The 121,896-nt window shown below is 45.6% G+C and overlaps 5 protein-coding genes across 5 annotated transcripts; 3 read left to right on the top strand and 2 right to left on the bottom strand.

The window, feature by feature from the left end:
- The first annotated feature begins 439 nt into the window (after positions 1–439).
- RFESD (Rieske Fe-S domain containing) lies at positions 440–4,144 on the top strand. Its single transcript, XM_074811524.1, has 4 exons — positions 440–1,817; positions 2,619–2,799; positions 2,887–2,921; positions 3,145–4,144. The coding sequence occupies exons 1-4, from the start codon at positions 1,740–1,742 to the stop codon at positions 3,436–3,438; spliced, it is 588 nt and encodes a 195-aa protein (XP_074667625.1). The 5' UTR covers positions 440–1,739; the 3' UTR covers positions 3,439–4,144.
- Positions 4,145–18,646: 14,502 nt separating this feature from the next.
- Positions 18,647–56,917, top strand: RHOBTB3 (Rho related BTB domain containing 3). Its single transcript, XM_074812499.1, has 14 exons — positions 18,647–19,311; positions 19,686–19,851; positions 23,172–23,765; positions 23,939–24,155; positions 33,448–33,640; positions 35,883–36,034; positions 37,906–38,017; positions 38,914–39,282; positions 41,428–41,540; positions 43,174–43,285; positions 46,430–46,603; positions 47,798–47,964; positions 48,840–48,936; positions 53,257–56,917. Coding segments are annotated over exons 3-14 (1,824 nt in total). The 5' UTR covers positions 18,647–19,311; positions 19,686–19,851; positions 23,172–23,763; the 3' UTR covers positions 53,373–56,917.
- A 1,989-nt stretch (positions 56,918–58,906) lies between these two features.
- On the top strand, positions 58,907–62,722 carry LOC141918315 (glutaredoxin-1-like). Its single transcript, XM_074812624.1, has 3 exons — positions 58,907–59,181; positions 60,282–60,384; positions 62,487–62,722. The coding sequence occupies exons 1-3, from the start codon at positions 58,984–58,986 to the stop codon at positions 62,492–62,494; spliced, it is 309 nt and encodes a 102-aa protein (XP_074668725.1). The 5' UTR covers positions 58,907–58,983; the 3' UTR covers positions 62,495–62,722.
- A 5,969-nt stretch (positions 62,723–68,691) lies between these two features.
- Positions 68,692–72,507, bottom strand: LOC141918298 (glutaredoxin-1-like). Its single transcript, XM_074812592.1, has 3 exons — positions 72,233–72,507; positions 71,030–71,132; positions 68,692–68,927 (listed from the first exon to the last, which is right to left on the bottom strand). Exons 1-3 carry the CDS (start codon positions 72,428–72,430, stop codon positions 68,920–68,922), a joined length of 309 nt encoding a protein of 102 aa, XP_074668693.1. The 5' UTR covers positions 72,431–72,507; the 3' UTR covers positions 68,692–68,919.
- A 25,419-nt stretch (positions 72,508–97,926) lies between these two features.
- Positions 97,927–119,207, bottom strand: ELL2 (elongation factor for RNA polymerase II 2). Its single transcript, XM_074813130.1, has 15 exons — positions 119,188–119,207; positions 119,016–119,135; positions 118,433–118,540; positions 117,999–118,061; positions 116,647–116,713; positions 116,090–116,211; positions 113,251–113,414; positions 110,360–110,619; positions 107,466–107,590; positions 107,238–107,325; positions 104,948–105,506; positions 102,592–102,658; positions 99,114–99,285; positions 98,170–98,214; positions 97,927–98,037 (listed from the first exon to the last, which is right to left on the bottom strand). Exons 1-15 carry the CDS (start codon positions 119,205–119,207, stop codon positions 97,927–97,929), a joined length of 2,091 nt encoding a protein of 696 aa, XP_074669231.1.
- Between the last annotated feature and the right edge of the window lie 2,689 nt (positions 119,208–121,896).

The following is a 121,896-nucleotide window of genomic DNA, read 5'->3' as shown; positions in this document are numbered from 1 at the left end:
ACCCGGAGGGGTTCTGTGGGCTGTTGTACTCCATATCCTGTTCGAATGGATGGTTTTAACACAGTCATCCTGTGCTTTAACACAAGCAAATTGGGTTATTTCACCTTAAAGTATGACAGAGAGTGTGCTTTCCAAGGGGCTGTGAGATGGCAGGCAGAAAAATTGCCATTTTAGTGTGCTTTTGATAAGTGATGCTCACCTACCTCCTCATCTGTGCCTAACGCCCATGTCCGTCCTGTTTAAAGAAAGGGAGGAGAAAGCAGGTCTTTGTTCATCTGGTTCCAGAGGAGAAGGTGATTGGGTGAAAGCAACCTCACCATGGGTGTCCATTGCCCTTCCCTTATGCTGGCTTCTGTCCCAAACTCAGAGGACTCCTCTAGGTGAGAAACTGCCACCTCCGTTTGAGCTTTCCCTGCCTCCTGGACTGCTCTAGGTTGAGTTCACTCACGTTCTATTCGTACTTTGCAGGTCCACGTCCACTTCATGGAGGAGAAGGTGGCCCACAGCAGCCTAGTTACAGGTCTTTGGTGATAAGGAGTCCTTAACTGCACTCCTTTTCTAAGGGAAGAAAGTCTTTTGCCGCCACGTGTTTAACAAACTCGGTTAAACTTATCGACAAGCATACATTGCCTCAAGGGCTTTCTTCTGGAAGATGTGCCCAGGCAGTTCTGAATCTGCAGTCGGTTGTAGATAAGCAAGCCTTGACTCTGAAATGAAGCCGTTGGCTACTGATTGCACCAGTTGGGCCACGTAGGGTCCACAAGACACTGGCAGTCTGAGCAAGGTTGCAGGCTGGGGTGCCTGGATAATTTCCGTGTACGAAATCCGGGCTGACTGTGGAAATGTCATCAGTAAATGAGCTGGAGGTTTGGTGCCAAGTGTTATTTTAATACTGGTTTGGATATACATACATATACACATATATACGTCTGTGTGTGTCTGTTGGTGTGTGTAGATATGTATGTGTGTGTCTCTATTTCTATATGTGTCTGGATATAGATACACAATTTTTTAGAGGTGTCTCCGTAAGAGTGTTTCTAACTACAGGCTTCTGAATTTTAAGATTTTGGCCAATTTGGAACGTCTACAGGCAGAGTCAGCCAAAAGGTGATAGTGAAAAATTGGGGATTTCCTGCTCTGGTTCTTGTGGTGAATTTGCTGCTAACCGCTAACCACCTACTAACTATTTCTAAAGAATATAAGTGTGACGCCTTATTGGATCGTCCTGTGAGTCTGGCAGTGACGTTTCACTTTCTGGGTAAGACTGGGTGGAAGTTCCTGTAAACTGGAAGGCAGAGAGCCAGTCCTTATGGTTGCTCATGTGCAAATCAGAAAACAACTGGCCTTAAAAAGGCCACACCATTGCTTATACCAGCCTTCCCAGTGTAACATTTTTCTGGGAAACACGTGTTTGCTGGTCCTGAATAAACCCGTAACGTAATGCGGGCTCTGAGCAGCATTTCGGTTCGGCGCGTCCCGCTCGGGGCTGACGGGGAGGACGGTGGCGGGAGGAACCTGGGGCTCTCTTCTCCCGTTATCAGGCCAGCCCCAGCACGTCCCGGCTCCTTATCAGCCCTGGCAGAGCTGGCTGCTGCCGCACGGAGCCTCCATACATCCTGCCTCTGGTGCTGTATGGGCCGGCCCTGCTGCCTGCTTGCACGTAAAGAGGGGCTGCGACGCGCGTCATGACATCGGCGGGCCGGGCAGGACAGTTGCGATAGGCGCAGCCGGGAGAGGCGATGCTGGACCTCATTGTTCTGGGCCTCCATTTCTTCATCTGCTTTCTCCTCTCCCTGGCCATCTGGCGTGGGCCTAAGGTACGGTCTGCACCCCCCTGCAGCGGGACCACCCCCCGCCCGTGGTTCCCCTTTGGTCTCGGCGTGTACAAAGACCTTTTTTAGCCTGATTTGCTGGGGAACGGGTGGTCGTGCGGTCGTACTGGGAATTCAGAGGGAACTGGAACACAGGAGCTAATAGCAAATTAATCAGAAGGCAGGTTTTGTGATAAAACTACTTATGTCCTCTGCTGGGAGAGGCTCTTAGACATTTGAAATGTGTAAGAGGAGGAAGGGAAGGGCAGAGACATTTGCTAAAAAGACCAAGTTGAATACAGCTTCTAAATATTTTTTTTTCCCTTTTGCAGATCAAATTTTTTAATCAAGTTGTATCATTTTGTGTCTTTAGCCATAATATTATTTAAAGAGCATTGGATTTACATGTAAATGCCACCCATTGCATAGCTAAATTGGACACTGTTTTACATTTCCCATCGTTGTATTTGTTTGCACATAGGTTTTGAGGGGTGGTGGCGATTAAAGTGCAGAGTAAATGAATAGTGATTGAGGATTTATCTTGCCTCAGCCTCAGGTATCAGGTTTGCAACAGCTGGTTTTCCAAGCCCTGGTTCTGTTAGCGAACACGTTGGCCAAACGTTATCACCAGACTCCTGCGCTTCGCCTCGTGTGCACGTTGATAGTCTTTTACTAAAACTTCTGCTCCTTTCACCTCATGTGTTGAACGGGTCGGGACTTTCTCTGTGATCAAGACATCCATTCTACACACAGAAATCCAAACATCAACTGATTTATAAGTGGCTTTTTGAATTTTTTGTGTTTAAGGATGTGGATTTGCACAGCTCAGATGCAGGAACTGTTGAAAGGGAGCCAGATGGTCTTATATTAATTGGCAAAGAAGATGACATAAAGAAGTCCCAAAGAATAACAGCCAAAGTCAACGGCAGAGAAGTTGTTGTTTTCTACCATGAAGGGAAATTTCATGCTCTGGACTCCCGCTGCTACCGTAAGATATTTGCACATATGATCTCAATGTTGCAACAATTAAGCAGGAAATCTGCATAAACTAATGCTGTGTTCTACCATGTTTCAGATGAAGGAGGCCCTTTATGTCTTGGAGAAATAGAGGTAGGTAAACAAAAATAATGTAGCAGCATAGAGTCATGTGAAAACTCTACTGTATTTTTAAAATACTTTTATGTGAACAGAACATTGAAAGAAATGGTTCTATATGTAAAATAGCAGACAGCCATACAGCCAAAGCACCAAACACGTCTTCTGTCCTAGAGATTCTTCCAGGAGAAGATTTAGAAGACAATGACTTGCTGTTTTTATCTTCTTCTTCTTGTAGGATATCAATGGTCAAGCATGTATTATTTGTCCTTGGCATAAGTATAGAATTACTTTGGAAACAGGAGAAGGATTATATGAGGGAATAAACCCTTTGGAGCCATCACCAACACCACAGTGGCAATCAAAAGGAGTCAAACAAAGGATTCATAAAGTCACAATAGACAATGGAAATGTTTATGTGAGTCCTCCAGATTTGTCTGTGAGCTTTGACTCTGATTATTTTGCTGACAAGTACAAAAATAGCGGTGATTTAGCTATGGAAAAACAAAGCAACTCACAAGCAGCAAAGTAAGTCATGCCCAGAAAGCAGAATCCTGGTGAATGCCCCACTGAAGAACCATTGTTGTGAAATAAAAATGTACTGTGGCCGTGAAGATTGTCTCCAGATTAAACTCTAGTGTTAATGTTATGTTAAAGCACTGAAACACGTAGAATTGAGCAAGATAAGAAACTGCATTGTCAGAAATGTGACTGATCTTGTGCCAATGATTTTTGGTTTTTGCACTTGCATTTCAAAAAGACTTATTTACAGCAGAGTGCTTCATAATACCTGATATTTTATATATATGCTAATTTTGCTAGAACTGTTTTAATTTTTAGGAGGGGATATAGTATGTCACTGCTTATAAAACACATTACATAGTTTAAGGTAAATGGTCAGGTATAAAGGTTATGTTTATATACTTAACAGTTTATACTTATAACGCCTTCAGCATAAATGACATGGAAATTTTTAACTTTATAGATATGCGAGCTATCTCTGGATGTTTAGGTGCCACAAAGAGACATACAAAACTTGAGCATATTTTAGTGATGTTCTTTATGCCTATCTGTGTATTGCTACCATGAGTCCGTAGAAGATTTATTTTCCTTTTCCTCACTGAGGTCCTTTTGGCAGTTCATCAAATAATGTGGCAAGCATTTGTCATGTATAGCTTGTTCTTGCTGATTCTCTTGGATAAAGGAGAAGCTGTTGGATATAAAAACCTGATATGTAACATAGTCGCCCATTTTGTTTGTTTTTATGTATTGTAAATGCATTTTTATACATTCCTTTGAAAAAGTGTGCTTTCTGTTTAGAGCCAAAAGTTAGGTTTCTCTGTGTGCGTTCACTGTATAAAAACTGCTTTGCCCCAATAACCCATCAGAGCTCTGCTTGGGCTGGGCGCCGGGACACGGTGGGTTCCCCTGCCCTGCCCGTGGGGTCCAGAGAGCAGAGATACCCCATGAACGCATCCTCTTGCATGGCTGCAATTCTTTGGGGTGCGTTTTCGGGTGATTTGCTGGCTGTTGGCAAACTCCGGTCATAATCAGGTTCAGTTTGAATTCACCTGGTCTTCGCCTGTAAGTTTCTCTTGTGCGTGCAGTGGGTTGTCTTGTTTTTGAGGAATGTGAAGGGTAAGTAGGTCTGTGTCAACAGCATTGTTCATATAAATGTATTTAATGGTAGTGAGGCGTAGGGAGGTATCAGAGGAAAACGTCTGTGCCTGATTGATGACAATCAATGAAAAAAACAAAGCACACAATCAGTTTGTTTCACCGCATTTAAATCTAGATGCCCACCTCTGATCAAGCCTCCTTACATTGTTTCCATGGTTGACAAGGAGAAGTGGCACCTCCAAAGTGCGGTTGACCTGACCTGATTCAGTTTTGTATTTTATAAGAACTACAGCATGGAAATGCTTTCCTCCCCCTTCCCCTATTCCTCCTCCTCCTCCTCCTCCTCCTTCATCTGCTAGAAAATGCTGTTATGTACTGACCAGTTCTGTGGGTGTTTTTTGTTTGTTTTTTCAAGGGACACATAGCCTTCTCCTCTTGCAGCCACAGGGCAGGAAGGTGAGGCAGGTGACACTCGAGGGGCCTGGAGCACGCATCCCTTTGGGTGGTGCAGAGAGGGGTGGAGAAAACCTTCCCTTCCCTCCCTCCCCACCCAGCTACCTGCACCTCCGATGAAATTTAAGGGTGGATGTCTTGTCCTATTGACAGACGTGGATCATGTAAAAGAAAAGTACTGTAAGATCTTCAGATATACCTGCGCTGCCTCGTGTGATTGCTTAGATAGTGTTTTTATTGCTTTTTTTTAAGTACTGCATTAGTAGAAAATTACTATTACTTAAGGTAATAAAGATGCAGTTCAGTTTACAAAAGTACCAATTACGAGTAATATGCTGTTGCCTGTATGACATTTAGCAGAATGTTAGTAATAGGAAGCCTTGAAAGTTTCATGAACATATTCGTATTAGTGGAAGCGTGCTCAGGCTTTCGCAGAATTTAATTATCTGGCTAAAATCCAGCAAAGTGTTTAATCATACGTTTACTGTTAATCATATGAAATCAGTGGAACTGCATGTCCAGGCTTAGATAAGTCCCTTCAGTACTTCTCAAGCATAATAACTGTCTGCAAGCTTTTAAGGTGTTTTACTTTAAACATGTTCTTATTCTCAGGGAGAATGTGTTTATTTAATATCTAAAGTTTGTCAGTTAGTTGTCTTTCTCCTCAATTTTCTTGTCGATGGTCACAGAAGGAACAGAGGGTTATTAACTCAGGTGGCTGTGAACAAAGGAGTTGGCTTGAAACAGAGTTGGCTGGCTGTTAGGTTTCCTTTTTTTCTTTGTTTTTTATTTTTTTGATGGCAAAGAACAAAACCTACAGGGTGTTAAAGTTGCTACCTTTAAAAAAAATTTATGCACTATTCTGTTTTATTTGTCTGAGCTTTGAAGTGCAGCGAAAGGCGCTTTGGGGAGCAAGGAGGCTGAAGCAGGGTGGGGGACCGAGACCCATCCAGGGAACGCTGCTGGGGCTCAGGAAAGTTGGGAAGTGACTGTTGGCAATCAGAGACAAATAGCGAGAGAAGGAGGGAGACGAGGAGAGGTTAACTTCAGGCAGTGAGACGGAGGCGGCACGTAGGGGACAATGAAGGGACAGAAGGAATGAGAAGTTGTGGGCAAGAGACCAAAAAGTGAGTGTCTGGGTACTTAGAGCTTCCCAGAGAGATGTGTTGATGAGAGCGACATTAAGATCAACCCTCCAAGTCATCCAGGAGGAGTGTTTTGTTGGTGATAGTTTTGGGGGTTTAGTTTAATTTGACAAATGAGCAAACACCATCTGTTTCCCCATCATTGATCAGCCAGGCAAAGAACAGAGAAATGTATTTTGTGCTTTGGATTGAAAATTTTCATGATGACTCTGTGAGACGTTCGGGCTCTGTAAGCTGCTTTCACAAGCAGCTTGAACAGAATAAACAAGTTATGTTTATCCTGTCATGGAGCCATCTTTTCAGGAAAGACAGGTGAAAGCTATGACTGCAGTGGTTTGAACTGCAGCTTGAGCCTTGACCTGATGTAGCTGCTCTGCAAACCTTAATTAGACAATATTAGCTGTAAACCTGGATGCTGTACGTTTTCCTTCTGCATTTGGTGCCTTGTCCTGCAGCGTTCCCTTGACTTAATTTAGTTTTGCCTGTGAAATAAAGGACACCTTTGATGTAAAAAGTGTTATAAAGTCGGGGTTGAGAAGTTCATGGAGCTCATACTTTGGTGAGAGCAGTCTTGGCAGGATAGGAGACCACACCAGGCAGGGAAAAGCATCTAGTTGGTAGGAAAACCATTTTAAACCACCTTTCACTGTTGAAGCCCTTTTCAATAGCTTGTGCAGTTCCTCATCTGGTGCTTAATTTTGGAATGAAATCAGCTCTGAAGTTCACACCTGCGCTTTCCCGTGTGATTAGGGGAAATAATTCACATTGTTCCCTGCTGATGGTACAAACAGGGGCTGTCAGAGTCAGTGCTCACCGATTCCCAGGTGTCCCATCGTTCTGCCCACTTGGCTTGGCAGCTGCTTTCGAAGGTTACTGGAAGAAGCAGAGGATGGGGAATGGAAATAAAGTTGCTGGAGAGCTGCTTGGGCCTCTGGTCGTGTGTGGGGAGAGGGGATGTGCGGGGGGAGGCTGCCCTTTGCGGGCAGTGCCGTGGGAGAGCCGGTCCTACAGACCGGTGTAGACAAGCTGGGAAGTCGATGCAGATGTCCTGACTAGCCCGTGAATGACTCTTCTTCCATGAGATGAAGAGAGTTCCCTCACCAGCACTGGCTGTGGTGCTGGAATGATGGGATTGTTCTGCCAAAAGAGGTGTTTGAGAAGCGTGGTTTGTTGTTGCAAACTGTAGTAGTTAGAAAGCCAAGGTTTAGGAAGGAAAAACTAGTGCAGAAATAATTATCCTACATGAAAGTTACAGTAAAATGTGTGTTATATATACATAAAAAAAAGTTACAATTAATTTAACTCTTCAGATTACAGTGAATTTTTGCTGAGGCTGTGGTTGACTAAGGACCCAGACAGCGCAGAGATTACAGGCAAAGGCAATACCTTTTGATTAAGCCAGCCACTGTAGTGGGAAAACTACTAAAGCTTTTAGTCACACAGAAGCAGGCCACAGCACCTGGAAGGCTTTTCTGATTTTTTAATGTATATATGTGAGTTTAATAGGAGATATTACCTCTGCTCACAAATGTCCTTAATTTCAATTAACATCCAGGACACATATATATGTCCCCATTCAAGTAAAAAGTATAATTTTTATTATAGTGCATAGCAAATATCCAGGGAAAATTGCATGCTTACCTGGCACAGATATCTCCATGAAAAGTTGCATAATTCTGTAGCTGCATTTTGGCCCAGGAAAGCACAGAAGAGCAGTGCGGTGGTGGCTTTCCCCTCTGTTGGTTGTATGGCCTTGCAGTTCCTGGCACCGTACTGGCTCAGCACCCCAGAAACCAGCACCATCATCTGAATTTGGAAAGCAGTAAATGTTGAGGATGAATATCACCTCCCTGGAGCCTGTGTCACCTTGCAGTGCTCACCATATTTTTCATGAGACTCAGCACTGAAAGAAAACCTGAAGCTCACTATCAGTTTGGACATGCAGGTGTTCACATGAATTTTCATTCTCAATTTGCATGTGCTAAGCGGAAAGGAGGTTTGGTGTTAGCTAAATTCATGTGCAAGGCCAAGGGCAAGGTCCTGCCCGTGGGTCGGGGCAATCCCCAGCACAAACCCAGGCTGGGCGAGGAGTGGCTGGAGAGCAGCCCCCAGGAGAAGGACTTGGGGGGGTTGGGGGGTGGAAAACTGCCTGTGAGCCAGCAACGTGCGCTGGCAGCCCAGAAAGCCACCCGTGTGCTGGGCTGCACCCAGAGCAGTGTGGGCAGCAGGGCGAGGGGGGGATTCTCCCCCTCTGCTCCGCTCTGGGAGACCCCCCTGCAGTGCTGGGTCCAGCTCTGGGGGCACCAACAGCAGAAGGACACGGACCTGCTCGAGCGGGGCCAGAGGAGGCCACGAAGATGCTCGGGGGGCTGGAGCACCCCCCTGTGAGGACAGGCTGAGAGAGTTGGGGGGTTCAGCTGGAGAAGAGAAGGCTCCGGGGAGACCTTAGAGCGGCCTCCCAGGACTGAAAGGGGCTACAGGAAAGGGGGGAGGGACTCGTCATCAGGGGTGTGGGGATAGGATGAGGGGAAATGGGTTTAAACTGATAAGGGAGATTTAGATGAGCTATCAGGCAGAAATTGTTCCCTGTGAGGGTGGTGAGGCCCTGGCACAGGTTGCCCAGAGAAGCTGTGGCTGCCCCCTCCCTGGAAGGGTTCAAGGCCAGGTTGGACGGGGCTTTGGGCAACCTGGGCTAGTGGAAGGTGGCCCTGCCTGGGGCAGGGGGGTGGGACTGGATGATCTTTAAGGTCCCTCCCAACCCAAACCAGTCTGTGACTCTGTGGTTTTATGTAATGTTGTACTCCTGGTTATTTTTTCCATTGCTTTTTTAATAGCTGATAACTGATTAGTTTTAACTGTAGAGACAAAACATACTCACATTTAAAGATGTGTGTTACTTCCATGTTGATCTCTCATCCCAATGGTCTTCCATAATTTGGACAGTGCAAACTTTAACAGTAATTACCTACTAATTTCTATGGACATCTTTTATAAAATTTTTCTTTCCTGTGGAGAATGGGAGAATCCTTTCCAAGAATATTCACAGCAGTAAAATATAGTAAGTCAATAATATTGCTTCATGTAGCCTGCATTTTCAAACTTAATCAGTCAGTTCCTTAGTGAATAATATTATCCGTACTTTATAGCTGTGAAATTGAAGCAGAAATTAACATTTGAAATGTTCCCCAGTTTTGCTATAGATGAGTATTCCTCTAGGAAAAAAGTGTAAGTACTGAAGATGAAACAAAAATAATACTACACATGTTTTTGGCATTCACCCAAACACTCTCCCCGTATCTCCTCGTGGCAAAATGGAAACAAGGAGGAATCCAAAATTTCTGGTGGGCTAAATAAACCTGATTTCTTGTCTTTTTCAGTTCAAAAGCGGCAAAACCAGAGCTGTTCTAAACGCTGAGATTTCAGATAAGCAACGCAGCTGGTAGTTGCTGCCCCTTGCAGAGGGCAGCAGTTCTGCTCCTTAACAGGGACGACTAGCTTTTCCATTACTTAAGCAATGACAGATTTAGCCACTTCTAACATGTAGGAGGCTGCTTGCCAAAGGCCCCGGAACCCTCCCTGGGCCTGGCTCTGCAGAGCTCACCCCGGAGCTCTTCTCAGGACCCGAGGGGACAGCGTTTTCCTTCACAGTCACTGACTTCTAAGGAAATCCGCACATCCATGAGAAACGGTGGTTCCTGCTGGGGCTGCGAGGGTCCCGGCGGCTGCCAGCAACAGCCAGAAATGCAGGGGGATGGTGTGTGCCCGTTCCTGGGGTGTTTTGCAGAGCGGCTGACGGCTGCGTGGCAAGGCTGGGGTCTGGAGCCGGTGCTGCTGGTGGGTCTGCTGCGGGGTGGCTGGAGTCGGTCACCAGTTCAGTTACAGAGAGGACGGGGGTTCCCCCAGGCCCCACCGAGTCCCTTTAGAAGGAGCTGCGGGTGCGAAGAGTGACAGAATATCGGTTTATTTCGCCAGAGTTGTTCCAGGTGAAATAAAAAAGTACGGCTTCACCAGGGGACCCCTGACAAACTCCTGGTGTTTAACATAACACAGGCTTCTGCAACGTCATCGCTGTACCTCAGGAGCAACGTAAACATTAGTAAAAAATGAATAACGCTAACAAAATAACTGCTGTTGACGTTTTTCAGACTTTGATAATCCATGCTTCAATACAGAAGCATAAGCCTTATAATTTAGGGGTATTGTACCTGCTGAAAACAGTTCTTTTTTATGAGGGCATGACTTTGCAGTACTTTTTACAGTAGTGCCTTCCTTTGGCTGTGAAGCGCGGCCTGAGCTGTGTGAGAATCCCACCACATAAACATGCACAGCTCATCCTCTCCCGGCGTGATGAAGTAGAGGAGCCATGATGGCCGTGAAGTTAGGGGCAAAACTCCTGGAGCGGTAAAAAGACTGGGAGATTTTTACAGAAAGTTCATCTACCAAGGTACGGGAATCTCATGCTGCTCCCTAATTAGTGCTGGCAGACGCAAAGGCAAGTTTAACAAAATTCATTAGGTGAATAAAGGCAGAGGCACATATACTGTTTTGCAGGATTAAAGGCCTAATGCCCAGTAGCTTGCTCCTTTACTTACGTGTTAAATATTCTCTGCCTGTTGATCTTTGTTTTACCTTAATTGCTCTGTGTATGTCTCAAACTGTACCGCCGTAACATCTAAGTTTACATTGAAAAACATATCACCATTTTCTAGCAAGATCAAAGGATAATGATCCCCATTATTCCTGGCAAATGAAGCAAAAATGAACAGAAACAGTGCCTGTTAACTTCGGGTCCAGTCCCATATCTCTGAACTGAGATATGGAAAACCTGGGTGGTTTTTTTTTCTGAGTACATAATAACATCCAGCTCTTTTATGTGAAACAACACCTTTCTTCAGTGGTGGTTTCAGGTAAGCACGCTGTGCTTAAATGAATCATAGCATTAACTGTCAAGAAAATGAGAAATTTATGGTTAGTCATTGCCCATTAAAATTTGTTTCAAGTGACTTGCCTAAATTTGTTTAAGAATTCTAGCAAGGAAAATATTCTTTAAGAGTAACTAGGAATTTTTCACATCTATAATGAGCTCATTCACTCAAGCAGTAAGTGACAGCGTGCTCCAAAGATTTGAGAAGAGAATCTTTTTAATGCTATCATGGTCACAGCTGCTGCCCCAACCCTGTGCGGTCACCTTGGTAAAGGATTTGAGACTTTTATTTTAAAAAATTTACTTGAAAATACACAACTGTGGAGGTAGAGAGTAGTGTGGCCAAAAGGAGAGAGAAAAAAACCCATAAGAACAGTCAAATGTAGATTAGTTGATTCTAGTAGAACAGAGAGTTTGGAAACAATCTGGGAAGGCCTAAATTAGTATTGAAAATAAATGAACACAAAATAACAGCTCAAGATCTGTTTAAAACGCAGATAGCATTTTAACATCACCCTGCTGATGTTTCCCTTTCTTATAATTAGCTTTTTCACTTACATTCCCCAATAATAATGTTACTGACTGTACTTTTAGTGCTCATCTTTGCCATTCTGCTTAATAATCAGAAATTAGTTTTAAAAAAGAGTTTATGGTATTACATAAGAGGCCCTCCTTCTAAAACATAAAAAGTGTCATTTAAGCTCTATTCAAGACACCTCAGAAAATCCTGTCGTTCCTCCAGCTGGTGGCATGGCATCCCACCGGGTGTCTGACACATGATTTCCAGTTCCAAACCATCTGATACTACTGGCCCAAATCCACCAAGAGTAGCTGTGGGACTTTATAATGTCTTACTAGATGAAATTGTAATTGTGGTCTATTTTCTGGTAGATGGTGTCAAGAAAGACATCGGGCGTAGATTCATCTCGGCGCAATGCAAGATGCTTCAGTGCTAATAAGTGGCAGCCAAACAGTCCAGAACCTGTTTCAACCTCTGAGAATTTGTATTTAATTAATTGCGATGCAATATTGTTCAGAGATTTTCTTTAAGCTTGTTATAAGCAAATATTGAGACTAAAATAGCTAGGCATGGTATTCTTACCCTTTGTTATTTCCTTTCACGAGACTAGATCAACAAAATGCCTTACTAATTTTGGGCATCCTTAGTACTTATAACGAGATAACTTACGTTTGTGATCTTACATCCCTTCCTTCAGGCAGCAAGACTTATAGCTAACATCCACAGCAGGTACTTGTGTCATTCATTTAGGTGCCTCATTTACACACCCTTTTCCAAAAGTCCACGTTATGTAATGGGACCAAGAATTTATGTGATCCTTCCTTTTGGCAATTTCCCTGACGTGAAGTCTTCTCCTCCTCCTCTCCGTACGAAGGTCACAAATGAAAACAAACTGATTTTTCAGGCCAGGCTTTTGGACTGGTGTTCTGAGAAGATGCAAGCGCAGAGGAACACACAAATATTTTATTTTTCTGCCACGTGGGGATCTGGCTAGGAGAGCCAAATAAACTCTTCTGCAGGATCTCCTTCCGGGAGCTGTGGTGTTCAGTAAGAGCCCTTTTGTTTTTCCAAATGGATCACTGTCTTGGCATGACTTTATTCTAGTCCAGCACTTACCTGAGGAGCTTCTGAGGAGCCGCCATTATTTCATAGCCTGTGAGTATCGGCTGCGGTAGCTCATCACCCAAAGGGAGACGAGAGAAGTGAAACTTCTGCTGATTGCAACCAGAAAAAATGGATGTGACAATCTGGTTGTTTATTTTGACAGGATAAAGCTAGAATGTAATTACTTTTAAAGTCAGAAGTAAAGATGGATTGGTTTGCCTGCCCCACCTTCATATTCTAATAAGAAATAACTGTGAACTTGCTTTAATTCTCAACACTTTATGAAGTGTGTATACCTTTTAAATTGATATTTTTGAAGTTTCTTACTATCTCATCATTCTTTGCTGTACTCCATTTGAGTTTTTGCTTGTACACCACCTCTGCTTTTCTGTAAAGTCAGAGCATCATACGGTGTGTGCAAGCAGAGCCAGGTCAGGCCTAACCCTCACGTAACGTCGTACAAACAGACCCTGAAAGGGTGATCCGTGCAGAAACTGATGCCATTGCTCAGTTATTTTGTGTCTCAAGCTGTTAAATAATGAGTCCAGATTCTGCAGGCTAGTGAGGGGAATTTCTTTTATTGATAACAAAAATGGTGGTCTTACCATCAGAGTGTACATGGCAACTGAAATGAGACCAAGGACAAAGAATTGAAAGATTGGCAATTAGGAATGAGAGGAATTCTTCATTAGCCTTCACAGTCTGCCTGATAGGAGGTTAGAGACCAATACACATGAGAAGTCTTTGGATTTAAGTCCCTAGCTTGTTGTGTTAAGGTACATATTCTATCTGCATCCGTAGCAACAGTTTTGATATTTGCCAGGGAGTAAGGGTTGGCATTCTGATGCTCCTTCAGTAAAATCCACCCTCCATAAAAGTCTGTTTCAGAATTTCCATACAGACCATAAAGCAGCGTCAGGGCACAGCTTCCCTCATTTTAAAACACCTCCTGCAGCATCAAGGACTGAGGTCTGGCTACCCCCTCCCCTTGCATCTTGGTAGGGCTTTGAACACCAAGAGAATTCGGTGATATGGATAAAATTTCTAAGATTCGTGGGCATGGAGCTAACCTAAGGCACCTTCCACTTGCAGGGGAGTAGCTGGGTGCCTGGTACTGTTTCTGTAAACTTCATTTATAAAACAGGGGACTGGACCTCTGTCTCCCCAGGAGTGCTCAGAGTTTACTTGGGCATGACCACCACCTGCAATAATCCGTCTCGAAGGTTTACCGTCCCAAACGAGTGGAGCAGTTTTCATGAAGTTAACAATGAAGAGCTTATCCTCATCCTTGTGAAAAATGCTGTCTAATCACAGGCAAAATATTGCACTATCCATTTTCTTTTAAGTTTCCTTCATTACCTGCTTTAAAAAGTTCTTTTACTGTTGCCAAGCTATTCCTGTCTTCACTGGTCAAGTATGAAATTGCAAAATCAGGTCAATGATCGGTCCCTTGTGTACTATAAATCAAGTGAGCCACAATTTCAGATGGATGCAGAATGCAAAACATCAGAACCATAAAATGTTCATTTCTCATCACGAGCAAATGTCTTGATCACTCACCTGTGAAAAGTTCATCTTTGTTTAGAAATTCTGGAGCTTCTGAGATGTTTGTACTGTGATGTATCTAATGGGTGGGCATTTACCATGAATGCTCCATACATTGACGTGGGTTGCAAGAAGGTGGGTAAGATTTTTGAAGAGCTTACTTTCACTCTATCTGAGGTTTCTGTGGTGCATATCTGGCTTGAACTAATTATTTCTTGGAGTTCAGAAATTTTGTGGGTCATATTATCAGATTTGTTGCTTTTCCTGTCTGGTTGTTTCAAGCTTCTCTTGGTCAGGAATTAAAATCGTGAAAGGACTGGATTTTAAAACAACAGGTTCTCTAGCAGAGAAGCATGCATTACACCATTGATATACCGAAATAAGATTGAAACTCAATTAATTTAATCCCTTTCAGCAGTCTGTAGACATGTGTCACATAAAATATTTCTATACACTAACTCATTACTTTGCTGACAGCTCAGTTTTAATTTAGTACAGATGTTTTGACTGATAGAGAATGGAAAATACTCTTAAAGACCAAAGCTTTTCAAATAAGTTCCATTTATGGTTTGTCTTTTAAATTTTCACATTTTCATGTAATGGATAAGAAATAGAAGGTAAGTCCAGTCATTAAGTAACTCCACTTAAAGCATGAGTTATTTTTGTTTTAGTCATGATGCTATATATTATTTTGTTTTGAACTCACTTAAAACCACTTTTTTTTTAAGAAGCACAAGCTGCATAAATCGTTGCACGCAGACTTACTGAACATTGTCTTTCAGAGGGGGAAACTAAGTGTAAAACCAGAAGATTTTGTCCCAGCAGGACATATTTTTGTCAAAATCAAGACAAAGAAGAGAATAAAACTGTCTTGTAGGGATGTTGTTGAATAAACTACTGTTTGTAAAATCCATGGGAAAGTCTATAAACCTAGAGGCTTATAGAAAAACCCCTATTAAAGAGAAAACACAATTGATATTGTTCTTTATAACTTGTTTTCCACTTTGTTCTACCTTGCTCCCAAATGTTTTGCCCTGCTTGGTCTTTTCTGAACATCATGCCCCTACTTCCCTAATTTTGTTAGACAAAAAAGCATTGTTAGGCGACGCTGGCAAGATTTCTGGAGATACGAATCTACATTCAAGACTATGGCTTAAGTTGCTGCCAAATACGTAACTGAAAATCACTGTGTAATTTAAGACCTTCCCTGCAGACAACTGAGTGAAGATTACAGATGATTCAAATATATATAAAAATAACCACAACAAAACCAAGGACTGCCAATCTTTTCTGGCAGAAAAAGCCTGAATTTTGTTGTAAATTATTTCAGAGGAGAAAGAAAACACGTCAAATGTGTGCCTAAAATGTTACCTTTTAGTAGTATTCACTGTTTCTACTTACAGTGTAAAAATGTCAGAGCATCTTAACTATTTGGAGACTTATTCAGTGCCTCTGAAGTGGAAGTAAGGCAAAAATAGGGCTTTTACCATCATAAAATTGATGCTATTTGTCATATGCTGTTTCTGTCTCCAGTTTTAAACTGGGAAGTGAGATCTTAGCAGGCTATGAACATGATTTTTGAAGACAATGCCAATTTTGTTCTTTCTTATGATTCAGTAAAGAAAAAGTTAGCTGTAAGAAAGGAGGAAAAGTATTTATGAAATTCAAACAAAATGGTGTTCTCTTATATTAACAAAACATAACATTTTATTATGAGGTTATTAGAAGAGAAGCAGATGGAAATTTATAATGCATGTACTACCATCAGAAAAGCAACACACCTGCCATGAAACAGAAAATAAAAGAAGTAAAAAAAGAAGTTTAGACAATGTACTGATTGCGGTGTTTGCTAGACCTTCATAGACAGTAAGTGGGAAACAAACCTGATACGTAACTTGTACGTGTGTTCTCTTCATCCAGCTCAACCACCTCTCTTTGCAATTGCTTGCTAACTCCTTTTTCAAACTGTTTGGCAATTCTTTTAGTTTTTCTGCAGTATCAAGAATAGTATGTTGTTATAATATAGGAAAATTCCTCTTCTTGCTCTTTTCTGTAGGTGATTTTTTTTTGCAATATGAAAAATTTAGGCCCTTAATGCTAATCTATTTTGATTGTTTCTGAGCAGACCATCATTCATGCTGTCCAGTCTGGCCTTTTGGCCTCATTTTTCTTGCAACTACAATGCTATTAATAAAGCAATAGACACTGAAGCTACTTACCAGGAAATATCTAGTGCTAATCAGCCAGTTTATATCTCTGCAAACTCTAGATCAACAACAAATACAAGATAATTTGTGGTGACTTTTGTTTACCTCAACTTAGAGTAAGTAAAGCTTACAAGTAAAGCTTACAAAGTGCAATACTGATTTATGGATTAAAAAAAGGTTTTTTATTCCGTTTGGAGAGCTGGCATTCAGAAATGTCAGCTTTTTATTGAAAGCTTTGAATGTGAAAACTTAGCAAATTTGTCCTGGTCCTCCTCGGCGATTTCAGAGGTGAGGTATTTAGTGCAGATGTGCATTTCAAACTAAAAAAAAAACCCAACAAAACAACAACTTAAAAAAATCCAAGAAAGTATTGTGAAAACGAAAAATGACGCAGTGCTGTGAATTTCCATCTCCCTCCTCTTAGAGGGAGCGATTGCCAGGCTGATTTCCAGAGGAGCAATGCTTAGACAGTCATGTTGTCCATTCCATCCCTCCGTCAGCCCTTAGTAGTAAACTTTGGCTAAAATGTGATTGTGGAAAAGCCTTGAAGATACTAAATTCCAATTAGTTTTGCAAAAATAGGCTAGTTCAGTAGCAAGACCTCAATTAACACTCCTTTGGAGACAGCAGCCCAAACCAGAACACTTCTGTGACTATACATTATATACCCAGGGTCTGAGGCAGGAAAATAGCCATTCACTGGCTTCTGTTCTTAAAAATAATCAATTTATAAAGACACTGTCATTTATGTCCTTTCACCACGTGCTGTTTCTCACATCACATGTACGGTTGTCACCCAGCAAAGGCTCCTGAGCAGCCAAGTACCTCCTGAGAGTGGGCTGCCTGTTCTGGAATAAGTAATATAGGAATGCGAGAGTCTATGAGACTAAAATGAAGTGATTTTCTGTTACAGTGAAAGCAGTGAGGGCAACATTCAAATCCATGAAAAACACTCGGTTGCCACACACAGATCATCCTCGCTTGCTGCCTTGATACCTGCCTCCGTAGTTAGAGGTATGTGGGCAGCAGAGGAGGCTGATAACTAGGAGTACTAAATAGCAGTGAAATCATGGCAGAAGGGAAAATAAGAAAGCAGAAATCAGGAAAATAACTAAATAATAAAAAAAGAAATATGATTTAAAGTCTAGCTCTGAACCGGATCTTTGGATTTTTGGAAACCAGAATTACTTTTTTTAGATATGAAATGGCCATCCAGTGACCACTTGGAAGATGCTTAACATCTGTATAAGGAAAGCTAATTAACAATGTGGTCTGTCTTTTAATTCTGGAGTATTAAAAAAAGGGTTAAGAGGCCACTTTAAACAGGAAACTTACTCCCGATTAAGTTTAATTTATGACTCTTTGAGAATTTAGAGCTTTGATAGGTGAATAACTTTTTATTACGCATATACTATTTGGTAAATATTTGTGTATCTAAGTAAATTGTTCTTTAATTTTCTTAAAATGCACATTAACTCATATGTTTAGGTGACATTATTAGATCATTTTTATTTACCTGACGTGATGAATGCTATCTACACTCCTGTGATATGTTTTTAGTAAGAAAAACTAGAAACTTTTTACATTAGTGAACAAAACTGTGGGCAGGCAAAGGGCAGAGCTTCTGCAGGAGCACGTTAAGTACTTTGAGGCACTTCTCCCTCTAGAATTCACGTGCTGGGTCACTGGGTCTTAAGCGCTTATCCAGGGGATCATAAAGTGGATTAAAATCCACTTTGGCTGCACCTCGATGACTGTGTTCAGTTTTGGGCCCCTCATTCCAAAAAGGCCATTGAATGACTTGAGCGTGTCCAGAGAAGGGCAACGGAGCTGGTGCAGGGTCTGGAGCACAGGTCTGATGGGGAGCGGCTGAGGGAACTGGGGGGGTTTAGTCTGGAGAAGAGGAGGCTGAGGGGAGACCTCATGGCCCTCTACAACTCCCTGAAAGGAGGGTGCAGAGAGGGGGGATGAGTCTCTTGAACCAAGGAACAAGCGATAGGACAAGAGGGAATGGCCTCAAGCTGTGCCAGGGCAGGGTCAGACTGGCTCTTAGGAAGGATTTCTTTGCAGAAGGGGTTGTTGGGCGTTGGAATGGGCTGCCCAGGGCAGGGGGGGAGTCCCCATCCCTGGAGGGGTTGAAGAGTCGGGTTGACCCAGCGCTGAGGGATCTGGTGGAGTTGGGAACAGTCTGTGAGGTTCATGGTTGGACTGGAGGAACTTCAAGGGCTTTTCCAATCTAGATTCTGGGATTCTCTGATTCTGTGAAAATAGTCCAGAAATTTCAGAACACACTGAGCGTATGCCATCCCTTCCCTGCCCCCAGACTACAGCAGCATCTCCTGCCAAGGTGGTCCCACATCCCCCGACCACCCTCTGGAAGGTGACACCCAGCTAGCAGAGACCTGTGGGGTGGTTTGATCAGCACATCTGACCAGGCCAGCCCAGAAGAGACCTTTTCCCCCTGCTCTCTGGTGGGGATCACCTACCCCTTTCCCAATCCCCTCTTTGCTTGCCCCATGCCCACCCCTCCCTGCAGCTCAGCCAAGCCATGATGGTCCGTATCCACTGCGAGGAGATGGCTTCAGGTTCTAAAACAGCAGAATTAATAGAGAAACTAATTTTTTTGATCCTTTGACCTGCATTCTAATGCAATTAATAACACTTGTTAAATTAAATTACAGGGTGCAGCTGTACATCTGCAGTCGGGGATTCTTACCATTGTCTTCTTCTGTAGCATGTAATATTTTCAGCCCTTCATCTCTGCAGCAGGTTGGGGCACGTAGGCACCAGATGGCTCCCCACTCACCTTTTCCCTTCACGGCCGGAGGCAGCAAGCTTGGATGATGGTCCTTGCCCTGGACTTCTGCAGCAGCAGAGCTGGCTTCTGGTAATCCACGGCTCACCCTCACACTGTTAACAGCTCTCCACAATGCAGTAGTTGCTTTCACAGCTCGGTTCTGCTACAGACAGGATCTACTTTAAAATTAAAAAAGTATCATTTTTCTTTCTCCTCCCATCAGATCATTTTCCACCCCCTTCATACTCTTGATTCAATATTGGGCTGATAGTACGTTACTTGATCTGATAGAGTTATACTAGAAAAAAAGAGTTAAATGTGAGTAAGTGGCTAGGAGTAGATAACATTTATGAGCGCATTCCTCAGAAATTCAGATAAGAAACCATGGAAGTGGGTCTGGGGGTCTGTGTATCATTGGAGGAGCCATCAGAAGCTGCCAGTATGTTCAAAAACTGCTTTAACAGGATCTGGGGAATGCCAGAGCGATGGGGATGCTGCAGTTCTCGGTGAGATGAGACAGACTGTGATAGAGCACGAGATCAAGGGAGATGTGGATGAACATAGTCTGCTGGGAAGGCGTTGGAGAGGCTGCAGAGAAGTCCAGCATCGCTGGCATTTGGAGGAAGGGCAGTAAGTACACTGATAAAGGGGGTCGTGTGGGCAAAATAATCCTCTCGCGTTTTCAAAAAGCCCTTGAGAAGCTTTTTGCAAAGCTTATTAAACTTTGCAAAGAAACTAAGTTGCCACAAGATTGGACGAGAGGTTGGTTTTGGGGTTGAAAGCTGGTGTAAGAAGAGGAAGTGAAGGACAGGGCTTAGTGGTCACTCTCCAGGAGGGAGGGGATTTGTGGAGTCAGGAAATAATTCAGGTCGGAAGGGACCTCTGGAGGTCATCTAACCCAGCCTCCACTCCAAGCACGCCTAGTGACCTCAGATTGCACAAGGACCTTTCCAGTGAAACCTTGAATCCTCTGAGGATGGCGGTTCCACAACTTGGTACAAAAACCTTCAGATTTGTGCTGGTTTTTTTCTTGATGTCTCCATCTAGAGACCTCTAGAAAGCAGTCAACGGTGAAATCTGTTGGGCTGGAGGGACAGCGATCTCTGCCTGGGAGCTCCTGTCCCTCAAGTATTCACGCGGGGGAAAGATAATTTGCTTCCAAGCCTGACCAACCCTACACTATTTTTCTGCCGTGGCTGTACTGAAAAATATTAGAGGACCTTAACACTGTCCCGCCATGCATCCCTCGCTTTCCCACACACAGGCGGCTTTCGTAGGTTTGGATGTGGCAGATGGCTACAATAACAGAAAAACTCCTTTTGTTTGCTGGTGCTTTGTCCGCACAGGAGGTCTCGGCTGGCAGATCTCGCAGCAGCCATCTCTGGTCTGGACGGGCGCTGATAAAATCGAGCCTGTCACAGGGTATATTTTGCAACGTTAGGAGGAAACACCTCTATTCAGCCAGAGGTAGTCCTGTCATCTGGAGTCATCTATTTGAAAAAAACTCCGGGAATTTACCTCTCCTAGAACAATGTAGTGCACCTAAAGCTGCTCAGAACATCATCATCATCTCTGCGCAGCGTGGAGACTCAGCTAACGAGTGTGCTTGGCAACAACTTTGAATCCAAGTGTGTTAAATCCCCTCACTGTCCTGAAAATACGGGCCAGTGAGTCCTATGTGGATCAGAGCAAGTGAGGCTGCATGTTCCACAAGATAAAAATCCTTCTCCTTGACTTGGTGTCAGTTATCTCCTCGCCGTGGACAATATTACCCTTTTGTCAGCAAGGACTGCGTGTTTGTTTTCACTGATTTATCTGAGATACTCGCTGGAAAGCTTCAACAGAAATAATTTGAACCAAAATAATAATGTTCCAGTGTAAAGTGCACAAGACCAAATATGCCGTTGTTTTCTGAACCCGGTCAAAAAGTCCCTCTTCTGCAGTTTTATCTTTGTATGTCAGAAGCAACGGCAAATGCCTGCTGGCTGAAATGTCGTAGGATAGTCAACTTCTAGACTGCCAAGCAGGGAACAGTCAAGCAATCCTCTACAATCCTCTTCTCTCAGTTAAACAATCCTTTATGGCTTTCCCTCGCCACGTCCACGTAACTTGCAGAATGAATCAGAGGTCGGGGTGACAAACATCTTCTCCATTTGTGATGTTTATTGCCCCGCAAGAGTGAGCTTGTTTCCTTTTCTGTTTTTTCTGTGTTTGTTTGAAATGTATTGTGCAGTCCCTCAGCAAGGCAGACAAAAATGAGCTTACGGACCTACTTTCGCAGAAGAACAGACAGCACGTTCATCCAATTTTAATGCTTGCTCTTTCAATGTTGTTTTAAATCTTCTGATTGCTGGTGTGTTACTAAAACAGCATAATATTTTAATCTGTAAGCTTTAAGTGCTGTTCATCAGGTGAGATGAATCCCACCTCCACCATCTGCGTAATTTGCCAGAATTGATGCTCCTGGCAGTCCTAATTAGTTTCCCAGGTGGTTCAAGGAAGGAGTGAGAGGAAAACAAATGTTTTTCAGCGACCCTCCATCTCTGTTGGGCCTCCTGCCCTTCGCACCCTTGGGCAGGGCTAGGTCCGCAGCAACAACTAAGCTATGCTAATTGGCATTTGGGTTAATTGGGTCGCTTCTCACTAGGGCTGCCTTCTTTACCAGCCCAGTTTTAATTGGTGTTACAGTTCTCTGTGTGTGCGCCTGTCTGTGTGTGTATATCTATATATACATGTATGTGAATATATGTATATGTGTACATATATCGGTGTGTGTGTTTTTTACAGGTGTGCATATTTATTTAGCTACCCTGAGTTATGCTCAGTGTTGTACAGAACTTTTCTCTCGAAGGTTTCCTCATTTTCAACATCTAGACAGCTACAAGTTCAGATTTAAGGATTTCAGGGGATATCCAGTGCCCTTTAAAGAGCACACTGATAGACGTGGCTGCAAGAGCGTGATGTCTCTGAGTACATCGGCTCTCACAAAATGAACCTCATATACCTGGTGTTTGGACTCTCCTGAGGATTTGGATGAGGAGGACGATGCATCACAGTCAGAGAACCACCTGAGGAAAAAAACAGTGGCTTTCTTTGACCACTTTTCTTAACTCACCTCAGAAACATTGATTCAATTCTTTTTCTTTTTTTTTTTTTGGGGGGGGGGGGGGGGGGGGAACAACCAAAACCTGCAGCTGTCATTTGTCTCTTAATTTTCTAAGCAAAGCTAGATTGAAAAGGAGAAGAAGCTGGAATGTGATAAAACATGGGGAAACAAAAATGTTGGTAAATTATCTGTTGTTGTTTCATGGTGATTTTTTTGCAGTAGACCGTGTAGAATTTATAACAAAAATATAAACCATAATTGACCTCATTAGCATACAACAGATATTAATGCTTATGATTTTTAAAAATGGCCCACCCAATCAGTACAATATTGTGTACTGGTTGTAAAACTTTGGCAGTGACAGCCACATTTGCCAGTAGTGGAACAGTGTCTTTCTCAGAGTAGGGACTGTTTCAGGCAAAGGTCTGTTAATTATTTTGTTGATAATTGTACGAAAACCTGTGTTGAATGAGTTCCTGCCTGTGGGATTAAGCGTGTTCACATAGTTCTACTAATATAGATACTACTATAGATAAATAAACTACTGTGAGTGTTTATTTATTGTTTAGTGTGCCTAAAATATTTTTGCTCTGTTTTCTTGCTCTAACGTGTGTAGTGGTATCTGACAGGGAACATGCTGTTTTAGAATGGATTTGGTTTCAGGTGCTTGTGTTGATTTTATTGTAATTAGAGATCGTCCTTTTTGAAAAGAGGGCTTTAAACGTCACATTTAGGAAATTATCAGCCTAATATTGAAAAGATAGATACTATTTAATTTTTTATTTAAAAAAAAAAAAGGTTTAAATACTTTAACAGAGGATCTTCGCGCTGCTGTCTCCTTCAGCCTGATGGTCCCTGCGGTGCGGAGGAGCCGTGGCAGCGACCCGGCGTCGTGATGCTGGTCCTTCTCCTGCGCGGTGGCGGCAGAACGGAGCCCTGCAAACACCCCCCCGGCGCAGGGGGGGAGGCAGCTCTTCTGGGTCGCCTTCACCTGCCCCGGGCGACCTGCCCGCAGCGTGTGCGGGCTCTGCGGAGACGTCAGCTCGCTCTGCCCCGTTGCGTGTGCGGGGCTCCCGCTGACTGACGTCAGGATGCGATGGCCGTGACCGAGCGGCCGGCCGCTCGCCTGGCGCCTCAAGTTCACCCACAGCCGCTGAGCAACGCGGACACCAGCGCCTGGGCTGTCCCCACTCTGCTGCCACTCCGCTCCCACCGCCGCAGCTCCGGCGTGCGGCCGCGGTCCATCGCCCGCAGCACCGAGTTACTCGCCAGCCCGGACGGAACGCGACAAGAGCCCCAGAGGTCACAGCAGCGAGGCTGAGCCTGGACACCGACACATAAAAAACCCAGCCAAGCCAGCTGGGGATTTGTAATGCGAGCGGCGTTTCCAGGTTTCTTTTCCGCTTCGCTCTCGTCCTGCTGTGGGATTTGAGATCATGTATGTGTTTTGCTGTTGGTTACGGCGGGGGGGTGTTGAAATCTGGGGAGGGAAGAGGATTCGGAAGGATTAATATGTTAGTTTTGATTTAAGGGGATTTTAATTTTTTTTTTCTCTTATCCCTGCCCTTCATCTTTGTTAATACTGCTCTGCCTTTATTATTTTTATTTTAGGTTGGTTAATATTGTAGCCTTCGGGAATGAAAGAGATGGGTTTTCTGAAGACAGCCAGCAGTCGAGCCTGATCTATACGTATCTCGGGAGAAGTGCTCTCATTTCCCAGATCGACAGCAGCTTGTCTGCCAGTCACGTTGGAATTCCAGTTTTTACCGAGTACCAAGCCTGCGTGTTTGGAAATGTCAGACTGGTGGTACGCGACTGTCCTGTCTGGGTAAGGGATTGGTCTCAGTTTTTATAACCACGCTTAACCGCATAAGTGGTTTTAATCGAATTAAAACATACCTTAATTTGAAGTTATTTCCATTATTGTGGGATTTTATTAATATGTTGATCATTGCGAATACTGAAAGCATATAAAACGTAGCCAGGCAAATGCTGCAAAGTCTCGAAGGTGCTGCAGAAAGTTTCTCATTAACAAGCCACTGCCCACCTCCTCTGCAGGAAGGTGGTATTTTCAACTGTGCTGTTGAGTAAAAATTTTATTGAAGATAATACAGAGGAAAACAAGAACCGTGTTTTTGTGACACTGCATCATAAGCACTCTCTCCAAATATTTATCAGCAATAAAACAAAATGTATATATTTTTCTGCAAAAATGAAAAGGCATTCAGTTTTCCAGCTTTGCAAAGTGACAGATTATAAGATTTGATATTTTGCAAAACACAGTATATGGAGTCATTTTACTTCTGTAATAATGAATAATCGCAGCTTAACATTACTTCCTTTATTTGAAGGTAAATGGAAAGGATTTTGGCTCTGTTCCAGGTATTCAGCACTTTTGTTAGTAAGTGAGATAATTTAGTTATGAGTATGAGCAGATCAATGATTATGTAAGAAATGATACTGATAATCTAAATTAAAACATATTTAATGACTACTTAATGATTTTAAAAAAATAAAGCTTAGCAGCTTTTAGAAATTAAATCAATAATCAGTTTCAGCTCCATAATTCTATCCTTAGGATGATTTTTGCAGTCCTGTGAGGGAAACTTGTTTTGGAATCTGCAGGAATCCCAACAGTTCCAGAAATACAGAAGTTTGTAATCTTAAAATTGAATGGTCCAGTTTAGCTATCAATTTGTTCTCTGTTTCTCACCCTTTTTTTGTCAGCTGCACGTACAGTCACTGGTTCAGATGGACTGGGGGACCCTGTTCTTAATCTTTGAGGCTGCATGTGACCCGCACGTGCAGTTTGCTGGAGTCACTGGAGCGCAGCAATGAGTAAAAATCTCCTGAATATAAATTAAGGCTGTAAGACTTCAAAGGGTGTTTCAGAGGATTGGAGGCTGGGGAGGGAGGTGGGGAGGCAGGCAGGGGTAGCTGGAGAAGGGCAGAAGAAAGGACCTGGAGAGGAGATGCAGTTCATGTCTTTTTATCTTGTTTTATTTGCATTTGGTCTTATACCAAACAAGGTTCTTCAGTTCTGGAGACCTTATTTTTGCCCTTGAAAAGGTAGCTTGTTATTGTCTGCAGTGTTACTTTTCTGAGGCCTCTTGTTTTTTTCCTTTCTCAGATAAAGGAGGCAGGAGGGTTATTACTGGGAATGATGAGGAAAAATGGGCATGTTTTTGCTCAGTAGAAGACACCTCAGATAGGTGGAGTGGACTCTGCAGGTTGTTTGTTCTGAGGAGGCGGGTTCCTTGATGGGGTTAGAAGAACAGGGTTGGTTTCCACAGTCGGGATGCTCAGGTTTTGCCGTGTCGCAGAGGCCCTGCCAGGACTGTTCCTCTGGCAGCCTGGGGAAATGGGACAGCACAATTCAGAACTTGGCTGACATTGCCTCAAGTCATATTCCTTATGGAAGAGGATTCCTGTTGCATGTTAGCGAAGCGCAGAGGTGGTGGTGTGGTGGGTCTTGCATTATTTACACCTCATCTGAGCACAGCATGAAGGCGGGATTGCATTTTAGCTGAGATCTTTATTTCATCTAGATTAAATCCATGTGATTAAGTCAAGCCAGTCTTAGACATAAACTTGGCAACTGAGTACGCCGATAGCTGCGAGTCTCCAAACTCAAGGGTGCCCTTGAGCTCTTTGTCCTCTACAGCTATCAGTCTGGAAAAGCAGCGTGGGTGCAAGTTTACCAAGTGGAGCTCTCCAGGGCAGGGGGGGACCCTCTTGTGAGACAGATAGACTGTGGTACAGCGTGAGCCTGCTGGTGTTTAACTCTCTGCTGCAATGTCTTTGTCAGCCCGGGACACTGCTCAACTGTTTTGAGTCTGCAGGAGGAGACAGCAGCTCCAGCGTCTCCGGTTGAACCCTTCCTGATGGCATTATGATGTTGGGTGTCTTATTCAGTGCTCTCAGTCTCTTTGAAAGTGCTGCAGCAAGGTTTTCCAGCCGCTGCTGAAGTGCTTGTGCACTGATGGGTTGGAGACATAGGAAAGAGATGGTCAGTGCTGCCGTGGTGGCATCGTCCTGGTGGGCACGTGGCCGGTGAAACGGCAGCAGCAGTGTCACGAGGGCACGGTATTTTATACGCTGAGATTGGCCAAAGCTGTCTGCCAAACGGCAGAGATAAAAGCAAAGCTTCTTGGGCATGACTACCCATGGCAATGCCAGTCAAACGCACAGACAGGCGTGGGGGAACGTGTTTCCAACCTGCCGTGGGACTGCTGCTTTCCCCCAGCGCCTCCGTTAATATTTTAACTGTTTGTGCCAGTACTGTGTTCTCTGCGCTGCTTGCTTAGAAAATCACAAAGATAAATTCATGTTTGCTGACACGCAGAACAGCAGCAGCGCGTTGTGAGAAGCTCCTTGCCCCGTGGCAGGGTGCAGGGTGACTTGGGGAGGATGGAACCCTTCACGCAGATAACACGGGGTTGTAGAGGTAGTGGCGGGGCATACTTTTCAAACTCTGGAGGCAAAATCTCACTGTTTTCAAAACCATGTTGTTCTCTGTGTGTCGGTCACTGGGTATATCCCTACGGCCCGCGGTGTCCTGCGCAATGTTTGCAAAGCTGCAGGCTGATACCTGCCACATGCAGGGCCGATGTCCCTGTGATTTACATGGCTGGAAAACAGCTTGATAAAAAAATACAGACCCAGGACGAGAGGAGATATAAAGAACTAGGAAAAATGTATATATATGCTAACATCCGTGCTGAATATCGTGATTTTTGACAGCTGATCAGTTCCTAATGTGTGCTTGTGTTGTGCTCTCATAAAGCATGCTAAACTAGCATGTCCCAGTTTTCCTAATTTTTGGGGAGTAAACCTCAGTGTGGGAGCTAGTATCTTACAAGGAGTAATTTTCAAGATGAATTTTAAGATTTGCTTTGGAAAGGTTGCTTTATTTAGCACTCTGTATCAAATGTAACAGTCTTTGGGACTGAGTTGCCATTTTATAGGCTTGCATGTAGTTTGCGACTTCAGTCACTTTACACTGAATTTTGTTATGTTTCTGCATATATACAAGTGAAAACTGCAGAAAAAGTGCAGGCAAAATTTGTAACATCTGATGGCAAGTGAATCTTCTTCAACTTCAGAATGAATCATAGCGTAGTAGCTATAATTTGTATTTTGATTCATTTAATTATGATGCTGGAAAAGAAATGGCAGAATGAAAAATTCACTATGAGTGTTCCCTGCCTGCATTGTTGTTTCTTTCTCTTGTTCTTTCCTCTCTCACTTGGAGCAGGACTATAAGGATATGAGAGTGTTTTGGTCCTGAGCTGGGGGTCTTGCTGTCCTTTTTAATTTTTTTCCTCTGTGAGCCACCTGATTGGTTTTCTTTGTGTCTTTGTTTGTTTGTTTGGGGTTTTTTTGTGTGGTTGTTGGTGGTTTTGTTGTTGTGTTGTTTGTTTTTTGTTTTGGTTTGTTTTTTTTCCCCAGGGAACAATACCTCCAAAAATTTTTTGTTTTCCCCATAGTTTATAAAAACTGCCCAGTTTCTAGAGAATCACTGACATCATCATGTTCCCAGTAGCAGAAATGTTACAAAAGACAGGCTGAGAGAGTTGGGGGGTTCAGCTGGAGAAGAGAAGGCTCCGGGGAGACCTTAGAGCGGCCTCCCAGGACTGAAAGGGGCTACAGGAAAGGGGGGAGGGACTCGTCATCAGGGGGGAGGGATAGGACGAGGGGGAACAGTTTTAAACTGAAAGAGAGGAGATTTAGATGAGATCTAAGGCAGAAATTGTTCCCTGTGAGGGTGGTGAGGCCCTGGCACAGGTTGCCCAGAGAAGGTGTGGCTGCCCCCTCCCTGGAAGGGTTCAAGGCCAGGTTGGACGGGGCTTTGGGCAACCTGGGCTAGTGGAAGGTGGCCCTGCTCAGGGCAGGGGTTGGGACTGGATGGGCTTTAAGGTCCCTCCCAGCCCAAACCAGTCTGTGATTCCATGATTCTAAAAGGAGAAAGCAGAGCAGCTGTGTTCTGGAGAGTGCCCTGTGCTGGGTGAGGCCTGTGCCCGTGCTTGTGGCTGCTGAGGGGCTCGCACAGAGCTGCAGACCTCCATGGGAGTCACTCTCCCCCAGGTATATTAACTGAGACGTTGAAAAGGTGTTCTGTGAATTGTTTTTTTCAAATTCTCCTGTTCAGCAGTATCTTTCCATAAGTGTTTTCTTGGTTTTCTGTGGGTTTGTTTTTTTTTTTCCCCACCGGAAGTACCAGTTCTTTGAACTCTGAGCTTTCTTATCTCCATGGTTTTATCCATGGTGGTGTTATCTGGGTTTTTCCCTGCAGCAGCATCCTTGTGATCCTTGTGCTGGCTCTTAAATGTCTAAATGTAAAGGAGTTTGATCCACTCTTAAAATTTATTTATCACTTTTAGTAATCCAGTCATATTACTACTTCAGTACAAAACCATAGCTTGCAACTTTTAATTTTTTAGTATGTCATCCTTTCTCATTTTTAAGCTTCGCTGTCTGAAGTTGGCAGTTTACAACAAGTGATAGTATCCTAGTAAAATTTTTTCCCTACTGTGTTCTTTATTGTTCTTTTTACCAATATTATTAAGTTACCTTCATAAAGGACAATGCTAGCCTTCATTAATTTTGTTTCTGGATGAGCTCAAACACTTAGAGCTGTTTTGGAAAGCCTCGAGTGAAAAACAAACGTGGCATTCTAGGTTTGTGGTCTGAATTTCCTTGATTTCTGAAGAAAATACTTCATTCTATGCTGCATGTTACTTAGCTGAGCAAGTTCAGGGATCTCGTAAGTTATGGAGGGTACACCTGCAAAATTTGTTCTGCTGTGGATCCGACTGATTAGAAATTGCAAAGAAAAAAATAGGGAAGGCTCTGGTACGTGGTGTGGAAATGATCACTGGAAGGAAGGCTCTGTTAATGGAGAATGGGTCTGTAAATGGGTCCTACAGAGAGATGAACTTTAATATTCCCAGTGTAGCCCTCTTGGATCCTGAGGAGATGCCAGGGGAACGGTCCTTGGGGGTGGACAAGCTCCCTTGTCCCCCCAGAGAGCGTTTGCTGCCCCAGATCAAGGGCTGGGCTAGGTGGACATGGGGACATTTGCAAGCAGCTTTTAGAAAGAGTGTGGGCATTGCAAGGGCACAGTGGATTTCACTGCTGTTCCATAAAGGCATTCATAAATTATTTTTAACAAAGCAAGTATTGTCCTCATGAGGGGTCATGTGATTTTCTAGGAAAATCGGGTCTTCTTTGCCTCTGAAGGCTTTATTTTCAACGTTAATGCTTGAGAAGTATGATTTACTAATGGGAAGAATATATTATGAGGCGTGTGCAATGGAGACACGCAAGGAAAGAATGAAGTTTTTTTCTAATAAGTCCTGAGAGGAATAGCGACAGGAGTATAATTATAATTACTAAGGTCATATTATAATAACCTTAGCTATGCAGTTACTTTTTCCTTTTGTCAATGGCTGTCTTGGGAAATGACAAGAGCAGGAAGCGCAATGAGGAGTAGCTGTTACATAAATTTCATAGATGGAGCCTGGAATTAACGTTATTCCTGGGTCTGAACCGGTGTTCATCGTCTAAAGAAATTCCCTCTGTCATTTCTGCATGAAAGCTTCCCTAAAAGTGATAATCAAGGAGGCTCCAGATGTTCTGTCTCAGTGATGCCTTGGGCAAATAACCCTTTGTTGTCGGGGATGTTTTTGGAGGATTTTCCCAGCACAGAGCAGCAATCCAAGCAGTCTGTGCTAGTCCTGATGCAAAATGAAAATAATTGCAATAAGACCTTTGAAACATGTCTTTCTCCTCTGTGTTTTTAAACATGACATCCATCCTCAATAATGGGCTCTCAGGGCTATTAAATCAAATAAACGAGGGCACAGGGAAACTTCCCAACAGTAACAGAACCCAAGTGTTGGGAGATGTTGGGTTGGCGCATTCTGCATTTTTCACTTCTTGATGTACGCAGGGCCGGCCCTTACCCCGGGGAAGTGGGATCCATCCCCACCAGAACTTCATAAACTTGGGTAAAATCCTTCCTGATAGGATTAAGAGAGACACACAGTGGTGGCAGAGGGCAGTGGCAGAAAGCACAGACCTCCACAAACCCACCGCACACACCTGGGAAGCTGTTACAGCCTGCCCCACCTTTCCATAGGTTTTCTTTGCCCTGACAGTTAAACAAGGAGCTGTATTTGCACACCTGTGAGGCTGTTTTCAGTAAGGATTTTGCTAGTTTTCCCCACACCTGCAGAGATGGAAATGTGGCGAGTTGGGCAAAGTACAAAAAGGGGAGGGGAATCATATGAGGTAATGGCCATATTTTCTTTTTGTTGTTTGTTTTTCAAAATATAAGTACTTTTTTAATCAGCATTATTTTCATTAGGAAAAAAAAAAGCCTTTGTGTGGTTTTGCTGTATGATATTGACCTCTTCAGACACTATTGTGTTATATGCATGAGGAGGCACATGCAGACAACCACACGTCATACTCTGTTGAAATTCCCATCAACAAGAAGAGCATTAGAGCTGCCACTGGTTGAGGTTAGGGCATGGAGGGTCTCCCAGGCTGGTGCCGTGCTGGACGATGCTCTCCTTGGTGAGCCAGGATGAGGGCAGAGTGCGTGTCTGGCTGTGTATCAGATACCTGGTGTCCTGTCCTCTGCTGCTGGGGGGCTGGTGTCAGGATGGAGCCACAGCTCTGGGCACTCTGGTGTCTAGAAGCCCTGTCCTCTGCTCTAGATCAGGACTAGGTTTATGCTGAAGCTGAGCACAAGAGTCAGAGTTGGTTCTTTCCTTGGGCATGGCTGTGGTCATATTGAGCAAAAACTTAGAAATCTTCCCAAAATCTTTCTGTTTGGTAACATGAAATGGTGTCATGATGCGCTTGAGATACAGCTCCACTGTAAAATGGAGGGAGCTATAAACCACATACAAACATATCACTATGTGTAAAAAACACACAGTACATTCTGTAAGAAGTTCCCATAAACGTTTTTTATCATGAATTCTTAAAGTTCTGGCAGAGTTCTTTTGTGTTTGTGTGCCTGTCCTCTAGACCTTGCTGGTGATACTGCTGGTTATCACCAAGCTTGTCAAGGTGGGTATGTGCAAACCTGGGCTGAGCTTGAAGCCAGGCAGCTAGAAAGAAATTGCAAAGCAACAGGCATGCCTTCAGTCTGCCAGCACAGAACAACTAAATACTCTGTGGTAATTTTTGGTTTGTATCGACTTTTTCCATTAAACGTTTTTAACACAGCCTAAATGATTCTGGAGATTTTCCTTTGCTTGGGATTATAATAGTCTCTAACTGAGTTGGCTGAAAAAACAAATACCAAGAGCAGTGCTCTTAAAGCTCTTGTCAACATGGTGAATCATAGAACAGCTATTGATCATTTTTAATTGTCTGTGCTTTTCTTATTACAGAACAAGAACACACATTAAAGAGATTAACAGGAATACCTATTATACTTTAATTTTATTTCCTGATTTATTTCTTTGTAAAGGCAAGCCCTAAATTGGGTGTGATGTGCACTGACAGTCTAGGCAAATATTTGCCAATACACTTTTGTCAAGTTCACGCTACCTCTTGTACTTAAGAGTATTGCAGCTACCTCACCCTAGATTTGAAACAACACCTCTTTTGAAGTGATCAGAAATAATCATATTGACAATGCAAGACACTTGTTGATACTAATGATCTTTTATATATTTCTCTGTTTCCCACCTGCAATGCTTTTATTCTGTGACCTGTTCTTCAAAATCACATTAACCATCCCCAACCCAAAATTTGTGTCCCTTCGTCACTTCTTCCGTGCTCACTTACTTCTCTCTTCCACAACTTTATTTCATCATTGCTTGTTTCCATTTTTTTCTCAAGATCCCAAGTTCTTCTGGCTTTGCGTCATGTTGTACAGGACTGTTAGCATCACAGACTGGTTTGGGTTGGAAGGGACCTTAAAGCCCACCCAGTGCCACGCCCCTGCCATGGGTCAGGGCCACCTTCCACCAGCCCAGGTTGCCCAAAGCCCCGTCCAACCTGGCCTTGAACCCTTCCAGGGAGGGGGCAGCCACAGCTTCTCTGGGCAACCTGTGCCAGGGCCTCACCCCCCTCACAGGGAACAATTTCTTCCTTACAGCTAATCTAAACCTACCTTTTTTCAGTTTAGAACTGTTTTGCCTTATTCCTTCCCTGCAGGCACTAGTAAAAAGTCTCTCTCCATCTTTCTTAAAAGCCCTTTTAAAGTATTGAAAAGCTGCAATAAGGTCTCTGTTCCAAGATGTCATAATATTTTAGTTTTTCAAGTTGACTTTCAGTTCTCTGGACCAGTTCCAGATTTCTGTCAAGAATTTTCACTTGAGCGTATGTGCAAACCATGGCTTTCAGTGGCATTTATGAGCTACCTTTAGGCAAATAGAAATTGTGAAATTATAGCTCTCATGACAAATATACAGGTAATAACTGTATATTACATGTGGATACAGCACAGTTGAAAATTAACAGGATACAAAATAATTTTGGAGTGTAAGTCCTATGCTTATAGCACAGAACAATGACAAATTGAATGTGAAATCAAAAAAGAAAGTTTAGTTATGTGATTAAAGGCCTGTCCTGAAGACATTAACACTTGTTAAGGCTACATGGAAGCCCTTGTGAAGCAGATAAAAATCACACCCAGCTGGTGAAACTTGTGTTTAAAGGTTCTTGGGTACATAGCACAGTTCTGTATAACTCTTTCCCTAAAATATTATGATAAATAATGGTTTTGTGTGAATTGCTGCAAGCCTCTACTACTAAAGCTGCTTTTATTTGCCTAATGAACACTTCTAGAAGTGAAGTAATTAAACCAGTAAAGTTTCTTCCTGCAAAGTATATTCCTAGATAAATGCTATTTTTCTTCTTCCTGAAGAATTCCTGAATTCATAAAAGAGATTTATTGTTTATTATAATCAGCAACTTGTTCTCCAGACAAGGAAATTACAAAGCATGAATTCTCCTCTTTGTTGAATGTCTTCAAATAAGAGATTAATTTATCAGTTAAAAATACTTTTGTAAGGTTTTGCATTAAGACTGTTGAATAGTTCACCTTTTCCTTTATAGACAGGAAATCTCTGATCAGTGTTTTTTCTGTTTAGGATATATTTGACAGTGACTGGTACACCTCTCGCAGTCTCATTGGAGGAGCTGATATTATTGTGATTAAATACTCCATCAATGACAGGACTTCATTTCAAGAACTAAAGGATAATTATGTCCCAATGATAAAAAAAGCATTAAACCTCTGTTCTGTTCCAGTAATAATTTCTGCGATTGGGGCAAGAAAAAATGGTATGTATCCAGTCTTCTGTAGGAATGGTTAAAACCTCACTTGAAAGTTAAGAGATGCTGTAATTTCAGTAGAAGCTGATTGTTCTTCCAAGCTGTTAACAGAAACAATTAGTCTGTCAGGATGACAGTAATATGTGCATGTATTATGGTTCTGTAGTCTGGAGTATTGGCAAGAATATTATGCTTAATTAACCCTGGAGATGAAAGGCATCCTATCCTGCTTTGACCTCTGCAAGGGCTCTTCTTGTGGAGCCATCCCACACGGAGATTAAATCCAGTGTTTTGGATTAGGCAGTGTACATTTGAGTGTAAGAGGTGAACCCTAGGGTTCTGAGGTCCCTCTGGCCATGTCTCAGGTATAAAATATCTCTAGTGCATGAGGGGATTAAAACAAAGTCCATCAGCTGGAGAGCGGGTGGAAAATGCCTCGAAATTCTCGAGGATGTTGAACGGACACATCAGCCCTTCGGGTACCACGAAGTGCCACGTGCTGCCACATCAACAGAGGTGACCTGCCACAGCAGAGTGGCTAGGGTACAGCTAGGGTACAGCTAGGGTACAGCTAGGGTATAGCTGGTGTGTTCACACAAGGCCCTGCCCAGGCTGGGCAGTAGTCTGCTGTGAGAATGGTGCAAATCAATTTCACACTGAATTTTTAGCTAGCACAGAAGTTGTTGGTGTCTAATCAACATGAAAATTGAAGCTGCACGACTGTGGAAGGACCGAGTGGATTTACAAGTGTCCAGCAGCCGGCGAGGGCAGCGCTGCTGAGAACACAGCCGTGGTCTGGGTAGACGGCAGTGGCTCCTGTCTGTTCACACCAGGGAAATGAAGTTCAGAAAGAGTAGTACAGACACCAGTAGAGATACAAACTTTATTCTGCATTTCCAACTGTTTTGCATTGTGCTTTTCTTGATTCTTGTGGTCTTTTTCATCATGGGGCCTGAATTTTTAAACATTTATTTTCCTAAGACAATGAATGCAAAACTTGAGCCTGGGAGTCGTCTTTTATTTAATGACTTTGACAGAAACGTGGTTCTGAGCATCCATCCTGCTATGAGTAAGGGACACGATGGATGTAGATTTATTTTATAATGTACAAAGAAATATTAAACTATATGTTTATATAGTTTAATATACTGTTAATAGTGTGTCATCTGGGGACATAATGCTCAGTTTTGCCAGGGTCCAATTCTATACCTTTTTGCTCGGTGATTGAGAAAGGGCTGTTAAAGAACTCTTAAGAATTAAACCTTTATTTTGTTCCCTTTAGTAATTAATGGATAATGATGAAATGCTTTCAGGCTCTGATTTATACAGGGGTAATAAATCTGCCATTCTAAGGGCAAGGTCTTGCTAAACTAATGTTTGTCTTCCCCAACACCGTTTCTTACACTTTTTATTTAAGCACACGATACCACCAATCTGAGAGACCCCACTACTGGCATTTCTCTTCTCATTTCTTTTTTTTTCTTTCCTTCCTCCCTAACCAATGTGACCGTGGGAGAAGTCAGGCTCTGCAGCCGCAGTTTCGCTTTGGGACCTGCCGGAGCAGACTGCTGTGCACACACAGAACCCTTTTGTTTCTAGGAGGTATTTGTGAACACAGCAGTTTGCTCACACAAATTACTAAGATCTTAATCCTCTGTAGTAGCAAATGCTGCTGCCAAAAGAAATTAAAAAAAGCTGTGTTATTACACGTTATCCATAGGTCTGAGCAGAGGAAATTAACGTAGAGCATGCACGGCGCATTTGAAAGCACATCCACAGCCGGCAAGTTCTTACTGGCCTTAAGCAAAGTTCAGCTGGCGTGGCTAACAGATTTTTATCAGTTAACCAGCATAATCTTAAAAATACTTATTTTGGCTTTAAAAAAAAATTATGTAAAATATATATAATTGATTCATATTCTGCAGTATGTACATGCCCATAACAGCCGGGACGGCAGTGGAAATTTTTCCCTTTGTTATTGTCCATGCTTCCTGCACGGACAGGCCATAATAATTGAACAAGTTGAAGGCTGACATTAATGAATGGTAGCACCTGCAGACTTGTACAGCACCTGTGCATATAAGGATGCCGTGGCCCTAAGCCAAACCTGGCTTCTGGAAGTCAAGTCCTGCTTGACTTTTCCGCCTTAGCAAAACCGAATGTAAAGTAACACTGGTGTAATGTACACTGAGCTTTGGACATTTGGATTGTTTGACAAAAATGGCTTTTTCTCCATGACTTTTTACCCCAGGAGTGCCTTGCACCTGCCCCCTGTGCACTTCAGACAGGAGGAGCTGTGTCACCACCACCGAGGGAGTTCAGCTTGCCAAGGAACTAGGAGCCACGTACCTTGAATTGCACGCTCTTAATGATTTCTACATACAGAATTACTTTGGAGGAGTGGTGAGTGAGAAACCCCCGGGCTGAAAGCAGGGTGATGTGCACAGAAGGTGCATGGTGATGTCAGGGCTTTGGAGAGTGAGTGGAGGGTCACCACGAGCCCTCCCACCGAGGGCAAGTCGCCCCCCAAAGCTAGTTTTAGATGAGATCTAAGGAAGAAATTCTTCTCTGTGAGGGTGGTGAGACACTGGCACAGGTTGCCCAGAGAAGCTGTGGCTGCCCCCTCCCTGGATGGGTTCAAGGCCAGGTTGGATGGGGCTTTGGGCAACCTGGGCTACTGGAAGGTGGCCCTGCCCATGGCAGGGGGGTGGGACCGGGTGGGCTTTAAGGTCCCTTCCAACCCAAACCATCCTGGAATTCTGTGGTTCTATGATTCTAGCCAAAGTGGCAGTACTGAGGGTACTCTGGTTTTAACTACTTCTAGAATTTTTCCCGCTCTATTCCTGTCCTTTTATCTTGCTGGGATGGGATAACCAAAACCCAGCTGGACAAGGCACTCAACAACCCCATCCCACTTTGAGGATGAGTCCCGTATTGAGCAGGTGCCCTGAGTGGGTGACCTCCACAGGTCCCTTCCAAGCTGAATTATTCCATAATATTTCAATATTTTAAATTTTAATTGCTCAAACTCCTACAGCTGTGCTACTTGCAAAGCAAGACAGGTAAGATTGGTAAATTGCCTAGTTTTTTTGGCATGTTCTCGTGGTTGCTCAGCTCGCAGTCGTGATGCAGTTTGCAATCCTGAGCAGAGCCTGGGGTCAGCTGCAGTGAAGCTGAGCAAGGCAGAAGTTGAGAAGCTTGTTAAAATGTCCCACCTCTAATGAGCTTATTCTTCTTCCACTCTCCTGAAGACAGGGAAGCCCACTGAGCAGTTTCTAAATACAGTCTCTCAGATTTATTTGTCTTCTCCAAAAAAATTATTTTACACTGATGCTTCATTTTCAGTTTTATGAGGTGCTTTAAGCTCAGCCCCTTTTTTTTTGAACCTTTTGGTTACTTTCCCAGTGGCACCTGGACTTGCACAAAAAAAATATGCAGTTATTTCAGCACAGTAATTTCACATGGTCGGTGCTGTTGTCCCTGGTGTGTAAGTACAGCGTGTTCCCATGGGATTTGGTAGTGACTTGGAATATCTGGCACAACAGTCAGACAGTTTTTATTGGGTCTTTTCATTCCCAGTTAAAAAGGAGAAAGCCACTCAGCAGCTGGTCCAGCCAGAGTATTTTTCTGGTTTCTAGAAAGCACTATATGTGCTACAGTAATACCTTGGGTGATAAAAGCTTTTAAGACATGCATTAACTCGAACTGAACCATCGTTCGTGCCTCTTCATTCCTGTAAAAGGCATCAATTCCCCTTGGGTACATTTTTTTATTGCAGTGATGACGCTCGTAGTCTGTCCCAGTGGAACAAACCTTGCCTGCAAAGATCACCCCGTGATGTGACTTTTTCAGGGGACACGGTAGCGTTGTGTGGTGGTGGTGGTTATCTGCAAGCTGAAGAGATCGTTTATGATCTTGTTATTTCCATCACTTGCACCTGATCATTATCCATCAAGTCTTATTCTTCTCTGTAATCCTGTAATTAGCATCTATGGAAGTCGGTAAACTGAATATGTTTGTGCCTGTCATTTCTAGGAGGATTAAATACCAGAGAATTAAGCACCATCATTTGAATAAATAGACCTTTAAATTGTGTTAATTCCAACTACATTTGGTACCTGCTGCTGGTAAAGGGGTGCTGGGACTCTCCTGGATGACTGTTCAGGTGGCAGGAGCCTCAGTCCTGCCTACAGCATCCACTCGTTCTCCTTAGTTTGACGTCTAGGTTGTCCTTAAATAGCTAGGATTTTTTAAAAACGCCTTTTGTGTTTTAGCTGGAGTATTTTATGATCCAAAGTTTGAATCAGAAGTCATCTGAAAAAATGAAGACGAGGAAAAAGATGCAGAAGTGCCATCGAATCCAACCGCCTCAGCTTGAACAGCCAGGTGCTCGCCGAAGTCTGGTCTCTAGTCTCGTTCGTTATGTGTGTCATGTCCTTCGCTCAGTTAACATTCTGTGATCATTTCTGTAAGCTGTGCTATCTATCATCAGCTATTCTGGTTACGTTGCTCTAGTTGCATCACCTTTTAGTGATGGTTTAATGAATTTGTGGAGAAGTGCATAGCATTACAACGGGCTTCTAATTTATTTGAGACAAAAATGAGTGTTTTTTCTGCTGCACTTGATGAAACAATGCAAAGGTTAATTAATAAAAGCTTTACATACAAGCTTCACAGACAAATTATAAAAGAAAGTCATTACATTGTTCTTTATTATTCCACAATATCATCAAGTAATATTTTTATTTGCCGCAAATAAAAAAAAATATTTGCTGCAAATAAAACAAGTAATATTTTTATTTACTGCAAATAAAAAAAAATGATTTGCTGCAAATAAAACAGAGGTGTAGGCCCCTGCACGTGAGTTCCTGCATGTGATTTCTGCAAATCTGATGCATTCGTTCAGTGAAATAATTATTGAAAAGTAGTTACCTCTAAATATGTAGTTGTCTTTTACCACACGTACTAGAAATTCAGTCAGATCCCTCAGGTTTGGGATTCACAGGCAAGGTTTCTTTCAAATGCAAGTACCTAAAGAGGTTTCATAAAAGGATGGCCACTTTTTGCTAAGCTAAGTATTTGCTATATTTCTTATTTTACTCTGCCAAGTATTTCCATTTTTAGAGTGTTTTACTAAACATACTCAAATGGCATATAAGAAATTTTCTTATCGAATACCTCTTTCAGAAATTGTCCTCCCTTTGATCAGGTCTCTGGGAATAGAGTTGTCCTGCAGTTAATACTTGCTTCAGTTCTACAGCCCGACTGTTTGTCTTTGGCAGAAAAAATGCCGATCTTAAAGGGCGAAGCCTCGCACTACGACGCGGACCTGCACAACCTGCTCTGCTGCTGCCAGTGCGCGGACGTGGCGTTCTACCCCGAAGACCTCAGCACGGTGGTGGAGGCTCACAAGATCATCCTCTGCTCCGCCAGCCACCTCTTCATGCTGCTTTTTGGGGTGAAGAGCCCGGCCGACATCCGCGACGCCTCCATCGTGCGGATGGCCCAGACCCTCTTCACGGTGGAGGCGGGGGCAGCCCTGCCCCCGGACCCCCACGGCATCCCGGCCTGCGTCCCGCCGGTGAGGGTGGTGGTGAAGGACTCCGTCTTCTTCTCTTGTCTCCCAGACATCCTCCACTTCATCTATTCAGGTACCCTCCCCAGAACGGGCCCGGCTACTCGTTTCTCCTACAGCTGATGACTCACGAAGGAGCACGTGCATCAGGCTCAGGAACACACCTTGGTGTGGGGAGATGACGTTCTGCCGTGTGGCTACATCTATTTTATCCCTTGTGATTGTTACAAACAATGTCTATATGCAAAAAGCCCTTCGCCTAGATTTAATACAAATTAAATTAGTTGGCACCCCAAATCTAATGAACGTAAACTAAGCGTGATATTTTACCGCACAAAGTCCGTAAGCTAACATCAATAATCTTCAAAAGCGCTGCCAAAAATATCTAGCGTTTGAGACAGTTTCAGATTTGGGGCTCTTAAAATATTTAAAATGGTTGTATGTTCTAAACACATTGACAAGAGTGCCGGGTTAGTTAAGGAATCTCAGGTGGTTTCTCTTCTGGGTGTGCTGCTGAAAACAGCAACAACTAGTTGGAGCACAGGGGGGTCTGATGTGTTGCGTGAGTTTTGCTACCAATTCAGGCAGTGACCTCCCCTACCTAATGCCAGCTGTCTATTAAAATGGCACTGACATTTTTCTAAATTTTCAAATATTGCTTAGGAATCCTCAGGCGAAAGACCTTTTTTTTTTTTTTTTTGGGAAGTACCTGATACCCGTTTGCTCTTTATAAAATATTTTGCAAGCTGTCAGTACATATAATTTATGTTTGTTGAAAGAATTAGCAGGGGATTTAATGATGCATTCTGATTTTAACTGTAATTAAAAAAGCCACAAATAATTATAATGTTAGAGCTGCATCTATAAAGTAGCTTAGTCAATACCTGTAGACTGATACCTGCCGGAAATATGAAGAGGATTTCTGCCTTGGTAGCTGAGACATGAACACTGGCTTGTGAAGGTACAAGGGAGACTCCTTCAGCTTTCAGTTAGAGTTTGTACATTGAAAACATCCCTTTCAGTTCTTTCCAAACCAGTGTCAAGCATAAAGAGCAGATACAGAGGTTTTTCAGTTTGAGTTGATTATTTTAAAAATTATTTATCGGTGACATGAATAGAGGATTAAAGCTGGAGCTTCAGCAGGTGATAGATAAGTGCAGTGTCTTCATCTGTTACCATTTACGACTTGTGTCTGCTGCCTTTTGTGCGCTGACTTTACTTTTTACTTTTGTTTATGCCAACCAAAGAGGTGGGAAACTGCACGGCTGCAGGCGAAGCTCTGCCGTAAGTCGCAGCTCCCAGCCTGAAAAAAGGTGACGACACTTGAGGCACAGGCTGAGAAGGGATCAGATCGTGAGGCAGCATCGTTGCTTTCAGCCTCTCAGGACCATGAACATGATGCCCACGGGGCTGTAAGCCCTCACCATCCCTGCGAGGCACACAGGGGCTGACAGGGATGCGGGCGCCGTGGGCTGTTCCAGCCTTGTCTGCAGCAGAGCGCTGTCAGGGCTGGGCTGAGCTCAGCTTTACCCTGAGCTTCGTATGTCTCTGACTCTTCCTTGCCCTGGGGATCAGAGCTGAGAGTTACCAGGAGTCTCCATGGTGTCTTTAAGACTTACCCCAGCAAAGAGTATTAAGATAAATACTGTTTATAGCTATTATTATAATTATATACTTATTATTAACACTGGTCAACACTTTTCATTTTTCCAAGAAAGCTGTTGGGACACCTACAAGAACATCAAGGCTTTGACTATGAAAACAAGAAAAATAGCAAGTCCACTGCACACTTTTTTTTTAGCTACCAGTACTCGGAAAATAACTGTGCATGAGACATTTCTGGTTCAGACACCTACAAAGCAATGCAACCAGCAATGTCAGCAGAAGCTAAAGATCTTCCACAAATATCGAAACATTCAGGATTTCTTTTTCTGAATGTCTACCTGCAATAGGTAGCGATTGAACTGGGAAGGATTCTGATACTGATTTTGAAACCAAGGGAGAGACCCAAATCTGTCTGTACTTGATTGCATTCTTGTAAAATACCATGGAAATTTTACTGTGCAAGAATTGATTCTTGCCCTTCCTAAGCAAGGGAACCCTGGCTGATTTATGTTCCAAAAATAGTTTCTGCAAGATGTGTTTAGCATTGGCACTATCTTTTCTCTGCCTGCTAAGGCCTTGTTGATTTATAATCCAACTTTACCTGGTCTTGTGATAGGTGCTTTCCAGTGGGAACAATTAGAAGAGGATACAAAAAAGAAGTTGAAGGATCCAGAAAAAACTGAACATGTGCTTGAGAAAGTTAAATGTATCCTGAAAACTCCAGGGAAGGTAAATCTAACTCTCTTGGGGTAACTTAGTTTTAGTTACTTAACTTCTTGGGAAATCGTTTTGTAGACAAGGTTTCCTTGTCAGTCTTAGTTTTAAACCCACTTTGGCTTACACAGCTTTTATCGCGTTATCAGTGGCTGTTCACAGGCGTGTACAACACAGAAACACAGCAGTAACGTGCAGAATTACTGTAATTGGTAAAAAGCACACAAGTGAGTATCTAAAAGGACTACTCATATCCACAGCTTTGCACATTGTCTAACAATATGACTGCATGTGGCTAATTCTCATGTAATACAGCCTGCCCAGGGAAGCTTTGCTTTCCTGAATATGGGCCAAAGTGATGCTTCTGCGGTACATCAGGAGAGGTGGTTTCTCTTATAAATGCTGTGGTGTGGAAAGCTGTCTATAACTCATTAAATATATATACTTAATTCATTTAATAACTATATTTAATTCAGCAGATGACTCCACAGTAAAATGTAATTTATGTCACATTATTATGTTAATAAAAAGTTACAGTGTAGAATTAATTTTAACAGCCATTTGCTGCTAGGGTTTATACGTTCCCTGATACTACAGCACTTGCACAAAGTATTTGTGTCAATTTAAATGTGAAATCACCTCAGACCATCTTAATATAATATGAAGATCAAAATTTACTTGGCTGTTTAATGCTTCTGATTGCTCAGTTGTAGGCTTGCCAGTCCTGAGTGTCCACAGCTAAAACATCCATGGGATTGCACTTAGAAAGTCCTGAAAACTTTTAAGATACTAAGCCTGAGTTGTTGTTTCTTTTTTTTTTTTTTTTTTAATGCCTCTGAGGTACTTTTGTTTCACATTTAAAAGCTTTTCTTCAAAGACATAGAAATGAACTGTGATTTTTCTTGATAAATATTAATTAATAATTAGGTAAGATTTTAACCATAAATTCAACTTCATCTGAATTTCACTTATCACGATCTAGCGATATGATTTGGTTGTTGTTCCTTTTGGTAGCTTCAGGTTCCATTTTTAAAGTAAGAAAAACAAAACTGAAAACTACGTGGAAGTGCTGGGTTTTGGAGGGTCTTGACACTAGCGTGCCCAGATTATTGGGAGAGATAATGCTTCAGCCTGTGAGCTCCCTCTGCCTCTGTGGAGGCAACACCAGGCCAGTGTCAGGAAAGACACAACTTTTAGGTGATTTTCATCTTCATGCAGCATCACACCGGGGGTGGATGTGTCCCCCATCAGTGCTCCCCCCAGAGCCCTCAAACCTTGCGTTACCACAGCCTCGGGTCTGAACAGGGCGTGTATGAGAAAGTTTGGAGTCCAGAAAATTTGTGATGCAGTCCAGCCTCCCTGGAGGTGCTGGAGGGGGTTTTGCCACAGGTCAGAGAGTCCCAAGGTGAGAGCTGGGGTGTGATTGTAGGAGACAGAGACACCTTGGAGCTGCTGCACTGTGGGAAGCAGGAAAATAAACAGTAAAGATGATTGCAGAGGATTGCACGTGCTGAGCAGCACTGGAAAAAAAACATAAAGTGGAAAGCAAAAGGCTGTTTTTTATTTTCCCCATGTAAATGACATCTTGTCATCTTTTATTCTGTGGGCAACTATAGATGATGGTGTTTATTAATCATTTATTTTGCAGCTAAGCACCGTAAAGGACTGCAAATCTCACCAGATAAAACGGCTGTATAATAATTCTCTCAGGCTGTTCTTTAATACGCCTGTCCTAGCTGATGTCATCTTCAAAATACAAGGTATGGTACCTCTGCTCCTGTCGACGTGGGCACCGCTGTGCTCCAGCATTTATCCTCTCTACAGGACCGTGGGAGATGGAGGCGACTGTGTGGTCTGCCTCGTCAAAACTAAGAAATTCCATACGCTTTGCTATCACTGTGGAAAGCAGTTTTTTTTCTTAGAACTAACGCTTGTCCCTGTGGATGCTTTCCGTGGTTTGTCAGGGCCGAGCCTGTACAAACACCTTCTGCCCGTCACCTTTGTGACAGACTTTGTGCCCCTCCGATTCACGCGCACGCCTCGGGGGGCTCAGCAAAACGAGGGGTGTGCGCAGGAATGGCTCCTGCAATGACATAGCACCCAGGCAGCAAGGCTAAACCAGGGATTGCATCTCAGGGGACAGTGATTTTATTTTAAAACTTACTTATCTCACTCTTGTCCCACCTGCACAAGCACCTGGACGTAACCAAGGGCTCTGCCCAGCATCAAACCTTGGAGAGGCCGGGACTCCCTGGGCCACACCTACACTCGTTGCCCCCAGTGAAAAGACCAGAGGTGCTGGTTACTGACTCTTGACACCTTCCTTCCCTCTGGTGCTGGCTCTGGATGTGCCTTTCTCCACCCTCTGGAATCTGACAGGGACTTCTGTCCCACTCCTGTGCCTTGCTATGCTTTATTCACTGGTGGCATTCCTAGTAGATGTGCTGAGGTTTTGATGACCTGCTAATCTAGGTGCCATCAACACCTCCTGTATTTTACTGCCCTTCCAGTGTTCCCTCCCTGAGATGCTCCCACATTGATCTTCATGTTTCCGTCACAGGTTTCTGCAACTTCTGTGTGATAGGTGACTCCTTATGAAAGCAACCTCCAGCCTTGCAGATGCCTAAGTTAGACCTGCCCACTGCTTAACCCTACCTGTGTGAAAAGAAACATCTAAATTAATGTGGTTTTTTTTTTTAAAAAAAAAAAGTCTCTTGAGATGATGGTAACTCTCTAGTCCTCTTTGAGGCCAGGATTAAGAAGATGTAGGGGAGCAGAGGCTGGCTTTCCGTGCTGGCTTGTCTGTAACGGACTGAAGTGACAAAGGTGGTTGGTGGCATTACGTGGGTCTGCTCACAAAGGTGCCAGTGCTCCTCAGCAAACCATCTTCCATTCCCTTTTTCCCTGCAAAGAACGTGCTTGTGTGCACCAACACGCTGCAGTATCACAGGTGGTTTTTTTCTGAAAATTAAATGCGCTCACCCCATAAATAAAAACGCAGGGGGAAAAAAGTGTTGTGTGCTATTGTGAGAACAAGAATGAGACAGTTTTTAACTGCAAATGGTTTTCTCAAGTTGTGCATGTTCACCCTACGTGCAGAAATGGTCTTTTAGGATTAGACAATTGTTTAATTATTTTCAGCTTTAAATCTCAGAGCCAAATATGAAGCATTAATCCCTCAAAAGTAAGCACATGAGGACAAGCAGATTCTTTCTTGATGTTCTGTGTAATATGCAGAAAGAAAAATAAATCTTTGAAAATGAGAACAAAATTCTGATGCTGAGTTTAATGACATGAACAACTTCTCTCAGTGTCCCACTCCTGAGAGAGGCTTTGTGGGAGGTTGGTGAGACCATACCACCGCTATACACCTCACAGAAAAAATGCTACTGTCAAATGGGTTGACATGTGTTTTAAAAGAAGTGTGCTTATCCACTGACAGAATGTGAGCTGTTTTTCCTAATGTTTGATAAATCTTCCAAGCCTTTTCCCCTAGTTCATCAGCCACAATAATTGTGTAAAAATTAAATATTTACTAAGAGAAACTGAAGGCTTTAGTCTCGATCGGTCAAATACATTCTTAAGCCGTCAGCGAATTCCTTGAATATTGGGAGTTGCTTTGAGCTTTCTAGCTTACAAAAGTGCTTGGGAGCCATTGAAAATGGGAGCCTATTATGTCTGTGTAGACTCATAATGTGATTGAACCTCCTAATTAGTAGGTAAATATCCAATTACATGCCCATAAAAAACTGCATGCATATCTTACATCACGTCTGCATCGCGTAGTGCCCATGTTACATGTGTAAATATGTAATATTATTTACATGTGTTCTCTCTATATAAGAATACATACATTTTGTACGCAGCTTAGACAGTTTGGAAGTAGAAGCACAGGTGAATAGAAAAAGAGCAAAAATGAAAAAGTGCCAGATGTCTTCAAGGAATTAAGTAGATGGCAGGGCTGTGGTTAAGGAGGAAATTAAGACAGTAACTTCTATCTAAGTATTTACAGTACATTTATCTTGCCTGTCAGTTGATCTGTTTATTATAATTTTGACTAAATAATTTACATCTCTTTCTGCCTGCGGTGGCTGTCCTGCCTGGCACTTGTCTGGCACTTTCTTGCACTCAGGACTGTCGAGTTCAGCTGGACTCTGCAGAACTCTGGCAGCTCAGGCTCCCAACCTTGTCATTACGGGGCTGTGAGAGCTCTGCACCCTGAGCTGTAACCTTACTAGGTCTTCTGAATGCTGCAGTAAAGTAAATGATTTGCTTCCAAATATTACAAAATGGAAACATTTCTGGAAAAATTTATCAGCATTATTTTCATAAAACAGCCATCAGGAAATTCACTTAGGCAAAATACTTAATCTGGTTAAATTGGTACTTAATGGATTTAATGGAACTTCATCTGGGATAATTTGCCTTTGCTTTGTGTGGCTGTGTGAAAGTTCGACTTCTGGAACACACATTCACTGCCAGTGGGATCACTGATGAACACAAATTACTAATCTGCACAATAATTCACAGCACTGCCTATTTATGTAATGGGCCAGAGGTTCAGTTGGTGTAAACTGGGGCAACTACAGTGGTGTCAGATTTTTGGTAGCTGAAAGCTGGTTTCTACTGATAAAAGTTTGCCCTATTTGGAGCACCTGGTGTTGGGAGCAGGTTGTCATAAAAAAATGGTGTTTCTTTTTGTTTGCTGTTGGCTACTAGGCAGATATAAACGTATTAACAGGCATTTAGAGAGTGTGTTATTAGTTATCTATGGGATATTGTTAATTTTAAACACATTAATCTTGTTCAATGAAGTGAAGGCCTTCTGTGGAAATATGAGCTTTAAAATCAAGATCTTTCTGTCTATCTAAAATCATCACAGACTTTTGTCTTGTGTCCTGCAGATGCCACTGTACCAGCCCACAGAGCGGTTCTGGTAGCTCGCTGTGAGGTAATGGCCGCTATGTTTAATGGTAATTATCTAGAAGCAAATAGTATTCTGGTTCCAGTGTATGGGGTTTCCAAAGACACTTTCCTCTCCTTTCTAGAGTATCTTTATACCGACTCCTGCTGCCCAGGTAAGAAAATTTTAAAATACACTTAAATCTGTTACTAATTTTTCTGTGGCGGGGTATTAATAGAGAGTAGTGTAGCAGCACTTATTTCATTAAAAAACACCAATATTTTGATGTGTAATATCTCAAGAAAGAGAACTTGTTCACATTGTGCAATAAAAAAAGAAATCAGCCTTATTCAAGTAAAATCAACTGCATACAGAACAAATGTCACTAACTAAATGCTGTATTTGTTTTGTGCTTACATAGCAAGGCTCAAAAAACTGTGAAATTTCATTTCTGGTCCATTAGGATATTTGGAATTTTCTTTCTACATCACAGTAATACTGCTTTCTAATCTTAATTCTGGGTTTTACTTCAAAATTGTAATTTTGTTTAGCATCTATTTTGTTAAGTTTAATATAAGCAAGGTTATTTTACAAGAATATCTTATTTATACACATGGATATGTTATAAACCCAGAAAAATAGTACATCAACTGGAGTATTTGTCAAGGAAAATTGAGCTAGAGTATTCTATGTGTCTTAACCTTGTCTTTTTTAGTGAGAAGAAAATCTACATGATAAATATGAAACATGACTTAAGTACAGATAATTTTCCTTTGATAATGAATGAATGAATAATGTTGTGATATGTGTTTTTGTTTTTATTGTCTTTTCAAATAATTCTACCTTATTCTCAGGTTTTCCACATGTTTCTCTTTTCAGTCCATCTAACATTTCCTTGTCTTTCAGTTTAAATATGCAACCACCAGACCATATTTTTAAAAAAATGCAGTTGCATTTCTGCAGTTGTTTTTGGCCTTTTTACCATATTTTTTTGTGCATGTATCATAGAGATTATTTTTGGAAAGAGAAGTTAGAAAGCTAAATCCTCTTATTAATCATCGCTTACTTTAAATAGACCAGCAGCACTTGACTCAGCATCTTCAAGATAGAGGATATTGGCAACCATTTATTACACTTAGCTTCTAAGAAGTACTAACTACTCTTTTCCTGTTAATTAAGTAGTTTATCTGGAAAAAGAGTGTCATGTAGCAAATTTATAATGATAATAATGAAAAATAAAAGACAGTGGTCAACAGTGGCTTGATTTTGTGTTCGTGGTTAGGTGATTAAAAGATGACTCAGTGAGAAGTGGCTTTGATCCTCTGGCCAGAAAGGTAAAATACACGTAACATGCTTTCTTGTTTTTCAGCCAGCATTCTCCAAGCTATGTCTCTCCTGGTCTGTGCAGAGATGTACCAAGTAATGAGACTCCAGCATATTTGTGAGCTTTACATTATCACTCAGCTTCAGAGCATGCCCAGCAGGGAACTGGCATCCACAAGTCTCAGCATTGTCAGCTTGCTCAAAAAAGCTAAGGTATGTGTGGTATATATCAGATAAGATGTGGACTCTAATTAGTGGGGGCTGTTTAATTGTTAAGATTTTAAAGATCTTAATAATTTCCATTCCCAAGGACAAACATGGATATACGATTTGTTATTTAGGGATATCTGGCACAAGGCTGGCTAAAATAAGGCCTTCAGCCTTTTATTGCAGAATGTGCAGTCATACCATAATCTCTGCAATTTCCTTCATCAAGGACGCATTGCAGTAACTCAGCTTAATTGCAGCTTCTGCCAGAAAAGATGTCTTTTAGGCAAGTGAAAGTGCACTACTTCCTCTCTGAGCCAAAAAGAAAATTGTATGATCTGCAAGTGACAAAGGAGACCTATCCTGGTATAATATTGAGTGAAATACATAAAAAGCTTGAAAAGAAAGCATTAGAGGTCGAAAAAAAGAGAGAGAGACGGTAAAGACAGATTTGGAAAACAGAAGAGAAAAATAAAAAATGAATTGTTTACAAGTCTCAGGCAGGATATTGTCTTAATTAGGATTTTGTGGAGAAAAGAGACAACAAAACCAACATGCCGCATGCCGCGCTTCTTACCTTCTTTTTTCTGAAGCTCTGCTTCTGTGGAGAAGACAAAAATTTCCAAGATACGTGACCAAAGGAGCCCCAAGGGGTTAGATCACACCTCTGGGGGAGGGAGTTTTACCATTTGTTGTTGGGTCTCCATCTGTTTACATATTTCCATCAATGACTTTTCCTTTGTTACCTCCTCCAGTCAAAACGTTATTTAGTAAACTGCTACGTTGACAGTGAAAATCTGGAATATTTTGACATGTGAGGTGTGGTTGTGTTTTAGACATGGTAGCATTAAGTGTTGTTTGTGTTTCCTTCCTTCATACAGTTTCACAATTCTGATTGCCTTTCAACTTGGCTTCTTCATTTTATTGCCACTAACTACCTCATCTTCAGTCAAAAGCCTGAATTTCAAGATCTTTCAGGTAATTTATCAATTACTTTTAAAACAAGAAATATTTTTCAGTTCTGCTTAGATCAGAGGTAGGGTACTGGATAATACTACTTCATAGAATCATAGAATCCTGGATTGGAAGGGACCTCGAGGATCATCTTGTCCAACTTTTCTTGGCAAAAGCATGGTCTAGACAAGATGACCCAGCATCCTGTCCAGCTGAATCTTAAAAATGTCTAATGTTGGGGAAAAACTGCATGAGAAGACAATTAGGACTGCTTTAGGCTATAGAGTCTAGTCCAGTCCAGAGTGTGTTTGAGCTGGATGGTTCACCACCCTGCTGTGGGACCAGCATGTGACACGCGAAGAGCAGCGTAGCCAGGAACCGTGTCCCCTTGGCTTTTGGTTCCTGTGCTGATGGCCAGATTCCCACCCATAACTGAACTGCCTGGGACAGTTCAGTCATCATGTGTCAGCCTCTCCACCATATGTATATAATTTTGTTTAGTTTGTACATTTGAATCAAGGTAATGAGTCACATCCAATACCTGCTCTTTCAGGGTTGGGGTTTTCTTTGAAGAAAATAGGAATCTTACAGTACGCTGTAGCAGGTCTCATGAAATCAAACAGCTGATGTCTATTCAAGTAAATAAACCCAGGTTCTTCCAGGGAACTGATATTTATTTTCCCAAAGAGTATATTTGTTTCCTGACACGTAACTCTAGGAAGCTTTCCTCATTACCTCCAGGATTTGTCATCACCCTGGTGAAGGTGATCATGACAGGTGCATCTCTTTGACCCAGGGTTTGTGTTCAGACCACTGGTATGGGGCTGGGGTGTTCCAGAAGGGGATTTTTCTTATCAGTGAGGCAAGGCTCTGTCTGGTCCAACGTATTGAAGGTCCTTCTTCCTCACTTGCAATATGTACGTGTGATGACAGACTTTGTAATTGTTAGGAGCAAAGGAAGGAGAGCTAGGTCCTCCTTGGTTGGTTTGGACTTGGAATTTGTCTTCCAGTGGTCCATCTGCACATCTTCTGAAATGTCGACTTTGTATAGTCAGATCTGGATTAAACATGGGAGAGCAGCGCGCCTGTGCTGGCAAGAGTCACCCACCAGTGGTTTCGGTCCACAGTGGACTTGCTTTGCTTCTCTTCCTGCTGCTTCAGGTAACAGGGTGTGTTTGGAAGCACTTTGTGGCATCCTCCTCGCTACAGGGCTTCAGTCTCAACCACCCTGAGGTTCTCCTGAAGCTGCAGGAATCAGGTTGTCCCCTCTGTTTGGTGAAGGTGGGAGCTGCCTTTGGCTTCCCCATGGTGAGGCAGGAGAGCACAGACCCTTCTGACTTGGGGTCGGTCTAGGCACATCTACTTACCCATCTTCCAGTTCCCCAATGGGATATCAATTTATCAATATAGCTTATTAAATGTTTTGTTGTGTTTTGGGTTTTGTAATTTTTTTTCTGTGGAAAGTCATAATAACAACACTTCTGCCTCCATGTCGCCGTTATCCCGATGGATATGGGGCTGCCTATGAGCCTGTTGTGAAATTTATGCAGTGATGCTTCTGATAAGCACCACTTATCAGCACGTGTCAGCATGTGCTCTGACAGCACCCAAGTAACTCGGGGATGAGCTGGACAGTATCACCACGCCACAGCTTTGCGCTGCCATCACCTGGAGTTTCTTCTCTGCTTCCACCATTCCTGGAGCATCCAGGGTTGATGCAGTGCAGTACTAAATTCGCTGGCTGTTGGAGGAGATTTCTGAAGTCTCCGGTGGGTGGCTGATACCTGGCTGGCTGATTTGGAGCCAAGCGCATGTGGTTTGACTTGAAGGAAGAGGATACCACGGCAGTGGACTGGTGTCCTTTCAGATCTGGTGTCCACACATCTGGCAGCCTGTCCTTTGCATTTCTCCTTCCTCTGAGTCATAGAATCATAAGCTGGTTTGGGTTGGAAGGGAGCTTAAAGATCATCTAATTCCACCCCCCTGCACCATGCAGGGACACCTTCCACTAGCCCAGGTTGCCCAAAGCCCTGTCCAACCTGGCCTTGAACCCTTCCAGGGAGGGGGCAGCCACAGCTTCTCTGGGCAACCTGTGCCAGGGCCTCACCACCCTCACAGGGAACAATTTCTGCCTTAGATCTCATCTAAATCTATCACTCTCTCAGTTTAAACCCATTCCCCCTCGTTCTATCCCTCCCCCCTGATGACGAGTCCTTCCCCCCTTTCCTGTAGCCCCTTTCAGTCCTGGGAGGCCGCTCTAAGGTCTCCCCGGAGCCTTCTCTTCTCCAGCTGAACCCCCCAACTCTCTCAGCCTGTCCTCACAGGGGGGTGCTCCAGCCCCCCGAGCATCTTCGTGGCCTCCTCTGGCCCCGCTCGAGCAGGTCCGTGTCCTTCTGCTGTTGGTGCCCCCAGAGCTGGACCCAGCACTGCAGGGGGGTCTCCCAGAGCGGAGCAGAGGGGGAGAATCCCCCCCTCGCCCTGCTGCCCACACTGCTCTGGGTGCAGCCCAGCACACGGGTGGCTTTCTGGGCTGCCAGCGCACGTTGCTGGCTCACAGGCAGTTTTCCACCCCCCAACCCCCCAAGTCCTTCTCCTGGGGGCTGCTCTCCAGCCACTCCTCGCCCAGCCTGGGTTTGTGCTGGGGATTGCCCCGACCCACGGGCAGGACCTTGCCCTTGGCCTTGTTGAACTCCATGAGGTTTGCACGTCCCCCCTCTCCAGCCTGTCCAGGTCCCCCTGGATGGCACATCCCTTCCCTCAGCGTGTCCCCGCACCACACAGCTCGGTGTTGGTGGGAACTTGGTGAGGCTGCCTTGACCCCACTGTCCATGTCCCCAACAAAGATGTTAAACAGCTCCAGTCCCAGCACCAACCCCTGAGGACACCACTCGTCACTGCTCAACACTTGGACATCAAGTTGTTGACCACAACTCTTTGGGTGCGACCACCCAGCCAGTTCCTGATCCCCTGAGGGGTCCATCCATCAAACCCACCTCTCTCAATTTAGAGACGAGGATGTCATGTGGGACAGTGTCGGATGCTTTGCACAAGTCCAGGCAGATGACGTCAGTGGCTCTTCCCTTACCCACTGGTGCTGTAACCCCGTTGTAGAAGGTTACCAAATCCATCAGGCACGATTTGCCATCAGTGAAGCCATGTTGGCTGTCACCAGTCTCCTCCTTACTGTCCATGTGCCCCAGCAGAGTTTCCAGGAGGATCTTCTTCATTATCTTGCTGGGCACAGAGTGAGACTGGCTGCTCTGTAGTTGCCCGGGTTTTGATTTTTTCCCTTTTTAAAAATGGGTGTTATATTTCCCCTTTTCCTGGCAGTGGGAACTCCACCAGACTGCCATGACTTCTTAAATATGATGGATAGTGGCTGAGTCACTTCAACTGCCAGTTCCCTCAGGACCTGCAGATGCATCTCATCAGGTCTCATGGACTTGTCACCTTCAGGTTCAAGTTTGCTCTCCTGATGCCCATGGCAGCGAGCTTGCTGCGTGCCCTCCTCACTGCCCTCAGGATCTTGAACTCCCCCATCTCATGGTCACTGCAGCCAAGGCTGCCCTTGAGCTCCACACTCCCCACCAGCCCCTCCCTGTTGCTGAGAACAAGGCCCAGCACAGCCCCTCTCCTCGTTGGCTGCCCCATCACCCGGAGAAGGGAGTTCTCATCCCCGCAGTGCAGGAACCTCCTGGACTGCTTGTGCCCCGTGTGCTGTCCCGCCAACGGATATCGGGGTGGCTGAAGCCCCCCGTGAGGACCAGGCTTGTGGAGGTGAGGCTGCTCCCATCTCTCCATAGACGGCCTCATCTGCCCACTCTCGCTGGCCGGGTGGCCTGTCCCGGTCCCTTCCACACCACTGGCCGTGGGGCTGACACGCTCCGCGGCACCGACCTGGCACTGAGGCGGCCGGGGGAAGCAGCGGGGGTGCACCAGTAAATAGAGGAGGGGGGTGCACCCGTCCTGTCCCGCCTTGCCGGGGCATGAAATACCTTCCTGATAGCGCTGCAGCACGGGACCATCCTCGCCGCTGATTAGCACGTCTGTTATCAGCTAAGGATAGCGACCCTCCGTCCTCAGGACAACCTCTCTGCTCTCTTTCACGAGCGTTGGCCTTATTTTATTAAGTAACTGATTTATTGCTGACTCAGTAGCGAGGGACCATCCCGTGGTAACTCTTAGGTCTGCACTAGGGTAAGATCTCGGCCAAGGGGCAGCTCTCATCTCTGCGCCTGTGGTTGCATTTACAGCCGTAAGGTTTCCTGACCACCTTCCAGAGAGGTTTTGCAGCCTGTGCACTCGTGTTTGGATGTTGATTTAACCCTTTATCGCCCTGTTTAGCGGAGGAGCGCCGCTTCGTAGAGAGGCACCGATGGCCTTCCAACGTGTACCTGAAGCAGCTCGCCGAGTACAGGAACTACGTCCACTCCCAGAAGTGCCACTGCGCGGTCATGTAAGGGCTGAGCAGGCGCTAAGCGCGTCTCGCCGGGGGAGTCTCAGCCAGGGACTTGCGCGGAGCACGAACGTCCAAACCAGAGGCTGAGCTCCCCTGGAGCACGGTGCCCTGCTGTAGTGTGCTCACTAACGTTCCTTGCTTTGGTACCAAACCACGCTGCTTTTTCCTGGAAGCACTGAGAAATAGATCTAAGGTTTCTTTCAAGCACAAGGGTTTCACACCCATGGGGATTAAGCGTCGTACGGGGCAGTGTCGTGACAGTCACCTGTTCCCTCTTGTGATTCCTTTAGTCGTTATTTTATTGGCTCTGGTGATTATTTCTGGCTACTAAACCAGCATCTGTTGAAAACAGATTTTTTTGTAGATCTTGTGCAATAGGAGCGGCGTAGCAGCGCGGGGAAGCTGGGAAGCCAACTCATAAATTCTTCATTTCAGAATGCAAAGATTTTCTGCAGCGTCTGTTGGATTGCAAAGCAAAGGGCAGGCTTAATAAGCATTCTAGTTAGTCCTCATCTTCTACTTCAAGTTAGGCCTGTAGTTCCCTTTAGTGAGAGACTTACAGCTTTGTAAGCAGCTGTTTGAACCCCAGAGGAATGCCTGTGCAGCGCTGTATTCTCTAGTGCCTCCAAATACCTAAAAGTTGAAATCATTTTTCCTCCCGGTAAATGGGAGCAGAAAGTCTGCTTGAATAATCCGAGAAACACCTTGGTCAGAGTGGCCGTGTTGTTTTTCTGCCCATGAGGGAACGGTCAGGGAGAACTCAGTGGGCTCAGAGCAAACCCCCACGGTGCTGGAGGGACTGGGGGCAGAGGGAAGGGGCTTGACCGTCCGTCGGGTTTGTGGCAGAAAGCTCCCTGGCAGCAGTGACATTTTGGGGACAAGTGGGTCTCGCACTCCACGGCCCCCCCGGCAGCCGAGAGCCTGAATGTCGGCCGCTGGTCTGAGGGGTGACCCCACGGGTTTGCCCGTCCCGTGAGGGACGGCGGCTTTTGTGATGGGGCTCTGAGCTCGGCCCTGCCCAGGGAGCCCAGTTTAAACTGGATTATCCTCACGTGCTCATCAGCTGCCCCCCGTGAGACAAACCCGGTATCTTCCCTGGCTGCCGGGACCCTTCCCAGATAGAACAGGGAAATCCAGAACATCATGACGAGGACGGCCCTTGCAGACGCTGTGGAGAGTTTTCTTGACCTAAATCCTTTGTTCGTGGTGCCACTGACTTGTGTGTGTGTAGTGACATTAATGACAAAGTGAACCCGACCTTTTTCTAAGGGGATCTACCTAAGCAAAGGTGCTTTTCTGCCGGGGAAGTCTGAGCAGGGAGCTAAACGCTTCATTATCACCATTCTTGGACTTTGGGTTCTGCTTTGCCAGCTGCCTTTAATTTTGGCATGGAGTCTGAGCCCAGAGAGACAAAGAAAAGACCTTGAAAACGATTATTTGTTGTTTCCGCGGTGTCCGCAGCAGGCCATCTCCGATGGACCTGGAAACTGCAGCTGTGCGATGCAGACGGAACAGCAAATTGCTGGAGCTGAATCTTTTTTTTTTCTGCTTTTAAGAATTGTTTTTATATTTCAATACAGTTTTATAGGCAAATTGTTCTTTTCAAATTCCATGCTAGAGTCATAGGGATTTTATTGTGTGTTTGGGGTTTTTTCCGGTGATATTTCGCAGAGGTTGAGAGGGTAATTCTTTTTCTATTTTAGGACACACACAAAAAAATTTTAAAAAAGAGCTTGTGACTCAGCTGGCTGCTGCAGGCTCCAATTTCTGAGGTTCGTTTTATGTAAGAATGGTAACTCTTTTTTTTTTCAACTTTCTACCTGAAGATCCTAAAGTTCTTTAAAGGATGAGAAGTACTCAGCTACATCTCGCAAATAAGGAGCCTGAAATGCAGAGTGTCACGCTGCTTCTTCAAGATCACTAAAGAAAACTGAAAATGTTAAAGAAAAAAACGAATAGGAAAGTAGCATGTGTGGAAATTAAATGTAAAAAAAGCTGATTTCCTGTCATTATGGTAGAAATTAAAAATTGTAAGTATGAGCTAACTGGAGAGCCACGAATAAAAGATGCAGTTTTCAGAAGCATAAAGCCACGCAGAAGAAGGAAGATGGAGCTGAAGTGCAGCTTGCCTGGGCCCTGGGAGCACCCTGGGTCACAGCACGGGCTCCAGCCAGCAGCCAGCCCAGTTCTCGAGAGCACGGATTATGTGTGTGTCCTGCTGACTTCTTGTACAAAACCGATACAAAATCGTGGCGATGTTCCTCCGCCTTGCATGTACTCCTGCATTTTTAATACTTGGAAGCTTTCCCGGGTTTTTGCTAGAAGTTAGCCTGTTACTAATAATCTAAGTATAGATAACACATAACAAAAAACTATTTTTAACTTTCTGTAAATGTTTTATAAGCATTTAAATCGAGGCTTAATGGAAGTACAAACGCTTTCTATCCAACCAAGAGCAATATTTTGTTATTCTCTATTTCAGTCAGTGGTAACCGCAGGTTTTCTACAGAGATGCCAGGCTGTGTAAAAATGTTTATTCTTTTTTCACAGATTACTGCATCCTTCTATTCAGTCACTAAAACAGCTTCCCATTTTACTGAGCGTCCCATAATGCCCCCTGTATCAGGTGCAGATGTGCTGTCCTTGCAGACGTAGATCATCTGGTAAATTGAAACTCTTAAAAGAATTCTGACTATAAACTCTTTTTCTGTAGGATGATTTTCAGTAGAAACGCAGTGCTCTTAAAACTATTTTTTAAAACGACACTTTAGCATTCAGAAGCGTGACTGAAAGTACATTGTGATGCTGGGTGAGGTGCTGTCGGCAATTTTTTTTGGTGGAGGCTTTAGGGCCGCATCCATCACGGACAGCCAGGAGTTCGGGCAGTGCTGGGTTTGGTATTTCTGAATAACTTGGTATGGTAGAAAGGAAACATTGCTATGCTCTAAAAAACCTCTCTGTACTGTGGTGTAGAGCAAAAACCAGGAACCAGCTGAAAAAAGGGTTATTTAAGGAAGTGGTTTTGAAAAAAGTCAGATGTGTGAGGAGGAAGGTTTGCGCTGGTCCCAGCATCTCCTGAACTCCCGGGGCATCGGCAGCGTTGGGGTCGAAGAAGGGGTCTGGTGGCGGATTCAAGTGCCCTTAGGCGGGACTTAGAGGGTCTGACATTACATTTCCAGACGTGGGTGTAAGTGGAGTTTTGTCTCCTGAGCCCTTCATGAGAGCTAACTCTCAAAATCCACTATTTTAGAAGACAGTGCTTTGAGTAACGGATCGCACGACATAGTCCTTGTAGGCTTGTCCCGAGCCAGCACGGAGCTTTACCGGGACTGACAGCAAAAGCTTTCTGCTCTAACGACGCTTTCCATCGAGAGTCACAAAGCCCTGCGTCCTCCTCTGGGCCTTGGTCTCTCTGATCTGAATAAAAACTATTTTATGAGGCATGTGCTGAAACTCCTGCATGTTTTCCTTTGAACACACCCTGACTAAATGTTTGTGGATTGAATATGTAAAATTTTGATACAAAATAAAAACTCTTCTCCGTCAGTCTCATGCGATGATTTACCCAAGTGCCTTGGAAGATTTGAGCGTCGCGCTGGAAATCCTGTTTGTAGCTTGGCAGAGTCACAGGGTGTTTTGTGTGGGGAGGGGCCTTTCGAGGCCATCTGGTCCAACCCCGCCACGGGCAGGGCCACCTTCACCCAGAGCAGGTTGCCCAGAGCCCGCCCAAGCTGGCCTTGATGAGCCGTTGGCAGGCGGAGCCGCTCCCGCCGGCCCTGGCGTCTCGCTCAGCTCTTGGCGAAAGCACCCAACACCCAACACCCAACGCCCCGAAGCTCAGCCCTGGGGCCACTGGAGCACCCCGACACCCTCTTTCCACATCGGTGGCCAGCAAATACCGTTTCTGTTTCTCCCCACCGGCCCAGCCCACCATAGCCCTGGCCCAGGGAGCAAAGCCTTGGCCATCCAGTCAGGCCTTCCCCGGCCCCACCCGCCGGCCGCTCCTGAGCTTCGCGAGGCGCTGCCGTGTGCCGGCGCCGTCCCTGCGGATCTCCGGAGACCCGGCACCCCACGGCGGAGCGTCCCCGGGTTCACAGCGGGGCACGGAGCGGGGCTGGGACCTGCGAGCTCGTCCACAAAAAAAAGTGTTTTCCCAGCAGCTGTTTTCCCAGCTGTGAGAGCGACACGACAGACCAAAAGCAGAAGCTGATTTCCCAGCAGGAGCGGGGTTGAGAGGAGCAGCAGCGAGAGAAGTCACGGGAAGTGGAAGCAGATTCCAGGCTGGAGCAGACTGGTGGGAGCTTTGCCAGCCAGAGAAGCCCCTTTGGGGAAGCAGGCGGGGATTTCTCGGCAGCAGCGGGATCGGGGGGATGGCTGACACCAGGGAGGACAAAGGGCTGGCGAGTGCCACTGGGGACGGGGGTCAGCAGAGGAATTGTCTCAGCAGCTGCTGGGGGTTTGGGGGATTTTCAGTGATGGGAACGCTTTGCTCGCCGAGGTGACCATGCCGGGGGAAGAGCCACCTTCTCGGTGCTCTCTGCAGAGCTCTCTCCTCTCCACTCCCCCCAGGATCCAGCCCTTCCCTCACCCCCCACAGGAGGGATGCTGCAGCGCTGGGGACTCTGTGGTCCCGCTGAGCTTCTCACTTGCGGGGGCAATGGCACCGCCTCAGCTCGACAGCAGAAGTCTGGGCAGGTTTAGCCCCACGGGGCTGGATACCCGACTGCAACGTGCACGGCTTCGGCTCTGTGAAGGATTGCAGTCTTCAGATTTCTGCCTCTGCCACGTTTACAGAATCGGACTTAGTTGTGTCACCCGATAGGGGTGCTGAATCCCTCTGGTCCCATCAACGTGTTCCCTAAATACATTTTCAACCCAGGTCAGCTAAAGGAACAATCTGGGACTTTTTCAATGCTGGAAGTGGTTCTTCGAGCACTTTTGGTTCCCAGTTCACGTCTGGGGGAAAACACAGACCTTCTGGAACCGCAGCAAGGCCGAGCAGCCGTTTCGGCCCTCGTGGAAGCTGTAGGCAGGGAATCCCCTGTTATGGAAGGTCTGCAGGAAGGAATACGGACACACCACACAGTTTTGGGTTTTTTCCCTTCTGGGGTGGGAAGGCTGTATGGCACAAGAATGGCTGATGATTAACTTACTCACAGGCTTCCTACTGTCCGTACTGTCCCCCCAAGGAGATTTCAGCATCCTGCAAGAGGTGAGCTGAGGGGCAGGTCAGGCCTAAGCAAACCCGGCGTCGGGGGGAGAGGCAGCAGCAGGAGCTCAGCCCCGGCAGTGCTGCAGCTCGTGAGCAGTTCCCGCAACCCTCGAACCACGGCACGAGCTCCGAAACAACAGCTGAGTGTCTTCTGCCCGTGAACTGTGACTCAGTCGGGCAGTTTGGATTTTCCAGAAGGACAGAGGGAAAGCAAAAGTATTTCTGCTTTGAACCCTCAGTCGGGTGAAGAGATGACATCCTCGTGGGAGGAGTTTCCAGGGAGGGAGGCACCGTGCAGCTGATAAATAGCTCGGCCAAGATCGAGATCGCTGCCGTCCCGTCCCTTCTGCCTGCGGAGTGGTGGTGAGGGGCAGCGCTCCGCTCGGCTGGGAAGGGCAGCATGGCTGAAGCATTCGTGAAGAGCAAACTCCGGGATGACAAAGTAACCCTGTTCGTGAGGGACGGCTGCCCTTACTGCAGGAACGCCATGGAGATGCTCAAGCAGTACAACTTCAGGCCCGGGGGCCTGCAGGTGTGCGACATCACTGGAATGCAGAGCGTCCAGGAATACTTCCGACAAACAACTGGGCAGAACACGGTAAGTCCTCGCAGCTGTGGTTCGGATCCTTTATCCCAGCTGCCCCGTAACCTGGCGAGCTGTTGCAGAGCCCGAGGCCGGGTGTCTCTCCCCACCACTTTCCATGTCAGGTCACCGCAGACGCCTCCCCCCCTTCCCACTTTTACCGATGCTCCTTGTTGCGGTGAGGGGAGCTCACAGAGAGGGGGGACCCTCCTCGGCATGGGGGTGTCCTCCTCCCGCAGTCAGACGTGCCCGTGGTTGCACAGGAGCCAGGGAGAGGCTTTCCCAGTGCTGTCTCCCACTGTCCACTTCTCCCCTTACTGTGTTCTGCTGCTCTTGCCTGTGCTCTTTGTCTTCAGCTGCTGACCTATTCCCATCGCTGTGATTTCACTTCTGCCTCCGTTTTCATTTCTGTTTAACTTCCCTGGCTTTAGCCTGGTGCTTCTTCCCAGCTCAACAGGGATTTTCACTTCCCTCTGCGAGGAGTGGCACACACATGCCTGGGGGAGGTCTCAGAAGCTGAGGCTCAGTAATTGCTCCTGGTCTTCAGCAGAGGGTTGCTTTTCTTTTTTTTTCTTTTTTTTTTTTCTTATTAATTTGGCTCTGCATTGGCCGCTGCTTGTCTTGCAGCCTGGCAGTGATCATGAGATGGGCAGGAAAAGGGACCAGAGTAGGCAGGAAAATAGCAGATGGGCAGGGCTGTGAAGGCGGAGGGCAAAAGGCCCAAAAAAGGGCACCTGGAGAAGGGGTTGTGCCACAAACATCAGTCCGCTGTGCCAAGTGACCCTGGCAGTGCCGGTGGCCATCGGGGCCGGCATCTTCCCATCCCCAGGGAGCACTCGAGAGGACGGGGCGCTCCTGGGCGCCCGGGGGACCTGCCACGGGCACGGCCTGCGCCGGCGGGTGGTTTCATCCTCCCGCAGCCTCTGTAAAGTGCAGAGGGTTCCCCTGCCCCCCCTTCTCCCGCAGCAGGCGGGAGGCTGGGGGCAAGAAGAGGAGGATTTTGTCAATCACGGACTCCTTGGTGTGAAGTCTGCTCGCCAGACAAATCCTCTCGCCATGCTTTGCCGCCGGCAGCCCAGCTCTAGTGATGAACCCGCGGTGTTGTTTTCGCCCAGGTTTGCGTGTTCATCGGGAGACACTGCATCGGAGGACTTTTCGAACTGCAGAACTTTCGCTACAGGCTGCCCTGTATGCTGCAGCAGATCGGGGCCCTGCACAGTAAGTCCAGGGCAGGTTCTGCCCAACAACAACACTTTTTCACCAGTCACGGCAAATCTGAGCACTTGTAAGAGTGGAGCGGGACTTGATAGAGCCGTGTGGTGTGTCAGGACACAACACCAGAGTGGGAATTTTGCCTGGGATCTAGACAAAATGCATCGGCTCCGCGACGTTTCTTTCTTTTTTTCTTTCTTTTTCCCCACGTCAGGACATGGAGCCTGCTGCTCTCAAACAGTCTCTGAAGTTTCAGCCTGACAGCTTCTAGACGGCTGATGGCTTTTCTTAGAGTGGAATTGATTTTTACAACCGCCTGGACACCCTGTGGGGGCCCCACTGTCCTTTCCTGCTGGTGGGGTGTGTGGGACCCTCCGCAGGACTTTCTGTGGTGCCTGCGTGGGGGCTCGGGGAAGGCGGCAGCAGGGAGCCTCTCGCCCACAAGAGATGGAGCGGGATGAGGTTTGTGCAGGGCCCAGACGTGCTGCAGCTGCTTTCACACAGGGCAACGGCCTGCACGAGGGGAGCAGGGCAGGGAAGAGCCCTTCAGCACCCAGGCTAAGGCGGTTTAGGGCCCTGGGCTTGCAGGTGCCCCTGAAGGGGCTCCCAGGACCCAATGGCCACCAGTTAGAGCAGAACCAGACCCCAGAGCTGCCTCAGTCACCAATGGCCTGTGCTGGGTTCACACTGCCCAAAGCCCCACCTTCAGCAAAGCCTGGGCAACCCGGAGTTTGGAAAAGAGTCATCTGCAAATTCAGTATGAAAAAAGGTCACTGTGAAACAACTGAGGCCACTGACTAGTGGCTTAAGGTAGCCCAGACACTGGCCTGCAGGCAGATGCACACGACATGGGGTGCCCCAATTCCTGGCAGAGGGGGGAGCAGACCTTGCACCACCCGAACCAGGCGATACCCACAAGTACCAGGCTCTGAGCCCAGGTTTGCTCCTTTCACGCGCTTGGCAATCGCTTCACAGCGTGATGATGGAAGGGACCAGGAGAGGAGACTCACAGGATGGGTCCGGGGGCAGGAGAGCTCCGGGGGTTCCCGTCCAACTCCGTGCTCCCAGCGGGGTCACCGACGGGACCCGAGCAGGTTGCCCACGGCTTTATCCAGCCAGGTCTTGGAGGATATCCCAGGACATGGAGGATATTCCTCTGGTCCTCCCTGCACCGAAGGGCAGGTGCTGGAAAGGGGGCAAGGAGAGACTCGTGTGTTTTAGGAAGTCCCAAATCCTTGGCTTTTTGCAGGAAAGGAGGCAGGGCCGTCAGGGCAGGTGGCCCCATGGGCAGGAGGAGGCAGACGGAGGGTCCTGCTCCAGAAAGTGCCTCAGGGACACTCAGACGTTGGGACGTTGTTGTCAGCACCACGTCTGAGGGGGCAGGAGCGGGAAGGGGGCGTGAGAGGGCTCTTAGGGACATCACGGAGGAAAACCCCTGTGGGAAGAGGGACAGCCCAGCTCCACGTGAAGGCGTGAGCTGCCCTAATCCAGCGCAAGGAGAGAACGCGGGGTGCTCCTCTGCAGCACACAGCGGAGGGCAGGTACGGACGGGGCTCCGGTGCTCCCACTCATCAACGTCCCTTCAACAACCTGTTGTAGCACGTAGAGCTGTTTTGAAACTGATATTCCCCGTCATCAGAAGCCAAGAGGCAGTTAACTGTGCAAACAGACACGGGGGTGCTCGTGGGCGTGGGTGTGCACAGTCCTGCTCCTGCGTGCGCTGCACGATCAGGGGCTTGGAACCGCGTCAGCAGCTGGAGTCAGACACACAACAGCTCGTGTGGCCGAGTGCTGGAGTTCACAGAGTCAGCAGTCCTCGGTGTCTGCACCGAGTGAAGCTTACTGCTTGGGGAAGACGGTTTTCAGCCAAGATGGGTGGACTTAGGGACGTGACACGTGATGTGCGTGTGCACAGGCACCCAGCATGTGCGTTACACAGACACACAGGTGGGCTGTACGAGCGATAAAGAGACAGGCAGGTATGCGTATGTAAAAGCGCGAGTTAAAAGGTCTCCCCAGCCTGTTCCCTACCGCTGTTGTGTTAATCAAGCAGTTGCTAACGAACAGCAGAGATCCGCACCCTTGACGTCGGCTGTTTCTACTTTCAGGCCTGTGATGACCGTGAGCTGGGACGGCCTCGTTCTGCCGGACGCAAGTCCTGGAGCCAGCTCCTGGCACCCTCCTTCTGCGGGACCAAAGGCACCTTCTTGGGGAATGCAGCTTCTTTTCCTCTCACTGATCAGTGCTTCCATACATTCGCATCTCTGATCCTCTCTGTAGCTCTGGAAAGAGAATGTGTCCAGCACGTGATCGGATTCAGCCCAATAAAATACACTTGCTCTGAGTGCCCACGGTCACCGTTGTGGTTTTTTTCAAACACCCATTCACACGCTCACCCTAAACGCCTCTTTTCGCCCCACAATCTTCTTGCTGCCGCCTCTCCCAGGCGGCCCTTTGGAAATTCTCAGTGTTTTCCATGGCCAGTAGAAAGTCCTGACGATGCTCTGAGCTGGAGCTGAGCCCAGGCTCCTCTCTCGTGGGTGTCCTGCAGCGCAGCCCCGCAGCCTGCGCCCGTGTCCCTGCCCCCATGACCCGTCACCTCTCGGCAGGTACATGACGACACGTCCGGGCAGCGCTTTTTTGGTGAGGATTTTGTCACAAGGCGCTGCCACCGGGGAGCCATCCAGCTTGTCACGTTTGCTGTCCCCGTCCCGAAGGCAGAGCTGCTGGGCACAGAGAGCGCCCGGGACCGCGCAGGCAGCGGGGTTACTGGCTGCAGAACACCCCACGGAGACGGGGCACGGGCCGCGGGCAGAGCTGAAGCCGACAGCGCTGTGTCGGGAAAGGGATGTGGGGGAAACGCGCAGTCGGCTGCTGCCAAGACAAACTGGGTGAGGAGCTGCTTCAAGACTGGCATGGAAGTAGCTCTGTCTCCAAAAAAAGGTTTCACGGCTGCTTCAGCTCGGGGATGAGGCAAAAACCAAACATATAAAACCCTTCTGATTCTTCTCTCTTTTACTTCTCTCTAACTTTTTCCCCCCTCCTCTTCTTTTTTTAAACAGAAAAATTAAAAGTTTGTTTTCTTTTTTATTGTTTTCCGGTTCAGTTAAAACCTGCGGACTTAAAGTTGCTGTTTGTTTAAGGCCTGGAGCTTGTTTGGTTTTTGATAGCCAGTTTAACCCTTTGGGTCTGCTGAGCAGACAAAGGGGCCACCCTGCCAGCATGGCCCCGCAACAACCCCTGGACAAAGGCTCCCCAGGGCACGGCCCCTCTGTCCCAGGGCCAAGCCGGGATGAGGCAGCACGAGCCCGTCCCCGCCGCCAGCTCGGCCAGAAGCCCTGTGACCTCTTCCAGCTGGAAGATTCCCCCGTGACACCAGCTGGGGCTGTGTGCTCCTTACCCTCATCAGGGTGAAAGAGCAGAAATCACAGGCTTCCTGCCACCCTTGGGAAGGAGTGGGAAAGCCAAAAGCTTCGTTCTTGGCAAGTTTAAAGTCCGTTTCCTCTTGGCAGAATGGCAAGCCCCTCGTGTGGCGAGTGCTAGAGAACTTCAGCTGACTTGTGCAATTTTCTGCAGATTGCTGGGTTTTCAGTATCTTAACCCTCTCCAAGACAAAGGGCAGGCCTTGAATATGAGAAGTTCAGTGCAGACATTTCCTAGATTGCATGACAGGCTTTTTCAAAGCTGTTCTCAAGCAGAACTCGCTGCTTCCCATCCTTTTATGCAGTTAGAACTGCCGCTGGGTGAAGAGTTTAAAATCTAATCGCAAAATTTGGAGGTATTACCCTCCAGAAACAGTGTCACAGGAGGCTCTTGTAGGAATTTTCATAGTTAGCTGCTTTGCTGTTCTTGTTAGTGATCCAGCGAAGAGCAGCTAATCTGTGTCTTCTCAGCTCCTGATGCGTATTGCTCAGACATAACGAGGTCAGATGATGATGAGGAATTACACAGGACTGCTATGCCCAACATCTTTGGAGAAGAGGCAGGAGACCCTTAGTGTTTAAACCCTTAGGACAAACTTGGGCATTTACTGCATGCTGATGTAGCAGAGGGCTCCCATCATGCTGGAAGTAACTCCACATAAATCCGAATAATTAGAAGTTTGTGGCTGGAAGATTCCCTAGAGCTGGTGTGCATAGCGTGCAGCTCCCAGAGCAATTGCTTTGACCTGTGCTACTCTCTTCCTTCAAAAACCCCCAAATTCTGTCAGGTTTGCCTTGCTGCATCCCCCTTATCTCCCTGGCAGCAGCTGGTTGTCCCATGGTTGGGGCCAGCCAGGCTGTTGGAGAGATTTGAGGGCAGCTCCGGTGTTGGTCTCTGTGGGTGGTCAGTGGGACAGGGACGCCCTTTGAAAATGGGGAAAGGGGGTGTCGGTGTTGGACTGGGCAGGTGGTTCTGGGCACGGGGTGGTGCGGTACGAAATGGAGAGAAGCGAAGCAAGAAGGTGAGTGGGATGTATTTATTGAATGTCAGCCTCTGCTACTAGAAGAGGGAGTTGAAAGGGAATTGGGAATTGGTTTGACTTACCAGAAACAAGAGGCAGCATGGAAAGTAAATACAGAAGCAAAAATTGGGGAAGAGTGCAAAAAGCCTCCAGCAGCGTGAGAAAAAGGAAGAAAAGGGTTATAGAAAGTGGTTTGTCCAAGGACTGAAGGAGACGGCAAAGAAGCAGAGCAGGGGCTGAGAGGCAATAGTGACTCAGAGTTTTAGAGGTTTGAAGGGTGATCGCAGGGAGGTTCAGGTCGAGGTGAGGAGATGGGGAAACCATCCTGTTCCTGCGGGTGGATGGGTTTTGACTTGGTAGCATGGAAAAAACCCAAACACATCTCCGAGCACCTGCTGAGTGTTGTTACCACACAGGTCTTTTGTCTCTCAAATTAAGAAAGGCAAGAAGAGTCACTTTATACTGATATTTAATCTCATCCTCTTACTCAGTATTAAACTGTGAGGTTTATATGGTACTGAATTCGCCCAGAAACCGTTGTTTCTGAGAAGGAATCTAGCAGAGCCTGGTGTTAGTGCCGCGGGACACTTAATGCTCCGAGTGGTGAATCCTGAAGAGGAAAAGGCAAAAAATCCCACTACAATCTTCATACAGCTTCCCTTGCCCTGAGACAGGACTAACTGGAATGAACTTTGTAGAATTTGTTTTCAAGTCAAAATGTAATAACCTGGGAAATGTGAAAGATTGTGTAGTTCCTAAAACTGTGTGTTTGAACATGCCCCTTCAGTAGGGTGGACATATGATTATCCACACTTCCACAGTCCATATCATGATAGTCTCCTTCCATGGGTGACATCCTCTACCTACATTTAACATTTAAAGTGGTGTTTCAGCTCTGTGGGTTGACTAAACTTCTCAGAGTTTTAAGAATTTCTTTCCAAATCACCATCCACCTTTCCTTCTCTACCTCATTTCTTATGTCAGTTTTGTCCACAGAGCAAAAGGTTGTTAAATAGGAATGCCATCTAATCCAACCATAAAATCCATATCATATAATGAATTTCAAGATCTAGCAAACTAATATAATTAATTTTTACCTTACTGGAAAGATGACGAAGCCCATGGCAAGTGCAGCTCTATTTGGGTTTACCTACCAAGTTGGGGTACATTGCTGCACCTTTTCCTAAATTACTGTACAGCCTCTGGAAGTTGTCATCCCCCTTCTGCTGAGCTCATTGACCGCTGTTTTCCCAGTGAGTTACTGGTTTGAGTGGCAGGGGAAGTTGGCACTCAAGCTGGTTGGCTTGTGGTAAGAATTTCTCATTTGAGATGAGAAGCATGAAAGATATGAGAAAAGAGAGATTTTGTTTCCCTGAAATCATTTACCAAATGAGGCCACGGGGCATGAAAGATTGCGGGGTGTGGATTTTACCTGTCGGCTTCCAGCAGACCAGATACCCGCCAGTGGGGTGTATCAAGATAAAAATGGTCATTGGCCATATTCACCACTGTGCTTTTCTCCCTGGCTATTAGGAATTCTGATTCATATCCTGGTTGCCTCGTGTGTAGCAAATAATTTAAAAACTATTCGAATAACTGGGAAAAACACGGTGGTGATGGTTTGACAATTTTTGACAATTACAGTTTAATGCAACTCCTTGTGCATTTGTCACGCACCCAAATAAACCTCTCAGTCCAGACCCGAGAGAAACATCAGTTTCTAGAGTAAACCTTATCAATGCAAACTACTACTCAAGTGTAAAAGTGGTGAAGCCCAGAACATCTCCACACTGAACCGTGAGGTTCTTAGGCTGTGAACAAGGACAAGCACTGGAGGAGGTGTGCTCCAGCAGTGTCATTTACTGCAAATCCAAACTCTGTTACACAACAAGAAGCATTAATACTTCATAGGAGGTAAAATCACAGTATTGCACAAGACTGAGGATTTTTGAGCTACGTCTATATTTAGCTATTTCTGCTTTCCTGTCACGTGAGCTTGCAATACAAGTGCAGACAGCGGGCTGCATGGGTAAGCTCTTTCCTGTCCCTGGGAAAGGGTGACGTATCAGGAGCTGTAGAGGCCAAATATTCTAACTCTTCACTGAGACCCTCCAGTGCCAGAGTACTCAATTTATGGCATGGAATCTAACTTTGACAAAACTACCCCTGCATAACTTCAAAAACGTTAAGCAAGAAGGGAAGCAGTATGAGTTTTTCAAGAACTAAAACCAGAAATTTGTGGCTGCAGTTGTCACTGTTATTGAGCAGTTTCTCTTGTCATCATCAGCAGCAATAGTTACTGCACATCATGCAAAATTCTGTAAAACACAACCTGAAGCAGCAGTTCTGACGAACCTCCAGACATGCAGGGTGTGATCAAGCATGAGAAAATTCCTACAAGAGCCTCCCATGACACTGTTTCTGGAGGGTAATACCTCCAAACTTTGCGATTAGATTTTAAACTCTTCACCCAGCGGCAGTTCTAACTGCATAAAAGGATGGGAAGCAGCGAGTTCTGCTTGAGAACAGCTTTGAAAAAGCCTGTCATGCAATCTAGGAAATGTCTGCACTGAACTTCTCATATTCAAGGCCTGCCCTTTGTCTTGGAGAGGGTTAAGATACTGAAAACCCAGCAATCTGCAGAAAATTGCACAAGTCAGCTGAAGTTCTCTAGCACTCGCCACACGAGGGGCTTGCCATTCTGCCAAGAGGAAACGGACTTTAAACTTGCCAAGAACGAAGCTTTTGGCTTTCCCACTCCTTCCCAAGGGTGGCAGGAAGCCTGTGATTTCTGCTCTTTCACCCTGATGAGGGTAAGGAGCACACAGCCCCAGCTGGTGTCATGGGGGAATCTTCCAGCTGGAAGAGGTCACAGGGCTTCTGGCCGAGCCGGCGGCGGGGACGGGCTCGTGCTGCCTCTTCACGCTTTAGCCCTGGGACAGAGGGGCCGTGCCCTGGGGAGCCTTTGTCCAGGGGTTGTTGCGGGGCCATGCTGGCAGGGTGGCCCCTTTGTCTGCTCAGCAGACCCGAAGGGTTAAACTGGCTATCAAAAACCAAACAAGCTCCAGGCCTTAAACAAACAGCAACTTTAAGTCCGCAGGTTTTAACTGAACCGGAAAACAATAAAAAAGAAAACAAACTTTTAATTTTTCTGTTTAAAAAAAGAAGAGGAGGGGGGAAAAAGTTAGAGAGAAGTAAAAGAGAGAAGAATCAGAAGGGTTTTATATGTTTGGTTTTTGCCTCATCCCCGAGCTGAAGCAGCCGTGAAACCTTTTTTTGGAGACAGAGCTACTTCCATGCCAGTCTTGAAGCAGCTCCTCACCCAGTTTGTCTTGGCAGCAGCCGACTGCGCGTTTCCCCCACATCCCTTTCCCGACACAGCGCTGTCGGCTTCAGCTCTGCCCGCGGCCCGTGCCCCGTCTCCGTGGGGTGTTCTGCAGCCAGTAACCCCGCTGCCTGCGCGGTCCCGGGCGCTCTCTGTGCCCAGCAGCTCTGCCTTCGGGACGGGGACAGCAAACGTGACAAGCTGGATGGCTCCCCGGTGGCAGCGCCTTGTGACAAAATCCTCACCAAAAAAGCGCTGCCCGGACGTGTCGTCATGTACCTGCCGAGAGGTGACGGGTCATGGGGGCAGGGACACGGGCGCAGGCTGCGGGGCTGCGCTGCAGGACACCCACGAGAGAGGAGCCTGGGCTCAGCTCCAGCTCAGAGCATCGTCAGGACTTTCTACTGGCCATGGAAAACACTGAGAATTTCCAAAGGGCCGCCTGGGAGAGGCGGCAGCAAGAAGATTGTGGGGCGAAAAGAGGCGTTTAGGGTGAGCGTGTGAATGGGTGTTTGAAAAAAACCACAACGGTGACCGTGGGCACTCAGAGCAAGTGTATTTTATTGGGCTGAATCCGATCACGTGCTGGACACATTCTCTTTCCAGAGCTACAGAGAGGATCAGAGATGCGAATGTATGGAAGCACTGATCAGTGAGAGGAAAAGAAGCTGCATTCCCCAAGAAGGTGCCTTTGGTCCCGCAGAAGGAGGGTGCCAGGAGCTGGCTCCAGGACTTGCGTCCGGCAGAACGAGGCCGTCCCAGCTCACGGTCATCACAGGCCTGAAAGTAGAAACAGCCGACGTCAAGGGTGCGGATCTCTGCTGTTCGTTAGCAACTGCTTGATTAACACAACAGCGGTAGGGAACAGGCTGGGGAGACCTTTTAACTCGCGCTTTTACATACGCATACCTGCCTGTCTCTTTATCGCTCGTACAGCCCACCTGTGTGTCTGTGTAACGCACATGCTGGGTGCCTGTGCACACGCACATCACGTGTCACGTCCCTAAGTCCACCCATCTTGGCTGAAAACCGTCTTCCCCAAGCAGTAAGCTTCACTCGGTGCAGACACCGAGGACTGCTGACTCTGTGAACTCCAGCACTCGGCCACACGAGCTGTTGTGTGTCTGACTCCAGCTGCTGACGCGGTTCCAAGCCCCTGATCGTGCAGCGCACGCAGGAGCAGGACTGTGCACACCCACGCCCACGAGCACCCCCGTGTCTGTTTGCACAGTTAACTGCCTCTTGGCTTCTGATGACGGGGAATATCAGTTTCAAAACAGCTCTACGTGCTACAACAGGTTGTTGAAGGGACGTTGATGAGTGGGAGCACCGGAGCCCCGTCCGTACCTGCCCTCCGCTGTGTGCTGCAGAGGAGCACCCCGCGTTCTCTCCTTGCGCTGGATTAGGGCAGCTCACGCCTTCACGTGGAGCTGGGCTGTCCCTCTTCCCACAGGGGTTTTCCTCCGTGATGTCCCTAAGAGCCCTCTCACGCCCCCTTCCCGCTCCTGCCCCCTCAGACGTGGTGCTGACAACAACGTCCCAACGTCTGAGTGTCCCTGAGGCACTTTCTGGAGCAGGACCCTCCGTCTGCCTCCTCCTGCCCATGGGGCCACCTGCCCTGACGGCCCTGCCTCCTTTCCTGCAAAAAGCCAAGGATTTGGGACTTCCTAAAACACACGAGTCTCTCCTTGCCCCCTTTCCAGCACCTGCCCTTCGGTGCAGGGAGGACCAGAGGAATATCCTCCATGTCCTGGGATATCCTCCAAGACCTGGCTGGATAAAGCCGTGGGCAACCTGCTCGGGTCCCGTCGGTGACCCCGCTGGGAGCACGGAGTTGGACGGGAACCCCCGGAGCTCTCCTGCCCCCGGACCCATCCTGTGAGTCTCCTCTCCTGGTCCCTTCCATCATCACGCTGTGAAGCGATTGCCAAGCGCGTGAAAGGAGCAAACCTGGGCTCAGAGCCTGGTACTTGTGGGTATCGCCTGGTTCGGGTGGTGCAAGGTCTGCTCCCCCCTCTGCCAGGAATTGGGGCACCCCATGTCGTGTGCATCTGCCTGCAGGCCAGTGTCTGGGCTACCTTAAGCCACTAGTCAGTGGCCTCAGTTGTTTCACAGTGACCTTTTTTCATACTGAATTTGCAGATGACTCTTTTCCAAACTCCGGGTTGCCCAGGCTTTGCTGAAGGTGGGGCTTTGGGCAGTGTGAACCCAGCACAGGCCATTGGTGACTGAGGCAGCTCTGGGGTCTGGTTCTGCTCTAACTGGTGGCCATTGGGTCCTGGGAGCCCCTTCAGGGGCACCTGCAAGCCCAGGGCCCTAAACCGCCTTAGCCTGGGTGCTGAAGGGCTCTTCCCTGCCCTGCTCCCCTCGTGCAGGCCGTTGCCCTGTGTGAAAGCAGCTGCAGCACGTCTGGGCCCTGCACAAACCTCATCCCGCTCCATCTCTTGTGGGCGAGAGGCTCCCTGCTGCCGCCTTCCCCGAGCCCCCACGCAGGCACCACAGAAAGTCCTGCGGAGGGTCCCACACACCCCACCAGCAGGAAAGGACAGTGGGGCCCCCACAGGGTGTCCAGGCGGTTGTAAAAATCAATTCCACTCTAAGAAAAGCCATCAGCCGTCTAGAAGCTGTCAGGCTGAAACTTCAGAGACTGTTTGAGAGCAGCAGGCTCCATGTCCTGACGTGGGGAAAAAGAAAGAAAAAAAGAAAGAAACGTCGCGGAGCCGATGCATTTTGTCTAGATCCCAGGCAAAATTCCCACTCTGGTGTTGTGTCCTGACACACCACACGGCTCTATCAAGTCCCGCTCCACTCTTACAAGTGCTCAGATTTGCCGTGACTGGTGAAAAAGTGTTGTTGTTGGGCAGAACCTGCCCTGGACTTACTGTGCAGGGCCCCGATCTGCTGCAGCATACAGGGCAGCCTGTAGCGAAAGTTCTGCAGTTCGAAAAGTCCTCCGATGCAGTGTCTCCCGATGAACACGCAAACCTGGGCGAAAACAACACCGCGGGTTCATCACTAGAGCTGGGCTGCCGGCGGCAAAGCATGGCGAGAGGATTTGTCTGGCGAGCAGACTTCACACCAAGGAGTCCGTGATTGACAAAATCCTCCTCTTCTTGCCCCCAGCCTCCCGCCTGCTGCGGGAGAAGGGGGGGCAGGGGAACCCTCTGCACTTTACAGAGGCTGCGGGAGGATGAAACCACCCGCCGGCGCAGGCCGTGCCCGTGGCAGGTCCCCCGGGCGCCCAGGAGCGCCCCGTCCTCTCGAGTGCTCCCTGGGGATGGGAAGATGCCGGCCCCGATGGCCACCGGCACTGCCAGGGTCACTTGGCACAGCGGACTGATGTTTGTGGCACAACCCCTTCTCCAGGTGCCCTTTTTTGGGCCTTTTGCCCTCCGCCTTCACAGCCCTGCCCATCTGCTATTTTCCTGCCTACTCTGGTCCCTTTTCCTGCCCATCTCATGATCACTGCCAGGCTGCAAGACAAGCAGCGGCCAATGCAGAGCCAAATTAATAAGAAAAAAAAAAAAGAAAAAAAAAGAAAAGCAACCCTCTGCTGAAGACCAGGAGCAATTACTGAGCCTCAGCTTCTGAGACCTCCCCCAGGCATGTGTGTGCCACTCCTCGCAGAGGGAAGTGAAAATCCCTGTTGAGCTGGGAAGAAGCACCAGGCTAAAGCCAGGGAAGTTAAACAGAAATGAAAACGGAGGCAGAAGTGAAATCACAGCGATGGGAATAGGTCAGCAGCTGAAGACAAAGAGCACAGGCAAGAGCAGCAGAACACAGTAAGGGGAGAAGTGGACAGTGGGAGACAGCACTGGGAAAGCCTCTCCCTGGCTCCTGTGCAACCACGGGCACGTCTGACTGCGGGAGGAGGACACCCCCATGCCGAGGAGGGTCCCCCCTCTCTGTGAGCTCCCCTCACCGCAACAAGGAGCATCGGTAAAAGTGGGAAGGGGGGGAGGCGTCTGCGGTGACCTGACATGGAAAGTGGTGGGGAGAGACACCCGGCCTCGGGCTCTGCAACAGCTCGCCAGGTTACGGGGCAGCTGGGATAAAGGATCCGAACCACAGCTGCGAGGACTTACCGTGTTCTGCCCAGTTGTTTGTCGGAAGTATTCCTGGACGCTCTGCATTCCAGTGATGTCGCACACCTGCAGGCCCCCGGGCCTGAAGTTGTACTGCTTGAGCATCTCCATGGCGTTCCTGCAGTAAGGGCAGCCGTCCCTCACGAACAGGGTTACTTTGTCATCCCGGAGTTTGCTCTTCACGAATGCTTCAGCCATGCTGCCCTTCCCAGCCGAGCGGAGCGCTGCCCCTCACCACCACTCCGCAGGCAGAAGGGACGGGACGGCAGCGATCTCGATCTTGGCCGAGCTATTTATCAGCTGCACGGTGCCTCCCTCCCTGGAAACTCCTCCCACGAGGATGTCATCTCTTCACCCGACTGAGGGTTCAAAGCAGAAATACTTTTGCTTTCCCTCTGTCCTTCTGGAAAATCCAAACTGCCCGACTGAGTCACAGTTCACGGGCAGAAGACACTCAGCTGTTGTTTCGGAGCTCGTGCCGTGGTTCGAGGGTTGCGGGAACTGCTCACGAGCTGCAGCACTGCCGGGGCTGAGCTCCTGCTGCTGCCTCTCCCCCCGACGCCGGGTTTGCTTAGGCCTGACCTGCCCCTCAGCTCACCTCTTGCAGGATGCTGAAATCTCCTTGGGGGGACAGTACGGACAGTAGGAAGCCTGTGAGTAAGTTAATCATCAGCCATTCTTGTGCCATACAGCCTTCCCACCCCAGAAGGGAAAAAACCCAAAACTGTGTGGTGTGTCCGTATTCCTTCCTGCAGACCTTCCATAACAGGGGATTCCCTGCCTACAGCTTCCACGAGGGCCGAAACGGCTGCTCGGCCTTGCTGCGGTTCCAGAAGGTCTGTGTTTTCCCCCAGACGTGAACTGGGAACCAAAAGTGCTCGAAGAACCACTTCCAGCATTGAAAAAGTCCCAGATTGTTCCTTTAGCTGACCTGGGTTGAAAATGTATTTAGGGAACACGTTGATGGGACCAGAGGGATTCAGCACCCCTATCGGGTGACACAACTAAGTCCGATTCTGTAAACGTGGCAGAGGCAGAAATCTGAAGACTGCAATCCTTCACAGAGCCGAAGCCGTGCACGTTGCAGTCGGGTATCCAGCCCCGTGGGGCTAAACCTGCCCAGACTTCTGCTGTCGAGCTGAGGCGGTGCCATTGCCCCCGCAAGTGAGAAGCTCAGCGGGACCACAGAGTCCCCAGCGCTGCAGCGTCCCTCCTGCGGGAAGAATCTGTCTCATACCATCCACGCACCAACATAAAGTTGCTTTATTACAGGGGTGGTAAACAACTGTACACAACGCATCACACCATCGCTGGGCACACGCAGTCCAATATTTAGCTCAGATTTTGTTAAGCGGCTCGGCCCTGCTCCGCTTTTTGTTGAACTAAGTTTGTTTATTGCCTGGGAGTCACTAACATTTCCCAAATGTTTAATTTGCACGGGGTAACGGAGACATCTGGACATCACTCAGCCCAAGCCCCTGCTCAGGGCAGGGCCACCTCCAGCTGGTTGCTCAGGGCTGTGGCCCATCAGGCCTTGAGTGTCTCCAAGGATGGAGCCTCCACATCCAAAACAAAGAAAATGTTTTCCTTATGCCTAGGTGGAGCCTTCTGCATTTCACCTTGTGCCTGTTGCCTCTGGTTCTGCCACTGGGCACCACTGGGAGGAGCCTGACTCCATCATCTTCATTCCTCCATCAGGTATTTATGGATGTGGGCAAGACCCCCCCGCCCCCGAGCATCCCCTGCTCCCCCAGCCTCCCCTTGTGTGACACATGCTCTGATCCCTTCATCACCTCCATGGCCCTTTGCTGGCCTCACTCCAGCATGTCCACATCTCCCTTGTACTGGGGAGGGAGCCCAGGACTGGTCTACGCGGGAGAGAAATCCCCACAAACACCTTGGGCCACTCACCAAATATAAGCAACCCACTGACATTATAGCTGTTTAAAATAAAGAGAAGGAGAACAAAGAAATTCAACTTAGGTTCATGAGTCTGGAAGGGGAAAACCAACACCAGGGCCCACACTATCTTTTTTTCAGTTAATTGACGTTGCACATGACAAGCAGGCACAAGAGCTCTGCTTCCACCCAAACAGGGCGTCCCAAATTCAGTTTTCTGCAGCATCAGCACTGTAGAAGGAAACTTGCTCCAGTGTCTACAGAAAAATATGCATTTTGAGCTCAATCCACTGCTTTTCAGTCCTCAGAAAGTAAAATTTAGGCAGTTGGGTTTAGGCAGGTCTTTGTGCACCACAGCTGCATTCCAGGCAACGGCCGTCTGCTTGCTACACCACAAAAAGTCCTGGGCAGCGTAACTTCTCCTCAGTTTCAACTTTCAGTATTATTTTTCATTCTCTTATTTGTAGGAAAACAGAAGCATCCCGAGACCAGATGCTCTTCCCAGACTATTTTCTCTGCTAGTCCCTTTCAGCTGGTGTGCATTAGCCTTCAGAGTAGGTGTCATCTGGTTTAAGTACCTGATTTCCCATCTTGAAACTACAGCAAAGGTTAGGCACCACCTAAGTGCACCTTTTAAGTCCTGCATACATCAAATTAACAGATTTAAAAGGTGACTGGTTTGGGGAAAGCGCAGCGGGGGAAGTTAACTAAGTAATCCTACCCGCAGTGATAAGAACACTGAAGTAGTATTTCCTGCAATTTGTCCAGTTTTAGGTACAAGCATTTCTCTCCCTGAAGAAGAAAAGTCAGCTTCTGTTCTTATCACCCTTTAAAAATAGCCTAAAAGGGAAACCAGCAAAAGCTAAAAGCCCAGCTGGGCTACTCAGAGGTTTTGTGATACCCATTGCTGCTGGTGCCTTTGGGGGTACAGCCCCACTTCTGCGTCCCCTGGTCTAGGTGCATGGGCAGATAAATTCCCCTTTGGGGAGGGTGGGGGGAGGAAAGGGAGCAGGGGGTGGGAGATGATGAATGTATCACTTGCATTTGCTGTTTTTTTCTTGTCTGGTTCAATACTGAATTTATTCTCATTGCATTGTTTGCTTAACTTTCAATAAAGGCACGTGGACCCTGTCTGAACACCTGACAATATCTGGCAAAAACTAAATGGACAACAAGGGGGATGCTACTAAACCTTGATAAGTGAAACGTCATGGTCTGTAGTGTCAGCTCTCAGTGTGGAGTTAGCTGGAGCTCTAACCCTCTGTTTAAATCCACGTATAAATGCTGCTGTGCCATAAAACAAGAAAATAAGAACTGTAATCCAGCGGTGAAAAGTCCATTCTTCCTGGCAGGTGGTGCCCACACGTCTTCCAATTGCAGGCTGTATTTCAGATGACAGCCCGGCAGCTCGCTCTCCGCAGAGAGCCTCGGGAAGGCTTTGCCCATGGCTGGCCAGTGTCAGGACAGGCATTGTCAGGTTAAAAAAAATCCCCCAAACAAATTGTCTGCAGAGAGCTGCCTGCTGTGGTGGGTGCTAGATAGAGCCAGCTAGGGGTGGAGGTGGAGAAACATGACTGGGAAAGAGGGAAAAGGGGGAAAGGAGACCTGACATCTCAAAGGGAGAGAGGTTTGGGATGCTGTTCACCAGGTATTTACAAAATCAGAGAAAAACAGGGTGTAGGAGCATTTCCCACACACACGAGGTTGTGGTTGTGATGCTAAAGGTGTGGTGTGAGTCTGCAAGGGTGCACGCTCTGGCTGTGCACAGTCACCGAGAAAAAAATGTGAGTTTTGGTGTAAAACACCCCAGACCATCCTGTGCGCATAGGCAACCCGGCCAAGCTTGCGGGGCTGTTTGATTATTTGGTGACTGGTGCCCTGGAGCTCCTTGTCCCGTGATAAGCACAGATGTTATCTGTATGTATTACAGGGGGCTACAATCTTGTCTAGTTAAGGGAAGCTTTTAGAAAACCAGCCAGGCTCTGTGCTTTGCACATCCCTGTCCCCCCGCCCCCATGTCATCCCCTTCCTTTAATAAGCAGTCGGTAGGAAAACAAACACTATTTGGACATTGCAGTGACATGGCAGAAGTAAACAGTTCTGTATGTATCGCCGAAGACATTCCTTTTGACTGAGAATGTAGTATTACTGCCAGTTTACACACACACAGACAGCTTGGACAGGGGCTCCCTCTCTTCCTGTAATTACAAACAGGCTTTTAAAAAGTTCTTTTCCCAGAAATGTGGCGTGACAGTTGTCCACGCTTGGGAAATAACCCGTAAATTCTGGGTTTCAGGATTAGGCAGGCCTTCTGCCACCTCCCGCGTGTGGCCAGGGGGTACTGTCAGGCCACTCTGGCAGGGGTGACCGTGGGAACGGCACATGGGGACCTCGGGGACGCCGTTCGTGGACCGTCCTTTTCTTGCTCTTTATACCTGTTTATAGCAAAAATTAGGGGTTACCTGTTCAGGATGGCTGTTCTAACTCTTGTTGGTAGAGATGAACGTGTCTGTGGGCTGGTGCAGGCAGCGGAGGGTGGGATCCTGTGGGATGCAGCTTCCGCAGAGGGTGGGTGTCGGGAGACTCCTGCTCCCCAAAACCCGCAGCCCCCCCCCTGCGTCCTGCTCGGGCCCTTCGGCTCTCAGAGTTTGTTTTGGTTTTGGGGTTTTGGTTTTTTTGTGGGTTTTTTTTTCGTGAGAAGCAGGCAAAGGGAACCACTCGGTTGGAATATTTCAGCGCCCCCTCCTGCCCCCAGAAAAACTCAAACCAAAAGCAAACCGTTATTTATTTATTTATTTATTTATTTATTTATTTATTTTAAGCTATACCTATCTCGTTGCAGCTGCCTTCACGATGGTACCGCAGCCCCTCCTCAGCCGCTGCCCCCTGAACCCGGGACAAAGCGTCACCCCCCGCTTTCCCCCTAAAAACACCCGGACGGGGAAAGGCGGGGGGGGGGGGGGGGGGGGGCAGGGAGGAGGAAAGCCGTGGCCGCCCCCGGGCTGCTGCGCGGCGCGCAACCTCCGCCGGGCGGCAGCATCGCCCCGCGCATCGCCCCGCGCACGGCCCCGCGCACGGCCCCGCGCAGCATCGCCCCGCGCAACATCGCCCCATCCACCGCCCAACGGTTTCGGTGGCCGGTTCCACGCCTGGTCCCGTTTTTGAGTGGGGACGATTCTTCTGGGATGGGGGCAGGGGGCAAAGTCCGGCGTTCCCCAAAACGCCCGTCTCTGGTGTTGGGGGCACGACCCAGTGTCGATGCTGGGGATGGGAAGGATGTCACCACCTCTGTCCATTAATATGCAGAAGACACGTCTTTGCTTTTCTCATCAGCCTCACCGGTGGCAGAAACCTCAGTTTTTGAAAATTACAGTTTTAGAGAAGACAGAAGGTGAAGCTGAAACAAAGAGCTTCACTCAACAGTCAGGAATGAGTATAACTGTTCAGCAGGGATTCTTTATTGGCAGTGCTGGGCAGCACTGGGGGTCGCTCCACCACAAGTGCCGCCCTTTCTAACAAAACTCTCTGACTAATACACACAGAAAGCATACATATGCATCAGATTTCTTAGAAAAGGCAGTCTTATGCTAATGGGTTCTTAGAATCATTTACATAGCCTGAGCATGCGTAGTAAAAATAGTGAGGGTCTTCTCCCCTCCTTAGGGGTCCCCACAGCCTTTCTCACACTGTCCCTCAGTGAAATTTAGGTCTCTACTGTCCATCTCTGGTCAGAGAGTTACTTCGTCCGTCCTTCAGCTCCTGTTTGTTCCAGCTCTCAGCACTTCTCTTGACACTGGCGTCTCCTTAGGCCCTTGTTTCTTTAGGTTCCTGCTATTAGGGATGTACTCAGGGAGTTTTTCAGACTGTCTAAGGTCTGTCTTATCTTTACCAGGCAAGGAGTTAAAGGTTTCAAAACATCTTACAAGTGGGTAACTGGGTAATGAGTACAGAGGGCAGTTAGGAAAAAGTATAAATGAAATTATATACATTACAGTAAAATACAGGAAAAAATAAAAGCTAGTAAAATGTAAGTGATGTCTAACATTAAAACTAAATGTCTTATTTTACAGGTCCCTGTACATTAGCAATTTCAAGTATACTTGTAGCAGCTTCCCTTCAAAGCTACTTGAGGTTGTTGGTGTTTTGTGGGAGAGCAGAACAGCCCGGTCCAGGCTGCGGGGAACTGTTGGGGTCAAGAAAGGTCTGCTAAAAAAACAGGGGGAAAAACTGGAGTCTTGGTGGTGGCAGATTTGGGGTAAAAGAGGCCGGTTGATGCAGGCAGGAGGCACAGGCAGGGGTCGAGGCTTACCCACACCTTACAAGTTGTTGTGAACTGCCCCAGCCAAGCTGGCTGCGAGACCTTTTCCTAATCAATATCTCTGCAGCCACAATTCACTCTGTGTGTCCTCGCGGGGAGCTCGCACTCTGTATGTAAAGAACAAGAGAAAAAAAATAATTCTTTGGAAACTCATTCCTGCTTTGTTTCTCCCTGTCTGGCACACCTTGGGTCAAGTGATTTCATGGGATGGCTTGAACAGGGTTCACACAGGCACAGGACACACCACCTGAAGAACGGGGTTTTCTCATCTGGTCATTGCAGATGCCACACAAACAAAGTCTGGTTTGTTGGGAGACACCCTTTATGCCCCAGCACTGTTTTGGGCCCTGTCTTTATTAACTTTGAGGTAATCAGAAACACTTCCTCTCTGAGTCTCCTGCAGGACATGTCAAATAAGGAGGAATTGAAGGACTAAGGGAAAACAAACAAGATCCAAAAAACAGCAAACAAAAAGGGCACAAGCCCAACCTGTTCTTGTTCTCCTGTGCATCAGCTCTTAAGTGCTGGATAACGTGGCTGGTACGTGAGGCAAAAGAGGAATTATCTGAGGAATTCAATAAACCCTTCAGTTTGTCTTTTTAAAGAAATAAAGCCTTTCTAGTAATACTAGTGTATCTATTCACCAATCTTAAGGCTATTAGTTATAATCATGAAATACCTGGGCATTGGTCTCATTCAGGTGCTAGATTTTTGCAGATTTATTTTCTAGCACTTGCACCCGTTTGATTACTTCCATTTTTGAAAATCCCAAACTGAGAGGCAGCAAGGTGAAGGGAATTTGCTACAGGTGACCCAAGATGTCAGCTGGAGAGCCCCAAACTCTACCTACCCTCTTGACACTGTGTCAACACCAGATCTGAAGCCTCCCTTCCAGTGAACTTAAACCTTTGCTTTCTTTGTGCAGATTATTTTCGAAATTTTTGGTGAAGCCCACTCCATGTTTGTTCAACAGAATAAATAATCCTCATGTTTGTTTTACATATGTAAAAAAAAAAAACAAACCAAACCCAAACACCTTTCTTGTTCATGTTTGCTTATTGGGGAAATGCCAGTGGTTTTGTTTGGCCGCACTGCTCAAGACAGGAGCCCAAATTAACCTTTTGTGTATCTGCACAGATCTTGTTGCAGGGGCGCTGGGAATCGCTTTGGTCAGGCGTCTCCCCCTTGGCCTGACTTTGGTTCGTGATTTCCCGTCCTCTGTTTCTGGTCCATGTTTGTCTTGCGGACTAGATTTCCTGTCTTTATGTTTCTCTAAGTAATAATGTTCCCTGGGTGATGGAGTATTTGTTTAATTGAATAATATTGCAGCTGAGGAGCGTTTGGAGTTATTTATCGCGCTGGACTGCTGGAGGGCTGGAATTCAGTATATTTCCTCTTGCTTTTGTAATTGTATAGAAATGCCAAACCAATTTCCTAGTGACAATGCTCCTGCTCAGCATTGTGCTGGGAGTGTGTGCGAGCCTCTGTCACTGCATTATCTTGCGGGCTTCTTGCATCCACAGTTTTTCCTTTCACGCCTGTGATACACATTGGCCATGAAGTCAGTTGGGCTATTTGAGTGTGGAAGAAGAATCGGCGCCGTAAGGTTTGTAATAGCTGAATTGAACAGAGCAGAGCGAGAGCAAGGAAAAATGTTGTGAGAAAAATAAACACCACATCTATCAAACTAATATTTCTTTTGACTTCTGTGACAATAAACCTTAATATTTGTGTGTATTTCTGAGGGCAGCATAATTGTACATAATACTATTACGCAGTGTAGGTTTCTGAGAATTCTTGTAAAACAATCAAGTCGGACTATGTTTTTGTCTGTTAGGAGAAGCTGTGTTGCCCTGGTAAACAGAGGCAACATTTTTAAGAGAAACAGGGAGATGTGGTCCCCTCCTCCTTTGCTTTGGAGCATAGAAAAGTTAGTTGCAAATCAGTTTGTAGTTGGAGCTGGGAGATCAAAGCTAAAAATAATTCTTACTTTCAAGTGTATTCTTGCTTATGTTACGTGAGAAAACTGGAAGGTCCTCACAAAGCAGATCTTAAGTGTTTGTGGTATCACCATCGCTGTAAATTGGTCTGAAGCTGGAGCACCCTATCAATATACTCCCAAACTGATCTTTTTAACTGAAAAAGGAGCAGCCCTGCCTGCGGCAGGTCAAGGAGCAGCGGCGCAGCAGATGCTGGTAAGTGTCTCCCATGAGATGATGGAGCCAGATGACGGTGGCTGTGGGATGGGCATGTCCCAGACGGGCACCCAGGTACCGCTGCTGCCACTGATGCTGGGGCAGGGACAGCAGGGAGCCGGCGCTTCGAGAACAGAAAAGGAATCTGCAAAATGCTTTAAAAGCTTTTGAAACACGAAAGCAGTCAGGATTTCTTTCTCCCCCAGTGCTGAAATCGTAGGCAGACTCCTCTCTTGTCAGGTCCATCCAGGAATCCCAGTCAGCGCCGAGGGTGTGCTGGGAAACCTCCCCGCCTCGAGCTCTGTTACAGCATAATGCCACCCTGGTTTTGCTGCCAGACTGACTGAACTTCTGAAAAAAGGGGCAGGAAAAATCCCAGCATCAACTGGATATGAAAAGGCATTTCCCTTATGGCATTTGTTGTTTGTTTGTTTTTCTTTTTAACTGATCCTTAATTACTGAAGCACCTGCAGAGTGATTTAAGGGGGCCCATCCCCTGGATGTTAAAGCATCTGAGCAGAAAGTGGTGATGCAGAGGGATGCATCCAGCTGTTTCTGTTGCCTCATTAGGAAGTAAACCAGATTTCCCTGTGACTATTGGCTCTTTCTAAAAGGGACTGAGGAGGCTGGACATCATCCTTCAAAACTCAGGGGGTGTAGATGCCAATTTACTTGCGTATGTCCTCAGAGAGTTCAAACTTCACTAAAATGGAGTTTTGCAGGATTTTAACGCATTATCCTGCCTACAGTGAGAAATCTGTAGCCGTGCCCTGATGTTGCTGTCCCCAGACCATCGTGATGGGTGGCCAGGGGTGGCAGGTCCCCCTTGCCCCCGCCGCACAGGCAGGGAGGAGCCCGGTACCTTGGGGCGCAGCACCCCTCAGTGCCGTGTGAGCCCGGACTCAGCACTCGGCTCCCAGCTGTGCTGAGTCTGTGTTTGCGCCCTGTTTTTGGTCATTCCCGCTGTTTTCCACTGCTGTGTATCTTGAAGGAAGCGTAGAGCTCAGTGGGGCATCAGGAAAACAGCTGAGAGTAGCAAAATCTGGCTGATGTGTCAGAGAAATCCCATTGCATCACTGCTGTGTGGCTCGCAACAGGCTCTCTGCGTAAAGAGTATGGCTTTATTTTTTTTTTTATTTTATATTTAATCCGTGTTTCAGGAACGACCTGTGCCTGAGACATTATCAGTGGGAAGGAGAAGGGAGCAGGTTTTTGGGGAAGCTGTCCCTGGAGAGACGACCTGCTGTTGTGCAAGGGGTTCCACCCGCTCCCTCCGCACAGCCCTCGTCAGTCAGAGCCCAGGCTTCCCCACCTCCACCAGCTTGTTTGACCTCTTGGAAACAAACACAAAAATGCCCGAAACTGGCTTCAGAGGCGCAGTGTCCTCAAAGAAAATGAGACTGAAGGCTTGAAGTTGCTTTCGTCCTTGTGCCCATCAACGGTGTGACGTTAGTGCGGGGGACGCCAGCACCCCCCAACGCATCCCGCTCCCCGCGGTCCCTCACGGGTTTCTCTGTCCCAGCACAGGGTGGATGTGCCCAGCTCCAAAATGCCTGCGGAGGGTTGCAGCGCCTGCAGAGAAGAAGCTGTGACCACCCAAGGTCACACCTCAGAAACTTTTTCTGCTGAGGTCAGAGGCGATTCTGCTTTTTGGCATCCGAGCGACGCAGAGGCGCTTGGTGGGGGTTTGCTCTTTGCCTTCAGGCACGATAATCCTCTGCAGAGCTCTGGCACAGGGTGTCCTCGGAGGCTATTTTAAAATTGTAGAGCATTGTCAAAAGGGAAGAAGAAGACATGCTGTATCTGTTAGAGAGAGATGATGTTCACACTGAGAATTTCATTCAGCTTTTTTTTTTTTTTTTGTAGTAGTATTACAGAGTTTTTTATATGACAGTGATTTCAGTGTTACAGAGAAAATTACTTATTTTTAAGTATTTTTGAAGGAAAAGGAAAGTTGTGCCCTACCGAGGTGATAAGCACATTGTACATACAGGAATTAGAAGCAGCTCAGATTGTGCTGTTGCTTAAAGGACTTGCTGTAGAGAGAGATGGTGTGTCCCTCAGCATCACAATGATAATGTCTTTAATGTGGAGATAATGAGGGGGAGCGATCAGTGGCTGTGTCTGCCTTTCACTTTTAACTGGAATCAGCAGGAAAAACCATGTTTTGCGCAGGATGTGGTGAAGGTTGGAGGGGTTTAATGACATTTCTCTTTGCTCCTCTATCGTGACATGTTGTGAGAGAGGATGCCCCTCCAGCAGCCCATGTGGGGCGCATCAGTCTGGCCTCAACTTTGTTGTAACAGCAGATGTTTATGTAAATAGTCACTGAGATCCAGGGGCCAAACCAAATCTGTAGTTGTCCTCGAGGAACAGGGTACCCGCGGTTGCATGAGGGACACCCCACTCAGTAACCTGGCGGTTCATTACCAAGGGGCTTTCCAAGCCCCTGTGCTGTCTCCCCTGAAATTTCCTGGCTTGCAGGCGCTCGGGGCTGGGCACTGCTGGCAGTTGCCACAGCTGGTGTTGATTTTGCTTCCCTGCTTCCTGCTGGGAACCCCTGAACGGCGGCGGTGCAAGAAGTGGTAGAACAATTTTGGTAGTTTTGGCTGGGAAGCTGAGCCACCGCTCCCTGGCTTTTCCCCCTCCTCTGCGCTTCCACATCTCGCTGCCTCGGGGCCATCTGGAGCTCGGCAGGGCTGGCAGCGGCGCGGCAGTGCCACACCGGTGCCTCTGGACGTGGCAGGAGCCGTGACTCCACAGGTGACAGAGTTTCCTCCGAGTCAGTCCCCAAACCACGGTTTAGTTCTGGGGTGTTGGGAAGCTGGAGAAATGAGGCATAGCTCAGAGAGTCCTTGCTGAGAGGTAAAAGCGGTGCATTCCACTCTTGGTTTATTTCTGATTCTCAGAATAAACTTCTACCTAAAGTTGCCATGGAAATTCTGCAGGAATATTTAAAGTTATTTTTTCTACAAATCTATACTCTGCTAGACACACCCAAGAAAAATCTGATTTTTTTCTGGGCAGACAAGATCAGGCCTGAGGAGCTATGGTGTGAGTGCTACATATTTTGTAAAGGCAAACTTATATTGGACTGAAAGTAGAGAAAAGTAAACTGCAGCATTAATTTAAGTGCAGTGTAGGAGGCAGCTCAGAAAGGAGAGCCGCGTGCCTCTGAAGTTCTGCTCCCACACTACATAACACCGTGGCTCTGTCGAGATTTGCACCCTGGATGCCGTGAGAGGTGATGGACTCTTTATCAAAGTTTTCTTCTTATTTCAAGCCCAACCAGGTGGCTGAGAAGTAATTTTTTTTTGTTTTTAATGGCATTAATATGAATATTTTTAATAATTATTTAGCTGAGGCTCATTATCCATATAGAAACAAGACAAAGCTATTGCCTGTGGGAGTCTACAGCGTACTTAGGTTGTCTGGTACCTTTTCTCAAGCACTGTGCAAACTGTGAGTATACAAGGAGCACAACCTCACTCCAAAGGCCATTGTGTGAATCTTGTTATCTCTACATCATTAGCGCTCGTGTTACCGACGGCATCGCTGTCTGAGGTGTCTGTGCATAAACACGAAGAGTTTTTTCAGTCAGAACCAAGTGCAATTAATAAATTAGGTGATTCAGTTCTTCCCTTTTGTCCGCGGAGGAGCTGCATCGCGCCGCGAAGTGCTGCAGGTCGTGGTGCAGCTGAGGCTGGGCAAGGTGTGTAAATATTTATCAACGTGACCTTTATGTGTGCGAACTGCTGACAAGGATAAGCTGTTTTTAATAATCATGGAAAAGCACGTTTGCTGAATGGCCCAGGAATGGTCCTTTTTCTTCCCCCTCCTCTCCAGCCATCTCCACACGATGGGCTGATCTCCTTCCGTGTTGTGCACCACAATTTGTGTCTCATTTAGACTTTTTTTCTCCCCAAGACTTTCTAAGGCCCAAGATTTTCAGGTAAGAGTTGCACTTGCTGTTCCTGCAGAGACAGCACTTTAATCCTCTATACACCGTACTGTCCTGCCAGTTCCAGCGCTCGCAGCGGGACCTTTGATGTAAAGTGCTTTTATGTAGCCCGGCCACCATTAGGCTGCATGTCAACGGGCAACTGGAGACCCGTGTGCTATGGGTGCAAGCAGCCATCCAGCTTTGAAATATGAGCACACAGAGTTCAGGGAGATACAGCGAGATGCAGCTTGACCTCTACTCAACAAACCATGCTGTCCTTCTCTAAGAGAGTCTGACCTATTTTCTTTTTATATTATGCCTTTCTGGAAAGCTCTGGCAGTCCTTTTTTGCAAGCGCTGGGTCACTGACTCAAAATGTCGTTGGTCTGAGAGGAAACTTTCTGTGGGTAGGATGTTAGGCAGCTTTTACAGAAAACTTGAGATCCCAATGCTCTGGATCCAACACCACGTTTTCAACTGGAGTAATTTTACCCCAACCACGGAAAAAAGGCAGACCCAGCCTCACCAAATAGCTGTAGATTCCTGCTCTCTCTACCCAAAGCAATCAGGGTCGATGCAAAAGTACCTGCCCCCTCAGGAGGAAGAGAGTATTGCCCCCCCCAAAAAAGGGTCAAGCTGCTTGAGCATCACTGCCAGCACATGTGCCTGCTATTCCCATGCCAGATACGGCAGGAGAAAGGGTGAGGGCACTGACTCGGCTGTCCAAGGCGGTGAGCTGTTTTTTAAGACTTGGAAAACATGGCAAAATTTGCTTTGCAGGTGTTCTCGCACACCTTGGTGCTTTGGGGATCCGGCGGAGATCAAAGCTGGTTTTGTAACACTCCTGGCTCAGCCGCAGCCTGAACCTCCTGCAAGGTCTTTCCACAAGACTGATCTTGCCAGCAGATGTTTGAGTAGGAACAGCCTGAACTTTGGGATACCTGGGGAAAATTGAACCTTTTGATAGTCAGTGCTCAACTAATTTCTGATGAAGAACAATGATAAATACTGCTACGGCAGTCTGCCACCCTACCTTGGAAAAACATGCCAGCCTGGGCATGGCTGCCCTGACAAACACAGAGAAAGGCTGGATTCTAGCAGGGAGCATGCCAGTTCTGGCAGTGTGGTTCAGGAAGGCAAGCGACCGAGTGTCACTGGTGGGAGTGGGGGGATTGTTGCTGTGCATCTTTCTCGAACTCTTCTTGTGACTGTCTTACATATGTTGCTCTTATTTCCGTTCTTCTCTGGTATTTTTTCTCTTGCTATGTGCTTCTCAAAGTGTTTCATCCAGCAAAGAGATGGCCAGCCGGGCGAGGGGGAGATTCTCCCCCTCTGCTCCGCTCTGGGAGACCCCCCTGCAGTGCTGGGTCCAGCTCTGGGGGCACCAACAGCAGAAGGACACGGACCTGCTCGAGCGGGGCCAGAGGAGGCCACGAAGATGCTCGGGGGGCTGGAACACCCCCCTGTGAGGACAGGCTGAGAGAGTTGGGGGGTTCAGCTGGAGAAGAGAAGGCTACGGGGAGACCTTAGAGCGGCCTCCCAGGACTGAAAGGGGCTACAGGAAAGGGGGGAGGGACTCGTCATCAGGGGTGTGGAGATAGGATGAGGGGGTACGGTTTTAAACTGAAAGAGAGGAGATTTAGATGAGATCTAAGGGAGAAATTCTTCCCTGGGGGGGTGGGGTGGGGTTGGGGGGGGGGTGGTGAGGCCCTGGCACAGGTTGCCCAGAGAAGCTGTGGCTGCCCCCTCCCTGGAAGGGCTCAAGGCCAGGTTGGACGGGGCTTTGGGCAACCTGGGCTAGTGGAAGGTGGCCCTGCTCAGGGCAGGGGAGTGAGAACTGGGTGATCTTTAAGGTCCCACCCAACCCAAACCAGTCTGTGGCTCTGTGCATTGGACATGTAGTTGAAAACTACGTGGTACTACAGTGAGCTGGAGGGGGTGTGTTGGAGGGGAGGAGGGACCCTTGGACCAGCACAAGCCCCTTGATAGAGGTTGTCTCCTCTGCACCCTTCTGCATGCTGTACGTGGATACCTGCATGCAAGTACCTTCTCATAACTCTTCTATTTTAATTGTCATTATATGTCTTCCACAGTGAGTCAAGAGGGAGGGAAGGAAAAGTTATTAGCCACTTCTGACATACAAGGTAATCTGAGTTGAAAAAAATCAGGTCTGTGTGTACTAGAATTAATAAAATCTGACTTTCTACTGACTTGTCTCTTGTGGCTGGTTATCATCGGAGCATCTAAGGAGGATGAAAGCTCCAATTAAGATTTTTCCTGTGGCTAAAGGAAATTATACGGGGTTTTTCCCCCAGGTTTTCCCTCCGAAATGTAGTGGGGCATTAGTGTGTCCTGTTGAAGTCAGCACACAGATGACAGCGGTTCTGTGAACGTCCCCAGTGATCTGTAGGAAGAAAATAATTTCTGAAACAGTTGCCTTCAACAGGGGAGGGTGTCCCTGTATAATCGGTCTTTTAGAGAAAGCACTGGCTTGGAAACAAGGGCAAGAAAAGAGATCTGGAAGAGGCATCATGCACAAAGATGTTTGGAAGGTCTGGGGATTGTGGTCTCTTCTCCCCCCCTCAAAAAATAGCAGAATAAAAGGAAGATACCACTATAAATGTTGTTAAAATATGTTAACATGTTAAGAAAATAAAGGCATTAAAAACACTCAAGTGCTTCAAAAGGCAGAGTTACGGTGCGGGAGGGGATGCAGCAGGTGCTGCAGGCATGTGTTGAGGGAGGTGGACATCCAGTTGTCCAGAAGAGGTGTCCTGTGGACACCGGCGGAGCAGAGTCAGCCGGAGCCGTGCCAGGAGGCGGCAGGACTGGCCTTTGGAAAGGGGTTTTGCTGTGCGTCAGCTGGCCCCTCACCCTGTGGAGGCAAACAGGGGTGAGATGGTCACCCTGCTTCCAGCTGTGGCATCGCTCCTGCTGTGCTGGGTGTTTGCTTTGCATCCATAAGTGCTGGTCACCTCCTACGTGGTCAATGTTTGCTTATCAAAGGCTTTCACTTTCTGTCATTTCACAGAATCACAGAGTCCCAGAATCATCTCGGTTGGAAAAGCACTTGAAGATCCTCCAGTCCAACCATGAACCTCACAGACTGTTCCCAACTCCACCAGATCCCTCAGCGCTGGGTCAACCCGACTCTTCAACCCCTCCAGGGATGGGGACTCCCCCCCTGCCCTGGGCAGCCCATTCCAACGCCCAACAGCCCCTTCTGCAAAGAAATCCTTCCTAAGAGCCAGTCTGACCCTGCCCTGGCGCAGCTTGAGGCCATTCCCTCTTGGCCTGCCGCTGGGTCCTTGGCTCAAGAGACTCATCCCCCCTCTCTGCACCCTCCTTTCAGGGAGTTGTAGAGGGCCAGGAGGTCTCCCCTCAGCCTCCTCTTCTCCAGACTAAACAAACCCAGTTTTCAGAGTGATCCCTTCCTTCCCTTGTCCATGCACTCACACAATATCCCTGCTTTGATGCGGCTAAAACTTCACTGGTAAATCTTTGCTCCTAACACTATGGCAGGGATTTACTGAATTAAGTAAAAGTCCTATAAAAAAGCCAAAACTGAAGGATAATGGAGAGTTTCTTTTTAGGAAGCAAAGCCATCTCATTTTCACTGAAATGCTAAGGAAGGAAAAAACAATTTCAGATTTTCCATAATTAGTTGACGTTGGAGGGGAATTAAATTTAAGTAAAATCACTTGCCTACTCACGTCTGCCTCTTACCATCAAACACCATCCCGTTTGCTTTTTGTTGCATATATACACTTGTGACTCCTGCAGTTCACACTTGTTCATGAGATTATTTCTCACAGCAATGCCCTGTATAAGACCAGGAGGGAATCACAGCAGCGGTCACTATTGGAAAAGGTGTGAACATAACCTGCTGGAGTCCTTCCCTGAGCTGCCAAGTTCACGAGGAGGACAGAAACAACTGCAAAGGGCTGCATTTGCTTAGGAAAACATCCTCAACCCCGAGAAAGATGCTGGGTGTCAGGTGCAACGTGAAGCCCCTCTGAGAGTATAATAACAATAATAATAACAACAACAATAATAATAATAGTAGTAGTAATAATAATAATAAAAAACCAACAAAGAAACCCTCTTCAGCCTAAAAGCACAAAGATCAGTGTCTGGAGAAGGGGACCACCACAGCACAAATTCCCAATTCTAGTTAGTATTTTCAGCAGATCCAAGCGGGGTGAGCCCTCAGCATCCTCCAGGACAGGCCTGGTGTGATGACAGGCTCTTAGCTTTTATTGGTTAATTTAGTTAACATGCATTTTTCATGTTGAGACAGCATTGTTCCTGCTATATCTTAATTCTAACCATACGCATTTCCACAGGGCAAACAGCCTTGAGGAGTTTCAGAGCTCTGTTCAGAAAGGGCTGATGTTTTCGGTCTGCTTTTCCCTCCCGAGTGCTTTATCTCAAAACAGCAGAAACACTCAGAAATTGAGGTATGCTGTCTTGTCAGTCAAAGATAAGCACGTGGCTCTGTGTGCTTCATCACAACCACAGCTTTTAACTCAAGCCTCAGCTAATTCTCTTAATTAGTGTGGTCACAAAGAGATCAACAAGCAGGCACAATTCTAGCTGGTGGCAGCAAACAACAATCAACATAAGCCCTCTTTGAATCATATGAAACTTTAGTATCGGTTGTGGGAATCATTGTCCTCCTATTTTAACATTTCTCTTAGCAACAACACCTGGAACGAAAACACTTGCAAAAGGCAAGGACACGATGTTTCCTTTTCTCTTTTCTTTTCTTTTCTTTTCTTTTCTTTTCTTTTCTTTTCTTTTCTTTTCTTTTCTTTTCTTTTCTTTTCTTTTCTTTTCTTTTCTTTTCTTTTCTTTTCTTTTCTTTTCTTTTCTTTTCTTTTCTTTTCTTTTCTTTTCTTTTCTTTTCTTTTCTTTTCTTTTCTCTTTTTCTTTTCTTTTTTCTTTTTCTTTTTCTTTTTCTTTTTCTTTTTCTTTTTCTTTTTCTTTTTCTTTTTCTTTTTCTTTTTCTTTTTCTTTTTCTTTTTCTTTTTCTTTTTCTTTTTCTTTTTCTTTTTCTTTTTCTTTTTCTTTTTCTTTTTCTTTTTCTTCTCTTTTCTTTCAAATGTTGCTAGCATAATTTGTGGATTATCAGTGGGACTAGGATGGAACGAAAAAAGAGGGGGAAACAACGTTAACCAGCAAAAAAACCCTCAAAATACCTACTTTAAGTGTGCTTTGGGTGACAGGTTGCTGTTGTAAGAGGTGGCTGAGCCGAGCATCAGGAGAAGAGAGGTGCAGTCCAGATTCTGTTCTTCATAGGAGAAGTTGGTTATTTAAAATGTGAACTGATACAGTGAGTGGTGAGTGAAAAATCCTTTTTATGAACAGTCATTGTCAGAAGCTGGAGGTAAAATGTCACTTTGGATACCCTGATACCCAGTCGTAGCGCGTGGAAGGGTTGTGCATCTTTGTGCATAATCAGTCTGAAACATCTGTTTACGCAAGATACTGGCTGATAGACTTTGAAGACAGGAATCTCGTATTTAGTAACCAGTCTGCTCCCTCACAGTGCTTACCAATGCAACCTCTACCCTTTCAAAAGGACTCAGAAAAAAGATGAAACGTCTGTTCTCCACATCTGCTTTCTGGTCCCATTACAGAGATTTCCTTGGCTGAGGCAGCGCTGGGTCCCTCCAAGCCATCTCCTCATCCCAGCTGCCTGACGTGCAGGTAGCTGCTCTGCTTTGCCTTCACCTGAGTATTTTTCACCCTTGTGCCCTGTAATTGTCAGTGCACTGGATGCCCTGTGCACAGTTCACAAACAAGGGAGGATGAGATGATCTCGTCCTCCTCCCCTCCAAGGCGGGTGTTTTGGTAGAAGACGACAGGCAGTGCCCAAGAGGCTGCCATCAGTGCTGTCCTGTAACCACCTTCTCACATGTCCAAGCCCCAGTGTCTCTTGATTTTTCTCCCTTCTACTCATGACAATTTTTGTTGCAGCCACCACACAGTGTCCGATGTGTGAATTCCTGGTGCAATGAGTCCGGGATGTTTCTGAAATATTTTGTGGAGTGTCGTTTTACCCAAGGACCTTGGTGCTTTGGAGATCAGCTTCCACATTTTGCTGCTTCTCTAGCACTAGCTCATGTGCTTCCCTTATTTCCATACCATTAAAATTCCCGCAGTCCTTCAGCTCTGGTCTCTGGCATGGATGCTGAACAACCTATTGGGCAGCTTGTGACTGCATGATACTTGGTTTCATCCTTCTTTTTTGGCAAACTTTAAAAAATTTTGTAACCCCAGCAGGAGTGTGGCCATGGCCACAGTTAATTTAGTGGTATGAACAGGTCGTGTATACCCAGAGCAGGTACCTGCTCCTTAGCTGGATGTGGTGGCATGGCACGGGCAAGTGTGAGACACGAGCAACGGGCCACCCTGGCGGTACCACTGTGCTGGTCTGGGGTGCCAGCAACTTCTGAGACAGGAAAGACACTCCCAGGTGCAGTAGTGACCCTTCTCTGCCAGACTGGTAGGAAGATGCTTTCACTGGGAAAGCACACAGCAAGCCTGCTCTGAAACATGACAGTTGTTCCCACACATCACGTCATTGTTTTGGCTCTCAATGTGACTTGAAAGATGCTAGAAAGGAAAACTTTGTGTCTACTGCTCCACAACTGTCTGCATTATCTGCATTTGCTCCTGACAGCACTGCAAGACGTCCTAGGGGCCACCTTCTTTTTGCTTCTCTTGAAGCACTTGCTTTGTCCTTTCTCTCCTGATCTGCAAAATCATCACTAGTTTCCAGTTCCCTCTTCTGGCCTTCTCATCCTGTGCTGGTTCTCCTAACACTGTCCTGGGGGTGGAGGAGCTTTACAGACATCAGCCTCTCTCTGTTTTTCATAGTCTGTCAGCTTTTTCCAGTGATTCTGGAAGCAAGAGGCATTTCAGCCAAGGACACCCTTAAGACTGTTTGATCTTACCTTTGCTGCCACTACTGTAAATCTGTGAGAACCCGCTCATCTTCTTTTTCCTAAGAGCTTGTCTGGTGAAATTTTGGACATGTTGTGATGAAAATGCGCAACTGCCAGTGGTTTACTGTGGGATAGGTGGGTGGGTGGATGGATGGATGGATGGATGGATGGATGGATGGATGGATGGATGTGTGCATGATTAGACATCATGCAGTGGTTTAAGCATTAAGTTTGCTGCAGATCACAGTGGTAATAGCTGGCATCTTGTTTCTGGGGTTGTGACATGGTACTCAGCTATGAGGGGTTCCCTGGAGATGGCTTGTGCCCATTTCACAGCAGTGGTAACAGGGGAAGCTCTGCTAGTGGAGTGCAAGTAACACAGTAGCTGCTGTCCTTAGCAGTCTCATGCAGAAGACCACAGTCTGTTTTAGAAAACGCTGCAGAAAGTGTTGTCAGCATGAAAGCAGACATATCAGCCAGTCTTGGTCTGCTCCAGGAGCCTCAGACTGCAAGACAGAGAAGACAGCCCCCTAAGGCAGCAACACCTCCCCCAAGTATAGTGGGTCGGTTGGGGTGGAAGACTGAGTTCTGGTCAAAGCTTTATGTTTAAAAGGCTTGCAGTTATTCTTCCTCTGCAGGTCAGTATTTTTGCTTTCCAGTGAAGAGATGGCCTCGTAGAGTTTTTTAGTGCATGGGTTTAGTATTCAGTGTCATTACTAGTAAAACGGTTATTTTAAAAGCATGTGTTTTATTAAGTATTGAAGCTGCTCTTAGCCTGTGCACGTTGGCTATTCAGAAAGGAGAAGGAGGTTCAGGCTTAGTGATGAAGGAGAAAAAAACCTCCTCTAGCACTAAGACCCTTCCCTTTTCGCAGTTCTGCTCTGCTCCTGGCTGCTCGCTCAAGTACAGCTGCCCCAGGAGAACGTGAAGGGTCGGTTTATCCCCCCCAACCCTGCTGAGCGCGGGGAGGGTCGCTGAGCTGGTACCACCCAGGGCATCAGCAAGGGCTTGGACCGAGCCTGGCGTGTGGGAATTACTCACCCGAGGTGGGTGGAGGAAGCACGGCGGCAGCTTGCAGGGTGGCTCCTCTCCATCTCTGCGCGGGCGGAGGCAGCGCGTGGCGTGTGAGTTTTGATGCTTTTCTTCTCGACACCAAGTGCACTCACAAGGGTGCTCTGAGATGGACAGAGCCTTCAGCAGGGAGGGGGAGCAGTAGGCCTGTGGTCTGCAGGACACTCGGCCGGCAAAGCTGAAAACAACAGCTGAATCTAACAAGGACAGCGCCGCCTCCAGCTCCATCTCATGCAGGCTGCTGGCCGAGTCCTGTGGGCATTGGGGAGGAAGACTTGGTTGCAGGAAAGCCAGCCCTGATTTTGACTTTTGTGGCTGTCTGGGAGAAGACTGGGTGTTTCTTAACCCTGTGATCTGGAAATTTACCTGGGAGCTCCAGGGCGAAGATGAACACATGAAGTTCTCTCTACTCTTTGCTCAGGATAAAGGCTTGGGGGCTGGCTCTGGGCAGTAAGTGCACAATCGACAGCCACATAAAATCTTTTAAATGTCCAGACATGTTCTGTTAACGTGAAAAAATATCTGGGCAAGTGGGGACCACAACAGCCCCATCCTCTGTGAAGAGCAGAGAAGCTCCAGTTCATATATGAGAAATTTCTAAAGACTGGAATATCTTTGTCTTTATGTACATGCTGCTGTCTGCTTTTTCCTACACCAAAAATATAGCTGTTTCTGTGATGTGGTAATTATTTTCTGAGCAGTAAACTAAGGCAGCCGGAGCAGAACCAGAGCAGTCAGAGGCTGCCTTTATCAACCTGCCAGAAAATCCACAGTCTTACTGCTGTGCAACACACACGACCTGACCAGGGTAAAGCTGAGGACGGTCCCGCAACCTGCCTTGTGGCTCCAAAACCAGCCTGGAACAAATAAGACACAGGGACACTGTGCCCTGCCCTGGTCCCAAGGGCCTCAAGCAGCCTCCTGGCCTTCAGGGATGTTCCTGCTCTGCTCCCCAGCCACGACCAGGCATCAGTGGAGTTTGAAAGTTTGAAAAGTTTAACCATTAAAAAAAACCCACTAAGCTTTTGGTCACTGTTGTATCTTGCAGTGTTATTCCCAGAGAATAACTTCATGTTGTCTTAATATTTCATTTTCAAGCAGGCTTTAGAGGACGTGCTCATGGAGATGCCTCGGGCACCTCAGGAGATGACGCCAGTCCACCCCTAGGTCCCAGTGGAAATGCCCACCTGGCCACCAAGTCAGGGAAGAACCAGGAGCAGGGACCTCTGCTCCGGGATGTGTGACCTGGAGCTGGGCAGCCAGGCACGGCTGAGTCACAACCCTCATCCTGCTCCCAGCCCTCCGCTATCTGCATCAGGGCTTCGAGTAAATGAAAAAAAATTAATATTTCTATACCTGTTCACCATCAAACTTTGGATATAGGTTTCAGGAAAATGAAGACTTGCTCCAGGACTGGGGCTGAAATAGAAAACTGTAGAGAAATATAAACGCTAGAGGAGCACTTGGAGCTGAGGAGATGGAAGAGTTAGATCCAGGCTACACAGAGCCTACCCACCTTACAAAATTATTTTTACCAGGGTTTTATGGAAGCTTTCCACCTTTCAGGCAACTATGGCTTATGGGATTGGTGACTTTTTCACCAAAAACTTTAGAAGTGTTTTCTGGTTTAGGGTTTTGAAGAGTGGTGATTTTTTTTACTCTTTGGGGGAGTGTCATTTTGTTCCTGCTTTGCTTTTTTGGGATCCGGATTGAGACGACAGACAGAAACACACAGGCCTATTAAGTTTGTGTAAATCACACCTCCTAAAGGCAGTTTATGGGCACAGTGAAATGTGAACCAGAATAGGGATATCTGCTTGTAAAAACCTTTCTCCATGCATTGGTGTCATATTTATAACCAACAATCAACTGTGATGCAACCATCCTGTACCAACAGTTAGTGAGCAACGGATAAGGGATTTCTGTGGAGGAGAAAGGGCTGGCCCGGGCAGCACCGCTGGCTTCCTCCCCTGTGTGGTGGAAAAACCCCACGGCCCGGGACAGCTTCCCTTAAATTTGTGTTTTACCAGGACGGTGGTTTGCAATAAAGAAGGACAGACAGGAGCCCAAAACTTGAAAGAGTGAGAAATCCAGAAAAACCCTTCCCCCCAGACAAGGAAAGGCCAAAGTCGAGACTGTAAACTTAACATTTTATTGAAGTTCAACTGATGTAGAACAGAGGGGAAACAACGGCTCAAGTGCTCATTAACAGCCCCAGGATGTTTCACATACAGAGTCTTAATACAGTTTTTACAGACACAATTGAAAAAGTTGTAAAATACTCTCAAAGTCAGAAAGGGGGATTCACAGCCCTCTTCTAAGCCTTCACGCTCCCAAATATTGTCCTCCCTTGATTAACTTACTGTTCTTCCCCAAAAAAAGGTTATGGAGGTGCTGGCCACATCCCTCCCCCATCAAGTACAGACACAAGTAACAGTAAACTTACGAAAAAAACCATACTTCAAAGTAGCCACAGGTCTCTGCATGAATCAACACTTACATATCTAGAAAGACTTGTTGTTACAGTACTATTTTTAAAAAGCTAACAAATGAGAAAAGTTACAATATCAACACTTAAATCCAATTTCCGTTTAAAACCTGTTGAAGTAAATTGCCTCCAACACTTGTCTACGTTTTACAAAACACTTCCAAAAGATGTGAACATTGGTCTGTTGGTTTTTTTTAACACAAACAAGCTGAACTGAAGACTTAAGAGTAGTCAAGTGATCTTCAAGTGACAGTTTAGAGCATATATACAATTTTTTAAAAAATTACTTTGGGCACGGTTTTTCGCCCTCAAACCCCAACAAGTTGGAAACCAATCTTAACCTATGGGTTTTTTTCAGCCAACTGGAAAGGGCTATTGCCTCCCTTTCGACCACGTATATATATATATTTTTTTTTTAATAAACTGTAGCGAGATTCACAGTTTCCACGAAGGAGATGTGCAAAGTTGCCCCTTCTCTACATCAGTGATTTGCTTCGGATTTGTAGTAGTGTATATCCCCAGCCAAGATGCCACCACGGGCAATGTTTGTTTCTCTGAGCGAGCAGGCCAGTTTTACAGGAAAGGCAACAACACAGTCAGAGTCCCTGCTTCAGCGGGCTCTGAGCGATTGCTGAACAGGAACATCAACTCCAGGAAAACAAGAGATATTTACAATTACAGCACTATTTTGCAATACATAGGCTGTCAGGTATGCTTGCGAGACTTCAGAAATGCTGAACGCAAATGGGTAAAACCTTCGATTAAGGCCTTTACAGTAGCTTGTCTGGTCCGATGGTGGTCTGCAGCGCGGGACCTCTGAAGCAGCGCTAACCTCCAGCGGCAACACGTACACGGCCTCTAAACCAGAAGTTGCGTGCGATGGTAAAAAGGGGCAGGGGGGAAATCAACTGGCTGCACCGGGTCTCAGTTCTACAGTGACAGCACTGGGGGTGATCGCCAGCCGTCGAGACAGTTGTAGCAGCATGGGGTGTCCCGCCCTGGCGGTTAACATCAGACCCAGGCACACGGTAAAAAGCCCAGAACTGCCAAACTGGGTCCCAACATCAGGAACTTCCCACCGTTTTAATCTGAGCAGCAGCTCTGTCTCTAGGTTGAAAGCTGACCCCCAGCGCGGGGGCAGTGGAGTTAACAGCCCCTGTGTGCGCAGGGACAGAACGCGGTTGTTAAACCTGGATGAATTCAGCTCTTAGCGGGGAGCAAGACATCTGCCCTTCATTCCGCCGCTTGAAATGTGGAGGGAAAACAGCTGTGCTAATCCAAGGGACCCAGAGTCCACCTGGTCTCCCGTCGGTAGCACCACTATCGCTGTCGGGCAGCAGAAAGGGATGCGCCCTCCTCGCTGTGCCGTGTTCACAAACACGTACCATCTCAGAACGCAGAAATTTAAGGCAAAAATTCCATCGCTCCCATTTACCTGAATGCGTGTTTTCTGGCAGTCAGACATTTTCTGGTTTACAGTGATAATACAACAGTTTTTTCTGATGCTGGAGATGAAGTCTATCAGCAATACTACCAAAATTTTGGCCAAAGATCCAAAATCAGATTTGTAAACATAATGCTTCCCTTTTCAATTGGCAATATGTTGAAAAGACACACACAGTAAGACACAGAAAGATGTTGCTCAGTTTTGACCAAATAACCTGCGTTTTCACCTGATAAAGCAAGCAATGGTTTGCATCAAAAGAAACAAAAAAACTTCATTAAATGAAACTTGTGCTGTTTGGTGATCACAGTATTTTATAGTTAAATACATCTCCTCTTTGTTATATTCCTGGCACCCAGGACAAAAATCTTTAAATATATATTTCATGTAGGCAATAGCTTCTTTGCATATCTCTCTTCAAAAAATACTTTAAGCAGTATATAAATAGGTAACCTACATGTTTACTTTCATAATCTTGCCCCAAAACTATATATTTGTTTCATTTTTGTAAAGTATCAATCTCCCCAATATTATTAAAGCTGACAAATGATTGAAATGGAAATGCTCTCGCCTTCCACAGCAGAAGTAGCAATTCTGCAGGAAAAAACCTACAGCAACACTCCTCAGTTGTTTTAACCTGAGCGTTTGGCCTACTTAGAGTAGCAGCTTTTTGTTTTTTTTTTTTTTTTTCCCCATTACACATGTTCACACCCACACATTTTCACACACACACGGTACAAGCACACGCTTCCAGACACCGACAGGCCACGTAGTGCTTCCCAGGCGCCTCGGCAAAGCGGGAAGCAGCGCAGCTCATAATTTAACTACACTAAATATACACAACCAAACACCTTAAGGCAACCACTGCAACAAGGGGTTTAAATTGCAGGGGCGAGTTTCTTTTGTCACAAAATGCACTGTATACAGCATATCTACATGCCTCTTTAACCCTCCAAAACAATGTGATTTTTTTGTTTTGTGCAAATTTCTAAACCTTCTACCATTTAAGGCAAAGAGTTCGCATTAACAAGAAAGGTCAGAAAACAGCCTTACATCTATCCATAAGCATTTCAGTTTGCTACAACGTTTTCTTAATATGTGCACAACTTCATAGTAAAGGTACTGACTCCCCAGTGATCTACTGATAAAACTATCTAAATGGACAAACATAAATCTTGAAGAAAAGAAGGGACCGGAAAAAGCAGCTTTAAATACGCATATAAGCAACATCAACAACAATAAAAGTAGTTAAATCTGCTAATACTGAAACTTCTGTAACAGAAAAGTTCAATGCTAACTTTTAGAATCTTAGACAAACTAATCTTAAGTTTTAAATAAATAAGCTTCTGTTCATTCACGTGTCCTGGTCAAAGCAGGAGTAGTGCTACAACTCTTCTTGCTGTTTGTCAAATTCCCCTATTAGTTTCTTAATGTGAGACAGCTTGTTGTGGAGATACTGGCATCTACGCTTCTCTTCGGAGTAGCTGGGGCTAGACTGTAAAGATAAAAGAAAATCTTGGCATGAAAATGTTTCTGTAGAGTTTAATATTTCATGTCCTTTGCTTAAAAACAGCCTCGAGCCAGGCTCAGTGATTACTACCTCCCACAAATCTGGTGTTACACGTACCTCTTTTAACTTGTGGTACTCTTCTAAGACTTCCTTACAAAGCATCTTCAAGAAAAGAAAAACAAACATGAAGACAACATGAATAACATTTCACTACTACCCGAAAATGCAAAAATAACCTCCCATCCCCCCACATCACCCCAAATCTGCAATTAAACCTGTAAATAGGCAACAGAAGGGGCATGTGTTTGACGATTCCCTTCGATGAGTCGCTCACGCTGCTGTCTGTTTGCAGACAGCTCAAACAGGTGGAGTTTGAGGGCTGAACAACTTTGTGCAGGGTTTTGTCAAGTGTCAAAAATCAGGGCAAGCCCACACAGGGTCTGAGGATGTATGACAATTCTAGAAGTTTTCCCTTTGTCTGATTGAGCAGTACCAGGGACTTTAAAATACTCCTTCTGCTCACAAATACACTTGCAATCTGACCAAAAACTAAAAAAAGCCAGACAAGAATCCTCAGGGTGCACACAGAATTAAAGAATTCTGGTACTGAACATGAGGAATTTGTATGTCCAAATCAGAGAAGTCTGGGCTGGAAGGCCAGAATATCAGGTTTTTAACACCCTTCTCTGCTAGAATCATAGCTAGGATCGGGAAGATGGGTAACCTGTGGCTGCAGGTTTAGTTAAGTGTATAAAACCATGGGAAACAGAGGGTCAGGAAAGCTTTGGGATTACGGCCGCTGGTTTCCATGCGCTTCCAATCCTCTCCCCGATCTGTGTAACAGCACCCAGCACCCCCACGCCTCACCAGCAAACCACGAGCCAGCCTGACAGTTTCAGCCCTGAGACCGGTTACTCAGTCTGCGATGTTCTTTTTAAAGCCACGTCAATATAACTTAACAGATAAACATACTGAAAAGTCTGCCTGTGCTGAACATGTGGGCTTTTGGATGGGATAAGAGGGAGATGAAACACAATCCTCAAAGTTTTATCCTTCTCTACCTTATATTCTTTGGACCCTGGAGAAAGCATGTGCCGTTGTGCATCAAGGCTCGTGAATTTCTGGCTGATACTCTCCATCTGAGCATACAAATTCCTGTATTCATCATACTCTGCATAGAAGTCATTCTTGTAACGCTGGCGTTGCTCGTAGGAGACTATAGCTGTGTATTTTCTAGGGGAAAAATAAGCACACATGCAATTTCACACCAAGGACATAATGAATATCAAGCACAGACACCCAAGCTTGAAGTCAGTTAACTACATGACTGACTGCTTCTACAAGTAAGCACACGTGCTCCAAGGGAAAGCGTTTAGGTAATGACAGAAATCTACCATATTTGTGTGAGAGCTGTTTGCTAATATTTTACTCTTTAGAGTTTTTATTCACAAGGTGCACAAGAAAGGCGTAGCATACTTAGAAAACATAAGCAATCATTCAAATATAGAAGCATCATCCTCAGTAAGAGAAACTGCTAGATTATAATCTCTTTCTACAAAGGGACAATTAGCTCACATCTACTTTTGAAAATTCATTTCCATTACATTGTTGGAAGGGGCTACATTTACAGTGTTGGATGCAGTTAGACAGGCACAAATGTAGCCAAAAACCTAACAGCCAAGCATAGTTAATGATAACATTTTATTATTTTAGAGAACACCAGTTCCATTGCTGTCCATTCAACTAAGGCACTTGCAATACAGCAACAAACTGCAGAGAGGTCTGAAACAAAAAAACACCCCATCACATCACCTCCTAAGGAGGGAAAAACCTTTAAATGCTTAAAGCCACTGATGCGATTGAAACTTTCTTCGTTCTCCTCTCCCTCAAATCACCATGAGCCGATTTAACAAGGTCGTTATGCAAATCCAAGATGAAGCGGGAATGCGAGTAATAGATATGATTTCCCACACCAGCACTTCTGGTCCTCCTAGCCTAAAGACCTGGTTCTCTTCGGATGACACAGGCGTCTCCACACGGGGACAAATCCTTCAAACCACCTTTAGATTAATTTTAACGAGCAGTAAAAATTTAACAAGTTGAAAGCCTGTGCCAATGCAGATGACAACTTTGCTCAGTGATGTACCCCAGGCCAGAGGCACCTGGTTAGAGCGCCGGATGATTTTTGAAAGAAAACTACAGGTGCCCTCCAACATTTTGGGAAGGACCTGTGAAGCTTGTGCACAGTTACATCCCACAGCAAGAGTCGAGCACAGGAGAAGAGCCTACCAGAGCACTCGCAATGTGTGTGCAGAGGGAAGAAATGAGAATAGAAGTGGGGAGAAAGGTGAATCTGTTTGGTTTGTCTAGCTCTTGCTTAAGCTTTGCTTAAAAAGCTTGAGTTCCTTTACTCTCATCATCTTTAGACTAAGATGGAAAGTATCTTTATGCTAAAGCTGTGATTATACTCATGAATTACAGAGCACTTAGACAGGAAGAGAAATTGAAATAAACTACCAAAGTCCTTTAAACTGGATCAAATTGTAGGTGCTCTCAGGTTTCAATCTTTCTGTAGTGATCAGTCTGAAACAGCACAACCTGATGTTTTTCCAGGACACTGTGGCCAGTAGATTATCTGTGAGATTGCTCCAGACGTTGCTCCTTTCACAGGGAAGTCTTCGTTGAAGTTTTTAATCCCAGTCAGAACTAAACCAAGTTCATGAAACCTTGCATGACGGGTTTTTTGTTTGGTTGGTTTTTTTAACCTTTTAACAGTGGCTATTGGCATCCAACTTTAATACTAGATTACATCAGATAACCTTTGTCCTCAGTATCACTGCCCTCAGCCGACTGGGAAGCAGACAGCAAAGAGCTGGATCTGTTCACTGTCACCCAGCAGAGGTCAAGAATTAAACATCGGTTTGAGTTCTCAGCCTAACACGTGAAGCACTAAACTGCTTCCCTGCAGGGCCAGACTTATTTCAGTCTTTCCATGGAGCATCACTTAATGCAGTGAGTGAGATGCAGGGCGCTGCCATGCCGTCTGCTTCAGCACAGACAGAAGATGCACCCAAGTTCAAGTGCTACAGGGGGGCCTGACCCCCCTTGCTGTTGTTGCTCCTTGGACAGAAGCTGCTGAACTTGACAATTCACAGTGTTTTAAGACAGACACACTGCTCCCTCCCCTCCAGCGCCGCAGACACGACCCTGGGCTCAGCGCTGCTGCCGCCGCTGGGCAGTTGCGCTGCTTGGAAGTGTTGGGCTCGTCCTGGCTTTACCTGTCGGGGTGCTCACCCCAGCTCTGAGCACCGAAGGCCCCTCAAAACCTTCTCAAACTCATCCTTCCAACCCAGGAAAGAGCTTTAGACTGCTCCCCACTGCACCCATCTTCCCCCCAAAAAAGTGCATTTTATTAGAAATTCAGGTGGCGCTGACCACGTTATTCCACAGTTATTCCACTGTGGCCTCCTTCAACTTTCACATTTTTAAAGAAAGGCCACCAGTAAAACAGCGGGGGAAAAGCCCAGACACTGGGCATTTGCAGAAGCTATTTCCCTGTTTTGCAACAGTAAAGACAAATCCTCCTCACAGGAAAGTTTTTCTCCTGTAAAGAAGTATTTAGGCAACCAAATGATTCTGGTATTAGAGGTATTTAATTTGAAAGCAAGTTCTTTAACACTTGTCACGGATGAAAAACTTTTTTATAGAGCAGACAAATTTTAACTTTTTGGAAATGTCAATCTGATGTTTGACAACTTGTTCAGGAGCCAAAATTAAACTCACCAGGAAGTCCTTCTCTAATTTTACAGACTGCAACATGGCAGTCACTGTAGGTATGTTACCTTTCACATGCAAGTTTAATGTATTTTTATCTTGCTTTGTAGTCAAAATTAAGCGGGTAAAAGTTAAAATCTGAATTGAGGTTCCTCTGTTTTCTCTATCTCTGTGGTCTGCAATTCTCCGGTGAAATTGGATATTTTGCTGTAGGTTCAAGTTAGCCAGTGACCATTTTACACCAAAGCTTTAGAAATAACTTTGATGGTTAACTCCTGTTAGCTCACATATAGGCTTTGTAACTCCGGACTTTAAAGTCTGCTACCTTCCCTCCCCACTTTCCACCTTAGATGCACTAAGCAGTGGAAATGCAGGAAAGATGTTCAAATTTATGGATTCTAGTATTCAGCGTTCCTCCTGTTTTGCCTTGCCTCTAAAAAGAAAACAGTGTGGGTTCGTGTTCCTTTTTTATGGTGTTCTTGAAGAAGAATGAAATTAAATGTTTTAAGTCTTCTAGAGTATATTAAAAATTCTTTTTATCGCTTCTTTCCCCCCCCCCCCCCCCGCAATAATTAAGAGACAACCTCAGAGTTTAAAACTTGCAGGTAGTTGAATAAGGCAGCTGGGTGACTTGAGGGAACTTGTCATTATTCTAAAACTACATTTTGGTCAATTCTCAATTTTGTAGCTAAACGAGAGTTTTTATAGGTGATTTTTTCATCTGCTTCAGTGAGTGGCAAGAAAGTTAATTGTTATTTTACTCACGTGAAGTAGTCTGGTGGTTCACTTGCTGAAGGGGAACCTGTGGAGGCAGTGCAAGTTTCTTCAACTCCTAGAGAAAAGCAGAACTTTGACACTTGCGATAAACAGATTTTTAATATAGCCAAACAATACCAGCTTAATGGGCTTGAAAAAATCCTTTAGAGTTTTATTCTCACAGTAAATTACTTGGAATAAGCTCTGTAAGTTAATAATAGGGCTCACATGACCTTCTCCATAGTAGGCAGTACCGGGCTTTAGAAAGAGGGCACGGCTACTTTATTCTACAGGTTCTGCGCTACCGCAGTATTAACCCAAGGTCAGCTTTTCTTCTTTGAAGACACGACGTGGCATCTGCACAGCCATTCAAATTATGCAGCAACAGATGTAGCTGCACAAAAGACAACAGCTTGAGATGTATCTGTATCTATGTAGATATAGATGTATCTCAACGTCCAGGTTCCAGCGAGAAATAGAGCAGAAAGCTGAAGTTCTTTTCATGCCATGTTTTTTATCCCTCCTTCCCTGCCAATTACAGATATCTAAAGTTAGATTTAATTTCTAAGCAGGAAAGTCAAGAGCATTGTGTATGGGTTACTGGCATTCAGGCTTCAATAACCTGCAACAAAGAATTGCTCCTCCTTAACGGAGCAAAACTGGGTTTGAAAGTTATTTGCACTTGTAAATTGCTCTTTTGCTCTTTTAAATGGCATTATGAGAGCACAGTACACTTAATCTCTAGTCCCTCTTTTTAAAGGAATATTTCAGGAGCCTCCTATCTTTTTGATAAATAAGAAAAATAGCTGCCATAAGGAAAAGTTAGCTGGAACACGGAGGAACACTCAAGATCTTGGTAATCTCCCTCTGCTTTTCATCTGGGGTTTTGCAGTTAAAACACACAGTCCTATATATTCTTTATTTTCTTACACTGCCACTGTTTAAAGGCAGTATTTCTGCTAAAGCTCAACTGTTCTTGCCAACCTCCAAGCTATCCAAGCTATCATGTCATGTTCTACTCTATTCTTTTAGTATTATTATGCAGTACAGCAGGAGTAGAAAAAGTGGTGTAAAAATGGGGACAAAATTTGAGAGAAATGCAAACAGTAATATTAACGGTGGCGGTATGTACAATACAACTTCAGTGAACAGTTCCACTGCGAGCACTTCATTTCCAAAAATTCAAGTGTTGTTTGCTGACATGGCTCAGTGTAAGCACCAACTTGAAATGCAGTGCAGATTTTTCCTTCCCTAGCTGTTCAGAATTTCGTTACTGGCATCTGGAGAAAGACGCTCACCTGTATATAAATTCATAAATATTTGAAAGCACAAATATTTGCAAAGGAATCCCAAGCCACGTGGGCACTGTGTAGTATGTCCAGGGTAAAAGTGAAAAGAGCATCTCAAAGCACCCTTGTCTACAAGCACAACAGCTCTTCAGAGAGGCACCCTGCCTAGTCCAAACACGCCTCCGGGCTGTGATAGGAAAGGGCTAAACCTGACTTCTCATTTGCACGTCAAACCTCTGAAACTAGACAACACACAGATTTAACAAAGGGACTGAACTCTGCCCTACTGTGTGTGTGTCAAGAAATCAAGTGTTCTTCAAGCGTTTCTGTTTATCTTTTCAATGCCATTTTCAGTGCACACCGTTTCTACATCTTTTGAAGTAATAAATTCTGCAGCTAAGATAGAGAGGAAGGAGCTCACAGCACAGTTCAGACCAAAACTCCAGCAAACCTCATGCCAGTTTACGCAGGTTTTAGGCTTTCCATGAAAAGGCAGAGGCTGATGAACCTTGCATTGTGATACACGATGAAATACATTTAAATCTGATCTATGTGATTCAGTAAGCTAGCATGCCATAAACGTGTGACAGGTTTTTATCTGCAGCTTGCAGACTTTAAAACTTGCTCATGAAAGAAGTGGAGTAAGTTTGAGTGAACTGTCAGTTTACTGGAAATCAAGCAAAAAAAAAAAAAAAATCCATTCCTTGTGTTTTTCTAGCTCCCAGCTCTTCCTTTTAACCAGTTTCTGCCCTACAGCAATCCATTCCAGATTTCTTTCTAACGATTTTTGTACTACAGAGGGAGAATTCTTAAAAATGAACCTAATTTTAGATAAGCTTCCAGCAGAACAGCTTCTGCTTTTTGTTGTTGTTCTCTTTAAACTAACATTTACAAGGTAATACAACAGCAGAAAAACAATATGGATTCTTCATGACCATAAAGTAGGGATAATGGCAAAGCACTTAATATATACCAAGTGAAAAACTAGACCATTTGCGTTTCCAGTCCCTCATTTTACAGGTCTCTTTGCACCACAGTTACCCACACAATAGTTAGGAAAAGCAACGTATTAATACCTTCACCCAAATCCAAACAGGAGGATGTACTCGGCTCAGCAATTTCTTCTTTTCTGAGGTCTTTCTCCTCCATGCTCACACTCACAGTGTCCTGCATTTTGCCTTCATCCTTCTCCTTAAGCTCTTTTGCCTTCTCGGGCAGTAGGTGCAGCTTCTTGCCTGTGGACTTAGCAGGCTTTGCCTGCACCCCGGCAGGCTCTGGGATCCCCAAAGAACTCCAAGAGGTATATTTTTGTTGCTGGTCCTCACAGGCCTTACGGCTATTTGGACTGAAGCTGTCCATGGGCAGGTTTTGTGTCCCCTGCCCCTCAGGGGTGCTGGGGGAGGTGGACCTGGCAGTTTTTGGAGGGTGGGAAGCGTGAAGGCGCATCCAAGGCAGCGGGTGAGGAGCGGGAATGGAGGTGGTCGGGGGGCGGGGAGGCGGCGGAGGGGCGGCAGCGGCTTTCTCCCTGAACGCAGACAAGCGGTCTCTGAGTGGGGACGGGATTCCACTGCCCAGGCGAGAGATCCTCCTCTTTTTGTTCAGGGGATCGATAAAAGAGGAATTCAAAACCCGTTTCTGTGATAATAAAGAAAAAAAAACACTTAAAAACCAGCAGAACTAAGTTTTGCTCCCATTCTGGAAAAGGAACATTTCTGAACTGGCAATTGTTGAAAACACATCTTTCTTATCTGAAAATAGCTGTCAAGCAAGGAAGTACAGCAGCTAAATACATGGTTTATTTCATTCTTGGTTTCTAATCTTATGATTTAGCAAGTCGTTCTTCAAATCTACAGCTAAAAGGCTTTGGGAGCAAGACACTCTCTCCAGCAGCTCGATCAGAGGCTTCACCAAAACGAGGAGGTCAGGTTGGTGTCGTTGAGGCACCGATTTCCGTTGGGACACACCAGGTGAAGAGTCAGCTTTTGCTGGCACACAGCCACGTGATTTACTGCAGCGGCCCCGAGAAGCACGCAGCGGCATGCTTCTCAGAGCGTGTGACGTGCAAAGCTGATAAGAACGGGTAAACCCCCCAGTTTTGCTGCAGTTGTTGTCCCAGCTGCTCTCCAGCTGGTTCACATCCTCTCCTCTAGCAAGCGCACGCTGCTCACGTCGATGTACAAGCGGCAGCTTGGGCCGGGAGTCCCAGGCACGGCTCTGTGCCACCCTGTTGAAATAAATCCAGGTTCTGTGGGTAGGGAGGCAGGTGGGAAGAGGTCCCTGGGACCTGCACCATTTCATGCTCTGGAAGGGAAACACAGAGGTGTGCCCTCCCTCCTCTGCGTAAACGTAAATATCTCAGTGGTGAAAGGCTTTCTGTACTTCCCATCTTATCGCTGCACACTGCGTGCACTGAAGTGCAGTCCTAGTCACAGAAAGTATCAAACTTTTCTTTAAAGTAATGCAGAGTTTTCCAAGCCTCTTCTAAAAGGGTTGGCATGGTCCTCTTGTGTTGATAGGAAAACTGGACATATGCCTTTTAAGTCCTGCTACTACCTGCTGATTCAGATCTGCCTTTTCACACCTGGGCTACCCTGGATCAAAGTGGGTGCTTAACTGATGCCTATAGGGGAAAAAAAAAAATATTGCTCCAAGTGGATCACTACGGCCATTCGTCCTTATTCTAGACTTGCCTAAGCTTTACATTTAAACAGTAGCACAAGGATGTTTGTGCATATTTTATGTATTATAGCTACCATGCCACAAGGAACGTTGAACACATGCAACCGTGTAACAAAAGCACATACATATCTTGTCTTTAGAAGACCTTCCTATGCACCAGGATGAACATGTTATGTGGCAGTACAAAACAGCTTGAAGTATTTAACCAGAAAGTACAGGGTTGTGGAACAATAACGGGTAACCGAGAAGTTCAGCAAACGACTTGAAACTCTACAGGCAAGTTGAGGCTTCTGACGTGCTACGGATGGACAGTTGAAATTTAGGCCAACATGTTGGCTGTTCAAACACAACAGGGGTACTCTCTGTCGGAGATCTATGCATATTTACAAAATACTTAAAAAATACTGCATAGACAGGAATTTTTTATTTTTCTAAATATTTTAATAAACATTCTGAAATACAGAACACTAAATATAGCAGCACTTAAAGGTACATGACTAAGTTTTTTTGCAGTCCTTGACAGTGCAACCACCTTTAAAAAGAAGAAAAGTCCAATTAGAGATAAATGCTTCAGTTTTTCATGTGTTAAAGACAATATTAGTGCTTCACATCACAACTTTTACATCAGTATAAAGTGTGATAAATCTTAATACACTGGAAATAATGATAAAAAAAAGTACAAAATACCTGAGAATTTGATGGACTATCTTTACTGGGAGTTGCAGGAGATCCCGAATGACTGGTGCTGGGGGCATCCTCAGACGAATTTAATTTTCTGTAAGGATGACCCAACACTTCAGGTTACAAGGCAAAAAATGTCTATGTCATAGTTCTTTCATTATAGGGAGGACAGACATTCATTTCCCAGAAAGTTTTTTAAATGGCAATTTTCCTTCCCCTAGAGACTGAACTTACCTAGAAAGTATTAACTCCAATGACTGTTTATCTATTTCATTGTATCCAGGCCAATCTTTCTGAATGTCTTTAAACAGATAATCCTTCAGACTGTAAGAATTATCCTTTGTATTCAGGCTGGCTACCTATGGGCAGACATTTAAGAAAATAAATGTTCATTATACCTAAATGCACACTACAGAAATAAGATTGGTACTGCAAAGTAAAATAAAAGCTGAAAACAAAATCACACACCAGTTTTCCAGGTTTTTTAGATGTGAAGATCAAAGTAGCTCTCATGTAACGAGCACCAATTTTTAAAAATGTGGTCAATTTGGGATGTAGAAATTTGAAGGTAAGAAAATCCTGAACTGCTGCCAGCAGGTATGAAGCGTACTCTGTGAAAACGTCTCTCTGCACCATGGATCTCGTTTTTTGTCTTTAATACAGCATTGGGAATGAAGGCAAACTATGCCAAAACTTTAAATATTCACTGCATGAAATATGCTGAGAGGCCTATTTTGTGGGGTTTTTTTGTTTGCCTTTTTTTGTTTTGCTTTGGGCTTGGGTTTTCTTGTTTTGTTTTTGTTTTGTTGTTGTTTGTTTGGGTTTTTTTTAAGAACTGAAGAACACTATCTCCACATACAAATCCAGATTTGTTCAACTTCAGGAGGACACCTGCTGTTCTTTGGTTCTACAGGGCTAGACTGTGATGGCAGAGCACAGACTGTGCTTGGAACAATGCATATTTTCCATCATCACATTAATGAACACAGTGTGCCGTCATTTGTCTTGATAAACAGAACTGATTTTCTTTCTCAAGTGCCTGAGCCACAAGAAACTGTATCTCTCTACTGAACGGTTGTACCTGATAACCAAACTGGCGCTAGACAAGTACTTCTGGTACAAAGATGAATTCTTCATCTATCCCAGTAGTTTTAAGCCATATCAAAATTGTACCAAATGGGAAAAAAAGCAACTGTACTTATATCTAACAAGTTATATTTTGAAAACATGTTTTAGTGCTGAAATGTTTAAGGAGAGGTGTGCAGGCCCAGATTGGTCTTCATTTTGCAGACGCAGGGTTCAGTATTGTCACAAGGGGGTTCTGTGCATGCCTCGCTCTATACCTTTGAAAATAAAACGGGCTTATAGCTTCCTTAAGAAAAATGCAAAGTATACTCAAAAGGTTAAAATGAGCTAAAAAACCCCCTCAAGATCATTGACACCTGAAGTGCTGGTTTAGACTTCATCACCTGACACCTTTTTCAGGGAAAAACCCCAAAACTGTCTCTATTTGCCTGATACAAAATGCTGAATAACTCATCAACACACCACCACCACTTTTCAGTTCAGCCTATTTTTTTACTTCAAAACATGGTAAATACTACAAATTCATGCCTGTGTCCATGTCTGTCTGTCCCCATCTTAAAAAAAAAAAATTAAAAGTAACAAAGATACCCTTAAGCAGTATTTCACTTGTTAAAAACAACTAAAGCTGTATTCCAAGAGAAGCAAATCGGTGCATATTAGATCTTAGCAAGTTCAGGCTGCTGATTTTCGATTTGTACCAAAAAAACCTCATTACAGAGCTAAGAAAAACATGAGCAAGGCTTTTCAGGGTGTAGTGCTGCTAACACGACCATTTCTGATGCAAACCAGTACCTTGAGGTACTGGTTCCTTGAGGTTCACACCACATACAGGAAACAGACTCCAGGAAAGTCTCCTTAAACATTGCCAAGCATAATGGGACAAGAGAAAGTTTTTGCACCTTTTATGCTCTAGGGAGCTGAGCTTTTAGAATTTTATAACCAACTTAACATATAGATTGACTACTTCAATTTGTATGTAAGAACATGGCTGTTAAATTGTGTGTTTTCAGGGTGAAAAAAAACCAACTACCATCACACTGGGGAAACAAAGCAATAACACTTGACATATTTAAGGAAAGAGTTTTTAGAATTCAGTGTAGGATCAACCAAAGCTGTATAAATGTTGAATGTTGCTCACTTTAATAGGTTCCAAAACACTTTTTTTCCTAGATAAATAGGAAATATTCCTACTTTACACATTAATACACGCGTAATTCAGCCACAGTCTATGGGTACAGGGAGTGTCTGAAAAGTAAGGGAGGAGCCACTGCATCTTACGATACTTTAAGAAGCCTTTCCTAAACTGTTTTAGTAGCAAATTAATAAGTGATGCTTTTGAACACGCAGCCTATACAACATTATAGACTTACCAATAATTTTGAGGGATATGATAAAGAAATGCAAGTGGGACTTAAAGGAGCACTGAAAAAGCTACTGAATAAAAAAAGGTTTCAAGGAAAGTAAAGACACAGTCCATATGATAGCAAAGAAATAATGTGCTCAAAATCGGACCACCACTTTTATCATTTACAATTTGGCTGGAACACCCTTCCCTTGGTTGCAATTCCAACAGATCCCAAGGGAAGTCAAGTACCACTTACAGCCACGTTCAAATGAAGTGCTAACCTGTGCGATTGCAATTACCAAATTTCTCTCCACATAAACTCATCACAAAAAACATGAAGTACTATGACAAACTATTTCACACAACTGAGAGAATGTACGGTCAGCTTCTCTCAATTAAGCAGTCCAAGTAAAAAGGAGGAAAAAATAAGACATTAGGAGAAACAAAGCTAGAAATAGTTAATATTGCCTGGCATTCTAGCAAAACAAAACCGCTCCCCAAGAATTTTTTCATGTGTCTTTATTTTCCTCACACTGACCTGCAGTTTGGTGCGTCTGCATAAAGTTTACTGAAAAACTTAAGGAGCTTTATGTCGTTTATTATTTTCTAATTTAAACACTGAAGTGACACAGCTCAAAATTATGATTAAAAGAATAGCAGGAGGGAAAAATTTCTGGCACAAACTCTATGATCTCACCTGATGAAGGATCATTCCAAGGCAATTCTTGTCCTTTTGGTTGACACCATCTTTCTGCAAGCGAGCGAGCAACTCTGGTTTCTTGTAATTCTTCAGTGCCAACAAATGAATCACCCTATCCCTGTACGGTCGCTGAGAAACCACGTTCTGTGTGCGAATCCTCCGTATTATGTTTGCAGGGTTCATGGGTGTTGATCTCTTCCTCACAGGCACAGGATCTGGAATTTTTTGTGGTGCTTTTCTGACCTGTGCTTTTCTTCCTGAAATAAGGGTAAAAAGAAAAAAAAGAACAAAAAGTGAATGATGTGGGAGATTGGCAGAAGACAAGAAAGTTGATTTAAAAGAATTTACCAAGCCACATAAACTCTAAAAATTATTTAGTTAGCATTTCAAGATCTATAAGAATACAGGTGGCAAAGATGCATTGAGCTAGGCATTAACAAAGAAATGCTCAGTATTAAAAAAAACTGGTGAGTGATACTGATAGGAAGGCTTTACTGATTATTTATATAGATGGTGCTTTTATTATTTTTCCAGTTTATAAACTCAAGCACTGAATACTCAAAACCAGGCATTTTTTTTTAGGAGAGTACCCCAAAGTGTTATGCAAAGGTCTTCCATATAACTAAAGGATCCCCCGTTAATGCCTAGGGAGAACAAGTCTACACAATTAATTGCATCACTGCTTAAAGAAACTACCAACACTTGGTGTTAACCACTTGTGAGCTACTGTAAGTTACACCACATTTTAAGCTGAAATGTTCCCCTCTTGTTAAGTAACCCCAGGTTTGTCAGCAACAATACACCTAAAATTTAACAGTTCTTCAGACCAAGGCCAGAGAAGTTTTAAAACATGGCCTGCACAACATTTTGGATCAAACTCTTTAAAAAGATGTGTTTCTCAACTGGAGGAACAATGCAAGTGTTTGCAAGTGATGCATCCAGAATTTAAAAGTAACACCACCCAAGCTGAATTTTCAGTTTTCCAGAAAAAGACCTGAGCTCCTTGCTCTGCTATCACGCAGGGGGAAAAAAAAAAAAAAAAAATTATCAGAATGTTACAGAAAATCACTGTAGTAAATATTCTTTGCAATCCAGCAGAGGATGTGATACAAACCAGACATTTTTCTGAAACCAACAGCTCACGTTTGGTACACGAGGGAGACTTAATGAGTTTGGTGAGAAAATCTGGAGCTTGCTCTCTCCATCAGACACACAGAGACTGAGCTTTGCTTATGTACTGCTTGTCCTCAGGAGTAGCAGGAATTTGTTCCTGTTTTGCAGAGGAGGCCAAACCTTTATAACCTTTCCACCCTGCATGTTCCCTGGACTTTGTCCTTCTGGTTTTAAAGAAACTTAATCATGCAAATGCACACAGTTACATTTTTTGAACAGTATGAATTTAGCAGTTTCAAATTCAATGCATTACAAACGTTTTGACAAGCTAATTTCTGTGTAGATACACAACCCTCCCGGCACAGCTGATGGGGTAACCAGCATTCAAACAAAACACCTCCTAAAGTCATGTCTCTGAATCACTTAAAAGAAAAAAACGGAGAACATAACCAAGCATTAACATGATTAACAACCACAGTTCCTAATTTGTACTGCATGAAGCACGCTGCAGAGTCACCCCCGTGACCTACCAGCCACAAGACCTGTCCTACCTGGGCCTCCTCAATGCCAGTCTGAAACAAAAGTGCCCCCAAATATCCTCACTGTCCTACTGTCAATCTTCAGACCCCATTTATTTAATGTTAAATATTCACTTAAGATCTATTTAAACCACCAACAGGAATCACGCAGATCATTCACAAGTGAAGTAGAACTTCCCCAATGAGAAGTTTTGAAATACATGGAAGTGGCTCCTCTCACGCTGCCATTAAAGAGCAGTTTAGGCAATGCAGGGGAAGCAGTCCCCACTCCATGTCCCTGTATCAACCCGTGCTGAGCTGCCTTAGTGTCAAGACCACACACACTTAGTGTTGTATCTCCAAAAAGCTGTGATGAAGCTGGCTTAAACGCCCTGCTGAGGCAGAGCAAGCGTTGTACCATCGCTGTCAGGGATGTCCGTGCTGGCGGACGACTGCGGCCGCAGCCAAGTGAGAGCCTGTTTTACGTAATGAAGATGGATGTACCTGGTTCAGCTCGCTGCTGCGGGCAGGACCGCCGCTGCCCGTACCACTGAGTGCCTAGAAAGGGGATGCTCACCTTGCACCTCTCTGCAGCCAGCTCCAGGCTCCTCAGGAAAACGGTACTCAGAACAGTTTAATAACAAACAATACCACCTAAATGCTTTCTGTTTTGTGGAAAATGATGAAATCCATGTTCCCATGCCAGCATTGTCTTACTTTAACTTTTTTTTTTTTTGAAAACAAACCATGGTCTTGTGGTAGCAGTTGCTTACTGATGGCCAAGACATAAATAAAATTTAATCAGCATTAGCAAGTGTGGAAAGCAAAGTTTTTCCTGTTAAGCCTATGAATTTGTGTATGAGACTTCCTCAATGTTAATTTTTTTAGATTACAAATTAAGGCTAATGACTTAGCACAGTATTTAGGTCCTCAAAAGTGCCGTCACAAAAACAAAACGTTAGGTACTGAACCAGAGAATTTCAGGGCATGGGGTGGTAAAATCCCTCACCTCAGTGGTCAAAATTTCAACCAGTCAAGCAATATGGGAATGAGGAATGACTGGCAGGCTTTCTCGGGGGAAAAAAAGGGCTAATGTCTGGATGCAGCAGGAGCAGACTGCAAACCTGTAACATGAGGGCAAGCTACCTACATCGGAGATCTCGGAACACGCCGACTTTCCCAAGAATATGCTGAAAAAATGAATTACTGAGTTTAAAAACTTACAGGCATCTAGTAAAAAATGAAACACCACCATACCTAAAATTGGTCCACCAGGTTTAATAAACTTTGCACTTCCATTGCGCGACTCCTCCTCTGGCTGGGTCATGCACGCTTGGGTTGTCGGATAGGAATCACTTGTGGCACACACTGAAATTTGATTCTGTGTAAGTCCCAGGCAACTGAGTTGAGAGGCTCCAGAACTATAAAAACATTGAAAAAGGTTGAGCCCAAGCACTAGTTCATGTTTAGAAGTATGGTTGTATCAGGAACTTTTAAACCTGTCTTAACAGGTGAAGAAAAACCTTTTTTTCCAGTCCTGACAGCTAGCTAGGGTGTAAATATATTCCAGATTGTCTCTGCATGTCCCAATGGTGCCAGTTTTACCTGTCGGTGTACTGTGCTTGAGAGACAGGCTCCCCGCAGCGCTCATTGCTGTCATGGCTGTTGCCGGGACAACTCGGGCAGTTACACCGGCCCTGTAATGGCTGGTGGGCCCCGACCCAGAGGCCTTCCACCAGCCGCGCGGCTCTCAGCTGGGCACATCTCTCCTGAGGTGGCCAGTGGTGGCCATGGGCACTGCGAGGCCCGGGGAGGCCAAGCCAGCCTCCCCTCGAGACCCGCGCACGGCCCGTGCCCTGATCTCCCCTCATCTTGCTTCCAAAGATGTCCACCCGCGTCGTCGCCCGCTCTGTGCCTCTGGCAGCGCTGAGGAGTGCGTGGGGTCCACCCGCCCGCTTCTGTGAGGATTCATGTTGGAGAAGAGGCACTCAGAGCAAACGCCGAGTGAGGGGAAGGACAGTGAGGTCCCCCCGATAACGTCAGGGTGGGCGTGGGGCTTCAGGCAGCCATTCCGGAGGAGCCCAGCCCTCCATGCTCAGCCCACACGCGCGCCCTCAGTGCGCTGCGTCCAGCCAGGAGGGCACCTCGACTGACTAACAGCGGCTTCGTTTAAACTGGCCTGTCACTGCTCTTAACGAGTACACTGTGTGGCACCCGCCATCGCAATGGCTCTGACCAGAGAGCAGAGAGCCAGTGGCTTTAGCTCACCCGAAAACACTTTAGCCACCCTCAAACTCCCCATCAAACCTCCAAGAAGGGTCAAGAATCTCATGTCTCAATTTACCACGTCATTTCTGAAAGTCGAAGCTGGACCAAGCCCCTGACCAACATTTCAAGATGATACAGCTACAGTTTTGTCCATAGCCTAGAGCTAAGTATTGATCCCTTGTTCCAAAATTACTGCATTTACAACAGAAATAAAGGTCCTTCGTGCCATCTAAAGCACAGCTTTTATCCGCTGCCTGTTTCCTCGAACATCACTGCTTTTATGCGCTTTTTCACCACAGGAACAGTTGAGCACTGACTGAGATGATGTGTAATCCCCTTCCTCAGGCTGGGCATGTTCAAAATCCAAGCCAGTTTTGAAGCTAGACCTGCCTGGAGCACAAAATTAGACTCGACACCCTGCAGAGGTCCTTTCTGGTTTTATTTTCTTTTAAATGACTCTGCGTGTAACACCACACAAGTTTTGCATTAACTTTGCAGGCGCTTTGCACAAACTGAGAGCTGGCTACAAAGGACCTCACGAAAACTAGTCTGAATTAGATTTTGAAGAAGATTAGTGAAACCACATTAAAACTACCTAGACATGCTATCTGGAATTATTCAGAGCTAAAGCAGCTTAAATTTAATCTTACTCAAAAAACACAGTTTAATTTAACTGAAGGTGCTCCTTCCTAAAGGAGAGAGTGTCATCAGAGATGCTGGGGAGGGGCAAGCCAGGAGTGGAGGCAGGACCTCTCAGCCCTGGCATGCACTCCTGCCGCTTGCTTTCTGCCAGCTGAGGCAGCTGTCTGGCCCCTTTCAGATACAGTTTAATCAAAAAAACCCCCCAAAACCAAAAAAAGCCCACGCTGCCTCAGGCTCGCCCAGGTCTGCCACTAAACCATCCGGCTTTTTGCCAATCCCATCAGTTCAATGAGTTCACTGAAAGGTTGTGTTGTAGTAGAAGAGACTTAGCGCAAGGGGAGAAAAAGGAGGATGGGGATGGTGAGAGATCTCCTGTTAGGCAAAGAGCTATTAAACCAGCTCATTCGCTTATTGCTCCGAAACCCCACTATCTAGAGAAATCTCTGTTCCAAAATTGAGGGCAGAAGCTCGCCTGTGACTGAGAACCTGAGCAGCACCTTTTGGACACGTGTCCATGTGCCTGTTTGCTATCAGCTTCCCAGATCAGTGCATAAACTCTGCCCGTCACGTCCTAATTAATCAAATGGGACAAATAGTTATTCAACCCCGCTGGACTACATTGATACTACGCTGAATGTCATCTTCTAGAGGCTGAAGAAAACTTAATGTAAAAGCATGGTATTTTCCTGCCTTTTCGGGAGATGTTAACACTGTTCACTTTGACTTAAAGAACCAGGACAAGGTGCTGCTGTATTACATTTGGGTTCTAAAACACCACGGTCATGCAATTATGGATAAGGTCACCGATTTATGTGGTTCTTAAAATAAGACAGCTATCCATCCCGGGCAGCATGCTAGCACGCTGCCAGCCATAATCATATTTACATATGGTTGTAGAATTGATCTGGTCTAGCTTGGTTGATGCCAGGCTCCAAATGCTTTTAAAAATAGCATGAAAAGCTGAGAAAGTACTCAAAAGGTTACTTTTTTAAGAGCAAACCCAAAAAGAATTCTATGTAAAAGCAAGTATTTATAATTAGCAAGAAATCATGCTATTGCTGGGAATTAATTTTCTTCTGCAGCTCATCACTAGGAGCATGCTTCTGTTAAAGGTTTTCGCTGCATGCTCAAAGCCACAGAATCTACTTAAATTTGCCATGAAAGAAAACGTTAAGTAAAAACTTACCTGGAGTCCATTTGCTGGACACAGTAAAAGCTTTCCTGAGGATCATCATTGCCAATATCTGACAAGAGGAAGTTAAATGTATCCAATTCATCTGGCAGATCAAATTCGGGAATTTGAAAAAACTAAAAGGAAAAAAAAAAAGTTTATGTAAAAACTTCAGTCTGCGCTCCTTTGCCTGCAATTAGCTAGGACCATAATTTTAAATGAGAAACAGTATTTTGAAAGTTTTGATATGATTTCAGTCGCATCACTGAAAAAAGCTGCTTTGGCTCCGTTCTCCCTCCGAGAGCAGTGCTGGCCATGCGTCTGTCACAGCAGTAACGGCACTGGAAAGGCTACAGTTGCTCAGCCTCTAATTCAGCAAAGCTTTCAAGTAGCAAGTCATCCTTTCCCATTTAGTGGAACTAATATGCACGTGCTTAACTCTAAACGCAAGCGCCTGAGCACAATCCAACGGACTGAAGCTCAGCTAACAAAACAGACGAGAGCGATTCGCACAGCCCGCCTCGGACGCTGCCCCAGCGTCGAGATTTATTTGGTCCTAACGAAGCACTTACGGGAGTCAGCTCCAAGAAGGAAAAGTAAACAGCAACACCCAAAATTACAAGAGTAAAACCTCTTAAACTATAAAAGATTAATTTCAGTTCCAACAGGTGCTAAATCGTTTTTCTTTTACTCAGCTCTAGATGCAATTTGCATAAATGTGAAATGTAAAGAGTTTTTTGTAACTTCAGTCAGATGTAACAAAACTCGGTTCCTTGGCTGAACTAATCACTCAGCACAAAGTGTGCCGCATTCTGCTGGAGCTTAAAAATGTAAATATGAGAAATCACTAAAATGTTTATTGGCATAAGCACATTTTTTAATGTGCTGCTATACAAAACAAAAACCGAAGCACAAAAAAATTACTGGCATCCAACTACTTATTCTGAACGTAAAATTAGCTCGCAGTAAATCTAAAAAGCTATTCTGAAATTTGCCTGAATCTTTAATGGCATATTAAATTCAACTGACAAAGATAGATATGTAAAAACCAGTATTCAATAGAAATCTTTCAGTATTTTCTTGTGAGATTGCCCAGTCTTCAAAAATGCAAACAACATTTGCACAAAGTGCTATTACAAAACAATTCCATTACTGTTTATATTTGAATCATCTGTACCGGCAGAGCTTATCAACAGCCTGGGACAGTGACTGGACATGAAGGAGAAGGACAAGTCACCTGAACACCATATTCTTTTACTTCAGCTTAAAGTACCAGTATGCCTAAAAGAGCAATCTGTGTGTTTTATGTAAAAATGGAAATAAATTGGGAAAGTTTCCAAACACATAGTTGTGGATTTTATATGTGGCTTTACCTCTTAATGATTATGAAGGTTACTATCCAGTAACCATCAACTCAAGAAAACTACAGGGGCCCAAATGACACCAAAATTCATCTATAAACATTCGATAGAGTTAACTACAACTGACTGAATGTTTCAGTGTACAGGTTTTACTACAAACACAGCAAGTGTGCATGTATGAATTTGACAATTTAGATTTAATTTAAATTGTAGAGGAGGTAATGTTTTTTAGCCTGATATACTTTTCTGGAAAACCAACAAATGTATACTATGATCAGTCTAAGGCTGGCCCTCAATAAATACAGCCAAGCAGAGGGAAGCAGGAAACTGTTGCTGGACTTCATCCTCAAAGCTGATTTTGAGCAAATCTTTATTTTCCATTGATCAGCCTAAGGAATGTATATGCATGAAAACGCCTTAAGCATTAGGAATTTCTGCACCTTAACATTTATATTTAAAATTCTGGAAGAATTGCCATGGCAATTGCCATGATGTATAGCAAACCACAGAGTGTCTCAATGTCTTTCGACACAAAAACGCGAAGCTGACCATTGAGCACACACGTTTGCTGCTGATCCACTATCTCCAGCAAGGTCCTATTTCTCCCAAATATTGAAAAGGCGCTGCTGAAGTATGGAGAAAATCAAGTCTGCCCCTTTACAGGCAGATGCCCGTGAAGGCTATCGCTGACAATGTTTGCTCCCAGGAGCAAACTCAAAAGGGAACACAATGTTTTAAAGCTTCCCACACACACAAACAAACTCCGTAAGAAAGACACCAAAGGTCATGAGGGAACCAGCTACTGCAACCACTGCGACAGGTTTTTTTCTTTTTGCAAAACTTGTTGTATTAATATTCCACTAAAAATTCAAGCAAATTTCAGAAGAATAGCTGTTTAGATTTACTGAGAGCTAATTTTACATCCAGAATAAAGCTGTTGGATGGCAATAGTTTTTTTTGTGCTTTGCTCATGCAAAGAAACAACTGGGTCACTTGCCTGAAGGCTGCTGAGTGGCCAGGCAGCAGTGGGAAGAGCAGCAAGGGCTGCATGTGCGGGGTGGATGTACAGGAGAGCTGGCACTCTTTGCAAGAGCCAAGAAAAGGTCTAGAAATTACTTTTATTCTCAAATTTTTAGGACATATTTTTCACAGACTTCAGAAAAACTAGATGACCGTTCCTCAGGCATTCATTCATTTGGATGAAGAGGATGTAAGAACAGTGTGGGAATATTTCTCTGCTAAAAGATTTCAAAAATGGTACTGCAACTAACCGGAGAATAAAAATCTAACTCTTTCATCCTCAGTTTCAAAGTTTTATTATGTAATCTGTAATGCAGCAGATGCAAACTCTTCATTTTTGTGAACTGTTTTTGGACCTGTTCAGGATATCCACACAGCCAAAAGCTTTGTCCCTTGAACAAGTAAATTTATTGAAGTCTGTCATAATTCAGATAACCCAGTTTAATAAACTTGGGATAAACCTTGAGGGAAAAAAAAAAGCACATTTTAAGTGATATCAATTGCAGTTAAATCAGATAAGCCTGTTTTCCATATTATGGTTCAAAAGTGAAAGCCCAAACATTTTTGAATCGGAATGAAGAATAATTATTGAATCTGCAGGTAATACAAAGCTGGCAGGGACAAAATGCATGAGGATGGAGTTAAAATTCACATCAGTCTTCAAAAACTGGAATGGAGGTCTGAAAATAGGTGTGCAATACCCTTCAAAAGAGACTGTGTAAGGTACCTCACTTGAAGTCAAAACCCAACATGGGGAAGCAGCTGTACAGAAAATGGTCTGCAGGTTACGGTCGAGCATCCAACCAACACAAGCCCACAGTGTCAGGCTTCTGCAACACTGGGGTGCACCGAGGTGACTGCTGCTGCAAGAAACAGCAGGCTGACCTGCAGGACGATGGCATGAGACTGTCACGCAGGAGCTGCTGCTCTTGATCTGCCTTGATCTTGGCTCGCCAGATGTTTCCACCAGGTTTTTGCCCCCCACCACACCACACACCGTGGCTCTGGAGAAGCACGATGCTCCAGCAGCCACCCGTGCGGTGCAGACCCCAGCCCTGGCGCACTGTCCTCTACCAAATGCCACCCACCAGCTTTGACCTGAGGAGATTTCAAGGCTCCCTCCTCACTTCTGTGCAAAGACGACCTCATCCCCTGACAGATCAAGTACACTTATCTTACAGAGGCACGCTTTTAAAGCATGGGGTTCTTGCTACGCAATATGCAGTCTAGAAACTATTCCTTAAAATATTAACACATTTTAGGCAACCTAGAGAAAGCAGTACTTGAACCAGATAAACTTGCTGACAACACCTAGGTTTGCAAAAACTACTGTCGCCTCAAACCCTTAAGATAAAGTTACTGCTGTTGACATATTTGCCATTTCTTTCTGTATCTTGCAAGACAAAATAACGCTTTCAAGCAGTTTACAGACTCAGCAACTTCTGCAAATAAGCCCCTTGTTTTGAATAAACAATCCTATTTTTACACTGTAAATTTATATTATATGGTTCTGAAAACTTCAAAAGGCAGTTCAAGGATTTCTGGCTTAATCGGAATTAAGATACTCATCGCAAGATAAGCACAGTGGTAAAAAGTTTGCGTTTCTTATTTCAGTGATGCTTGCAGAAGGTCAAGCAGCCTTTATTAAGAAAGTATACCCTGCAATGACATTAATCCATAATAGAAAACAAACTTTTGTTTGCACCAAGAGGCAGCACTGCAAGTCTGTTGTCAGCACGTTTGTTTTAGAGAAGCTGCTTTTGATTCGTATTCAACCTTCCGCATATAAAGAGCATCCTGGCTGGTACGTAGGAATTTGCTGTATTCTCTCACAGCAAAGACGGAGATTTCTGACCAAATAGGGCCACGAAAGGAGATGAGAAAGCTCTGAAGAGAAGCTGCATGTTCGTGCACCTTTTCCAGGGAGTCACCCCGGTCGTGTCCAGACAAGGGGAGAGGCCACCTTCGAAGGAGGTGTCTACAAACACAGTTCACAACCACCTCTGCCCCTGGTTTAGGCATCATCCTAATAAAACCAAGCATGCATCCTCCCCTTCGCATCACCCAGCTTCAGACACGTTAACTGGTCTGAGCTGGCGAATCCACGGCATGTACACACTTCCTAGAATAGCCTCTAGCACGGGCAGGCAGGGCGTCATTTTTCTCCTCACACGTGCCCAAACACATTTTTCCTCACACACGCTTCTTTCCCCATTTATGTGAGAAGCCTGTCACGTGCAATACTCTCCAGCAGCAGAAGATGCACCCCGGTAGGCAGCTGTGCTAAGCCTGGTCCTGGCTCCCCCGTCCATCCACCCTGCACATGCCGCCTGGCTGCTCAGCAGCCGCCAGGCATGTGGCCCAGTTTCAGCTAACACCCAGCTCAGGTCTTAATACCTGTCTTACCTGCTACCTTCTAGCTAAGCCCACAATGGATAAACACTCAAAGAATATCAGTGGTCTGGTTCATAAGACAACACAGATAAGTTGTGATGGATGCAAATTTATGAAGCGGTAAATAACGCCTACTCATGCCTCCAAGTCTCAGCATCCCTGCAGTGCTATCAGTACCACCCACACGTGCTTCTCCTGCACGGACGGGAAACGGTATCGGGGAGAATGCAGGTGCTGAAGGGCAAAAAAACCCAAGCTGAGATGCACTTAAGGCACAGACAGGTGAACACTCAACAGTTTTCCCCACCAGGTTCGATCATATTTTCTGCTCTCTAGTGGCCAGCTGTTTGTTTCAAACCCTTCTCTTCTACATTTCCTCTCCGCTTTACTTCACAGCTGCCTTCTCACACCACTTTATCACCTGTACCATCACCCTCCTCCTCTCCTGTTTATGAAAAAAACCCATCTTTAGTGAATCCACTAACAGACTTTGTCAAAGGTGGCACGTGGAAAAGGTAGTGACAGCAGCCACAGCAGAAGAGGTATTTTCCATTTCTGGAATTCAAGTAATTGCTTGTTTAGCCTACAGAATTTGCATTATTTTAACAGAAGCATGCAGGAAGTCTTACCATTACTGTCAAATGCACCTCTCTGGGTAGAGATGCAGAAAGTCTGTTTTCTAGATCCATGCTGAAAGGGCAGAAGTGGCTGAGCAGATCATTCTTAATTGATGGCAGCTGCAGGAAATTTGCTCTGCCTCTGCTCTAAGCTTTCATAAAAACAATGTCATCAGTGTTTGCATACACAGAGGAAAGGGGCCAAAAGAGGAAAAGGGCCAAAAGAGGAAAGGAAAAAAAAGAGGAAAGGAAGAAAAGAGGAAAGGAAAAAAGAGGAAAGGAAAAAAAGAGGAAAAGAAAAAAAAGAGGAAATTCCAGGAAGGACCGAGTTGGTATAGGGTCCTCTTTATTAAAATTAAATTTAAAAAAAGAATTAAAAAAAAGTCTTAGCACAGGATACAGAAACAAAAGTGGAAGAACAGATGTTCTG

Source organism: Strix aluco, chromosome Z (genome assembly GCF_031877795.1).
Source record: "Strix aluco isolate bStrAlu1 chromosome Z, bStrAlu1.hap1, whole genome shotgun sequence".
Classification (NCBI taxonomy): domain Eukaryota; kingdom Metazoa; phylum Chordata; class Aves; order Strigiformes; family Strigidae; genus Strix; species Strix aluco.
The sequence above is the reverse complement of the archived record's forward strand: the minus strand, read 5'-3'. Positions and strand labels throughout refer to the sequence as shown.

Excerpts from the sequence above, each read along its gene's own strand:
- RFESD (XM_074811524.1), top strand. The coding sequence starts at position 1,740 with ATGCTGGACCTCATTGTTCTGGGCCTCCATTTCTTCATCTGCTTTCTC. Across the intron at positions 1,818-2,618 it reads CCATCTGGCGTGGGCCTAAG|GATGTGGATTTGCACAGCTC; the intron begins GTACGGTCTGCA and ends TTTGTGTTTAAG. Across the intron at positions 2,800-2,886 it reads TCTGGACTCCCGCTGCTACC|ATGAAGGAGGCCCTTTATGT; the intron begins GTAAGATATTTG and ends ACCATGTTTCAG.
- RHOBTB3 (XM_074812499.1), top strand. Across the intron at positions 24,156-33,447 it reads TACGCGACTGTCCTGTCTGG|GATATATTTGACAGTGACTG; the intron begins GTAAGGGATTGG and ends TTTTCTGTTTAG. Across the intron at positions 41,541-43,173 it reads TCCTGAAAACTCCAGGGAAG|CTAAGCACCGTAAAGGACTG; the intron begins GTAAATCTAACT and ends TTTATTTTGCAG.
- LOC141918315 (XM_074812624.1), top strand. The coding sequence starts at position 58,984 with ATGGCTGAAGCATTCGTGAAGAGCAAACTCCGGGATGACAAAGTAACC. Across the intron at positions 59,182-60,281 it reads AAACAACTGGGCAGAACACG|GTTTGCGTGTTCATCGGGAG; the intron begins GTAAGTCCTCGC and ends GTTTTCGCCCAG.
- LOC141918298 (XM_074812592.1), bottom strand. The coding sequence starts at position 72,430 with ATGGCTGAAGCATTCGTGAAGAGCAAACTCCGGGATGACAAAGTAACC. Across the intron at positions 71,133-72,232 it reads AAACAACTGGGCAGAACACG|GTTTGCGTGTTCATCGGGAG; the intron begins GTAAGTCCTCGC and ends GTTTTCGCCCAG.
- ELL2 (XM_074813130.1), bottom strand. The coding sequence starts at position 119,207 with ATGTTGGGTTTTGACTTCAA. Across the intron at positions 119,136-119,187 it reads ATGTTGGGTTTTGACTTCAA|ACCTCCATTCCAGTTTTTGA; the intron begins GTGAGGTACCTT and ends ACCTATTTTCAG. Across the intron at positions 118,541-119,015 it reads CTTCATTCCGATTCAAAAAT|ACCTTTTCTTGGCTCTTGCA; the intron begins GTTTGGGCTTTC and ends AGTAATTTCTAG.